The sequence below is a fragment of the Amphiprion ocellaris genome, chromosome 8 (genome assembly GCF_022539595.1).
Source record: "Amphiprion ocellaris isolate individual 3 ecotype Okinawa chromosome 8, ASM2253959v1, whole genome shotgun sequence".
Taxonomy (NCBI): Eukaryota; Metazoa; Chordata; class Actinopteri; family Pomacentridae; genus Amphiprion; species Amphiprion ocellaris.
This window is the reverse complement of record NC_072773.1, coordinates 24,748,926-24,893,104: the sequence shown is the minus strand read 5'-3', so window position 1 is coordinate 24,893,104 and position 144,179 is coordinate 24,748,926. Positions and strand designations below refer to the sequence as shown.

The 144,179-nt window shown below is 41.0% G+C and overlaps 6 protein-coding genes and 1 long non-coding RNA gene across 21 annotated transcripts in view; 4 read left to right on the top strand and 3 right to left on the bottom strand.

Annotated features, from left to right (window-relative positions):
- Positions 1 to 61, top strand: part of syn2a (synapsin IIa) — a 10,662-nt gene extending 10,601 nt beyond the window's left edge. Inside the window, exon 11 of the mRNA XM_023299265.3 lies at positions 1 to 61. This exon is cut by the window's left edge and continues 2,202 nt beyond it. The gene's annotated coding sequence lies outside the window, so the exon portion shown is untranslated.
- A 5,612-nt stretch (positions 62 to 5,673) lies between these two features.
- raf1a (Raf-1 proto-oncogene, serine/threonine kinase a) lies at positions 5,674 to 21,159 on the bottom strand. 6 transcript variants are annotated; one of them, XM_035943380.2, is made up of 19 exons: positions 21,142 to 21,159; positions 17,780 to 17,881; positions 14,724 to 14,950; positions 14,413 to 14,525; positions 14,186 to 14,288; positions 13,934 to 14,091; positions 13,374 to 13,463; positions 11,182 to 11,335; positions 10,604 to 10,723; positions 10,415 to 10,439; positions 9,591 to 9,706; positions 9,331 to 9,448; positions 9,087 to 9,171; positions 8,742 to 8,918; positions 8,612 to 8,658; positions 8,363 to 8,481; positions 8,003 to 8,134; positions 6,940 to 7,074; positions 5,674 to 6,845 (listed from the first exon to the last, which is right to left on the bottom strand). In XM_035943380.2, exons 3-19 carry the CDS (start codon positions 14,922 to 14,924, stop codon positions 6,705 to 6,707), a joined length of 2,034 nt encoding a protein of 677 aa, XP_035799273.1. In that variant the 5' UTR covers positions 14,925 to 14,950; positions 17,780 to 17,881; positions 21,142 to 21,159; the 3' UTR covers positions 5,674 to 6,704. The 6 variants fall into 6 exon arrangements, with proteins under 6 accessions (XP_035799273.1, XP_054868743.1, XP_023155003.1 ...); XM_055012768.1 differs by lacking the exon at positions 21,142 to 21,159 and adding an exon at positions 19,899 to 20,466; XM_023299235.3 differs by lacking the exons at positions 17,780 to 17,881; positions 21,142 to 21,159 and adding an exon at positions 16,612 to 17,097.
- On the top strand, positions 19,963 to 24,154 carry cnbpa (CCHC-type zinc finger, nucleic acid binding protein a). Of its 2 annotated transcripts, none has more exons than XM_023299232.3 (5): positions 19,963 to 20,101; positions 22,194 to 22,311; positions 22,557 to 22,622; positions 22,786 to 22,984; positions 23,167 to 24,154. In XM_023299232.3, exons 2-5 carry the CDS (start codon positions 22,197 to 22,199, stop codon positions 23,282 to 23,284), a joined length of 498 nt encoding a protein of 165 aa, XP_023155000.1. In that variant the 5' UTR covers positions 19,963 to 20,101; positions 22,194 to 22,196; the 3' UTR covers positions 23,285 to 24,154. The 2 variants fall into 2 exon arrangements, with proteins under 2 accessions (XP_023155000.1, XP_023154998.1); XM_023299230.3 differs by having other exon boundaries at positions 19,964 to 20,101; positions 22,194 to 22,317.
- Positions 24,155 to 25,028: 874 nt separating this feature from the next.
- LOC111588713 (haloacid dehalogenase-like hydrolase domain-containing 5) lies at positions 25,029 to 29,123 on the top strand. 2 transcript variants are annotated; one of them, XM_023299229.2, is made up of 8 exons: positions 25,050 to 25,347; positions 26,081 to 26,284; positions 26,450 to 26,562; positions 26,663 to 26,756; positions 26,841 to 26,874; positions 26,989 to 27,163; positions 27,259 to 27,447; positions 27,900 to 29,123. In XM_023299229.2, exons 1-8 carry the CDS (start codon positions 25,228 to 25,230, stop codon positions 28,294 to 28,296), a joined length of 1,326 nt encoding a protein of 441 aa, XP_023154997.1. In that variant the 5' UTR covers positions 25,050 to 25,227; the 3' UTR covers positions 28,297 to 29,123. The 2 variants fall into 2 exon arrangements, with proteins under 2 accessions (XP_035799277.2, XP_023154997.1); XM_035943384.2 differs by having other exon boundaries at positions 25,029 to 25,347; positions 26,663 to 26,874.
- Positions 27,759 to 31,366, bottom strand: gp9 (glycoprotein IX (platelet)). The gene is made up of 2 exons (XM_023299276.3): positions 31,159 to 31,366; positions 27,759 to 30,825 (listed from the first exon to the last, which is right to left on the bottom strand). The coding sequence occupies exon 2, from the start codon at positions 30,822 to 30,824 to the stop codon at positions 30,078 to 30,080; it is 747 nt and encodes a 248-aa protein (XP_023155044.2). The 5' UTR covers position 30,825; positions 31,159 to 31,366; the 3' UTR covers positions 27,759 to 30,077.
- An 887-nt stretch (positions 31,367 to 32,253) lies between these two features.
- LOC129349485 (uncharacterized) lies at positions 32,254 to 34,287 on the top strand. The gene is made up of 2 exons (XR_008602504.1): positions 32,254 to 34,009; positions 34,113 to 34,287. It is a non-coding gene; the product is annotated as an uncharacterized LOC129349485 (long non-coding RNA).
- Positions 34,288 to 44,890: 10,603 nt separating this feature from the next.
- Positions 44,891 to 140,173, bottom strand: LOC111588708 (IQ motif and SEC7 domain-containing protein 1-like). Of its 8 annotated transcripts, XM_055012781.1 has the most exons (16): positions 139,575 to 140,171; positions 123,865 to 123,894; positions 112,725 to 112,832; positions 60,770 to 61,049; positions 59,247 to 60,526; positions 58,534 to 58,695; positions 58,045 to 58,167; positions 57,551 to 57,717; positions 56,264 to 56,403; positions 55,073 to 55,102; positions 52,852 to 52,977; positions 52,662 to 52,761; positions 52,257 to 52,418; positions 51,717 to 51,893; positions 49,990 to 50,039; positions 44,891 to 48,643 (listed from the first exon to the last, which is right to left on the bottom strand). In XM_055012781.1, the coding sequence occupies exons 1-16, from the start codon at positions 139,832 to 139,834 to the stop codon at positions 48,107 to 48,109; spliced, it is 3,732 nt and encodes a 1,243-aa protein (XP_054868756.1). In that variant the 5' UTR covers positions 139,835 to 140,171; the 3' UTR covers positions 44,891 to 48,106. The 8 variants fall into 8 exon arrangements, with proteins under 8 accessions (XP_054868756.1, XP_023154989.2, XP_023154983.1 ...); XM_023299221.3 differs by lacking the exon at positions 123,865 to 123,894; XM_055012782.1 differs by lacking the exon at positions 49,990 to 50,039 and having other exon boundaries at positions 48,483 to 48,643; positions 139,575 to 140,173.
- Positions 140,174 to 144,179: the final 4,006 nt, after the last annotated feature.

Genomic DNA, 144,179 nt, shown 5'->3' with positions numbered 1-144,179 from the left:
AACTAATCCTTTCTGGATATTTCCCCTCTGTCACTGGCAATAAAGCTTCCTTTGCAATATATGCTACGTCTGTGTCCTGATGTGTTATGAGTGGTGAGTGATATTATTTGTTAGGTAACACACACACACATATACACTACCGTTCAAAAGTTTGGGGTCAGAAAAGCAGTTTTTGTCAATGAAGGTAACATTAAATTAATCAAAAATACATTCTAGACATTGTTAATGTGGTAAATGACTATTCTAGCTGGAAACGGCAGATTTTTAATGGAATATCTACATAGTCGTACAGAGGCCCTTTAACAGCAACCAGTAGTGTTCTAATGCTACATTGTGTTAACTAATCACATTGAAAGGCTAATTGATGTTTAGAAAACCCTTGTGCAATTATGTTAGCACATGAATAAAAGTGTGAGTTATCATGGAAAACATGAAATTGTCTGGGTGACCCCAAACTTTTCAACGGTAGTGTACATATGCAGACTTTATTAATTTCACAAAGTGGACAACAATTCAGTTTCTGCATGAAGGGATGTCTGTATGGTAGTCAAGCTGATTGTATAGCGTGATAATATATCCCCTCTGCTTTATCTGTCTTTATTTTGTCAGGTTTGCCTCATATGTTAAGAGTGTGGGATACTATATTTGTCTATCTGCAAGAACTTACTAGACTATATCACATTTTAAACATTCAGTTGATGCCTGAATATCCTAAAAATCTCTTATGCTGAATTAGGGGACCCAAAGAAACCTCACAGATTACTTTCACAAAGGTCTGCTGCAAGGTTGACGCTCAAATCTCCCGCAAAGGATGAAAACCCGAAGCTCAGGCAGACAGCACAGATATTTAAGTCTGTGAATCAAGATGCTCTAACATCAGGACCACTGCAGGTGCACTGTAACTCAGTGGCTTCAGTGTGTCCTGAATTTCAGGCTCAGCCTAAAGGCCAGCAGGAGTCAGCAGTAGAAAACACACCTCCCCGTCTACAGACGGCTGTGGATCATGAACAACAACAGCTGGAGGAGCAGGACACTGAGGAGAAATCACAGGGGCATCCACAGCTGAAGTAAGGATGACTACTTTTAGCTGTCACTGCTCACATAGCTTTTTGAATTATTCAGAAAGAGTATGTTACGCTCCTGTTCACATATACTATATACTGGCTCACTGTGCACATACAAAGTTGTTGCTGTCTTGTCTTCCAGCATATCCCAGTCTCTCAGGAATGCCTTCAGAAGGAAAGACACACACAGCCACTGAAAACAGTGAATGTTGACACCATCCACAACTTGAGGAAGCCCTTTGCAAGTCTATTTTCTGAATAAATCAACTATTTTCAGTCTATATGATTCCACAATTGCTCAAATGCCTGTTTGTCTGGCTATAGACACAATGCACCTCCTAGTGTGTTGTGTATTTGGTGTATTGTCAGCAAAAGTACACAAAACAAGATTTAAGGTCATATACAACTCAATTTCTCAAACAAGTTTTTCTTATAGGATAATGATAGGCTCCTTCTATGGCAGTTAATTCAGTTTTGGTTATTTCTCATGACATATTTCTAGAGCTATTTTTTCTTCACACTCTTCTCACTTGCTGGTAGTAATAGTAGAGGGAGTGACTCAGTTGAAAACTGATGACAGTTGTTTGATTGTTTGACTGTCAGTCAAATCTGTGCAAACCACACAGATGCAGCGCTGACGAAGCCGACTAACAAAGCAGTGGTTCTGTCTTAATCTCTTAAGAAGCAGTGCTCAAAAGTGTCTGGTTGTTGCTTATGTAGTTGTTAATATTCATGTTACAGAAAAATACTATAATTTTAAAGCCAGGGTTTGAAGAATTTTACGGCAAATGTCTTTTTACACGAGTAATATGCAAACTCAAAGCATAAAAATGAGTATTTTTAATTTGTGACTGACATTGATTGAATTTTTCATTAGAAATGTTTTTTTGGCTGCTTATTTATACATCAGTATACCACACATTGCCTGTAATTATCCATACAATGGTCATAGGCATGCATGTCGTTTTTGGACTGTAATTCATTCCTATGTTTAATGGTGATATATACTTGTTGTAATTAGTATATACTGTGTGTAAAATGGAGGTTGCAGGGGTTATTTATAGCTATCTCTGCTATGGCATTAAATGTTCTGTTTGATTGATATACATTTTCTATTTTTAGCATTACAACACTCCAGCTGATTTTCAGATCACTGTTTTTGTTGCTAGAATTAATATTTTTTGTGTTCACTGTTACAATATTCATATTATTATTGTCGTTTGAAGTCATTCTGAAACCCGAATGATTCCTTCCTTTAAACACCTTTAAAAATAAATTAATTCTTTAAAAATCCCATTCTTGCTCAGCTCGTTGAAAAATCAGTATGTACAGACATGCAAATATTTTTCCCTTCCAGAAATTTAGCTGCTGGACACACAATATCTCCCTCTTAACTGAAAGGTCAACTCTCCGTGGATGTGCTTTCATGCTTCCAGCTCCAGCTGTGCAAGCTGCAATAAACACAGATGAGCACAGAGACTTTCTGCCGCTCTAACACAAGGCACATAGTATTTATTTAAAATCCAAATGTTCTTAACGATGAGCAAAGTGCATTTTGAATAGAGGATAAATCTGTATTCTTAAAAAAAAAAAAAAAAAAAAATTCTCCCATAGCCATTAACAACTGTATACTGTGATATTTCTAATTCATCCATATAGTGCCTTGGTGTGTTCATTCTCTTGCTAGTCATGACATTAGGGGCTGGTCAGAATTTCATACAATGCTGCAGCTGTCACCATTGGTTCTTGTTCTTCCTCCAGATGATCCATGAGTATTTGACGCAGCCACAGAGGCCCTTCCATCATAACCATGGAGAGAAGTCTAACATTCCAGAGCTAGATGACTGCAGCTGTAAAATCTGTCATTTATCTTCGACAATATCAACAGTCACGCAGCAGCTTCATGTTGTTTGTTTCAACAGACATCAGCAAACGTCTCCCACAGTTAAAACGTGTTAGTCAGGATGCATTTATCAGACTTCCAGATGGTGCTGATGTTTCTTTTCTCCCTCGTAACGAGCAGGTTGACAGGTCTATGGTAAAAGCAGCTGAACAACTCGGAGTAATGATGCTGTGGGTTCTAGAAGGTCCAGCTGAGGAGCTTCCGTCTAGACTCCTCCCAGCTGTCTGCCAAGCTGCTGCGCAACATGACTTGTGCCCTGTGGGGTTGCACTGCAATGACCATCTGCTGAAGACAGCAGAGGAGAAGCACTTTCATCCCATAAATGAGGGAGAATTTAATAACAGGCTTGTGATTAACATGGAGATCTTTGAATGTCAAGTAATGCACCTGATAATAAATACCTCCACATAGCATGTTTCCTTTTCATTCTCACTGTTCTAACTGGTTTAAGTCGGCACTAAAGTAACAACAGTAATGGGAGTAAAATATAGCTGTGACTAGCAGTTATTTTTGATAGGCAGATTAACTAATTCATTGTTTAATGAATGAAATATCTGTGTATCTTCACGTGTGAAGCTAGAACCAGAGCGTTTGTCTTAAATGATTGCAACAAATTAACAGCATAGTTACAAATAATGTTTCTTGTCAATCCATCATTTCAACCCCAAAATAAAAGAACACCATAAAGATTTCTGCTTTAATAACTAAATGGTGCATATAAATCAGTAGAAATAGAGTTTCCTGTTGCCATCTGCTGGTAGAGTTAAGGCACATGAGGCCTGCATGTGTGATATCTGTGTTATCATGGTTGCATAATCAACCACTTGAGCTGCATGAGTATGCATTCTCTTTTCACAATTTATACCATGACAATCGCATAACACATCTAGGTTCCTGTAACACCATTATGGGGAAAGATATTCTCTCATCTTATAGAAATGTTCACATAAAACTGCAATCAATGGCTTTTTATTCCCAGATAAAAACTGAAGGCCACAGCAGAGAGAAGCAAATAGCTGTCTTGGCAGACAATATTAACTAAATCGAGGCGCTCCTTTTATAGATTGGAACATCATGTCTAGAGGCTGTGTTTGTCAAATTGCATTATTTTAGTGCTGGAGGAAAATGCATCTCTTTTAAAGGTTGACTCTGCGTTGCCTGGATAGAATTATGTCATCTAGTCAAGTATAGAAAGAGAAGCATCAAAGTGCAGAGTTCGCTCCATCTGAGTTTAGCGACTCGCTCATTCGTTCACCCTGGTAAGTGTATAATGAATTTAAAAAGTGCATTTATTCAAATAATATTTTTAAATACTATGTTAAGGTATCTTTATACTACTTGGGTATTACTTTATGTGTTTCTACTATTTGTTTTTACTCCACTACATGTATATGGCTGCAATAGTCACAGATTATTTTTTAAATAAAATATTTAAATTAAAAACAAATGGCAAGCCCATAAATACATGTTCAATTTAAACCAGTTTTTGGATTCTGACCCCTTAATCAAATTAATTGTCTAGTTGTTTCATATGTCTGAGTTGCTGATAGTTCTACTACAAGACTGACTTCCCCTCTAAACTTGATAGTTTTTTTTTTGACATGAGGTAAAACTATCTAATGTTTTTTTTTTTTTTTTAAACTGTTTCAAAAAAAATGTCTTTCTCTTTCTTTTTATTCCCTCCCTCATTCTTCAGTTCATGACTTTTTAGATTCATTTTTGTGATCCACTGAAGTGGTCTGACCTGTAGTTTAGGCAGCACCCGCTTAAAATATCCCACCATATAAAGTCAAACTACTACAGCATCACTACAATGGCAAAATGCTATGTATACAGGATGCATCAACCCTCTAATACTGTTCTTTATATCAGTCACAGCAACCATTTTTATATACTTCAGCTGATAATACTTCATGCAGAGGAACCACTAGATGGAGCTATGGAAGTAGGGCATATGGGCTCTGTTGATTTCACTTTGACCAGCCTATGTGGCTTGTCAGGATGCAGAAATAGAACAGATAAACACATATACAACTGTTGTAAAAATAGCTGACCAAGGCTTCAGTCTTATTGTGCTGCTTCACTTCTGATGACATCAGACCTGTCTGACCACTATGCTGGCGCTTTTTTCAGACATGACTCAAATGAGAGAAAGGACTCAAAAACTACCCATCACATTTCCCTCCCTGGCTTCAAATTAAAGAGCCAAAAGACACAACAAAACAAACACTTACTCCCATAGTTGGATCACAGCAAATATTGCTATATTTACAATAAATTTGCACTTGGGTACAAACCAAGTGAAGTAGTCCTACCCAGCAGGAACTGCATGCTGGATGTTTACACTAAAACAAAATATAACTGTCCTTTCTTTCCACCACATGTCCCTCCATTGCTGAATGATTGTTGTTCCACTGAGCTCGCCAGTGTCTCTGCGGAGCACAGTGGCATCAGCCAATGGTGGAATCCCTTGGTGGAGTGTCTGGACTGGATCCCCGTGAGGTTACACCACGTTGCCACTGCTACAGCAAACATTACACCCTGCCACAAAGTCTTGCACATGTGTGGGATTTTACTGTTAGTGAACGAGAGAAGCAGCAGAATCTGATGCCCACTACCCACATTAGCTGCTTCCATCGCTACGTTTAATCATATGCTGACTAATCAATGTATTTCCATAATAAGAACAAAGGTGATTCATACATGTTGATTTGGCAAAGGAATTTAACTTAATTTTATTAAAATATTGAATAGACAACTTTCTCACCAAGTTCACAATAAAACGTTTAACCTCCTGAAAGTGACATGATAAACAAATACAAATTAGTTTCCAAATTATTTTAAATATTTAAGACAACTGCCGACTGTCCAGCTTGTGAAAACCTACCGACGGGAAGAACTGATAAGGATGTGTGGGGACCTACAGATCAGTTTACTCAGAGCTACGAAGTCATCGCGTACTGTTGAAACATAACCGTTGTTTTTACTCAAAAATGTGCAGATTTCCATCATCGCTCATGCTCACTGTTCGTCAAGCTATAATTCATCCAAAATGGCCCAAAAAACAAAGACAAAAGAAGTCAACAACAACAAAAAAAAGACAAAAAAAATTCCCATGTCTACCCCATTTAAGACAATGCAAAATCAAATACTACTGTGCAACTAAATGGACTACATCCAACGGCTTTGTGATAAGAGGAGGTGAAGTTGTGCAGGATCTTAGTCCAGACTGTTTCCTCTTAAGGCAGGTAAGCGTAAAAAGTCCTCTCCCTCAGAACACAGGGCGGCCCCACATAAGGGTGTGCTTCACATCACAGAACCCATAATCAAGAGACGCATCTGTTTTTCTCTTGAGCTTCCTTCAATGTCCATTCATCGTTGTCTTAGGTAGGTGTGCGTGCATATATTTACAACTTATACTAAATACAATGCCAACATGAAGCAAGGCTTCACCTTGATGTATCTTATGCTAACCTCTTCATATGTACATCCAACTACAATCCATCATCACTTAATCGCTTCCAAAGTTAATCTCAGACACACTTCTCTCTGCACTTCTCTCTCTCCTCGTTTACTAACATATTGTATTGATTAACATGGGTTTATGTATGATTGCATGTCTATAGTAGCATCTTTATGAAGAGAATTTGGGCATACTGAATTTTTGGGCTAATTTGTATATTTTGAGGAGGAAGGCAAGTGTAAGGAGAGGAGGAGGGACAGTACTGTCTGAGCCTTTAAAAAACAGGCAGTCTGGTGGAGGTCAGCGTACAGGCATTGATATCCTCCGTGTGAGAGGCTCTGTGCAGGGACGGTTCTGAGGCACTGCGGTTTATCTTAGGGAGGGCATGCTGAAGAAGCTCAATGGACGACAAGATCTAAAATTCATACAAGAGACGAAAAATTAGGATGAGTTTACCAATATGCTATAAATCCAACTTGATGTCTACAGTTACCAGGAGAATAGTTCACCTGTGGAAAGAGGGGCCTCTCATCCTTGGACTTCTTGATGCAGTCAGCCACCAATCGTTTCATGGCTTTGGGGCAGTTCTTGTAGAGCTTACTGAGGTCTGGGGACAGATAGCCTCTTCCCACCATGAAAATGATCTGATGGAGTGGAGTAACAAAAAGCACATGAGACTTAGTGGAGCAGTGATCACATTTTGAAAACATTATTTGAAGTACAGATTGAAGCCAGTGCAGCTGTAAGAGACACTTGATCAATCCTACATCAGCAGTCCATCTCACAGATACTTTAGAAGCATGGCCAGTGAGTCTAAGGTGACAGACATTTAAAACACTGGAGCTATTGTAAAAGCATGAGTGCATGATCCTGCAGAGATAAAGGATGATAGGAGTACTCTATGTGCTTGCCAGATCAGCTGAGCACAAAGTCATTCTACAGTATCAAGGAGAATAAGGTACAACAGTGGATCATTGCACTACTTATGGTTTGTACAGAATTTCAGTCTAATTTGAATACACACAGTAAACTGAAGTGGGTAAAGAGCCAGATACGATCCATGCCATGCCTCGTGGCCCATTACGGGGCAAAAAATTACACACACACACACACATAGCCACGCACCCGTTTTGTCACACACATACAGGGTTGTGTTACGGGGTCTAAAATTAGACCAGTGGCTCCATGGCGCCCGGCTCTGTTCCGTGGTGGGCCTAAGGCCAGCACCACAGCCCCCTTCAGACAGCAACACAGTGTCTTTCCACCACCTTCTGGCCTGGGTTCACAGCCTGACATTGAAACCCAGGCACAGACTGCAGCTTAGACAAGACTGACTGCAGAGTTATAGCTCTGTTGGACGTTAGACATAATCAAATCTAACAAGGTGGCAACAAGTTGTAACCCCTAAGTTAACAGTTGTCGAGCACAATCAATGTGCTAGACAATTACAATTAACGTGTGTGTGTGTGGAAGACAAAGTGGGAGAGATTCATCATAGCAATGTCACCTACGTACTCTGCTGTACTGCTAAACTATTGGCGCCTAGCATAAAGTACATGGAAATGACTTTACCTGATCCCTGTTGGCTATCTGGGAGTATGGGAGCTCTCCCGTCATGAGCTCAAAGAGAACAATTCCATAGGAATAGACATCAGACTGGAAGCTGTAGGGATTGTTATCCTGCATCCGGATAACTTCAGGAGCCTGTCAACATATACCCAAAAACAAGCAGAATGGTGAACAGTTTCTAAATACATATTTTCATGTGTGTGTGTGAACTGTGTGTTAGAGTTTTTTTAGTGTCTCAATGAAGCTGTCCTCTTGCCGGAGCAGAATTACCCCTTAAATTAACACTTCAGTTTTTTAAAGTTCATAATGACAGACCAAGCTGTGGAAGGATTGCCGTTAGTGGGTTTAAGCTGTGTTACTGACCATCCAAAGAATGGATCCAGAGGGTTGCTCCACCTGATGTGAGCCGCTCCACCTGGCCTTCACCGTAGCAAGACCGAAGTCCCCAATTTTCACTGTTAGTCCTTCATGCAGGAAAATGTCTGTCCCGGTGTCAAGGAATCACAGCTAAAATACATATTGGAAAGACAGATGCTGCACTGTTTGGGGATTACGGTGCATTACAAGCTATAATCTTAAGTACACGCTAAAAAAAACCAAAAGAAAGGATACTGTTGGACTTCATGTCACGATGAATGATGTTCTTGGCATGCAGATAGCTAGAAACAAAGGAATAAAGTTAGATGATATGTCAGTTATTTTTAAGTTGGTCTATCAGAACAAGTCCTTCTCTATGACTTACTCCATGCCCTGAGCTGTCTGCCTGGCAATATCTATGAGCTGGATCATCTTGAAGTTTGTCTCCAGGACATGAATGTGTTTGTAGAGGCTGCTACCCTCACACCACTGGGTCACAATGGCCAGGTTGTCCTTCGTCATGTAGCCCATAAACAACAGGATGTTGACATGTCGTGTTTTCCTGCGACCAGAAGCAGAAGGGAAGAGGAAATCACCATACCAAAGATAAGATAAAAGTTAGCAATGAAGATGATTCACCAAGAATTTAACAGTTTTCAACTGCAGAAACAGCTGAAAAGCAAGACGGCGCAAAAAACAAAAACAAAACAGTGTTCCAGTTATTTCTTACCTCAGGACGGCCACTTCATTCCTGAATGCCTGGAACTGCTCTGGTGTAGGGTCAGTCACCTTTAAAATCTTCACTGCTACATCACCTATAACAAGAATATTCATGTATTTTTAAAAAAATCCACAAAATTCGTATGAAAAGCACTAGTGTGTAGGGTAACTCACTTTAAAATGTTGAGTGTGGTGTGAAAATGTGAAAGTGGTGAACCTGACAGTGCCCTGCCCTGTCTGTAATGCATTCCTACCATGCCATTTTCCTTTGTATACAGTTCCAAAGGAGCCTGAGCCAATGCGGGAGTGCAGATAAACCTCACTGGCCTCGATCTCCCAGTAGTAACTAGAGTCCCGCTTGTCCCGAGGCCTCTGGATTAACAGAAATAAAAAAGATGCAACTGATGAAACACAACGTAAGCATAAGATGGTATCAGGAGGTGGTCTACAGAAAGGAAGGCTGCACCAATTACTTACTGTGCAAGCATTACACAAGACTAAACACAAAACTTACAATTTTATTTTTCTCCTGAGTGTTGAAGGATGGGGCCCTCTCTCGCTGGGCAGGGGCAGGGACTTTGGATTGGGACTGAGACCAGCCAGTAGGGCTCTGGTTGGGGGAACTCCCCGCTTCAGGAATACAAAGCAAAAGAGAACAATTAAGGATGGAAGACTGTGTGAAAATAATTAAGTTCCCACCATACAAGGATTAAAAATTACAGCTAACTACTGAGGACATTCCTTTCACATGGAAGTCAGTAAGTTTTCCATCGTTTCTGTGCACTGTAAAATTTTAGCTGCTGCTCAGTGACCATTAACCAAATGCAACTGCTAAGGAAGTTACCAAATATCAACAGAAACTTACAAAATGGCAAACATACTATACGTATGGTGCATATCATATAATTTGGGACGGCCACTGATTTACTCTCAATTCTCTAATTAGGATTTCTTTACTTTAAATTCTCCCTTCAAACAGCATGATATGAAAGGCAAGGATAAAACAGAGGATGTCATATTTGAAGATGAACAAGTCATTAGTCATATGAAAAATATACAGATTGAAATCTAATTTATTCTTGTATTACTATTCTTAACCATTGAGCTTTTTGAAAATGACTATTAAATGTAACAAGGAGATCTTGACGTCAGATCCTGCCATGAGAATTTTCGACTGGACAGGCAGAAGGCTAGAGAGTCAGCGAGTCAGTGGAAAAAGATCTGAACTTGTGTGTTAGAACAATGTGTACTGGAAAATTTGCATTGAAGGTGAAGAAGGTGCAATGCTGCACTAAAGTAGATAACATAAAACCAATGAAATGCAAAGCAAGTACTTACCAGAGTCATGATCACGCATTGCATCCTGAAGAGACAAAACAGAGACAAGAGTTTGGTTAGCTTGTTCAAAGCCTAAACCACATGCTGAGCAGTCACTCATGGTTTGACTGCAGGACTAAGATATGAATGCAGATAGCCTGTTTGCAAGACATGCCACTCAGACTGCACACAGACACTCCGCTTTCTAACCTTTTCTGGACTCTCAGGTGAGGCCTCAACAAAAGACTGGGAGAAGTGCACAATACCTACTTTCCTCTTCAGCCAGAATCTATGGCACCAGGAGCTGGGGGAGGTATTCAGGCAGTCTAGCTACTCCCCAGTAGGGTACAATACAACAGGCCAGTGAGGATACAGGAGGGAAAGGGACAGAGTAAAGGAAAGTGAGGAAGCAACAATGACAAAAGTGATGCCCAGGGTTGTACCTGGGCAGAATATAGGGGAAATAGTCTACGAAGCAGGAAAAAAACTAGCGAGTCGATTGTGCAAGAACAGTGACAGAGATAAAGCAGAAAGTAGAACTGAACAGGGGAAGTCAAATGTCACATATTAAAACTTTCTAAAATAAGATGCAATCAGGGGAATTTGAAAGAGAAAAAAAAGTCAGCCCTGCCTGGGTGGATTATTTAACACAGAGGTAAGAAGCAAGACGAAGATGTAGAGAAGAGACGTATGTAGGAGGGCAACAACACTGTAAGGCATGAGATATTTTAGGAGTGGCCGCCTGAACATACAGGAGTACCCAGGGGGCCCATATGGTGTGTAGTTACCTCGATCATGCTGCTGTCTACATGCAGGGTGGTGCTAACCATGTGGACGTTGGGTGTGGAAGTGGAGCGCTGCCTCTGGGAGAGACCGCCGCCTGTGGGTGGGTAGGGTGTGGTGTAGTTGAAGGCATGAGGGGTGGAATATCGGTGGGCTGAGCTGCGAGGGCGAACAAGAATCAGATATTAAGATTGAGCTATTTTATGCGTCACCACTTCAGAATTATACTAACCACTGACATTTACAGAAAGACACACCGAATTCTGTAACTTCTTTAAAACTGAGCCACCATGGGTGTGGTGATAGTAGGTGCAGGGGCTCTCTGGTTTCATTTCTGTCATTTTCTCTCACTTTCACTATTCAATCTTGCTTTATTTATCTTGTCCCCCGCATTAGCCTGCTATCACACAATCACTCTTTGAATATACAACGTATGCTTTTCTGTTTAACCTAAACAGTACAGCAACAACAAAAGCAAAGTAAAACTGAAAAACTAGTCCTGTAGGGAAGCGGTTATTGGTCCATTTTATTGTGTCCGTCCCTTAGTGCCACTTCTGGCAAACTTGACAGTGTAGAGGTATTTTGCCCTTCATGTTTGCCAAGATCAGTGTTGGCTCAGTTGAAGAGTACAAAGCTCAACAGCCAAAAATGTTAATCTCCAAACAATCCAAATGCTAGCCTAACTTGAGATGTTCAGCTGCAAATGAAACATTTAATTTTAACAAGTTAAAACATTAACAAACATGAACTGAGCTTCAATAAAACTTTGAATTTATTTAACATTTTTTGTTCACATCCTGTTATTGGACTAACCATACTGCAGGTGCTAGTTAAAATGGGGACAGTGGTAACCCAGCTGAATGACATATATATATATATATTTTTATATATATATATATATATATATATATATATATATATATATATATATATATATATATATATATATATACAGAGATCATATTATGTCACAGTTACAAACATGGAGTGCACTCCTTAACAACAATCCCACCCTTTTGGCAACGCAAAACTATGTTTCAAAACAGTATTTGAGAATGGTTTACATGGAGCAACTTGATACTTTGTGAGTGCTAATTTGGCAGCTCAAAGTGCTTTTTAACCATTTTAAGTTCCACTGAAACAACAGACTCTTTTCACACTTTGTTACATCAGCCCTTGGCCTGGTAAGCCCCCCTAAAGCTGGGGACGTCATTAAAAACAGGATTTAATTCAATTAAGATTAAGGTTCTTATGAAATCACTACACAACTACAATTGTGCTGTAGTCAAGCATAACAAATAACATAAAATCACAATGGTTGTAAGTACTTAAACATGTAAACCCCTATTTACAGTGCCCTCATCCAGCATATCACTTCAAATATTTCCTTGTTCTCTTTGTTTGTCATCATTTGTAGATGAAGGAACATCTTGATCATTAGCTCTGTCCAACCATAACTAGAATGAAGAAGAGTGAGTGACACAATCAAGTAGTTCATTGGCATTAATCTGGACAAAAGCATTGCTTTAAAACAAAACATGGGCATTCATAATCAGTCAGACTGCACTCTCTTTGCATTAAAGGTTCTCTGTTGATTTTGTTTACCTCTACAAGTGCTACTTGAACGAGCACCAGTTTTGTTTATATCATTTACACACACGAGGACACACAAGGACACAGGTCTTTACGATGCACATGCCTGCCAGTAGTTTACCGCTATTGATCTACACATGGTGGTAACACGCCAAAATATGCAGCATTTCGGTAATAAATACAGGAAAAGGGAACATTGTTACTAGGTAAACATGGGTGTAAACAACACAGGATTTAAATGACTTTTAAAAACGAGCTTTGCAAATGTTTTATGAGGAATAAAAATGCATTAAACATTTATTGGAACTCAAGGATGCACATTGAATGTAAACAAAACTTTTGCTGGTTTAGAAGAAATGTCAACAGGGGACCTTTCAAAAAACAGAAGTTATTTCACTCCTTTCCTTTGGTCACAAAAAACGAAGGCTCAATTCAGTGAAACCGTTTTCTCCTCTATCATTCCCACAGTAGTAAAACTACAGAATGTTTTTGCAATGTCCATTTTGTTTCATTTTTGGATATACATGTATGTGAAATAAGAGTTTGTTTAAAAACACCAGGAGCATAGGTTATGGACAGACTGCAGACAAAAAGTCAGCCTCACCTTGGAAACCGTGTTAAGGATTCTCTCATACGGCGAGATGTCAGTGGCGGCAGGGACGGGGCACCGCTCTCACCAGGTGTTGGACACAACCTGAAGAAAGAAATGGAGTGTGAATAACTCATAGTAAAGCATTCCTGTGATTGTTTTAGTGCTCAGGCAAATAACAGCTGACTACTATAGACTACTGTGGTTGTCAGTTAAAAGGGGCTTATCTGTTCAATGGCAGTGATATGGATCTTTAAATGATTACCATCAGTGCTGCACCCTGCATGCAAAATAAAACTAGTAAGTCTCTATTCTGAGCAGAAACATGCAAAGTGACATATTTTAGCTTAGATATAATCAGAAGAACTGTTAAATCTTGTAGAACTTACTTTCCCTTTATATCTTATTCACACTCATTATTTTAGAATTATAAGCTTCCATCCTGATAATGTGTTGGGGTTGGCAAATATGCCTGTAAGTTGTATTTCTATAATTAATTATTCTCGATGTAATGATAAAGAACGTACTGATAATGTAATCATAGCTTTTTTAAAGTTTTACTCCTATAAACTTACAGGAGTTGTCTGATGTTGCTCCAGTCCACGCACATCGTGGGCACTTTGGTGCTGCAATGCTCATGGAATTTGTAGCCGCACGTTTGGCAACGGAAACCATTCAAAAGAAACTTCTGGCAAATATCACAGAATGCTAGTTTCAGATATGTCTTCCGAACCTGAAAATGGAAGAAAAAAGAAGTGTATTTATTTCTTTAGGAGCGACATGTTTTTTGGAGTGTTGAGGATACTGTTGATGCTTAACATACTCACAAAATTATGTGTCGTCAAAGGAACGTGATCTAAAACCTCCACCTGCAGCTCTTCCCCAATCAGTGAGGTCGAGTCAGTATTCCAATCCATTCGTAGTTTTTTACTGATTTAAAGACAAAAAACAGACATAAAACTTAACGGAATACCTAGAGCAGGTAGAAATGTGTTTTTTTATGGGCTTTGACATCATTAATAACCCTATTAAATCCCCAACATCCTGAGCTCACCTCCTTTGTCCTGGATGCAGCCTGAACACAGCACAGCACTGAGGCTGCAGACCTCGCACCTTCAGTGCTTTAATCAGGCAATTGTGTAGAGTCATACCTGGTCGCACATTTACCTGAAAGACGAAAAAAGGACACAAATTTAAAAAAAATAAATAAATAAAAAAATAGGATGTAAGCTCCATGTGTCTTTAAATAATTTTGTAGAAATACTGGATTTCTGGTGCCTTACTTAAAGTCTGGAGTAGTCAAGGTAGCAAAAGTCACAGAGATATCGGTGTGCCATCTTTTATCTCCAGTGGATATCAACTCACCACAGTGCGTTGCTGGTTTGGGAGGTAGACACGGATAGTGCTGCTCGCCTTGGAGTCAGGCATCTTGCTGTCATCAGAGGAGCGACGCTGGCAGGGAAAGCCCTGGACCATGGTTGGGGAAAGGCAGGGGCCCTCAAATGCAGAGTCCTTCATTCCGAAGCCGTTGCTCAGGGTCTTCCACGCTCCCTGAAGGTGCTCCATTAGAAAAGCCAAGTGCTCGCAATGGTCTGAAATAAACGTTTAATAATCAGTAACACATTAGTTCTTGTTCAGAGTTCTTCTTGTGCAGAGTAAGTGTCATAGTGTGGAAGACTAGCCTGTGAGAAGGAGTAGAATGGAAAAGTTTTTTTATTAGCTGCACTTTGGAGTCAATCTTTTTTAAAAGGTCTGTAACTGTCTAAAGTGCTATTCTCTATCCTCATTATCAAACACTCAGCCATGCTGTTTTGAAAAGTTACCTTTCGTTAACACTACAAAAGAAGCTATAATTGCCTTTAGTACATGTCTGTTACAATCGGTTCTAAGACTGACAAGCTTTCACAGCAGCAAAACAAACAGATTTGGGTTACGGCAACTTGTTTGATGTAATATCTAAAAATAATCTCACAAAGTGCAACCCTCTTGGATTATGGCTTGATTAGGGCCATTGTGGTAAGCAGCAAGGCTTACAAAAGTGTGACAGGAAAAGTAAAGAAAAGATTTCCGTTCTGACCTGTCCAGTGACCATATACGGTATCTAACTATAACAGTAGTTTACAGAATACTATGCATAAGGTTCCTTTTCAAAGTGAGCAGAAATGTAGACAAACTAATCCAGTCAAACCTGGAGAATCTCAGGCCACCACAGAGGTCAGACGTGTTATTTAGAGTGTATGCTTTCAACAGAATCCTTCGTCTGTATGGTCAGACCACTAAAGCTCACCAGTTTATAACATACAGCAAAGAAATGCAATATTTCCATAGCTGTAGAAGACAGGAATGACTTGAAAATACTAGTAAACTAAGAAAACATAACTTAAAAATCTTAAGTTGTTACATCTCAAGTTGGATGAAGCCATCAAAAACAAAATGCGGTCCCTCTTCTGTTTTGTTTTCACTACAAACTATGGGGCTATACATATACACAGAGGTTTTAAGGAATTCCTAGTTTTCAAATTTGGCACGTACACCTCAACCCTGCAAAACTCCCAATTATCTCTGGTGTGTCTCATACAAAGATCTGTTAACACTGCAGGCACGATTTACTGCAGTTAGTGGTTCGCTGTCACAGCAAACATACTGGTTTGCATAGAAGCAGAGAAAGCAAGAACTCCTTCACCCTCCCTACCATGCTGCTGGAATTGTGTTCAAAACAAGTGCTGTGATCCATCCAGAAAAGGGCATCAGCAGAAAATGTGTTAAATCTGGAATGAGTACACTTCACCCCCATTTGCTGAGATCTGATCTTTAGCACTGGTCAGTCTATGTAACACACATTCATGGCAGCCTTGCATCCACATCAAAGTTCCGGTGAAGCCTTCAAAGTCATAAACGTAGGTGAGATCAATGTCAGTTCCTTTAAACAGTATTACTAAACACAGTAGCACGACAACGAATAAAGTACAGGCAGGAGTTCGTGCAACTACACAAGCTAACGTTAGCTACGTGTGTTTTTTGTAAGGCCTCATAAGATCCAGTTATAACAGTGAAATTGCCCCAAGGCCCAGTGAGGCGGACTGTATCGTTAAACTTCACCGAACGGCTCCCTTCGCCCTCCATTCAATTTTCACTCGTTGAAACGGTTGTAATTCTCGGTCTTACGGACAAGCTGGTTAACAAGAACAGTTTCCACTTCTAGCACGAGTCAAACAGAGGCAATGCTAAAAGCCAGTAGCCTATACATGCTCACCAAGAGAAGTTAAAAAAGTTGTGCTCCGCCATAACTTCAGGAAAAAGTGGCGTCGGTGACATCATCATATTTGCAACGCGTTCAAAGAAAAGAGGAAAAAGTCAAAGCGAGAGAAAAGTCCAGAAAGTGCGTCGATTAAATGTCCTGTTTAAAAAAAAGTTGCATTATTGTAAAGACGTGAAGGTCACAGATGGATTTCTGTTTTCAACGAAGCAACCAAAAAAAATAAGAAAGGGGGAAAGTTTTTTTTATCGCCCAGTCGCGGTGAATGCGAGAAAAAAAGAGGAAAAATCCCGTCGGACCCTCAAAGTGACACGAAGAGGGATATTGTAGACAGTCCAGCGAAGCGCTTTCACAGGAAAACTCCCACAAAGTTGTTCGCGTCGTTTTTCAAATCAATATTTACGTTGTTCGGGAGAAGGTGAAGCGGTTTGAGTCGGTGTCGTGCGTCCGTCTGACGCCAGTGATTGAAACAGGACCTTACAGTCATAACAAGAGTTGCAAGCATCACTCACACTGCGCAACCACAGCACCAATTTAAGCCCTCCCACTTCTGCCATACTGATGTTTTCACTGGTAGAAAAATACATAGCTGATTATTTTAAAATGCAGAGCTCCTAATATAATCATATCTAACATAAACATACACTTTCAAGTCCTATTCTGTAGTCTAAGTCGCCTTTTCAGTCCGGTGATCTCCTACTTTGCAATGACTTCCCTAAAGTTACAACATATTGAAATGATTATAGTTGAAAATGGACATTTATTAAAATAAAAGTTGCAAATGTATCTTTTGAAAACCAGACAAAATTAATCTACTACCGGTTTGAAGTAAATCTATGTTAATTCCAAGTGCACCATCATCTGGAGGTAAGGAGACACTGCAATATTCATTGTGGGAAATGTTGGAAATTACAAAATTACAGTTTTTTTTGTAGCTTTCCTCGTGTTCATTGTACATATCTTAGCAAAAACACAAGAAAAAAACTGTGGTATGGCATGTGGGTTACACCTATAAATAAATTCCACCTATCTTTTTGTAAGAAGACATGCATCATTATCTCATTCACAGTGGATTTTGATGTTTTTTCCCCAACATCAAGACCAACACCACAGCTTATTCTTTCCTCAAACAGTATCAGGGTGAAACCAAACCCTCTACACTCACCATGTGTTCACCATCTCTGTAGCAGACCGGTGTGGGTCCCCTGAGGTACCCTAATCACAGATGGTTCATAGGTCCTTTTCAGCACGCTGGAGTTGACACCATCTGAGAATAAAACAGCCTTATCAACATCCTGGATGGTGTTCAGTTTACACTGCTTCTATAAAGCAGCAGTAGCAGGCAGTTTCAGGTGGACAGCAAAATCACAAACTATTCTTGTCTAACAGCAAATAGCACTGTTTGTCCTACATCTCTACATTCACAGTTTAGTTTGGTGTCCTGATTATAGCATTTTCTGACAGATATTCAATCTAACAAGTAACAGAAATACCAAATACTGTTTCTGTGAAGATGAGGGCAGGGCTTTGTCATTGTGGAGCGTTTTAAGGTACCCCACCCCACATGCAACCGTGCCAATGTGTTTCAGCAGGCATGGGATAAGATCATAAAACATCTCTTAATCAATTCAGATTTATGCACTACAAGTGATTATATTTTTACCCTCTTCATATTAAAGATTGTGAGCCACAAAAGGAAGAGCACGGAGCAGAGAAATTGCGATCTCAGAGCTTTTCAACCAAAGCCACCTTAAGACTGAGATGAATGCATCTTTCCCATTTATTGATCTGACAGAGCACTCAGGCCAGTTAGCTGAGATGCTGGCTGCTCCCATGGACTGTGTCTCTACTAGTCATCACGTATTCAAAATGTGATGCAGCCAAGGCTCATTAAAACAATACAGGTTGTACTAAAGTCCACATAGTCGTCTGTTTGAAACACATACACAACCGTGGGTGTTTGTCTTGAGTATGGCATTATTTTAGGTCTGTGCGTCTACACTGGCATTCGAATGCCAGATGCTTTAAAGTTTTCAGGTATGTGTCATTAAACATTAGGGCATTCCTTAAAAGAAATCTGTATCTGACAAGTGGTCATTTCAAGTGTGTTTAAAAAGTGGAAAGATAAAATAAGATCTACTTTATTCATCCTGGAGGAAATTATTTTGCCAGAGTACAATACAATAAACAAAGGTTAGTGGAATATACACAGTTACACAGAGGTTAGTAGTAAAATAGAAATAACAAAGAATACAAACTACAAAATGCAAGTTTCTAAAAGTGTTTGCGTGAAGTGTCTCAGTGTGTGAGGTGTCTTAAGTGTGTAAAGTATCTAGAAAAAATAAGAATTAAAATAAATAACAAAAATAAATAAGTAAATAAGATGTAAACTGTATACTAATACTAATAACAAGAAAGATCAACAGAAAATGAACTGAAGTAAGAGTAAGCAAATGTATTGCACCTATGTATTGCACTAGAAATATTGCATTTCAAAAATATAATTTAGAGTTTTTAAATTTACTTTTTAAGAAATATTTAGCATTCAGCCACAAATTTTATAATTGCCAGTGGTTCTGGCCTAATAATTCAAGGATATTCTGGATAATTTTGCTTCTGCTGCTTGATTGTTCTGACTCAAATATTCTGAATTACTTTAGTAGATTTCTTTACATTATACCAATTGCCTTTTGACTTCAAATGTAAATAAATATTTAGATCTATCTCAACCAGAACCAGATACAGTTCCTTATACAGGTTATTGTTATGATTGTATAAACAAGGCTGATCCGTCTTAGTCACTGATGTTGGTTGAGTTAAAATTGTACATGTATGAAGAACATTAGCTGAAACAGAAAAGGTAAGAGTTCAGAGAGGTCACCATATGAACAGGCTCTTAAAACTGCTCACAGTGATTATACCTTAGTATGCACATTTATCTCAAGCTTTTCCATGAATAAATTGAGGCTGGTTAGCAATTAATGGTCTCGTGAAAATAAACAGCTAAAATGCAAAGAACAGTTTGTATTTTACTACTTTATCTATCTTATTGCCTTTAAATATACCACACACACCATTTTAATTTTAGGAAAACATTGCCTGAATTATTACAAGTTACAGCATTATGTTTGATTGTAGTGGCAATAGGTGTGTGGCCAGTTGTAGTGTACGTGCATTCTTATTGTAAAACCCACAACATTGTGAAATGGTTCTCGTGTTTAGAAGTTTTAAATGTTAAAAATGAAATGAGTAAAATAAGGTTAGTCGATTAAGGGAAAAGGGACCGTTCTGCATCCACGATTGGCTGATTCATAGAGGCGGTGTCCAGACATCCTCTCGTCTGACTGGCTGCTTGCAGAGTATGTGGCCAATGACTGCGCAGGCTTTTACTGGATGCTGTGAATGACAATTCAGGAACTCCTGTTCACCACCGCATGTAGCGCAAAGAAGGAGGCGTAAACATTGACTGAGCTAGGTAGCCATCAAGGTAAGCAATAAAACGGCATTAAAATAAATTTCACCCGCAGATGTTGTACCTCTATTAACTTTGAAACTATGACGCGTTAAAAGTGGTACTAGCGAAAAATGTACCGGTTGATCGTGTTTTTTTCCGTGCACACGCACTGGTTTGATTTGGTTCGCTCTACATAACGGAGCATCGGGTTCTGGGTCCGGCCTGCTAGCGGCAGATCGTCACAACGACTTTGGTGTGTGCGCCCTGCGCGGGAAATTTTGTTTTTATGGTAAAATCACCCGAATGTCCGTGAAAAACCGTCTATTGCAAACATTTATCGCTATACGCGCCGCATCGACACTTTCTTACTCGAGGAACGGGACTGATCGTCGACTGAACCGAGCTTCTTGGTCGTGGCGGTGCGGTGGTGAGCTAGCATGTGTTAGCCAGCAGCACTAGCGTCTCGCGAGTGCGCAGAAAAATCAACGTGACTAGGCCAACGCTAGCGTAGCTGCAACCTTTGGCATTTGATTTCTGTTTTTGTAAGCGCTAAAACACCTCAGAATCATATAGCCTGCTCAACATCCTTAATATATGCGGTTTGTTCGCGCTTTTTTAAAACGAGTGGAATCAACTTACTGCAGCCTAAACCTCTGCATTGTTTATTTGCAGATGTTAAATCAACATAACACGATGCGACGTGCTGCCCTCTGAAGCTAGCTCTCCAAGTTAGCATACAATCCACGGCATGCTGTCATGGTCATTTCTGTGGTAGTCAGCGGCGTGCAGCGTTCAGTGGATTCACTTCTCCGGATCGATTTTACTGACGACTTCTATCGAGTCGAGGCCTTATTTTGAGAAACAATAAAGTAAATAGCTAATACACTGTTTAGTGACTCGCGGTGCTGTAAACTGAGGCCCGACGCAGCGTTTGCTTGACCATTCTAGGAATAAATAGCAACACTTTGTCATCATGTCTATACAAGGCCATTTAAATCCAGCTGCCTCTTTTTGTTACCTCACGTCGCCTTTTGGGTATTTAGTGCGAGGAACTTGATTATTCATTAACTCACATTCTTCCTGACTCGATGTCTTCAGCGCTGTCAGCAAACTGAAGTTTGACCTATGGCGATCACAGCATGATCCCACTGATGAAGTCGAGTAAGTTAGCTTCGTAGTTAATTGTAGTCTGATGGCCAGTTATGATAGATTCTGCTGCAGGAAAAAAGTCCCCTCCACCCTCTGTTTTGACCGTAGATTAGATCCCCGTGGTAGTCATAATGCTAGCCAGACCATACGGGTGTGTGAGTTGTGCCATGATGTTGTTTGACCCACACATTAAGAATTTGTGTTAAAATCATTGTACTCTTAGGAATTTTCCAAAAGATGCTTGCAGTTTTGGCCACTCTGCAGAAGCATGTGGTATTTATATCCATGTTGGCTTGTTTTGTAGTGGTGTAAACAAAAAAAAAAAAATCAATAATCAGCAGACTCTTACGGTAATTATGTCATAATTTAATGCGCCTTTAGAGCCAAAGCACATTAAATCAGTGTAATGAAGTCATTTAGACAGATTTAGCCATCAGAGACAAGAGTAATGTGTTTTGTTAATGTTTTTAGGTTTTAACATCACACTAAGCAGCTTAATTGCCATACAAGAGAGTGCCCTGTAAGCTTTATCCAAGCCAGAGGGCAGAGGGGAGGAAATAAAAAAATAAACTGGTGTCCATATCCTATCAATGATTTAGAGCAACAGGTGTGATTAGATCGACGTCACTGGATTACAAACAGTTGGAATTTTTTTTTTTTCAAGCGATCAAATCTGGCACAGAATAAAATACCCCTGTCCATCCACGTGCTTCACAGAATTTGGCCTTTTTAGATGGTCAGAGCTGGGTTTCATTATGACTAAACCTTGTGGAAAATCAGGGTGGTGCATGCCAAGACAACATCCACATTCCCCTTTGGAGAGAGCTGTCTTCCTTTGTGTGTTTGGTGTTAGAACTTGGTAAGATAGATGGCTGGAGAACAGCTGAAACTGGTGCAGCGTTGACGGTGAGGTGGTAAGTGCCTGAAACCGAATGTTGTTTATTGATGTGTTTTTTTGTTGTTTTTGTTTGTTTAGGTAATGGAGATGAGCAGCAGCAGCAGTGAGTGCTTTGGATGTGGCCGTTCTGGTCATTGGATCAAGCATTGCCCCAATACCACTGGTCAACGTGGACGTGGCAGGGGTCGGGGACGAGGCAAGGGTACATTATACTATGCTGGCTGCACTTAGTATAGGATCAATATTACAGAAGTTTCTCACACATGCACATATGTGGAGTTTTTTGGTTGTTGTTTTTCAGCACAGCATTTCTTAGTTGTATATTGACATTAACCCTAGGAGAAACACTTAAGCCACTCCAGCTATACTTACAAATAAAATGCAAATTCCAACTTTGTAGTCCTTTTCATTTTTGCATACGCATTTGTTTAATCTTTACAGAGCTGTTCTGTTATCGGTGTGGAGATCAAGGACACATGGCCAGGGACTGTGACCAAACTGAGGATGGTATGCATTCTGGTTCTAGTTAATTATAATATGCAGTGCGCTGACTGTCTAAATTTTATTGATAATATTACTACTTCACATTTTCTTGAAGATTATCAGTTCCAGAAGCTGGAATGACAACAGTTGCTATTGTTTTGTTTTGTTTTTTTCCCCTTCTGTCCAGCGTGCTACAACTGCCACAGGAGCGGTCACATTTCCCGGGACTGCAAGGAGCCCAAAAAGGAGAGAGAGCAGCTGTGCTACACCTGCGGCAAAGCTGGCCACATGGCCCGCGACTGCGATCATGCCAACGAGCAGAAGTGCTACTCCTGCGGAGGGTTTGGCCACATCCAGAAACTTTGTGATAAGGTGAAATGTTACAGGTATGTGTGGACTTTTTTGCCTTATATTTTTGAGTTCCAATCCAGTGTCGTTTTATATCTCAATTATCTATTTCGAACCTTAAATTAACCTCATTGTGTTAGCACCATAGCTTTTTTGTGTTCACTTTAGAGAAAATTGACCTTTATTATCCCTCACTCTGAACCCTTTTTGTTTCTTCTAGGTGTGGTGAGATTGGTCACGTTGCTGTGCATTGCAGTAAAGCCAGCGAGACTAACTGCTACAACTGCGGAAAGGCGGGCCACCTGGCAAAAGAGTGCACCATTGAAGCCACCGCATAATCAGTGCCCTCTGTTGCCCCTCCTTTTTTCAGATTGATGGTTGGTTGTATTATTTTCTCTGAATCCTCTTCACTGGCCAAAGGTTGGCTAACAGAGGCTAGTCCCAGGCCAGTGAGCCTCTCAACATGTAATACAATGAAAGGGGTGAAAAAAATATCTTTCTGCATTCAATACAAAAATGTTTTAGTTTGGTAGCGGTGTTATGTATAATGCTTTGTTAAAGAACCCCCCTTTCCAAGCCACTGGTGATCAGAGATGAATAAGTGGGACTAAACATATGGGAATCTATAGGACCTCTGAGCTTGTGGAAGTGAGTCTCAGTAAAATGAGATAGAAGAAGGGAGTAAATGGAAACCAAACTTCCATGTATGGTTATTTTGGTTTGTTTTAGTGGGTTATGAGTTGGCCAAGAGAGTATGACATGGAAACCGTTCATAACATGATGCATTTCAGCCCTACAAGCAGCTAAGTGGGCGATAACAAACTACATGTTATATTACTAAGATATAAAAAATTTTGGAGGTATTAAAAGAATCATTCTCTTTTATAGAAATCTGTTTACAATTTAAATATCACTTGGTAGTCCAAGGTAGACTTTTTCCTTTTAAAAATGGCTTTGGAAACTTTTTTTTTTACCTTGGCAAAATTTAACATCAAGAACAGTTGTCAGAGCAGCAGAATTAGGAGTTATTTGGGAATGAAAAATGTTTTCACAGAAATCAAAATGTTATTTTTGTACAATATCACTTAGACTACTGTATAAATACCATTTGCTTGTACTCAGTTTTTAAGTCGGAAGGAAAGTGCAACTGAAGTCCTAGAAAATAGAAATGTAATTTTAAACTATCAATAAAGCTGGAGGAGCACGGGGATGATCTCTTTTGTCTGATTTTGTGAAACAGAGGCACACTTTGAATATTTGTCGTATTATGATGCGTTTCATTTACAGATATTTTAGAAGTGATGATCTGTCCATCTTGTGGAAGAAGACAGTCATTTTGAGCTACTTAAGTCTTCACAAGAATGAAAATGAAAAGTTTGATTATCAGGGGAAATTGCCCACAATCAGTATCTTAGAAATATAAAATACACAAGTAGAAAAATGTCCTAAAAATACAAACGAGTAGAAACGACAGAAGCATAAATGTAAACTGTATTTCCTAAGAAAAGATTAAGTATACAATGTAATAAATTGTGTTATTGCACAGAAAGATGAGCATACAAAACAGACACTGTTTTCTTTGATCCACAGGCATTTTGTCCTCTAATATTTGCAAACTGCTACTTTGTAAGTATTTTCGCTCCACATCTGCATCTGTGCAAATACTGATTTAGGTGCATTTTTTTTTTAAATCTATAAATAAACTGGGGGCTTTGATTCACAATGCATGTGGGATTAAAGGTGTATTTGATCACAAAATGATGTTTTCCAGTAAATGGAAGCAGATGTGGCGCATGGGGACAAAACTGCTGCATGTGGGATAAAGGCTTCATCAGTGTCCATGTTGTGCTTTGCAGTGCAGACCACTGACCCATCCTTGAAATCTTCAGCAAAACCAAAACAAAGAATGAACGATCAGGAGGGGTGTAAACGGACGCTTGATCAATGAGCTTTCTGCTGCTTCTGCAGTGCAGCTCCTGTGATTCAGATAAACTGCTTGAGCGTGCAGCAAATGGTCTAAGCTCCACCTCGGAGTCTAAAATGGCAGCGGGGGTTGCGGTGCAGATGCAGCAAGAGACCCTCCTCCTCCTCATATGTCGTCATCGGGTGTCGCCCAGTCAAATTATAGGCGAGAAAATACCCGAAAAAAACAAGCCGAGCGAGCAGCCCAGCCAGCCAGCGCGGCCGGTGCGAGGCGGCTCATGCTGCATGTGTGATTTCTTTTTCCTCTTTTTTATTATTATTTTTTTTTTAAATTAAAACCTGGTGATAAGTAGAGGAGATGAGGGGACTCCTGTCGTTTTACCGGGGCCTGTACACCCTGAGTAACCGTCAAGCCAGGCGCAAAGCTGGGATTGTCGGTTCTCGGTGCGGGCTTTGCGGAACTCCGTCTACCAGCAAGGTACGGTGGAGCAGCCGGAACAATGCAAGGCGATACTCGGGGTCTCTTGTTACATTCTAGCAGGTCGACGTTGTGGGCAACTTTGCGGATGAGGAGAGAAACAGTCAGACATCAGGCAGCAGATGTAGCTTCACTGTTTCCTCAAGCCGCGATACAATGTGTTGCTAGTCTTGTTTTGATCAGCTGTAGAGGGAAAAGCAGTGCTTCTGTTTAGTCATTCGGTTGCATTTGGATTGCTCAAAGATTATTTGTAGTGTGCTAACAGTGTGATCAGATACCCATGCGTGCTGCTGTGTCACTTCAGGATTCCCACAATAGAGACTCACTGGCTCCACTGTGTGTTGAAAATACCATAAGGAGGACATTTTTTCCAGATTTTACTCAACACTGTCTAAAATGTTAGAAATACACCATCATATGTGGGGAAACAGGTGTTTATACATACTAGAAAGTAATCTGAAGTCATCTAACGTGACAAATAAGCCTTTGGATTAAGATAGTAACTCCAGTTTTCCTATAATGAATGAATTAATTTCTTATAATTGTGCACAATTTGACATTCTCATCTTTTAATATCATTGAAGTCCTTCTAAATCACAATTTCACCTCAGTTTTAACAGTTTTTAAACATACGTTGCAAATCAGGCATATTCTTTTGTCATACTTTTACTGTTAATAAATAAAAATGCACTTTTTGGCTCATCAACCTGCCTCCCCGCCTCCCCTTTTGCAGCCCCAGCCAGGCTTTGGGCTGCTGTTCGACATCGACGGCGTGCTCGTGCGAGGAAGGCTGCCAATCCCTGCTGCAAAAAAGGCGTTCGAGAAGCTGGTCGACTCTCAGGGACAATTTGTGGTGCCAGTTGTTTTTGTCACAAATGCAGGGAATTGCCTCCGACAAACTAAAGCAGACCAGCTCTCACACATCCTGGGAGTGCCTGTGAGTTTGAAATCACTATATGTATACTATATATGTATAAGCTGCAAGGCTGCGGTATCAAATACAACTTAATCAGACACAAAACATGCACTTTTTCTTTTTTTGTGCATTGTCCCATGACTCATCTGCTACTAACCTACCCCCTAACACTTCTTCCATTTCCAGATTACACAAGACCAAGTCATCATGTCCCATAGTCCCCTGAGGATGTTTAAGAAGTTCCATGACAAGTGTGTCTTAGTGTCGGGACAGGGACCGGTCCTGGAAATTGCTAAAAAGTATCCTGGAATCTTGTTTTGCTGTAGTTTCTTTGCATTTCTTCATTTAAAATTCAACTTGAATGATGTCCCTCATTTCTCCTTAACACTCTGTCTTCAGTTTGGGCTTTAAGAATGTTATGAGTATTGATATGCTGAGGGAATCGTACCCACTGCTGGACATGGTGGATCACAACAGGAGACCCAAACTGCCGGTGAGATTTTGCAACCCAGTGCAGAAATTAGATGTAATTTATCATATACAGAAGCACATGTTAATTTCCCTTCTTTCATTTCAGTCCAATCCTATTGTCACCCTTTCCAAGGTTGAAGGTAAAAACATGCACCTTACGTTTCAAATTCAGTTTTTATCACCTGTCAGTCTGACTTCTGATTTGTCATGTATTATTTTTGATATTCTTGATATCTTTTTAATTCCACACACAGCTGTGATTTTGTTCGGGGAGCCAGTTCGATGGGAGACCAACCTGCAGCTGATCATTGACATTTTGTTGACCAATGGCAACCTCAGCAGTGTCCACCAAACCCAAAAGATGCCTCACCTCCCCCTGCTGGCCTGTAACATGGACCTCATGTGGATGGCTGAGGCACATTCACCACGGTAGAAGATGACTTTCAGTTATTTACAGCAACAACCAAAGCACAGTGACCAAATCAATGAGCCGATCCCCCTCTCTTTGTCTCGTTTTGTCTCAGGTTTGGCCATGGGACGTTTCTAGTGTGCCTAGAGAACATCTACAAGAAGATAACCGGCAAGGACCTGAAGTACGAGGCTCTCATGGGAAAACCCAGTGAGCTGACCTACCATTTTGCAGAGTACCTCATCAGAAGCCAGGCCATGCAGAGGCAATGGAAACTTCCCGTCACCAGCCTTTACGCTATAGGGTGAGACACCAGGTTTTATGTCTTGCTTGCAAATATAGTTAACAGCATATGGAATAAGTAACGGAAGCAAAGAGATCATGAATTCACTTTTGACGCTGTCTAATAGCAACATCCAGGCAAGTATTTAAAGAAGTGGAGCGAATGAAGAGGTAACCACAGACAAGCATTTGCTCAATAATCGGTGAGAAGATACATGTATAAAAAACAGAATGCTTCCTTTTTAACTGCTCACAAGCGTTCTAGTGATATACCACACTTTACTTTCAGAACTTGCATGTTTCACTTCAACAATTTTGACGCGATTGACATCATGCTTCTGCAGCTGCTTTAATTGCTCCTTCATTGTTGAGGCATAGAAAAGCAGAAAATAAACACATTGTGGTACATTATAGCTCATATGGGCCCACTTTGTGCATAGTGCCTGAGTAGTCTCCTCCCTTCTACATCCTTAGGGATAACCTAATGACTGACATCTACGGGGCCAACCTGTACAACCGCTACCTGGAGGAGAGAGCTGCTAGAAAGAACCCCAAAGCTGTTGCTAAGATGGTGGCAGCAACGGGTTCCACCGCTGCAGTGCCCAGGGAGGAGGAGATGGACAGCCTATGGGAGAGCGAGCTGGCGCTGCCCTCTGCTACCTCCTGTAAGTCTGTTCTGGTCTGCACGGGGGTCTACAACCCCAAGGCAGAGGTGCCATCCGATGCAAACCGTTGCATCAAGGAGACTGTGTTCCACGGGCACCGGGACTTCAGATTCGACCCGGCGCTGGTGGAGCCGGGCCACATAGTGCAGGATGTGTTAGAAGCCGTTGACCTCATCTTTGAGCAGGAAAAGTTTGTGCCTCAGTAGAGTTTTCAGCTGGCGGGTTTCGTGTGGTCTCGGAGGGTCCAGGTATAGAGGGCTTAGAACATTAAACTGGGAATACCACTTAATGCATACAGCTGTAGGAGCTTAACACTGTGGACTTTGTTTAACCACCTGACAGGGCATTGAGAAAATATTGGTCCTATTTTAAACTCTTAACTTTAAGACAAACTTTAGAGAAAACGAATTATGTAACTGTTACTATCATCTGCTCTTTTTTATATTGTTTCTTTGTGATTGTCTTTATTTTCCTCTTTTTCATTAAGGAAAGGTGTAAGAACTGCCTTATTTGACCCTACTAAGTATTTTTTTAGATGATAGTATTGTTGTAGATTGTTACAAATCCTGTTACCATCCTATATTTATTACAAGAAATTTGTCAGTGTTTTTAAGAGGCATATTCAGATAACGTTTGACCTTTCTTCTCAAGGTGACTTTTATTATCGCATTTTTAGCCATTTGTTTACCCATTTTACCTGGAAAATCTATGCATGAATACGAGAGTAATACTTGTACTGTAAAAGAAAATTGTTTGATGTGCAATATTGTCGTCTAACAGTACTGTCTGTCTGCATTTTGTCTAGTTTGCCAGAGTCCTGACTAGTATTTGCACAGATCAGAGACGTCGTTGTTAAATGTTACCATATCTTCCTGCCAGAGCCGGTTTCATTTTTATGCTTACAAATTTTTAGTTCCAGAAGCAAAATCTAACTGGACATTTATTTAGATACATCAAAAGCTTTTACTGCCCCATTTGTAGTATTTCACTCACTGTAAATACCTTAAGAAAATACAAAGAATAGTTACACAGGTTCGGCAAACTGTTTGTGTCTTTTTTTCAATTAGAAAGTATCCACAACTTGTCAGAAATGGTATTGATCACTCCAATAAGATACTCATAACAGACCAAATAATGTAGAATTTTCTACAATGTATCCTCCCTTCTTCTTTCAAGGATACAAATCAAGAGTCCAATATGACTAACAAGTGAGTTGTAAAAGAAATACACTACTGTTGAAAGGTTTGGGGTCACCCAGACAAGTTCATGTTTTCCATGAAAACTCACACTTTTATTCATGTGTTAACATAGTTGCAAAAAGGTTTTCTCATCATCAATTAGTCTTTCAACACCATTAGCTAACACAATGTAGCATTAGAACACAGGAGTGATGGTTGCTGGAAATGTTCCTCTGTACCCCTATGGAGATATTCCATTAAAAATCAGCCGTTTCCAGCTAGAATAGTCATTTACCACATTAACAATGTCTAGACTGGATTTCTGATTCATTTAATGTTATCTTCTTTGAAAAGAAACTGCTTTCTTTCAAAAATAAGGACATTTCTAAGTGACCCCAAACTTTGGAATGGTAGTGTCTATACCATGCATAGAGTATCTAGACATTTCAGATTGGGTCTCAATAAGCTCAAATACAATTTAAAGTTAAATTAGCTCACAATAATGCAAGGTCATTAGTACAGTGAAAAGCACAAGACAAACTTGGATAATTCATTTTACAGTAGTTTCCGTTGCACTGTGTTGATGTGTAAAAATTCTCTGAATAAAATTAGGTTGCATTGTAAGAAAAATAAATATAGGAATTAAGCCTCAGTAAAAAGCTGCAGCAGTAAAACATGAAAAAAAGCAACTTTATTGCAAAAAAAAAAAAAACTAAAAGAAATTGGTTGTGCTGCTTTCTTACTGCCCTAACCCCTGTTTTCTGTTGGTATTGTTCATGTAATTCCACTGTAGTGGACAAAGAACTCCCTCAGGTAGCTTTTATCTTTATGTTGTGCTTCTTGTGTAGCACGTCAAGTACTTGTGGCAGTAACTCCATGTTTAGAAGCGGTTCTTCTACATCCTCTGTAAAAACGAGAGAATCCGTGTCTGCACTGACTTTGGACAGTCCGGTGTGCAGCCGCCTTCTGTGTTTGGGCCTCAGTGAGTGCAAAGAGTCTGCCTCGAATCCGGACTGTCTCTCATCTATGCTCAGAATAAAAGTGGAATTTCTGGCTAGTCTCAAGCTCCACAGAAGCAGAACAATGAGGCAGCACAGCATCACTCCCATTATGGTGTTGAATGTCCCGTCAGCACAGCTTGGCAGGGTGCAGGAGGAAAAGTGGCCATCACTGAGTTCAGCGATAGCTTTCTGAGCCACAGAGCTTGGACTGGAACAGACGGGCTGTTTTAGAACAATAGCCCTGTTCTTCAGCAGCCAGTTCCTCAGGTATTGGATCCTACAGTTACAGTGGAAGGGGTTCGCAGATAGGGAGACCTTTTTCAGGCCCACAAATCGGTCGAACAGGCCTGGAGACACTGAGGTGAGCTGGTTGTCCTTCAAATGGAGCTCTGTGGTGTCTGAAGGCACATGACGAAGCTCCGTGAGGTTTAAAGAGCTGCAGTTGACTTTTAGTCCAGCAGGAAAGAGGGCTGAGCAGAGGCAGGGCCTACCAACACTGTGTGCACTTGTTGTGGTCAGGAGGAGGAGGACAGCTATGCTTAGACCGGAGAGCATCCTGCAGGACCAGGAAAAGGTTATACCTCAAGTAGAAAAGTATTATACAAAGAAGTGAGAATGCTTTAGAAGATTCTTACAATAAAACACATAGTAAGTTGTTATATACAATTCTAAAATCAAACTGTGAAAATTAAGTTGAGTATTAGAGTAACATTAAGCAGCAAATAAATACAGTGAATCTTCATCATCTGGATTTCACTGTTAAAAGTAAATGCATCTATGTCATGAACTAAAATATGTTTTTCTGCACAGCCTGAAGCTTCAGTAAACAATGAGACATGGCTAAATGTAAAAGTGAACTCTCATCAAATATTTAAACAGGAATACAAACCTTTCAGAGTCAAGCCAACTAGGAAGTTCCTTCTTGTGGTGCCAGTCATCGTTAAGGTCTCATTGTATATTCACAGTTCTGGTTCCAATTTAACATTTGAGCTTAAGAGTATTTCAGAAGTTCTCCTGACCTCGAGGTATCTCTGTTTTGTAACTAATGCGTTATTGAACTCAGAGTAATTACACGCCCAATATAGAGCGGCGTCAGTGTGAGGAATACACCAATAACACTGCACGCTTATGGTGCATATGACATGAGGGAAATCCATCTGCTGAAATGAGATAAGGGCTTATCTATTAAAATAGTTGAAGAGAGGCAGCGTGAAGCTCTTCCAGTTAGTGTATTACTAACATCCACTGCAGTGCTGACGGGGCACTTTGCTGCAAATTACAGCTCAGATCATGCATGGCTTTATGTGGATTTGAATGTGCACATCAAGTCAAATGCTGAATGAGCTCGAGGCCAAAGAGAAAAGTGTTTCTTAATGGAAAATGTGGAGCTACAGAGCAGAACGGACATACACTGAGGCTGAATACAAGTGATCCAAGAATATCTGCAACCCAAGTCAAAGATATGACACATCCGGGTGTCCCTGTAGCTCAACAAGTTGAGCAGGCGACCAATAAGCAGGGGGTATAGGTCCGTGTATATTTTGACAATTGGATTTTCCGTTCTGAAACGGGTATTGAAAAACAAAAAACGAGTGGTTATTTGATTTTCTTTCTAGAATACAAAAATAAAATTGAAATACAAGGCGTTTTTCGTTTTCATAATCAAAAAGGAACATACGAATTTTTTTAAAATGCTTTGATTTTCATTTTATATTTAGAATAACAAAAAAATAAAATCAGTAAGAGAGAAACGAAAAAAGGTCCGTTTTTTTCATTTTCTAAGACCGGAAGTGGTCATCAGCAAGTGGGGAGCCAAACGACAAGATTGTCAGAGGGCGGAGCCAGAGAGCAGTGGTTGGTCATACCATAGATATCTATAGGAGACAGCGCGCTAGCTTAACTAGTCATATATCTATGGTCGCCAGGTGTGGTTGCGTCTGTGGCTGCTGTTGACCTGGTTTTTGGAGTAAAACATGGTAAGAAGATAAATACTTCTAACCAGTAGCATTGTTTTGTTGTACGTTAAGTTAGCGACTTGTGAAGGGTTGTGTTTTGTCGTGTTTGAGCAGTTGGTCCGGACACGTAAGCGGCTAAGTTAGCTAGCGGGCTAATTAACACAGGTGGCTAACTTACCGCTGAACACCTGTGTTAGTTGCTGCCGCTCACATGCTCACAGCATGTTGAAGCAAAACAACCAGATGAAAACTGTGATGGTGTTGGATTGTCAGACCGTAATGTTGCAGCTCAGAGCAGCTTTTCTAGCTCAGTTCATTCTGACATTCAGCTATGAATCAACACAGCAGATGGTGATCCATGCTGTGGAAGTCTCACATCTCCTGATTTAATGGAGCTGCTTTGCACTTTTTACACTGTTTATTCACCAGCACTTTATTTAATAAAAGTCCCATCTAGTTTTTATGAGGAATGTGATGTTTTAATTTCTCTGTGAATAACTGCAGTCTAATGCAACAGCTGGAGTTGTAACATCTGTCCTGATATTGATCATGAAGTGTTGATCAGAATACTTATGGTCAGCAGTCATCCCTGAAGATTTACATTAGAATCTTTGTGTTGTGAACTTTGGTAAGAAGCAGAAACTTCAGCATTGCCATGGATACATGAGTGTTAAATTCAGTCCGTGTTTCCATTTTGGGAAATGCAGTCCAGCAGATGAGTTTGTTTTTACTGCCATCTACCATTCAGTCTGAGATATTAAGAATACATAAATGTGGAAATGAACAGATTTTATTTTTATTTATTCCACAGCTGCACGCTACAGGTAAAGTTCCAGAATGTGGAGGAATTTAGTCTCACAATAAATATTATCTGAAAGTCGGGTTATCGTTGTTTATTAGCACAATACAAAAAGATTCATGTTAGACATATTCCAGTAAAGACTCTAGAATATCATGATTTATGTAAATTTACCTCAATAATATGAATGTTCAGGTTAAGATGGTGCAGTGATATTTATTATGTAAGTTTAACTGATTAAAGTTTATGACTGCACTACAGTATTATTTATATTTACATCATTATTATATTTAGGGTCAGACCCTATAGTATTGAGATTAAGAACTCAAATATTCTATAAAATGTAAATACACTGAACTCATTTGGATATATTTAAGTGAGACTCTACAATATTATTTGACACAAATCCATCTAAATCAAAATTTTAATCATTTTTACTCCAAACATTTACTGATTTAAATATTAAAATCACTCCTTTCTAATCCTCTGCTGTACGTTCAAACCTGAGGCCTTAAATAGAAACACACAAGTATCTGATTGAAGGAACTTCTGCAGAGTCCTGGTTCCAGAACATGATGATAGAATTATAGACAAACTTTAACAAAAGCTGCCTGAGAGTTGACAGGTTTTTATGTTAGATTTTGTTCAGTAGTTTAATGAGTTATCAGCAAAAATCTAATGTTGATTTGATGAACTTCATTTCCTAAAACATCCAGAATTGGCGCTCATATCTTTGGCAGCTGTAAAGTTTCTGCTCCTTCAAAGTTCACAACACAATGAATGAATTCCTAAAACACTCTCAATGCTGGAGAGCGTTTGTGATGCTGAAGCAGTGATCAGTTTTTCTGTTTCTTCTCTGGAGATGCACAATGAGGGACGTCTGCAGAGACTGAGAAAGAGTCTCACCACATCCTGACATGAGGAAAAAGACTTTATTGAAGACTACAATGAGAAAAACTATCAGACAGCAGACGGCTGCATTCAAGGTGAGCTCTGAACATTTGATCTGGAACAGGAATTCAATAACTGCAGCATGAGCTTCATTTCAGTCTGTAGCTGCTGAATTCATGATGAATCATCTGGCACTAGAGAAGAAGACCATCAAACATCCATGTCAGCTGATGGAGGTCCAAGAGTCTCACCGAACAAACAACCTACAGAGTGAAGACCTCAAATCTGATTGGACGGCCTCCTATTCAGCCACGTGTGAACAAATGCCTCTAAGTTGATTTGTTTTCTAAAATAAATCTAGTAGGAGTCCTAATCTATGCCTGTGTGTTTGCTTCTTTACACCGCTGTTAACAGTTTAGGCTGTTAGATTGTTCCAGATAAGACGAGTACAAGATACTTCAGAGCCGTTCTACCACGAGCCTGACAGGAAGAACTCCAAAAGCTACTGAATGTTCCTGTGGTCCCCTCAAGGCTACAGGAGGAGCCCTACGAGGACGAGCCGGTCCACCTGATGGCGGCCAGTCGCTGCTGTTCAAAGCCAACACCGACTACGTGGACTTCTACTGGACCACACGGAGGCCTTCAAACCGGACCAACAAGTTCACCGACTCCCCGACTCGTGGGTCTGAGGACGCCGCCGAGCCTCGGCCCAGCCGGCCTCCTGTCTGTGGGTGTTTGAGTGCTGAGAGGTTTGTGGATGTAAGTGAACATGTCTGTGTTGAAACAGCAGCTTTTGACTCACTAACGCCGGGAAAAACCAAGAGCTCCTTTATTTGTGACTTCCACTAAAAAAAACTGATGAAAATAAGTTTGCCAGGGTTCTGACTGATAACAGATTATTAAATGATGAAAATAATCGTTTAAATATTCCTTTAAACAATCCTTTTAGGTCTACATTTCCTTTACACTGAATTCTTGGTATATGTACAACTATTTTGGGTGGAATATACCATTAAGCCCGATGTTCAAGGGCTCTTCTGGGAATATACCATTAAACCAACCTTTTAGGTCAATGTTTCAGGATGTTGAGTAGAATATACCATCAGATCAACCTTTTAGGTCTACATTGGAAGATTTTAGAGTAGAATATTACTCCAAACCATCCTTTAGGTCTACATTAAAGGTGGCATACTCCTTTACACCAAGAATTTTTGGTCTGCATTGAAGGATTTTAGGTGGAATATTCCTTTGAACGAACTTTTTAAGTTTATGTTAAAGGATGTTGGTTGGAATATACTATCAGACCAACCTCCAAGGTCTACAGTAGTGAATTTTAGGTGGAATATACCATTAAACTCACCTTTTAGGTCTACATTGGAGGATTTTAGGTGGAATTTTCTTCCAAACCGTCTTCTAGTCTACATTTAAGGATATTTAGGATGGTATATTCTTCCAAAACAACTTCTCAGGTCTACATTTCAGGTGGAATATTCCTCCATACTAACTTTTTTGGTCTACACTGAAGAATTTTTTCTAAACCACCCTTTCGGGTCTATATTTGGGGTTTTAGGTGGAATATTCCTTTTAACCAGCACCTCAGGTCTCTTTGAGGATTTTGGATGGAATACTCGGTTAAATCAACATTTTAGGTGCATGTCCAAGGATTTTGGTGGAATGTTCCTTTAAGGTGGATGTTTGAGGACTTTGTAGGTGGAATACTTCCTGAAACCAACCTTTTCGGTCAATATTCAAAGATTTAAGGTGGAATATTCCTTTCAACCAACCTAAATTTCATGTTTTGATCATTATCAAGTGAGAAACCTCAATCCAGACTCCTCATAATGACGTTTGAGATTTATGCTGCTGTTATTTGTTTAGTCCAGACTAAATGACAGAAATCCACAACTGTAATTTTATTTCAGGACTCGGTTATTAAATGTTAAAACAATCCATGTGACTCTAAAAACTCAACAGCTTTACAAACTCTAAGATTAAACTCTCCACAAGGATCCAAAATAAGTTGGACTTCTACATGAGAGCTTTAATTATTCTTCATCTACTTCCTGAAAAGTTTGGTCAATAAAAAAGACAAAAACTAGTATTTTCAGCTGAACTAAAGACAGACTTTGTGATTTTTCTGCTCACATGTTGTGTTGTTGTAAACTTCCTCTTTCAAATAAATACCCGCCTAACCCCCTGCAAGCCAGCGTTTGTCCTGTTTTTGTGTTGCTCCTCGGCGACCCTAGACAGCCGGGTCGTAATGTTTTTTGAGCAACACACCATACTATGACGTTTTTACAATGATGGTTCGACTATGGAACCAGTTTGACATGTTCAGGCGTTCTTTGTGTGAAAACTCAGAGACTTCAGGTATCAGAAGGTGGTTTTCAACTTTCTTTGTTAACTTTCTGCTTCAAATTTAAATTAAATTTCCTTCACTAACCCAGCCCTCTGGACTTCCAGTAAGCTGTGTTCCTATTGGCTGTCCAGGTGGCTGCTTGGTATTATCAGGAACACCTGAGCAGCTCAGTGTCTTCCTGCTTTATTTAGCTGCAGACAAACATTTCCTCTGTTTCTCTTCACCACTGAATCGGGTTTGGCTCTGTTGCTTTAGCTTGTTTTTTAGGCATTGGCTTGCAGCTTCCAGCAGTAAAATTGTCTTTAATGTGTTTCTTGGTGTGTTTTAGGGCTTTGTACTGGATAGTTGTCTTGTTAAATGTGGTTCTTTAGCCACAGTTAGCACATGGTGCTAATGTGTGCAGTGATTAGTGGATTTGGTGCAGCTGAGTTGTGTCTTTATCTTGGCTGTAGTGAGTCTTTAGAGATTTTTGGTCAGACACATTCTGTATTCTTGTTTGTGAACCAATGTTGGTTGTCTACAAGGTAAGAGTTCCTGTCCTTATTCTCTGTTTAAAGAGGTTCTCTGGTAGGCTGCAGGAGACTTTAGCATTTGGGTTGTGCTAGTTTGGTTTTTGTATGGTTTCATTTGGACGACTATCTTGAGGCCCCTCCATGTGGTTTAGTGAGGTTTTCTGCAACAGTTCTACAAAGCAACCTGCAGCAGAAGAGACTTTGAGAGTTTTTAGGAAGTTCTGGAGACCAGACTTTAGAGCAGCAGAAACATTTGTCAGCAGTTTGAGCAGGAGAAGGTGATCTTCAGAGTAGAAATGAGACGGAAACCTTCTTGACCTGTGTGGTGAGGTCCTGTACCAAGAGTTTGAGCAGGTTGTGAAGAGTCTGTAGTTTGGTCTGAAAGCACAAGAAGAGTCGACTCATTGAAGGAGAAAACAGGAGATATTGTTGGTTCTTCTGTTGCTCTGCAGTTTCCAGTTTCCTTAGACTGAATATCAAGTTTATATTTTAAATGATTTCCCATGTGAGCCCAGAAGACTTCAATAAACTCCCTCCATCCCCTGGACACAACACATTTTATTATGATGTTAAAAAGTTTTAATCATAGTTTTAACATAGTTTTTTTTCTCTTTGCTTGTTTAGTTTTGTCATCTGTGTGGAAGGTGCTAAACAAATAAAGTTGAATTGATGAACTGAATAATTGACTAACTCATGATTGTGACAAGTATTTTTTTGTGATTTAAGGGTTTGTTTCATTTTTAAGGTTGGGGTCAAAATCTTGACAGAAAAAAAGATTAAAGAAATAAACTGTTTAAAAAAAGCAATTAAATCAAAAAACATTTAATACAATAAAACTTTTAAAAAGCAAATTAAACATTAAATACAATTAAATTATATTAAACAGATGAAATATTTAATTAGATAATTAAACAGAATATACAAAACGTGTAATTATGAAATTAAACAAAATTATTTAAACAAATAGTAAATATTAAAGATGAAATATTTTAGATAATTAAACATTTAAAAAAATACAATTAAACAAGAATATTAAACATTTTAAAAATACAAAACATTTAGATTATTAAACCTTTAAAAAGACAAAATATTCAAGAAATGTTTAATAAGAAAATTGAATCTTAAAGACAATAAAACTTTAAACAGGAATTAAACTGAAAATACAATGAAGCATTTAAAAAGAAAAACAAAGATTTAATCGAAAAATTAAACATTGGGAAAGAAAAGGAAAATTTTCAAACAAGCCGAGAAAACATTTGAAAAAGCATCCAATTAAACATTAAAAAAGACAGAACATTTGGAAAGACACCAGTTAAACTTTAGAAGATCAAATTAAACAAGACACAATAAAACGATCAAAAAGAGCAAAAACAGATAAAATTCTTAAAGCGTTTTCTAGTGTGAAATGAAAACATCGTTGTTTCTTCAAACATTTCCTCTTTCTATGTTCTTGGTTTGATTGTGGACAGATTTACTAAGAACTCATTTCAGAAAACTGCTTTCCAGATAAAGTCTACTAGTAGTTGAAGGCCTTGATCAAACTAAGGTTACCTTCTGATCTCCACAAACTTTACTGTTCAGTGAAGAGAATCAAAGTTTGTTGAGGATTTCTAAAAAGCCCACAGGTGAAGGTCTGAGAAGAACTCAGATGGATGGTCTAAATGTGAAATCAAGACTCATGGTCACAAGTTTTAAGGCTTCTGTTAACCATTAAGTTCAAACTAACAGAGAAGTACTGAGAAACTTTTAAGATTTCAGTCCTCAGACTGTCTAAAGGTTCAAACTAACAGAGAACTACTCAAGAACTTTTAGGTTTTCAGTCCTCAGACTGTCTGAAGGTTCAAACTAACAGAGAAGTACTCAGGAACTTCGAAGATATCAGTCCTTGGACTGTCTGAATGTTCAATCTAACAGAGAACTACTGTGGGACTTAGAAAATTTCAGCCCTCAGACTGTGTGAAAGCTCAGGTCTTGAGGACTCGGGAGGTGTGGAGGCTTTGGAAAGTCTTGGAAGTGAGGGTTCCACCCTCCAGCACAAAGGCTGAAGTCCAACCTCCTGAGAAAAACGGTCGAGTCGAGACTCGAGTTAAAAAAAACCTCGAAAACGACAAAAAATAGATGATAAATGCGCAAAAAAAAGAAGAATTAGTATCTGAGCGTATAGCTCAGGGGATAAGAAGAGAGACTCCCAAGCGGAGGGTCGCAGGTTCAAGACCCGCCACCGGCAGTTTTCTTTCTTTGTCTTTGTCAGGATTTTGATAAAATTTAAGAAGTGTCTGGTCTTGAACCAGCGACCTGCAGCTCCATAGTCAAATCCTTAACTCACTGAGCTACAGATCAGATAAAAAGAAATAAATTCGTCGTCCCTTTGACATCGTAGTTCCTCAAGTGACCACATGGGTGGAGCCAAGGCGGAGTCTGGGTGGAGTCAGGGCGGAGAGTAGGCGGGGAGGTGGGTGGCGGCCTCCCCCCTCTACTCCCCCACCACCCACCACACCTTCCCCCGCCCGACGAGTTCTTCGAGTCTCCACGAGTTCTTCGAGTCTCCATGGGTTTTCCCGAGTTTCTGGAGTTTCCACAAGGTTGGAGGCAGAACAAGTTGTCATGAAGAGGTGTTGAAGTCAGTCAGGATGGACTGACTTTTTACAGCGACTAGAAGAAAGACGACTAGAAGATCAGGTCTTTGACCACCATCCATAAAATCCATGGAGTCGGCTCCAGAGAAATGAAAGAAGGTCAACTTTTATCAACCTCCATCCAGATGTTCAACTCGATATCTTTACTTTGAGAATTTTAGCTCCAAAAACCTTTAGTATCACACTTTATTATCCTTTATTAGGACTTTCATGGAATCCACCAGCAGATTTAGTTTTTGTTGACAAACTTTATTCTTGTCGTCGTGGGACTGCAGTATTTAAAACTCTTCCTTCTATTTGACCTCATGTTTATTAGTTTTAGTGGAGAAACTTATTTTAATTGTCCATTAGTCTCTTAAAAACTAAATAATAAATTGGATTATTCAAGATGTTTAAATTTCTTACTTTGTCATATTTTACATATGACAAAAAAATATAAAAATAAAGCGTCTTGAGACAATTTGACCTGTAATTGGCATCATATAAATAAAATTGAATTAAAACTGTATGTATCTTGTAATGTTGGAGTAATTCAGCCATATATGTTGGAAAACACATTTTCTTTGTCCATTAATCTGCTGATTGTTTTCTCCACTAATTCATTTCTTGTTTTGGTGTATGAAATGTCAAACCCAAATATATTCACTTTACTGTCATAAAAACCAAAAAGATTTACATTCATGATGCAGGAATCAAGCAGTTTTTCACTTTTTATCTTAGTTTAGTCAGAAAGATAGTTGATAATGTGTGAATTATTGCAGCTTGTGAGCCGTAAAAGGTTTTAATCTTTGGGGCCGAGTGTCAGAAAACATTTAGAAACCAACATCAACAAAACACTCAACAAAGATTTGAACATCATTAAAGAGAAATCCAACTTTTGCATGACAATGTTTAGTTAAAGGACATTTATTTCCAACGTAAATGTGTGATATTCATCCTCTGGAGCTTTCTCTTCACATCGTCTTCCACCTGGACTGGTTTGGTCGGGAGCATGTGCAACAAACATTTGAAAAACTGCACTTTAACATCAATGAATGACACTGAAGTTTAATCTCTACATAAATGAGACTGAGTCTGGATGTGCTGCTCTGTCATTAACTCCTAAGTTTAGGGAAAGTTCAAACAAAAGAGGACAGTTCAGATAAGACTTGAGAATGAGCTTATTTTGAACAAACATCTCAGACTTTCTGAGCTTCAGCACCTACAGCAAGATATTTTAACAAGCAACTCAAGAGATCCAGAAGTTGGAGAGAGTTAGCTTTAGCTGAGCCAAAGAACATGTGGGACGCTAACCTAGCAAACATTTCAGACTTTTCTCTGTGAATTCTGAGAAATAATTTCGTATTTAATGACAGAGCTACACATCTTAACTCATTCTCATTAAAACAGACTCTAATTCAGTGTCATCCATCCATATTAAAGTGCAGTTACCCAAAATGTTTGTTGCATGAGCTCCAACAAAACCTGTCCAGGTAGAAGGCCACTTTGACAAACAGGAAGTGGAAGATTCCAAGCAGATTTATAGAAGGGGGAACCGGACTGTACTAAGTGTGGTGGAGTATAGAGGGGTGTTTTGTGGATTTTTAAGGCTGATAATGATTATTACTGAGACATTTGGAGTCGATATTCATTTGCAGTAAATGAAAGTATTTAAAATCTTGGAGTTAAACTTAGAAGAACACAAACTCCGTAAATCAGTAAAAAATAAAATATTGCTAATCAGTAAATCAGTCAGCCCACAATTACTACAATTCTACAGTGGATGTGTCTTTTATACAGTATATGATGTATACACTATGTTTGTTTCTTCCTCTGTTGTTTTCTGGATTGTACTCAGCTGCATGCCTTCGTCCACCAGGCCTCCGTTGACTCGTCCCGCCTGCCGTCTCTGGAGCTGAAGCTGGATTGGAACAGACCAAAGTACAGTCCAATCACGATGCCAGCTGCCTCTCAAAAGGCTCCTTCATCTGGCAGGTGGCGGCATTTCTTCTGAGGGGAAGCTGAGCTGGCCCGGCAGAACTTTGGAGATGTGTTCCAGTGGTTGGTGGATGTGTGGGGAGATAGAGAGGGACCTTTGAATTGTTCACAAAGGAAAACAGGGAACCCATTGGTAGTTTTAGTTTAGGGTGCTACTGCGGTGTGTTTTGGGGTTTTAAGAGGTGAACAGGAAGAGTTTTTTTTCATATTGATAATCTTTTACTTTGTTCCTGGTTGGAATGCCCATCAATGTCAACATGAAGTTCACTTTTAGTTCTGTTTATTTATTCTTATTTTACTAACACCCATTTACTTTTAACCCCTTCACATGTTGTGTTGTTGTAAACTTCCTCTTTCAAATAAATTCTCGTCTAACCCTCTGGAAACCAGCGTTTGGACTGTTTTTGTGTTGCTCCTCACCTACTGACAGCTGTGGACTAAAGGCTATACTGTGACATTTTTACAGCGACATGCTATACTATGATGTTTTTAGAGCCACATGCTATACTATGACGTTTTTCGCGCGACATGCTAAACTATGACGTTTTTTAAGAGCGACATGCTATACTATGATGTTTTTTGGTTGACATGCTATACTATGATGGCACGTTTTTACAACATGTTGAAAAATGGCATTTTTCGAAATAGTATACTATGGCGTTTCTTTGCGCCAAAATTCATGATTTTTTTTTCAAAGAAAACCTTTCTGGAGTGTTTTTATCGGCCTCCTTTACATTATTTCATCATATGGCACGTTTTTACATGTTGAAAAATCCCATTTTTTTCCCCGACATAAGTATGGTGTTTTTTTTGCGCCAAAATTCATGATGATTTTTTTTTCAAAGAAAACCTTTCTGGAGTGTTTTTCACGGCCTCCTTTACATTATTTCATCATATGGCATGTTTTCACAACGTGTTGAAAAATGACATTTGTCGACATAGTATACTATGGCGTTTTTTTTGCGCCAAAATTCATGGTGATTTTTTTTTTTAAAGAAAACCTTACCATAGTGTTTTTCACAGCCTACTTTACATTATTTCATCATATGGCATGTTTTTACAACATGTTGAAAAATGACATTTTTCGACATAGTATACTATGGCGTTTTTTTTGCGCCAAAATTCATGATGATTTTTTTTCAAAGAAAACCTTTCTGGAGTGTTTTTCACAGCCTCCTTTACATTATTTCATCATATGGCATGTTTTTACAACATGTGGAAAAATGACATTTTTTGACATAGTATACTATGGCGTTTTTTTGCGCCAAAATTCATGATGATTTTTTTTTCAAAGAAAACCTTACCATAGTGTTTTTAACAGCCTCCTTTACATTATTTCATAATATGGCGCGTTTTTACAACATGTTGAAAAATCGCATTTTTTTCGACATAGTATACTATGGCGTTTTTTTATATTAAAATAGCTGCACTTCCTTTGTATATTTGGCCGTTTCTTATGTTGCTGCTGTTTCATTGCAATTATATTTTAATAATATCACTTTAAATACAGATAATTGAAAAGAAAAAAAACTGGCTCTGAAATACTCAATGATCTGATATGTCATCTAGTGTTAAACTGAATAAGAATTCTTAATAATATAAAATGTAACTGACTGAACTGTATTAATTAAATCGAGATATTTCAAATTGAAAGAAACTTACTATTGTTCTATTATTATTTTATTCTTATCACTATGTCTAATGTTACATAAGCTGCTGTAACAATGTAAATTTCCCCTGGAGTGGGGAGAAATAAAGAACTTTATCTTTATCTTATCTTAAATTCATTTACCTAAGAAAACCATCCTTTAATGTCTTACCTTAAAATGACCTACATTTTTAAAAATATATAGGTGCAAAGTAAAAGTTTCACACTAAAGATGAATCACTGATGAACATTTAATTGCTCAGCAGATATTCAGGACTACTGACAACACAGAACCTTAACCTTACTGTTTTAATCACATTTAGGTTTTCTAAACGTTACATTAATGTGAACCAGCATCTCCATGAACAGTTTTATTAACTAAATGTACATTACAGTAACACAACACACGTCAGCTGTTTACATGAAACTCAACACAAACATCGTTAGCTTAATGCTACGTTAGCTTTAATCAGACTACGACTGAGCAGCTAGCTCGGTTAGCATCGCTAACATTAAAACTAATATTTACCGGATGCTAACTTTCTTCTCTGGTCAACACAGACAGAAATAAACTCCACCAACATCTGGAGTGCATGGCACACATATCTGACACTAAAACTGCATATAAAGTGCAGTAAAAGCGGCACCGATACGAAAATAAACATTAACTTACCGAACTATCAGAGTCCTTTCAGTGTCTGCTGGTACAATCAGCCGAAGGCAGAAAATTGGTTAAAACAAGCCAACAGGCAGGAAAACTGTCTGTGGAAAATGTTCTGCTGCTCCACCGACAAATAAACCAACAGTTATTATACCAGAATTAATCCAGAGGAGGAGAGCAGAGTCTCTGCTGTCTCCTCCATAGGATCTGTCAATCATTCCAGACCAGACTGTAAATCAAGTAACCCCGCCCCCTGGCTTCGCAAAACTTTAACGCTCTATAAAAAAAAATCAGTATTGAATTATTTTAAGATCGGCCACCTGATCTCTTATTTTGACCATGAAAACTAATGAAAAAAAAATATATATATATACAGTCTATGCACCGTACTCTGTTTGGCTTCACACTTGCTGATGACCACTTCCGGTCTCAGAAAATGAAAAAACGGACCTTTTTTCGTTTCTGTCTCTTACTGATTTTACTTTTTTGTTATTCTAAATATAAAATGAAAATCAAAGCATTTTAAAAATTTCGTATATCCCTTTTTGATCATGAAAAGGAAAACGCCTTGTATTTTAATTTTAATTTTTGTATTTTAAAGCAAAAATCAAATTGCCACTCGTTTTTTGTTTTTCAATACCCGTTTCAGAACGGAAAATCCAATTGCCAAAATATACACGGACCGCTATAGTCCCCGGCGCAGCGATCATGGGTTCTAGTCCAACCCATGACCATCTACTGCCTGTATTTCCCCCACGTTTCCTGTCTCTCTCTCTCCACTGTGCACTAAAATAAAGGCAAAAGGCCAAAAAAAAAATAACCTAAAAAAACAAAATAAAAATGCCACATTCACAGCTTCAGAGATGCGGGATGAAGCTGAGGGTTAAGTGTATGAACAATCACCTTCACTGGCTGAGGAACACTGCAGTTGGTACACTTTTCACCCATAGGTGGTGTCATGGCACATATTTTCTATCTCATTTCATGTCCCTTTAATGCATGCCCTCTAGTGGAAATGCTGTACCACTAGTATTGTTGGACTCTGGAAGTGAAAGATACGAAAGCCTAAAGATAAAGCACTAATGTGTATTACATTACGCACACAAGAAAGAAAAAAAAATGTAATTTTTCCTTTGATTCACAGTGACAGCAGCTGTGATGGAGAGCAAGAACAACACATGTGTACCATAAGTCATATATTCGTTTATTTTGCGTTCTCAACATTGTCACAGTTGAAGTTTTACAATAACTGGGGTCTTAATGACTCACTACTCACTGTACAAACAGAATGCACATATAAATGAGGCCATTCCTGTCTTTTCCTCTTTTTTTCAAATGTGTCTCACGCCAGACTGAACAGCTTGCAGCAGGATGTGTCATTTGTCTGTGTGTACATTATGTGCATGTGTGGGTGTGTGTGTGTGTGAGTGAAGGGGGGGTTGCATGTATGAAAAGAGAGCTGGATGTAAATGGCAGCAAACTTTCTAACAGTCTGTTTTTTGAGTTCTACAGCAAATGTCAGTTCAAGACAGCTGGAGGCAGAGACAATCGATATGTTCATATATCACCCCTCACACCCATCTGTGAGGTGATGTATATACATCCTGATCTTAACTGCAGATCTCAGAATAGAGTACTGATCATATACACATTATGTACATCTCCTTTAAACCCCAGTCTTGGTCCCTTTACAGCTTCATAAAGATAAACCCTCCTAACCAAGCAGTTCATCGGCTTGCACATCAAAATCCCGTATTTACACAATGAAAGCCCTCAGCGACGGAAGTGCAATGTTCTTCATGTTTGTAATTTACACAATGGCTTTGTTGATGAAATGCATGCTGAGCTTCAATAACTACCAGGATAACATGGAACAACAAGAGCACGTCAACATCAGAAAAATTCAAACGTAATCAAAAACCAAAGGATAAGTCTAAATTTATAGGCTGATTCTTTTCTTTTTCCCATCAGCTCACAGTGAATAGGACACATGATGCATCAGATCCATGCAGTGCATTGTTGGGGTACGTTCTCACAAAGAATGACCGTAGACATTTGAAGCACTACAACACACACTGAAAAAAACAGACTCATCGGTTTCACATCGTCCCAAGAATTCAGAATTATAGCAAAGATATGAAATCAATGGAAAGACACATTCAGCTCAACGTTAATGTCCCGTATGTGATATGTCTGTTGTCTGAACTTGCTGCGTTGATTCACACGAGGAGAAATGTTTGAGAAGAAGCCTGACTTATGGCAACACTTTTATTTGTGAATGTTAAAATACATTTACAACCTGAATATTGGGACAAACAGTTTACTGTCACTAATTTACACACTAGAATAGACTCTTATTTGTAGAATGTAGAAAGTTATTCTTTACATATACCCAGTTCTTTTGTTCAGTTTGCATTTTGTAAATTATAACTGCATTTCCTGAAAAAATGAAAGTGTTCTTTCATATGTGCTTATCCAGCAAAATATTTCTGTTCAGCCCAAGGAGAAGCATATTTCTTTTATTAAAATATATACACACATTCTTCTTTCCGCTGTGAACTATGTAAGTATTTATATATTTTTAAATGAAAAAAAAGGTTTTTTTTTTCACCTGAATCTCATCCTGGACAACAAGATTAAAGACCTCCACTCTCAGTACAAGTCTGCATTTTCTGAACATGATTGCACTTAAACTTGCTATGGTAACACTGATTTGTTATACAATGTGCAGAGGATAGCCTCACATCAATAACATTACATGCAAAAAATCACTTACTAGACATTCCACTGAACTCCAAGTCTGTACCTCTCCTAAGACCACGAGGACAGCCAGACATTAATTTACCGAGAAAAGGACTCTGACAGGGGTCAAAAAACAAAAATAAATAAATAATGACGCAACATGAAAAACGCACAAATAGGAGGGAAACCTTTGCTTGTTCTTAATGTACAAAATCAGTACAAAGATATTGCACATATAATAGAAAAAGATGATAAAAATACTTCACTATGCAAGAACTGATTTTATTCACTCATCAAATCTTTGCCGGTGAATAAGAAAATATTCGAAACAAGGCAAAAGAAGATGTACGAAGTGTTTCTGTTTTTGATTTTCAGAGTCGAGAAAGCAGCTGCCGCATATGCTGAAGGCAACAGACTTAACATGTTCAACACGCTCTGTGGGTCAATGTGTAACTGAGCCTCAAAGTGCAAAAAATGTCTTATCACTTCTGTTCTTCACTGCTTTTTTTTTTGTGTTGTTTTTTTTTTTTTTTTTTTACAATTTAAGCAGCCACAGTTTGAGAAGTAAACAGAGCTAGCAAGCTACCGATCTAGTTTGTCAACAGCAAGAGTTGACAGGAAAAGTCTGCTTTGAGGCTTCAGCTATGATGGCACAGCATTGTGAGGCCCATATGCAACAGCTGCCATCCAGAGGCTCCTTCTGATTCATTTGAAAGGCGAAAATTCCAGAACAGATTACAGGCCGAACTAAATGGGAGTTCACTCCTACCAGATCTACATCCTGTTACCACTGAGTCAGTATAATACTGGTAAAATTCATTTTTGCTGATAATAATAATTGTAAGTATAATCTTACAAATTACTTTACACACAATATACTGTACATGAAGTCTTGACTAAATAGATTATGCATTAATAATTGGCACATTTATTTATGAGAGCTAGGAGACAACACATATAGCTGTCATCTACAGTAAATACAGCACTAGAACTACTATGACCGACTCAGTCGAGTTGTTTACCTGTCCTTTGATTTAAGTTAGTGTGAAATGATTATATCTAGGTTTTTTCACTACATATGAGCTCTACGGGAGGCAACAACAAATAGCATTCATATGATGGTTGGATCTGCAAACCAAAGATTTGAAAGTTGACTTCCAAAAAGGCTGTGCACAAGAAATTATGCCACTGTGACAGAGAAAAAACAGTCAGTCATGTTCTCATCTCAGGCCATCTTTCCTCCTGATTATGCGTAGGTAAGACAAGTTACTGAGGGAATGGAGCGGCTTGGTGAGAAAACACAGTTTCTCTTCAGCCATCACGGCCGGGCGGTTGTTGTGTGTGTTTGTGTGCGGAAAACAAAGAGCATCTTCCTGTGCAGAACCTCCCCCCCCCCAACAAACCCCACACAAAACCCTGATGGGACCAAAGCCCCTGCTCAGGCAAACTAGTAAAAGGCCCCTAGTGGAAGATTTGAGTCCGATTTCCATCCTGCATATTAGAGTGAAAAAAGGTGACTGCGTGTGATTGGTTTCCATCACAGCAGCACAAACACAGTGGACAGGCCATAGAGTTATGCTGTCAGTCCCTTTGGTGTAAGCAATTGTCCCTCCTTCCTTAAGTCCTCTCCTTGCTTCTCCTCTCTGCGTTAGGAGCATCACACTACGGTGCTGATGCCACTGTGTTTGGGTTTGGGTCCGCCGGGCGCCGATCCCGACTGCTGGCTGTGGTGGTGAGAAGTGTGCTGCGAGTGCGAGACGTGATGCGGATGCTCCCTGTAATGGCTGTGCTGCGAGTGGCCGTGTTGGTGTGCGTGTGAGGTGTAGGCCGGGTGCTGGTGGTACTGCGTGTGGGGGGGCGGGTGGTAGTGGTGGTGGTGGTGGTAAGGCGGTGGGTTCTGCGGGACTTGGCAGTACTGGGAATGGTGGCCGTGGTGCTGGGCCTGAACTGCGTGGACCACCTGCGCCGTGTGATGCAGGTTGGTCGGGTGGGGCTTGTGGGATATGAGAGTGGGGTGACCGGGCGGAGGGAAAGGGGGGTGGCTCTGAGATGGCGGTTTCCCTCGCTTGCTGCCAAAGAGCGACCCGAGGATGGAAGTCGATGCTGAGTTAGGGATGGAGGGATGGCCGCGGGGGGCGCCCTCACGCGGCGTGGTGGCTCTTCTTCGTGTGTTTGGACTGCTAATGATGGACCCCTGCAGGAGGGAAAGAAGGCAACAGCACGTCTGTAAGACACTGTGCTACTGCACAACACCTACTAAACTGCAGCTACAAGGCACCAGCAGGATGGAGTCACAGTTTTCTTATTTCAGATAAACAAGTAGCAAAATGTTATAGGGCATGCAAATGAGAAACTGAAAATGTTTTCATGAGAGGCAGCAGCAACACGAGGAATATTTCAGGTTGGGTGAACACTTGATGATGAAGGGAGCCTATGTTCAAAGAAGCTCTGCTGTTAGGGAGCTAACTTTTTTGAAACAGTAAATCTGTAACAAAAGAAATTACATAAATACTGTTAGGAGCAAAGAAAATGACATTAAGAGGGGGAGAGAAAAAAAACCATTTCATCTTCATTGCAGTCAGTGTGCCAAACCCTCTAAGAGTCACACATGCAACTTGTTATAATCAATGGAGGCATAGTTTCCACATGCAGAGGGTGTGACAGGCAAACTCGTCATCCACACTTTAGCATTCAACTAGAAGTCAGAAGGCAGGAGGAACTAAGCTCTTGTGTGCAGACTTCACAACAGGCCTGTACACTTTCCCCCTGTTTTTGGGTCCAACACTACTCGGTGTCCAGGTATGAATTCCCCTACAAAAAGCTTTTCCTTTGGCACATGCTTCGTCTAAGACTGGAGAGAGACCATAAAATGTCTTTGAAAGCAGAAAGAATGAAATTTCCAGGGTCCCAGACTTCAACCCACCACATGAACTCATGGACACATGAAATGAGTGAAACATGAATGAATGAAATCCACATCTCTCTAAGTCCATGTGAAGCCCATCAGTAGACCTCTGCCTATGAAGGCTATGTTCCTCCCTGAACCTACAGCATTTAAAAGAGGTTGTGGATAAGAGAAAAAAAAGAAAGACCCAGACAGGGAGAAGGGCTGAAAGAGGTGGACAGTTTCCTAGTGTACTTTCAGAGCTACCACCCTGCCAAAGAGAAGAACCAAATGAAAACCGCTTGGATGTGATTGAATGAAAGACAGAGACAGGCGACAAAGGGGGAGGGGATCAGAGGAGGCATTAGTAGAGTCATGCTTGCTTGAAGGTACAGTGTATATTGGTCATATAACATGACCAAAACAGGAGATCTCTGGCTTCCAAAAAGGGGCAGGATCAGAGGCAGGCAACCCATGCATGCACACTAACTGAGGCAAGCAGGTTATAAGGCATCCCAGGAATAAAAATAAATGATCCAAACAAATGGACTGAGTCTATGAAGCAAAGAAGGTGTAAGACCAAAAATAAATGGAGTGTTTCACAGTGCACATCATCACATAGAGAGTAGCTTGGATACCAGCTGCTTCCAACTTACTTCCATATTGCTGTCTAGTGATCCTGCACTGCTGCGACGCCCCCGCTTGCCTGCCCGAGACATGCAATACCAGAGATTAGAGATCGACAGCACTTCTGGATCGACTACAGACGTTTAGGCCGCCCACCAGTCCCATAGGGGGCAGTGCAGTGGATTGTGACTGTGAGTAAGGTCCAAAATATGGGCGGGAAGAGGGGGAGAGGGCATTCAGGTCTGAGAAGGTGGTGGTTGACAGGTGGTACGGTGGATTTCTTTTACGGTGAAGTCTTCGCTCAATTTGGAAACTAAATGCTAAAGCTGCATTGAATTTTCGCTAATTTCATTTTTACAATCGCACTTCGAACCAGAGGCTGAGGCAAGTAATACTAAAAAATTTTTCATTGCATAAATCTCAACCAATATGGACTCCATAAGCAGGACGTCTTATTGACCAAGGTAATGTCCACTGGGGGGAATTTTACCAAAAAGACTTGCCACCTATTTCTCAAAAAAACCTCAAACACGATTGATGCCGAAACAAACTTTTCCCATGATTTCTCAGTGACAGTCACAAAGGAGGGGACACATTAAAAGCGATACAGTGGTTGCTGCACATGGAATGTACAGGCATATACAGGTCTGAGGGTGGACAGAGCACTTTTGCCATTGTTAGGCACATTCAGCCAATGATATATGACCAATAATTACACATAAACAGGAAAGTCCCTGATGTGTATGGACATAACACAGTAAATACACATGGAATGGAGTATGGCAGGAAAGAAAAAAAAAGAAAACACTTAAGAAAAATGGCCCCACTAACATGCCACATCCTGCATCGAAAAACGCAGGAGACAGGAGGGCAGAGAGACGTCTATAGACTTCTTCACTGTCTGACCTATCATTTCCCATTGAGGTAGTGATCATAAGAGCAAAGCAGATCATATTACCAACAGTGAGGCAGACCCCCTAACTGGATTTCACTTTGTTATCAAGTTAATCACCTGATAACTTTGCATAGCGGTTATCTGTAATGAATGAGATGTATTCTTGCTTCAGAGACAGCAGCTGTGTAAAACACTGATATTCATGGATATGAAATGACTGTTAACGCCTAAATCTTGTTCTCGTCGCTGTTTAAAGGATGGTACACGGCAGCACTGATTTGTTTGGTTCACAAATATAAGCGAGAGGAAATGATACACATGAGTTCTGAAAATAAAGAAAACAGATCATTATAAAATGTCTTTGGAGAAAACAAACTCAGAAATGCAGAAGTGCTGAGTAACGAAAAAAGTGACGATTAAAAACATGGATGGAAATGCTGGTAAATAAACTCATCCAAATGAACAGGGGTGAGAACTGCCCGTCAATTTCATTCATCACTGAGAAGACAAATCTAGAAAAACTGCAACACTAAACCTCTTCTCAAGCAGGTCTGTATTCAGTCTTTTAATCGTGGAACGTTGGAGCACACTTTAGGTCTCTCTAAAACAAAGAATGCTGAGAACAAAGCAAGTTAAACATCGAAGGAAATACCGTTCAGACCAAACCATCCAATCATGAAGGAGTTAGATAATGGATTTTAAAGGGGAGGACTCTAAAAATCAATGTATGGTGCCGTGAAACAACATTTTGCTATTTTTATCCCCTTGATATCATCACAGAGAGGTGGATGACAGAAGGAGAGTACGTTCTATTCTCCAGTAAAGAACCAGCTGTTAAGAACAAAGACATTTTGGCTATACCTGCTTCAGAGAGGTCTCTCAGGGAGCTGCTGAGGGCGCTCCTCTTCAGGCCCTCCCCCATGGCATAGCTGTCATCCAGACTGGCACGGTTCATGTTGCCGTTGCCAGCTTCCTTCTTCAGACCGGAGCTCTGCGACATGCTGGGCCTCACCACCCCCTTCTGTTTCTCCAGCTCAGCTGTGGAAAGGAGCCATGGAAAGACTGAGGTAAGTGGCAGTGGTTTTACGTCCCACTCTGGCCAGGAAACGACTTTTAAACTTTCCTCACGTCTAGTCAGCCACCTTTCACTGTCTGAAACTGCACGAGGAATCCAATATGAATACATTTCGACATCTTTTTTGTCTCGTTTGAGACTATTCAGACGTCTGTGAGTGTCCAGAATAACCTGCCGTCCCTTTTGGTAGCCATCCTGTGAACTCTAAACATTCTCCCTTGTAAACTGCTGCAGTTGAGTAATGAGGACCATGCCCTGTTTCTGCTTCACACAGCCTGAAGTGGAAAAGACTTAGAGGGGGATGGGAGGGGAAAAAGTCAGCTCACACTCTATTCTGTATTTCTCCATTTCCTGGACCTCTGCAATGGACTCTCGCAGGTCATCTGTGAACTTCTTGCGGTCCTGGGGGTTGGGCGCATTGAAGTTGATGAGCACTTTGATGTCTGCACCCGGTATCGCTGATGTAAGTCTGATCCCATTTGGGTAATCTGGGGAAATGGCAAACAGTCAGGGAGAGACATTTATAAAAAAGGCAATTGATCAAAATGGAGGCGAAACACATTGGCCGAATCTGTGTGAAGTTTAGACAGTATAAACAATGTCACAGCGCATTGGTTTGATTGCCCATTTCTGCTGGATATGTTACTGTGCTACATCAAACCTCGGGAGGTAAACACTGTCAGCGAACATGCAGCAGGGATGTATGGAGGGGATAAAACGGAGACACTTACACTGATTTTCAAACAGCATGACTTGCATCCCGTACAGAGAGAAAGACTGTCTGAAGCTGTATGTCACCGAATTCTTCTTTTTCTGGAATATCTTAGTTACCTGAAATTATGCAGAGAGAATACCATAAGGGTTGGAGAGGAGAGGGGGGATTAGAGGGGAGGAGATTAGAGGGGAGGAGAGGGCTTTTACCACTAGGAGGTCATTGAACAGGAAGATCTCCCGCTGGTGCAGGCCCAACTTCTGGAGCTTGTTGGGATCTGGCACTTCAAACAGGCGGCAGTAACACACCAGTCGGCGATGGGGCAGCGACAGCACCTACGAGGCAGAAGGAAACAGCACAGATACACTTTAGAGATAATTATGGCCTCAGTCGACAGCGTAATAAGGAACAGAAGCTACTCTTCAACTGAGAAGAATTTAAAGAAGGTATAGTCGAGGGACGACTGATTTATTCCTTCTCTATGTTTCTGATCCTTGAAGCTATTTGTGTCGATGTACACAAACATGTATTAACGTCGTTAGATACTACTGTTGGATGAGTTCATTTGTCCCATTAAAAGATGACAGACTTTATTTTCTTTGTGGCAATCCCATAAAAAGATGAGAAGAACAACAACAAACTCACGAGAATTAATAATTAGTAAGTATTGACTGTGTATGATCCAATATATAAATGAACAAACATAATCAATTGTTCTCTAAGAAATTAATGGATGAGGAGACAGTAACAAATGTGAAGATAGATGATATTTCCTTCACTGAGTCTATTCATTTTTTAAAGTATCAGGATACGTGTATTATTATAGATCAACAAACTAACATCATAACGACTAACTGTAGGAAAACTTGGCCTTGTTGAAGTTCTTATTCTGTATATTTTAAAATGGAAACTAGGAGGGAAGTTTTTCTCAAAGTAACAACTAATGGGGGATAAAAAATAAAACTCCATGCTTCGCTTGTTGTCATTTGAACACATGCTTTTGTTTCATGAGTACAATTTAACTGCATGAAACAGGAGCAATGCTGCCTTCTTTTTTATTGAGGTTACCATATGCACTGATGTAAATTCTTCAACTTTTAACCAGAATTTTTAGGCACCCTGAGATACAAGAAAGCTAGTACTAGTATACTGAGCATTAATGGATTACAAACTAATGTACTACTAGTGCAGTGATGGGGTATATCTCTTGCTTTGAAGATCTGAGGACTGTACCATGAAGCAAGTTTGACATGATCAGTCTTTCTTTGTGGAACAAAAGTTAAAACCCCAGTTAGGGACGAGTATCACAACAGTGGATGAAAACTTTCTTTGTTATCTAAGCTGTCTTCTTCCAATTCTGTTTGCAGTCACATAAAAGAGGGCGTTTTAACACATCATGTGACTCTTCTTCTACACTGAATGGACCAATCATGTGCAGTCTCTGTCTGAGGAACAGGTTGTTAGAATGGAGAGCTATATAGAATCGAAAACATTTTTACAGCAACAGCAAATGATGCAAGAGAGGAATGCAGTGCAAAAAATAATTATTAATAATTGTGTAATTTAATATATTTATTTTTATCAACATGATAGCTGCACATTAGAGATATTAAACTTTAAACTTCATTCATTAAAACTTGATATTGAAGAAGCCTGTTTAGGGCTGACACTGCATTATAATGAATGATATCACTTCAGTTTCTGTTACTGACTGAACATCATCTGTAATAAATATAAAAAGCTGCAGTACCTGCAGTGTAAAATAGACTTGGCAACTAATCAGGACCAAACCTAAAAACATATTTATGCATTTTCTGCACCACTAACTGAATGTATATAGGTTCCCATGGCAACGCAACATATACAGAGTAAGACTGTAACTGTACGGGTTTATTCAGTGGTTTTAGTAACATACAGGCCAGCAGGTTGGCACATATAACATATTCCCTTAACTGAGAATCTGTATCAATCATAGTAACTGTCAGGAGACAAATTAGTAAAAGTGACATGCCTCTTTCAGCTAATGTAAATTCCAAACTCTGAACAGAAACTCCTCCAGATCACGTTTGCTGTGTAGCGTAACGGTGATCTAGCAAGTTGAACGACAGCCACCCTCGTGACATTGAAAACTCTGACTTTGAACTCAACATACTTTGCTAACCCATAAATCTTGCTTCATAGTGCTCCCCCTGGGTTTCAGTCACAGACACACTGTTAAACACAGAATGTGTCAACAATGCAGCTCAATGCCACCTCAGGATTTATGTCTGTTCAGTCTGTCTTCAAGGTTCAACACTGACTGCTTATCTCTCACTAACCGATGTGATGCTTCACACAAAAGTTCTTGCTGTTTTAGGTAAACCACTTTATAGTGAAATAATAAATGAAAAGGGATCAGCTCAATTATATATTTATATTTAGTTTACTTACACATCCCAGACCATGGTGCAGCGATCCGATCTAAAAACAAAGGACAGAAAAGAAGTTTTATACAGTTTATGTTATTATGATTCACACTATTGCTCCTCATGACATAAGAAGTTCTTCTCTCCCAGTTATTAATGAAACCAAATCAGGATTTTCCCTTAAAGACAGTGCAAATATTAAAATGACCATAGAGATGCATGCACCTCATTGGTTCTGTACACAGGGTGGAGACCTTTCTCTGCTGCTGTACTTGAGGTAATTTGTAATGATGTTAAAAACAGATCCTCCCCTAGAAGCCCTCTCAGTGCAGCACTAGTGGACAGGATTATGAAGGGAAGGAATTCTAATGTGGTTTTTATGTTAAAGTGTTTCACCAACTGCCCTCCTTAATTATGCAGCTAAATGGTGACAAGGGATCATTTTTCAATACATTCAATTATTACTGGCAGAGCAGAACTGACTCCATTCCACTGGAATCAGACTAAGACAAAGTCCCCTGTGCAAGACAAGACTCTCCCCGAGGCAGCACAGGTTAATCACACTGTTAACCTTCACACATGACAGAGACATCATTTCCTGCAGAATACTGCAGAATTGCTGCTTCCACTGAGGCTCTTGGCATCAACGGAGTACAGTCAGAACAAAATCTGGCCACAGATTTGGTCCAGTATACACAGAAAGAAATAAACTGACAATTATTGAATTAAACGAGTTCAAACAACTTTTGCAACAGAAGTGGTTTAGCGGTTTTCAAGCACAGACTTCTCTCTCCAAAACTACGGAGGCACTATGATGTGCTAAGATAGCAGCATGTGCCCATTTTTCTTCAGACTGCAGCACTGGGCATCTTTGAAGGGCTTTGGGTGTGTTAAAATCACCAGCGTGAATGTCTAAACCCAGGCGTTTCCCGTTTCTCACAATCCTACCCAAAGGATTTTTCTCCATCCCCCTGTTCCCTCCGTGACGTAAACGCTGTAATTTGGGGATTAGGGCTAAGTAGAAAAGTGGCTATGTTACTTATAAAAGATTATTCTAGTCTGTGTGAGGACTAACAAAACAATAATCATCACTGTTTACATCTTATTGGCAAAGATGCCTCAAAGATTTATGTCTTTTCTCGCAGTGAAAGTGAAAAATGAGAAATCCAACTAACATCTTTGTGAGCTTAGTAGGAAGAGAGTCGACATTACTCACCGGTTTCTTTCCCACAATGAGCTTCTCAACCTTCTGCACCTGTGAGACGTGGTCTTCGTTTGTCTTGAGCTCTCGCTTACGAATCCTCTCATAGATGCCAACCAGAGTCTCCCGAGGTATGTCCTCTCCATCGTCCACACCTGGAACACAGAGAAGAGCTCAGCCATTGTACCATTTATACTAACAGGGGTTTAAAGGGGAATGTTTTACTTTATAATCAAACTTATTGGTTATGGCAGAATATCGAAACAAGACCAAACGAGTTTATTTGGAAATTAGTGGAATTAGAGGAGATATTAATCAAAGTGCTGTTTTAACCCCAAACCTGGCGGTGGGTTTTAAAGGCATGCTGTCTTAAGAAAATCACTAAATTTCTGTGTCAGAAACTTTATAAACTGAAAAAAAAATTGTAATTTCCAAGGTTTCCAATGGCCCTTGAACTAATCATCTGTGATGTATTGTTCTACCAGGAAAATTAAACAAATCTGAGCTTAAAATTGTGATATTTAGTTAAAAATCTTTTTATTCTACATGTAATTTTTAAAAAATTGCCAAAAAGAATTTTTTCTACTGACCATATTCTCTAAAGAATGAAAAAATCTGCAGTTCTCCGTGCAACCAGAAAGCCATGAATGTCTTAGCTATGATCATCAGTCACATTACAAAAATTCAGGGACTTTTTGGCTGAACTGCAGGCTGTGTTTACACAAAAGAGGTTGGGGTATGGAACCAAATTAAAAAGCTATATCTGTAAAATATCTACAGTATGTAGAGCTGCCATTACTTTCCAGTAATAGTAACACGTGTGGGCACAAAAGTTGTACATGCTGATTTTATTTACCTTATTTTCTTGTAAAATAAATGATCCAAGACAAGATAAGATCAACTTTATTCATACCTCATCTGGGGAAATTTACTGAAATTTCTTAAAGAAACTGAACTCTTGATTTCTGTTATTTTATTATTAATGACATTTTGACTGAATTCTACTGTGCAGATGATATTTTTAAATTCTCTCCTTGTAGCCATGTTGTGCTGTTTAAATACAAGGGCTAGGATTTTATTTTGCTGCTATATGATTCCACAGTAAATAAAAAGGAGCAAAAAACACCCAAAAAGTGCTTCGGGTTTAGATAGTTAACTCTATGTGACAATGAAATTACAAATAAATGGAATGCAGTTTTGAAGAATGTAAAACAAACTGTAATATTTATCCTAATATGTGTTTTTAAACTATGCATTGACAAATAGTGTTTTATTTTGGTCATTATTTGTTTATTTTTTTACCTCTTAAATTCTTGATGAAGTCCTCCAACTTCATCTTCCTCTCGGGCTTGACATTGGGGCTGTACATGTCGGTGTTGAGGAGGATGATTGCGAAGGCCAGGATGAAGATGGTGTCAGGGTTCCTGAACTGCCGCACCACGGTGGGGTTACAGATGCAGTAACGCTGGCTGCAGACACGAGACAGGAGAACAATGTCAGCCGTCTCCACTTACAGCCGCAACTGGATTACAAAGCACGTAGTGAGGAAATGTTTTCAACACTGACTGAAGAAAGCAGAAGTAAAGCTGCAACTCGCTGTTCTGGTTATGCACCAATAATTTGTTAGGCAGCTGTGAGGAAGAGTGATGGCGTTTTAAATGTGGCTTCAATGCAATGCTTTCAGTATTATGCTTTTGTGGCAAATGATCCAACTTCATTCATGTTACAGGGTTGCTTTTTTTCTGTATCTGTGTATTAGAGAGTATTTAAATGCATACGTCAGCGCTCAGCCTAACCTGAAGGCTTCGATGAGCCGCTCCACCTTCTGGGCTTCACCCTGGACACGGATGTGGTTCTGAAATTTCCTGAGGGCCTCGTCCAGCTCCATGCCCTGGAAGTCCATTTCATCTACCACACAGCTTTGGGGGGAGAGAAAACGGAATCAGAATTCAAACATAGCTGTTACAGTTTTCCTGCTCACCACCAGTTCTTTGATATCTTTACAGGGACTGTTTGACCCAGATTCTATCACAGAGGATATTTGATTGTCTAAAAAGGAGGGAATTCAAGTTGTATTTGTGCCAGAAGTCCTTTTTATCAACTGCTTGTCTCTGTTGTTCTTTTCTATTATTAAATTATTCTTAGCAATGGCCCAGGTGCTCTGTACTGTCTCTGTTTGTAAGTGTGCTTTTGGATTGTGTACAGTTTCATTTAGAATAATCACATCCTTCACTTCATCTAATTTAGGAAAAATGGAGGAGAAACAAATCTTATCTCATACTTACTCCAAGACATCTCTGTTGAACTGTTTCTGTCGATTGCCCAGAAATTCTCCAATCATCTGCCTGCTCAGCCCCTTCCTCTGCAGCAGGAAGTGGGCAACACCAACTGGTGTGTCAGGGATGAATCCCCTCTCAGTCAGGTACTGGATGCCCTTCTCTGGCTTTCTGGAAAATTCAAAATGCACAAGAATGGTATGTTTCCAATACATGGAGAGATACTTTAGTCCTGCAGAGAACAACATATAATAAATTTGCTTAACCTTGAATTTTCAGAAAATACATATTAGTGATTTCTTGAGGTAAGTTAGCCACTTTTAAAATTGTGTATTAACTCTCCATTGAGTCACTCTATGAATAAGCTTTAAGAACAATTAGAGGGAGTCATGCAGAGCTTTAGCAAGCAGATGCGCCAAGTCGTGTCATCCATAATTGTTGATGAAATATGTTAATTAAGCCATATTACACTGAATGTGGCTGAACATTATCACAGGCCCAAAACAAACACTTTCTTCAAAACGCTCATTAATCAAATGTCATTGTGTCAATTTGAATGTAAGTACTTTGTAAATCACACTGTTTGTCACATACACACAAATCTATTTATTTTCCTAGTTTCCTCTCTCATGGAAATATCTTCATATTTGACTTGAGCACAGTTGATTGTAGTTTGCTGTGTCAATTGGCCAAGCCTCTGTTCATCAGAGCAGAGCACCTACTTGTTGAAAAGATTCAGGCCGATGCGGTAGTGTCTCTTGCGGATCACGTCGTTACTGAAAATGGGCGAATCCCAACTGTTGCGAGTCTCCTTGTGGTAAGTCTGTTTACTCAGCGTCTGCTCTCGTAGGCTGTCTCTGGATGAGGACTCGGAGCTGCAGTTTATGGTGTCATTCGAGTTCGATGTGCTGTTGATGCTGTCATTGTCCCCGTCAGAGAAGTCCGATTCTGACTTGCTCTGTCTGTTAGCTGAACCGTTGATAGCCAAGTGGCTCTCTAGCTGGCGGTGACGGTGGCGCAGGGGTGCGTCATCGTCACGGGACGGAGCTCTTGGCGGGGGACCGTGGGATATGTGTTTGGGGCTTGCCTGGGATGACGTCACGATGTGGCCGTGAGGTTCGTACACAGGCGGCCGTTTGACAGAGCCGCGGTCGGACCGGTCACTGAGCTCCGCAGAGCTGTCACTAGGAGGTTCTATGGTCAACAGAGGCAGATGGTCCATTCTAAGACGCTGCTCTTGGCACTCCAGAGAAGGAGTGCTGCGGCAGCTTGTGTCTGTGTCACGACCCTCATCTTTGGGGTCAATAGGCCAATATTCTTGGGAGGAGTTGACCGACCGCAAGCGTAAGTCTGATTCTGTGCTGGAAGGCTGGTCCCCCGACCTCGACAGAGCGATAGAGGGGGACATGTCCTCCTCATCGATGAACAGAGTCACATCGCTGTAGGATGCCATTGTTTCATCGTGCATCCGTCCAGCTGCCCTGCGGTGGGACTTGACCTGATAGGGCACGTCCCCCTCCACCTCGGAGCAGCGCATGGCCTCCGGGTCGGGACCCTCATCCCCCTGGAGGCTGCGACAGTTCAGAGCATCATCTATCGACTCGGCCAGAGACTTGACCTGCCTGGAAAAGGCATCCTCCAGCTCTGTGATGGCATCCGTCAGGTCGCTCTGAGGTGTCGGGTGAGAAGCCATGTTGGCCTGCTGGTGGACCTCTATATCTCCACATTCAGACTGCACCATGGACAACGGAGCGCCGTCCTCCGTCATGGACACCTGCCTCCCTTCGAAATAGGAGCTGTGCACTTTTTCAGGGCCCTCAAATGAGAGCTGCATCCTCATGTTAGAGAGAACAATGCGCCTGGACATACGGTTCTCTGACATGGAGCTCCTGAGACGTTCAAAGTTCTTGTTCATCTGATACTGACGGAAGGCCGTCTGAATGGTGCGAGCCGCATGGCGTGTTATGAATCGTCCACCATATTTACGCTCCAGCATCTCCACCTAGAAAAGAGACAGAATAAATTAACTGAAACGGTGCCACCCAGGGGATATTTAATTGGCTTTCTTAGCTGTAGATGGTCTATAAAGTCATCATTCAAACTGTCATTGATAATTAGCTTCTCCCAGTCAGCAGTGGCTCTGTGACAACCTAAAATTTAGCTGCACATCAAGAATAATGTCACACAGCAACACAATCACAATCTTATGGAAAACCAACTATTCAGTTAGGCTACACTGGAGTACCTGTTTATCCTGGAGGTCAGCAGAGAGCTCATAGCTCTCAGAGAGCGAGCGAGAACGCTTGATGGCCTCTTCCTCAGCCTGCTTACGGAGGATGGACTGCGAGTGCTGGAGTTTGGGTCGACGGGGCCTCTGAGGACCAGGCTGGACCCCGTGGCTGTAAAGTTGGCCGTCGAATCGGTCGGGGCTGATGGCTGAGCCGTGAGTCACGGGGCCCTGGCCATAGCCGGCTCCACCATCCAAGGAAGGGCCGCTCTCACCGGGCCGTCCATCCCCTTCCACACTGCAATGAGAGCAAAGGGATGATTGGATTATTAAAAGAAAGTCAGACTACGAAGATTTCATGGTTTGGTCAGAAATTGATTGGAGTACTATCAGGTCAAAATTCACAGCTATCTGTGTTATTGTAGCTCAACTGCAAGTGGAAGTTCTTTTTTCTTGAAATCAGTTGATATTGCATTAAAGACTGAACTGCCGTGTGTATGTGTGTAAATGAGTGATTGCCGTATCTGGGACATGCTGATCCTGCAACTTTATGACAAACAGCATAACCCACATTTCATTCAATCATAAGCTTTCTGACACAAATGCACACTTCATTAGAAGTTAGTATTAAAAATAGTCTTCTGTAGATTTTGATGTACCACATTCAGAAAATACGAATGCCACGTAAACACTCTCCAAATGTTAAACATAGCCAGCAACCAACTGTCCTTGTGTGATCATCTCTTAAACAAACAATGAGGGAAAAAAAACAAGCGGTTACTCACTCACTCTTACATTCTGATGCATTACAAGAGGGCTGCTTGTTGCGAAAAGACCGTCTACTTTCTATAAATTGCCAACTCTTTCTCCAGATCTTGTCCACCATTCTTTCAGTCAAGTCAAGTCCAGAGTACACAGGCTCCTCCAGGAAAACCAGGGTTTATGCCACCTTCAGGGCCAATCAGTGACCAACGAGAATTACACCATGTTTGCAGGAGTGACGACACGCTGACGATACAAAGTCCAGTTTTGAGTCGAATGACAGAGCAAATACAACTCTACAGAGTCCTTTAGAAATAGACGTGGATAAACCACAGCAGCTAACATTTCTTCTCCTTCAAGGTACAGTGCGTGCACAGTTCGCTGGCAGCAATATGTGTTTGAACTGTGACTTGACACACCCATACAGTGTACACAATTCACTTCCTTCATTAGACAGCCTGAAATCTACTTTCAGTTACAACTGCCTGCCAGCAAACAGAAGAAAAAAGTGGAACTAAACGTGGTCAGGAGTTCAAATAGCATATGTGTGAGTAAACCCGACATTGATTTTTGTCCAGGAAGTCTTGCTCTTAACGAAATACAGATTGTTTTATTTGTAACCCTACTCAGCACAGCATGTCAGTAACAAAAGACATTCATTCATGGTTTTTTTTCACTGCTTATGATTTATAAAAGACATCTCAGGCTCAGATGCATTGCCTGCCTCAGTCTGTTATAATACAATACTTTACAAACGGTCTGAACCCCATTAAACTTTCCAACCTTCCTTGAACTGCTCATCTGTGACATGCAGTTCAGCCAGAAAACGCATCCGTATGTAAGCTTAAAGTTGTGATTTTTCATCAAACTCACTCAAAATCATGTTTGAATTTGCCAAAAATAGACTGCCTGCACTGAACAGATTCTGTAAAAAAAACTAAAAATTCCACCCTCCTCACCACAATGGTGATTATTTTACTGGTGACTAAGAGCTAAGTGACAAAAATTCCGGGACTTTTCGACTGAACTGCAGGCTGTGCTTACACAGAGCAGGACACATAATAAAAATTTAACAAGGAAACCTATATTATGTATGTATAGCATGCAGAGCCACCATCTTATTTCCAATATTTGTACGACTTGGTGACACATGGAAAAATGTTATTCATGTTGATTCCAGTTTGTCTTCTCAATTTGTGCAATAATAACTGTCAAAGATATTCAGCTCTTGCTCTTTCTTTTTTATGATTTTATGCTATTCAACATGATAGACATTTTTGAGTGTTCTCTACCTCCAGCCATGGTTGCGCTGTTTCCATAGATGTGCAAGACTTTATATTGCAGTAAAAACAGGCCAGCAGTGACATAAATTGTGACACGAGCAAAAAACACCTCAAAATTGCTTGTAGTTGAGGGGATTACATCTGACTGTAATTCACAGCCCATAACTTGACTCTTCCTGTCTGCACATTCCTAACTAACTGGGAAAGTGCAATAAAACGTGAAAATGCTGTGTAAATTGTACAACCAAATAAATAGAGTTCCAAAGGTTAAAGTAACTGATTACAAGTGACTCATATATAAACCACTTTGCCTCTTTGTAAAGACTTCAGAGGATTCAGTTTTCAAGATCCACAGAAATGCTTCTGAGAAAAATCGTTTTCCCAGAACAAGGCGCTATTGCTTTTCAACTAAACATCTGAGTGTGGAATATTAAAACATGCTGGTCTGATGTGGCTGCCAAACTGCCACCAATTATTGTGAGAATCAGCTGCAGAATACTCTGTCCGATTCCAACAGCTAAGATGGTGCTTGGATGCAAATGGAAATAATATCATGTCCTAGTAGTAGCACACCTGTTCATTTCCTCCAAATGCTGCAGCAGAGTGGAGTCTTGCGGATCAAACGGCCCACCGAGTGGATGATGACCGATTCAAGGTCAGCCGAGGCCACCGTGACACAAAAATCTTCATGGTAACTAAATGCTTACTCACTCTCTGAGGGTAGTAAATACACACAATGTTTAAGTGCAGACTAGCGCACAGCAACAGCACCAGAGGAGAAGGCCTTCATACTGCTGGAGCAACACCAGATCTAGAAGAACACAATGAAAATCATAGCTCATTGCATAAACGCCACTGGGATAAATCTCCAGCACCATCTGCCATGACAAACTGCAAAGCCGCCATCCCTGGAGTTAAAAGTCACACCTTGCATGCTGTCACAGCACCAGAATACAGCTGGTAGTGTTTTTTTGTTTGTTTGTTTGTTTAGTAGTTTCTTCACTGGAAGTTTGAACTCTGAGCTGGATGAAGTCATGATGAAAGCAATCATTTGGGTATAACAGCACACTTATGTTAAACAAGCATGACTTGAGAGGAATGTACATGGAAAAAAAGACCTTGTAATTCAATTTTAGGTGCAAATTCATGGATTCATGGAAATTGGTACATGTTCAAGAAACCACAGCGAACAAATATGAAGAAAAAAACAACATACGTGTTAACTGTGTAGAAACATTTATAGCCATGCTCGTAGCATTGTCCATTTGTCGCTCAGTGAGTTCACTTTTGGGCAGATTGCCTTGAAATTTTGTGCACACATTCATGCCTTCAAAAGAGGAAGCCTTTACTTTTCACCTAGCACCATCGTCAGGTCATCTTTGAATTTGTCAAATATTCTGCAAATCTAATGATGCCTCAGCTGTACTTCCTCTTTAGGAATAATAAGCAAATGCTAACTTATTCTGTACTAATTTGTGGGGAGTAATTGCCTTTCCATTGTTTTGGTTAATTGCTTGTGTAATTATTTACGAATCAGAATAAATTAATATCTCTGTAATAAGACAATGTCACTGTTGGAATAGCAGTTGAGTTTAATTTAAACAACTGTAAACACTAACCGCATGCTGCTTTTAATAGCTGCAGCAGCGCTCCTCTGGGAGTTTGCTATTTTACCCATCAACTCTGAAAACATTCAAGGCACAAGTCAAAACTATAACTACACTACTGTTTTGTTCTCCCCCAGTGGGACCTGTGAACCAGCACCCATTGTCCATTTTGCTATTTTCTGCTTCACTCTCTACCAACCACATATCCACACAGCGTGCGATGGCGGGTCCGTGGAAAGAAAAAGAGGGAGAATAAGTGCTGCTGTACTTGTGATTGAATACTCTACAGAGTGAGGTCAGTCGTCCATGATGGAGGGGAAAAAGGGGGGGAAAGGAAGAGAGAGCAGCATTTTAAGAGCTGATATTTTAAGCTGCAATGGATGTTGGAGGGAAAAGGGGAAGAAGCTCGAAGTTATGTGATATTAATCTATAGAAGACATGACTCTAAATGGTACAGGCAGAACTCTCACATGCATGTAATCCTTTATAATAACATGATTAATCCATAATGTATGAGGATTGTGCAAACACTGTTGAAAGGTGACAGAGGAAGCAGCAATGTCCGTCCCACGACCACTTCCTAATAAAGACTGTGCAGCCCTTGAAATATGATCTAACATTGTTAGCACCGACTGTCGCTCCGTCTGGCTTTTTATCCACCAGCAGTCCCCCGTTAGTTCGGATGTAGGCATTGGTGAGCACGTCAGCGTGGCTGGCAGTGATTTTCAGCCACGGGATCCGGGGGATTTGGAGGGGTTGGGGTTGGGGTTGGGGTTGGGGGTGGGGGCTCGACAATCTCCCTTTTCCTCCCTCCTTCCCTCCCGACACATCCTGAACAAACAGGCCCAGGCCCCTGCCCAGGCCTCAACCCATTCCATCGGTCGGACCTGAGGGAGAAACATTCCTCCATCCCGGAAAAGAGGAGTCACATCTACAGGAGTTCTGGGAATAGAAGAAGGCTAATGAAGTACAGGCTGGGGCTACAGACGAACAGAGAGCTGCAGAGTGGAGTTAGCGTAACTCCCAAACCAAGTCACAGGGAAGTCTACAAACCAAACTGAAGCATAATTCAATTGTGAACTCCAAGGGTGTATAGAAAACTCTTTCCACAAGCAATGTGTTTCCATGCGCTGCAGCAATCTGGTTCCAGCTCACTTGTGCAAGTCTTCTGATTTGGAAAATATGTATGTAAACATAACATCCGATGAAGGATAATCAAGTTAACATAGGGAGATTTCTTTTCAACCCGATTACTTAGCCAACTCATGGGAGTCATTTTTTTGCATTTTCGCCTTTATTAAACAATGTAGGGAGACGGGAAATGTGGGGAAAAAGAGCGGGGAAATGACATGCAGTGGGGATCCAGGCCAGTTTTGAGCCAAACCAGGGACTGGCTGCTTGAAGGCCCTTGTGCCCATGTGTTATGTGCTCTAACCTCTCGGCTATCGGGTCGCCCCCCTGGGAGGGTTCCTTAAACTGCTGGCATGCGCCGGAGTTTGAAATAAATGCTGCTTAAGAGCACATTACACCCTGTTGTGCTGGCACAAGCGAGCTGCGGTATCAACATAGCTGCTAAGATTGTTGGATCTTTTAATTTACAGTAGTTTTCAAGCTTCATGTGAGGGTTAAAGATCAAATACAAGAAATAAAACTGATGCAACATGTGCAAACGCATAATTAAATTCCATGTTTTAACTTTACTGTTTATAGGAGTCAGTTTTTTTTTTTTTTTGATGTGTGTATGTAAACACGGGCAGTGAACTGACCCTTTCTTTACAGTCAAACAGCTCTTCCTTATCTCACTGCTCACTCCACATGCAGTAACAACATGTGCTCCAAGCACAACAAAAGCAGATGTTTTCTCTCCTTTCAAAGTGACTCAGAGAGCTCATAAACACTGACGCACACACCACATCTCAGCCCACAGATGTGAGGGAATAGATTTTTCAGGTAGAGGGCTGGGAGACCACACAGTAACACATTAATGATGCCCCAGCATTAAAAAGGTGAACTTGCCGGTAAACACTCAGGTGTAGCCGTCATTTCGGTACTAATAACCGCACTAATGAATGATTTGGCAACTGCTATAAAAAGACAGCGAGGAGCAAGTCGGGGATTTAGAGTTGGACACAGCTGCAAACTAGAAAGCCGCTCTGGCCAGCAGACTGACAGCTTCACTCCTGAGAGTTTGCAGCAGACAGTATACAGTCGACTGGAGTCTCATAAGACTCCTGGTTGATAGCTACTGCGAGTTGTGTAGTTTAGTTTGATAGTTTCAGGACATCGATGCTTTTACAAATCGCAGACTATCATTTGGCATCTGTCTCGCCAGAAAGTAACAGCTTTGAATACCTGAATGTACCTGCATGTACAACTGACTGCTGAATGACAGTCAGCAATGACTGATTGCCATCTGCATGTAAAAAGTCACTTTAAATTAGAGCTGCAATGATTCATAGTTTTCAATTATAAAATGACTTACAAACTACTATTCTGATTATAGATGAATTGGTTTGGGCATTTTTTTAGAAGTATAAAGTAAAACATGTACTTAAATTTGAATATTTTCTTGGTTTTTTGGTCCTCTATGACAGTAAACTGACTTTCTCTGGGTTGTGGACAAAACAACACACTGGAGGACATCATCTTAGGCTTTGGGAAGCGCTGATTAATATTTTCCACCATTTTCTGACACTTTATAAAGAAAATAATCAATTAATGTGGAAAATATTCAACAGATTAATCATTAGTTGCAGCCCTACTTTACATAGCAATGTGCAAGCACAAAGATATCAAAGTCCAGTCACAACCTACTGAGAATAATTGGCAGCTGTAATACTTTGATGAATAAGACAACAGATTTTCATTACATAAAGCCTTCTGATTATTGCTGTGATTGTTACCAGCAATCATCGAGTCACACTGAGCGTTAGATCATCCACAGTGATATGAAACAAAAGCTTCATGAGCCCAGAACAGGTGAGGCCGGTTAAAACGTACTCCGCTGCAAATGTAATGAGTGGGCTGACAGTTTGTAGATGCCATCCACATAGTTCAGAACTCAATACTATTCCCTTGTTAACTGCTGGGCCTCATTATGTCTGATCAAGGCGTCCCTCCTCCTCCTCCCTCCTGTCAAGATTCATACAACAACAACAACAACAACAACAACAGAGCCACTGTCATTATCTTTTCCATAATGAATAATTGAGCCATCCTCCACGGGAGGCTCAGCACCTGCCCTTGAAGATCCAGCTATGAATAAAAAAAAAGCACACAGTCACAGCCACTAAGTGGGAGGGCCACGACACACCACAGGAATGCCCTTCAACCGAGCAGGGGGGGGACAACCCTGCTCACAGATGGATTCTGTACAGTAAGACTAAACATACTATAATAGCTCAGGCATACAGTGACTCACAGAGGGGACGTGGTCTGTTTTCTATTGTAACGGAGGCAAAACCGGACGGAGAGCCTGCACTTTAAAATGCACGATCTTAAAGCTTTACGTTACTATGTTCATCTTCTGCTGTGGGTTATGTGAAAAACACAAAATAAGTGCTTCGGTGCAGTGTGGGATCCTTGCTCGTTTCACAAATGCACATGCACCGGTGTGTCCTCATTCAGTGACAAAACACAGTAAAACCAACATTTGACACTCGCCCATTACTCTTACCAGCCATTCAGCTCCAGTTCCAGCAGCGACTGGGTCTTCTCTGAGTTACACTGTAAACACCACATGCTGGCCTGCACTTAAGCGGGCGATGTACTCCAAACATTAGCAGGTCCCCTCGCCAGACCCCGTTACGGCCCAAAAGGCTTCTCTCACAGAAAGACGCATCTCAAAACTGCCATCAGCTACAGCGTGGAGCTCCCTGCTTCTTGCAGAAGGTCCCATTTCGTTGCCGTTCTACAGCGGCTTCTTATGGATGGTAGGCGTACATGGTCAGCACTAAGCGGCAGTCTGTAATCTCTGACAGACAAATGAAGCTCCTTCTTTTTCTCTTCCTTCCACTCTGTCCTCGCTGAGCCGGGCTGGTAGGAGTATAAGGCGGGTGGAGGCTGGGAGACGGGGGGGGAGTGTGAGTTTCTGCCAGACCATGAGCCGTATGGAAGGGGGGCGGGGTGCAGGGAAGTGGGTGTGAAAAGTGTGCTGGCTCTGTAGCCGGGCAGGAACAGAGAGAAGAAGATGAACACTAACCATGCAAAGAAGGAAAAAAGGGACATGCTAATGACCAGGGAGAAGGGTGACACAGAAGAGAAGAGAAATCAAGTTTTTCAGGGATGTTATCAGAGAAAACATGAGAGGGAGGACTTGAGATGGTGAGGGCCGGGAGTGACAGATTAAGCAAGGTGGTAAAACACCAGAGAGCAGGGAGGGAGCTTAATCCAGTTAGGTGCATCAAGGTATAGTAGAAAAACAGGAATGAGTGTGAGGAGACGCTGGCAAAAAAAAAAAAAAAGACAGAGAGATAGTGGTTGAATGGAAACAGGGTTTGGGAGTGTTTGAATGTCAAGAACCTTTTGTTAGCGCTTTTTACACAAAAGAAAAAGAACTTACCAGGTAGAAGATGTGGGAAAAAAGAGAGCACCTCTATTAATAGAACCTTTCAGGGCAGAGAAGCGACTGTTAAGATGTGCGCTAAGAAAAAAAAACTGAGAGGATTCTGTGTTTCTGCTGCAGAAAATCACACCAGAATAGAAGCTGTTCCCACGTAGCCTTTCTATTTCTATTGTCCTTCAAATCAGCATTGTTTAATTTGGTGGATAATGTTACACCACATACAACACCACCAGCAGTGCAAAGCTCACCAGGATCTCCTCCCAGTTCCAAACAAACCCCAAACTGACAGTGTCTTGTCTCTGGACTTCACAGCATTGTTGAGACAGACCAGAGACTAATCACCCCTCTGAGAGCAGGGGGTTGGAGTAAACTGCCCCCAAGTCAAAGGTATTTTCTATCTAATGACAACAGGCACAGGAAACAGAGGAGAATGGCTCCCACATGGAGCCAGTTTACAGAGACACCAATCATCCACACACACACACACACACACACACACACAGCAGTCTCTAGAGGGAGATGCTGAATTCTTCTAATTACAGGCCTGAACCCCTGAAATGATCACCTTCCCAGGACTGTTTTCATCCGAGACTTCCAATGAAAGACACGGGATGAGAGACAAAACAAAAGCATGAGTTACTAAAAGCACAAAAAGTAAGCATATCTTAGCATTTGTCATGGATCACAGCAGGGGATATGCACAGATTTACTTGCAATGTGTGACTCAGGCAGAATGATTATGTGCAGAAAGCCAGACAGACAGTAACCAGCCAACCGATCTATTTCAGTTTGAGACCTTGGCCCTGTACTCTGGTGGCTACAGCTGCTGATGCCTCGTGGAGCTGTGGATACTTGACTCAACTTACAGATCTCGCCTATCACGCAATCCCTCCACCCCGTCTGAACAAAACCCATTTAAGACCCCCCGTTTAATAAAAGCGGCATCCTCGTTAGCTTGCAGCATTCCTTCCAACAGGCTCACATGGTGGCAGTTTAGAAATGTGCACGATATTAGATATTTGCCCCGGTGCAGGCTTTGTTTTGCCGGCGGACCACAGGGAACGGCGGGTTTATTTGTATGTGCATGAGATATGATGTAAGATCATGGCCTCATTTTGAAGGCAAGCATGTGATGCTTTGAAGCCTCAAGTCTGTCATGATTGTTTCAGCATGAGGCTCTGGGGCGGCTTCGGTTTGAGCATCGAGGAAAGTTCTACTGAAAAGATCTGTTTCGATGAATTCCAGGTAAAGCTGAGCTGTTCACAAACTCACTCTGTGTAATTCTCTCCGTCTGCCTGCCTCCATGTCTCTCTCTTCCTCCTCTAGTGTTACAATCCAGTCTAGTCGTCCCGTCTGGTGAAGGCCCACTCCATCTCCTGAGGCCTGGCTGCTCAGCACTCCGCTCCAGAATGATGTCATTGAGAATTCCAAGCAGAGGCCCACTCTCTGCTCATAAAATGCCATTTCTTCAACTCCATACATATGGTCCTCTCTGCATTTCAGCTCCTACTCTATCACCCCCTCCTTTCAGCTTCAGTGCCCTCCCCTCTTTTCCTCTTCCTTCTTGTTTTAGGGTAAGAAAATTTAAACACATTACACTTGGGACAAGGCCAAAGAGGCATCTACAGGTCAGCTACACACAAACGCCTCTATCAGGTGCATTCCCACACATGTTGTACCTGAATATTATCAGGGGAAGTAAAAAAAACTTGGACTTTCCCATTGCAAAGAAAAAAAAGACAGGGCAGAGGAAAAGACAGCAAAGGAAATGGCGGGGGAAAGTGATAACTTCCTGGAAACTTGGTCACAAGATTTTGGAGAAGCGTGTCCTGTCTACATGACATCATGCATCGTTTCTCATTATCTGCTTTTTCTGGATGCTGAGCGACTGAGACCTGTGCTAAGAAACGGAAAATAAAATGAAAACTCAGCCCTTGGCTGGTCTGGAAACAATTAGAACTAGCTGATGTCATAGTTTGATATAACAGCATACTAAATGAGATGTAGTGGCCCAGGATAGGCTTGTGAGCACAGAGGACTTTGAGAAGGGAGGGGGAAAAAGAAAGGTTTTTTTTCTTTACATTCTTAAGAACAAAGAATTTTTGTGCATAAGAAGGATCTGGCAACAGATGTATAAATAGAGTTGAAATCAGAGTAATTAAAGGATATGCTGCTGCCTGTGCTCATCACATCCTGGCAGCAAAGCTGGAGCAGATGTGTTGCCTGTGGGATCCTATGGGAATGATCAAAGATCATCAGTGGCAAGTGATGTATGAGAAGCTTTTCGCTTTTCTCCTGTTTACACATCGCCAGAGTAAGTAGTAGTAATTCCAGTCTGGAAAGAAACTATTTATCTAGAAGTATGGAGCCTGAAGGCCGAACCGTAGGAGGTGCTTTTTCAGTTTTACGACATCAAAATATCAGCAAAATGTTGGCACCCTTGATATATCCTTTACCCACGGATATGACTGTGTATTTGACCCTGCAATATTTTTTCATTGCAAACTAAAAAGAGTCCAACGCTTGATACGAAATGCATAACTGCTAGCTTCCTGATTTACATTTTGGGAAATATGTTTATTCACTTTCTTGTCAAGCAATAGCTAAGATTAGCATGAAGAGGGGATTCAGGTGGAAACCAGTAGGCAGGAGGTGACTTTGCTCATCTAAGAAACGCTCTAAAATCAATCTAAAACCATAAATAAATACAATTTTTACACCTGCGTTTAGAGAAGAAAATGTAGATGTGATGATTTTTTTCTAGCTGTAGAAAGAGGTTCATCAGCTGTTTCCTGTGCATGCAGTTTGATGCTAAGCTACACAATTAAAAAGTAACAATTTGGCAGTAAGGGTGCCACAAAAAATATGTTTAAAAAAACATGGAATACTATATTTACAGTCACACATTGTAAAAGAAAAATACTATTAGTAAAAATATTGCAAAAATAAGATAAAATAAACAATTCTATGGTTTTCCCAGATATCTATAATTTAACAAAACAGGGAAACAAACAAAAAAAAACAGTTGAAAACTCCTTTTTTTTTAGTGTAAGATGACCGACACCTGACTGTAGCAGCACATTTGGACAGACATGATTGTGTTTCCGGAGTGACTTTAACCACAAATTCACTGAACTGATTCAGTTTCATTGGTGCATTCGCATTCAAACCCCAGTTCTGTCAGGCCTCTAACATCAAATTTAAATGCTACCCAGCCATATCGCTGAGTATTAAAGTAACACCTTCGTAGCTCATGCACACAGAAAAAAGGATTAAGTTTTTTCCCTCAGTCTTTTCTGGGTGGAGGTTTTGCTTGTTCTCTTTGTGTTTGCGTGGGTGTCCTCTGGTTTCCTCTCACATTCCAAAGACATACGCAAGTCAGGTGGAGCCTCTAAATTGAACTAAAATAAGAATTCGGTCATTTAGTGACCTGTTCCTGGCTGAGTGGGCAGAGAAATTGCATAAATAAAATGACACCATTTGGATTAATGCCAAACAAGTCGTCCATAAAATACTCCAATTAAAAAAATCCATTTCACCGAACCATGGCAAATACAGCATTTCAAAGCTGTTCTCCTCCTGATTGCATGCATATGCTATCCATCTCTCCTGCAGTCTACAATATACAAATAGAGGTCATGTATTGTGTACTGTTACCATTATTAGAAGCGAGCCCTGTTTGTCCATTTACAATATTTTCCTTTCAGCACACTCCATTACCAGTTCCCATATTTCTATGAAGCTCTTCACTGTAGCCCCACCCCAAAGCAGAAACATACTACAGCACAGTTCTCCCCTGCTAAAAATAGACCCATGTGAGGTGACACGCTCTGGTAAACACTGGGAGGGAGACAATGCTGTGAAGAACAAGACAAAGAATACACATTAATGCTACAGAATGGCCACTGAATGCCCTGCTGATTACATCTCATTATCTGCTCCTTTGTGGCACATCGATGTGCAACGTTTTCCAACGACCCTAAAATTTTCAAGGTCAGTTGGAAAACAGTGCAAGACTCAGACAGTGTCTCCAGCGGTTTTGTGCTCAGAGCAGCCGTGACTGTAAAAGTGAGAAAGGCCACAGTGGGTATAAATACTCATGGCGGTCATGATGACCACAGGAGCTCAACACCACAGCCAGAATGACAAAACAGACGTGACAGAGCCTCTTGCATGGTGGAAGCCAGTCCACAGTGGGCTCTCAGAGTGACGTCGCCACCCGCTGGTTAGAAACAATACTACATGCTGCTCCCTCAGATGCCCACCAGGCCTGGGGGCAGACATGTGGCAGTGATGTCATTCAGGACGACTGAGGTCAGACGTGTTTGTCACGGCTGCGAGTCGGGAGGGTGGCTGGGTTATTCAAAGGCACCGGGATGTAACAGACCAGCTTTTTCTGGTTGAGAGATGTTGGTGGGTCAGGGGGCGGGGGGTTGGGGTGGGGCAGTAATCTATTTGAGGCAGTGGAAGACTCACACCTGTCTCAAGTCACGCAGAGAAAGTCCTGCGGTGAACTACAGGTCAGGAAAATGTGGCACTTCAAAGATGAGTTTCAGCATGTCTTAAATCACCTATCTGACATATTCACCTTTGCTTCTCTTCAAGTGCATATGATAAATTTCAAGAATCAAATAACCATGGAGCACACACATTGCTTAAAGCACTGAGTATGTAAATATGCAGATCCTGGACATACTACGACATATTTCTAATGCATCCATCAGCTTTCAGTCATTTAAAAGCCTCACAAGCTTCCCAAAGCATCTGTTTTCCTGTTCAACGGCACCATGGCAGACAATAAATCATCAGACAGCCTCCTGATTTGTATAAAAACCATCCAAACACTTCCAAAATCATGTCTCTCTGCTGTTCCGATTCCAGAACTGATTTCGAGGAGCACTCAGAGAAAAGTAAAAACATATCTATCCTTTGATGTCGGCCAGACGTGCTCCTAAATTCATTTTGAGTGTTTGCCTGCGCATGTTTATGTATGTGCCCGTGTGTGTGTCTGGCAATGCAATCACATTGGAGCTAAGAGCTAAATGACATCATTGAACTGTGTAAATTGACTGGAAGGCTCACAATGATCATAATTGGTGTTTCAATCAGATTCCATTCACTGCCGACTGCATCGGTGATCAGATAAATAGCTGATGATCTTGAACACGATGTGTTGCTCAATCATTCAAATCACTCACAAGATTTCATTAGCAGTCAAGCATGAAATGATGTTGTGGCTTAGAGCTGATTGTGGTGCAATTAGGTTTTTAGCTGACAAACAGACATGCTAATTGTATGAAATTTTTGAAATGTATGACTCAACAAGAACCAAACTCCTCTACATAAATGTTGATATATAATCCTTGAGATATAATGGATTAGGATGGAAGAGAAACAGATCAACAGATCAAAACCTCTACATTCCTATAATGCCCAGACTGCTTACATTCCACCACTTACTCACCTATCCGCCCAGCTGTCTAATCACTTTTGCAGAGGTCTTTGCTCTCCCACAGCGTTAAACTCCACAGTCAGACACCAGTAGCCTACTGTGCAGTCTGCCGTCCTACCCTGGCAAAGCCTCCACGGCATCCGAAGCCCCCGCAACAAACACTACAGCTATTGAGCTCCAAGGAGTCCGAAGGAGCGCCTCCCGGCTCGGCCGTCCACACTGGCACAAGCCGCTGTTTGTGTTGGCACTGCACGTAAAGGCAGCCTTTCTCATGTCTGCTCCATCACGATTTTCCAGTGTTTGACTCGGTCCTCTGGCTGCCCTGCAGGTGACGACCGCGTGATGTGTCAATATGTCAAACAGCCAAATAATAATTAATGTTGTTGTCAATCCTGAGTCTGTCACTGTTTCATTTCAGCATCATAATGAAAGTTTTCTTCCAAATTCTGCTCGGCTTGGAAGCGAAAGCACCAAATGTATTTCATTTTAATGTCCCTCATTAGGCTGGCAGGGAAAGGAATCACTCAGGAAACATAATGTTATTTCAGGAGAAAGTGCCCAAAAACTGGAGGCCTAAATACACATGTGGGGAAATGAAGGCAGCTATGAGTATCATGATCTGCTGTGCAAATACTGTTAAGCCACCTGAAGATACAATATTCATACAATTTCAACCAGGAAACTCAATTCATGCCACAGAGGAGCTCTTACTGTACATTTAAATGTCTTAGTTCTGTGGTGATTCCAGTCATCTGATCAACTTAAACACAGCAGTGATGAAGTAAATTTAGAAATAGAATCAGACTGCGGGTCAAACAAACATTTTTACTGAACTGAAATCCAAGTAAGAAGGTTTTCATTCATTTTTTTAGTCTCAAAGAGAAAACAGATTTGACCAGTAATGAAACTCAGTATCTGCTGTGTCAGGATCCCAGCTGTCAAAGGAAGTCCGGACTGCTATGTCCCCCCCTCCACCTCCCTGTTTTCTTTCATTATCTCTGCACATTCAAGCAGAAAACATATGAGAACGCTGCCCTGCCGTAATGAAAACCTGATCAGTTGTATTTAAATATTAATCCAAAGCCACAGTTGAAAGCACCTCGACAATGAAAGCAGAAAATAACAAAGAAATAATTCATGATTCCAACCTCTCTTGATTATTTATTTGTAGAGGTATTCACGGCATGGTATTTAGATTTTTATAATGAGTATAAAGTTCTGATGTTATAAAAGAGGGGGGAAAAAACGACTAACTGGTCAGAGAATAATTATTTTTAAAGCCACAGAGACAAACGGGAAGCAATCAATCACAGAACAAAAGCAGGGAGATAAAGCAGTCATCTTCCATCTACATTCCTTTTCCTTGCAAATGTGTGAAGAAAGCGGAGGAAACCTTTTGTGCAGGTCACGAGAGTGCTGAGAAATGGATTCATGTTGACATATTCCAGTGGAACAAGATATCCTGAGTGTGCAAGTTCCATTCATACCACATTTCCACAAGACCTGGTGGGTGCAAGTCAGCAGATCTTATATTTCAACATATGCTCCATTCAGGCAGGCTGGGTAGGACATGAGGCCTTTCTTTACAGAGCGATAGAGACATTCTGAGAATAACAAGCAGTCTCAAATTCATGATAACAACCCCTTGAGGAGAGGATACACAGCACCGTGTTTATTGTTTCATTTCTCTCAATGCCTCCTATGACCTCCACGTGAGGCAGTTCTGAGGCATTTACAAGAAAAAGAGGGTCACACACGGGCATATAGATTAATCCACCGACTCTGTGACAAAGTACCTGACAGCAGCTAATGATGTTGAGCTTCCATTTTAATTCGCACACAACCAACGCTTATTTGACAGTTTCTAGCGCACATTGGAAGTCAATAACAACAAAAGTCCTTCAGGAGCGAGCCGAGAGAAGAGCCAGTCGTCCGTATCATACATCAACATTAACGCAAAGCCTGCAACGAAAGCGTCGTAGGATTTTAAAAAAAAAACAAAAACAAGACAAATCCTTGTCATTACAAAGGAATGGATTTCAAATGTAGTGTAAATCTGTCTTCTACCTTGGCTGTATCCTTGGAGGTTTGATGTACGCTCCATAAAACTTACTGCTTTATTGACTGGAAGTACAGCTCAGGTCTTTGCAGGCTGCAGGGCCGATTGATCTGCAGTCCCTCAATTACTTATTAGAGACCCTCACCCCGTTTTCTGTGAGCCCACAGGAAAACAAACCAGCCCTTTATGCAGCTGGTTCTTTGTATCACACACTGCAATAATGACAAGATATGTCCATGTTAGCAGAGCAATGCAAAAAGCAGTGAATACTCTTGATTAGACAAAAAAAAACAACAACTTTGACTCATTGTTTTCCATGATACACTCTTCCAAAACAAAAGGGCTTGGACGAGGATGTGGAAATTCAAAGGAGCAGAAAGGATGTTTTTTCACCACCCAGTTTCTAGGATTCTAAATCTTTCCTGAGAAATCAAGGAGAAGCGGACAGATGAGTCTCAACATGCTGCTTTTTGGCTCTTACTTGGATGAATAAAGACAGAACTAATTGTGTGATTTTAATCAACTGAACTTCCTAACAGCCTTTGGGGTCAATAAAAAGCAGGAGGCTGTATCAGTGGAGAGTATTCACACACCCACACAGTAATCTATGACTGACATAAAAATCAACACAGGCCAAATGATGAATGTTTTCTCTTTCAGTGGAATCTATTATCTTTAGCTGCTTTTACAGTACAGTCGCAGTTTGAATTCTAGGAGTTCACTTGGCCTTGATTGTTTTTTCTCCTCTGTCTTTTTTGGATACATTGACTTGGCAGACCTTAAGCAACATGACTACATGGAAAAAGAAAACATTTAACCTATGGGAAGAAGTATCAGACACTCTTTTCCATCTTTACAAGTGTAGAGCTTTTTACCAGATCTGGGGTTTTGGGTATGAACAGGGTGCAAGTAATTGCATAAACATGATATAAAACACACTGGGAGTTAATTCATGGCATAAAGTTCCAATAACTTTTTCTGTTGCTGATCAAGATTCAGTTTATGAACTACCTTATGTAATTAAAGGAGACTAGATTTATGGAAGTATGCTTATTTGCTCATGTTCCAAATGATAGATACAAATATCAGTCATATTCATACACTAAATACAAAGCTAGAAACAGCAAAAGGTTAGCTCAGATTTCCATAACAACAAATGTAAGAAAAGTCTCACACTAGCTCCTCTGCAACTCACAAATTCCCCACTGCTTTCAGCCTTTATGCAAATTTATGAAATTGTAGCTTCATATTTTACACACAGACACGTGAGTGGTATCAATGTTCTTATGAACCTTAGCAGCAAATATGGAATATATCTGACATGTCATTATCATACATACTGATAAATGTAAATTCGAGTGAAACTGAAATGCCATTAAAAATGCTCTTAATGAAAACTGCTAAAAATGAAATTGTTTCGATAGTGCAGAGCTTAGATATCTATCCACAAATACAGACACTGTGAAACCTTGTGTTATATTAAAGGGAAATAATACATCAGCTTTCAAGGTATTCTGTCATCCCAGCTGCTCAACAAGTCCACCGTGTAAATACTGTGTCCTGTCTCACTTAAACTTTGAGTAAACTGTACGGCAAAAATCCTGCAGTGACAGCTGAGAAGAGCGGTTTCAGTGGGAGGAACCTACATCCTCAAATCAACCCTGATAATAGCACGAGATCCTTTTCCTTGTATAATCTGTGTGTGTGTGTGTGTGGAGCCGAGCGCTAACAGCTCAGTATTTACAGGGTTCCACAGGAGGGCCAATGTGAGTGTGTCGGGTCACGTTATTGTCTGTTAGACCTCCCGCTCAAGTGCATGAACATCTGTTTGGCATAAGGTATTTGCTTTCAGGAGATGCTCGCCTCTCGGCATCATGTTAAAGCAGCTTTGAGATCTTATTTTAACCGTTTCCCCACGTGGACGCAGTGGAGAATAATGAGCAGCACATCCAGAAATGCCAGTTCCCCGTTTTTGCCATTACTCTGCATTTAATGATGAAACACTGAGGGATTCTGTGTAATGAAGACGTTGTAAGAAACATAGCTGCTGCACTGTGTCTAATTGTCCCAGAAGGGAATTCTGCCTTTTATTTGCTGTACAATAAAACGTAGCTCAGCAACGTTCTGCACCAGGACAACGAGATAACAACGCATGTGACTTGACGGAGTGTAAACACAGAAAGGGGAGATGGGCGTGATAGAAATGGACTGAGGGAAGGACAAAGAGGAAGGAGTGAATTGCATGTGATGTAAAGAGAGTGCAAAGTGTGCATGTGTTCAGCATTCTCCAACTCCATTCTCCATTCTCACGGTCAGAAAGACCGATGCAGGAGAAGCCGTCTCACGCTCTGTGCATCTAATAGGTTCTAATGATGTCCTCACTAAGCCACCCATTCTGTTAACGGGCCTAATGAGAGGAGGTCCTGGTGGACAAAATGCCCAAGCTCTTCATAAACAAATGGTGCAAACAGATCTGCAGTCATCAAAGGTCCGGCTATAGGTTTCAATAAGAATACATCAACAGGATGCACCTTCAGAGCAGGACTGTCAGCGGGAATGTGATGCGAGTTGGATGTTTGGACTGAAAAAAGCTCCAAACAGTCTGTCAGAGTGCTTTAATAGACAGCAAATCACACATTTGCTTAAATGTACCGTGCATCTTAATAAAGACACATTTAGACTACATAAATAACACAAATAAAAACAAACAAGCCTCCTCTCACTTGCTCCTGGCACTGTGCATCAGTATAAGCGTCAGACAACAGTACAGACATCAACAGCTCCGTGTTGCAGACTTTCTGTACAAACACACTTTTTCACTTGCTCATTTAATTCATTTTTGAATACTTGGGTGATTTTATTTCCTCAGACAAGCCGATAAACTGTCTAGTCTATAAAAATAAAGAAAACTATGAAAAATGCCTTTCATAGAGCCAAAATACATTACAATCACAGTAATACATTACATTCTGAAGGAATATTCTCACAGGTTTTTGCATGATAAATGACATTAACATTTCTCAAACTTGTTGGTAATTAATTTCCTATTTTGTATGCACATGAGCCTCCAGAAACACCTGCAGTGCTGAACAATGTAAACAGCTGCTGCCTCGGCTACACAACCTATATGAACCTGCACTTCACAGCTGGACCGATCGCACACCTTCAGCCTAGAGCCCACCTACCTCCACACATCTGTCTCCGGGTTGGCCCATATTTTACAAAACAAGATCCGGCCTCGGATGACAAATTGCCACGACTCTTTACACAAAGGTAAGGTGACCGTGGTTACTGGAAAGCTACACAGGCTCTGTCAGGCATGGGAGACTGGGAACCTCCATCTGACTGATTTACTTTCCACTAATCAGCACATTCCCCTAAACGTCAATGAAAAGAGGAGGCTCTCTGCACACCGAGCGCCCTCCCCCTGCCTCGCTGCCTCACTCTTTCTTTGAATCTCTTCCTATCTTTCATTAGCCCCTTTCCACCATCAGCTGGTCTTCTCGTTCTAACCTCCAAATGTTCCTCTATCCCTGTTTTTGTTCATTTACTCAGCTGCTCTGTCTGGTTCAGTGGGGACATGTTCGGAGCCTGCGTGCAGCTCTGCAAGGTCACAGGTTGTTGTTGGGTTTTTTTTTCTTTTCTTTTCCCCCCCCTCTTTTGGACACATGGCGTTGCTGAAGGGGAAATCTGAGCTCTCAACCAGAACACATCCTGAGACAGCCAGAGCACAATCTGAAACGTGGTTAGATAACAGGTCGTCTAGCAATCTCTACTCACATTAAGCTCCACACATTTTATTGTCACTGGACAATCAGAAACAGACAAATAATCATATTTCATGAGCATGTATCTCTGTTGTTCAGGAAAAGAAACAAGATGACATTTCATACTGGGGGACCTGACATTGTATCCCTTTGCAAACATCCACGTCTCAGTGTTTTCATCTGATAGTGTGTCCTGCACTGCCCAGATGTTTGGTTGTGCATAGCTGATAAAAGTGGCTCACTAAGAGAAGAAACTCTCAGAAAGTAGCACACATTTTTTATTGTGTTGCCCTATTATCTAAATTAAAATAAACTGCAGGCCAGATAGGATTCCCTTTGTTGCTCTACCTGATCTACAAAAATGATTCAGGACACAAATCACAGATTTTTCTCCTCGAAAAAATGATTTATGCTTCCAGGTAATATCATTATTATATCTCAACAGCAAACCTTGGCAGTAAATCTAAATAGCAGCTATCTGGGAGCAAAGCCAGTGGAGCAGGCTACAAGGCTGCAGCAGCCTCTGTGGGACTCCAGACAAGGCAAGAGCCCCCATCTGCCTTAATTTGTCTTCTCTCCCCTCACTGATGACTCGCAGTGGAATTCAGGTCTGCTCGTTTCTTTGAGTGAAAATATCTCCCATTGTTTAATTTCTTAGCTCTCTGCCCTTGACTTGCTCACAGTGGAACGCCGGAATTGTTTGACTGTGCAGCCATTAGCAGGCAGACAACTCTGACAGGCTCGCACTTCCTCTGTGAAGAATGCAGCCAAATCCACAGACTATCCGCACAGAGGGAGGGAGATTAACATAAGACCTCTATCAAGTAGTCGCAGGAGATTTTTCCCAGTCCTTGAGGCTCTCTGCTGTCCTGAAGCCTCTCTGCCAACAGATGGTGCTGGTGTACAGCGCACCGTACGAAGACTGACGTCGGGTTTAGGGATATATGACTGATCAAAAGACCACCACTCATCTTTATTAAGAGGGTGGAAAGGAAACAAGTTGATGTAAAATAGAGCAGCAGTGGGAGGGCTATTGTGAAGCAGAGAGAGGGCTAAGCAAAGTGAGGGAGAGAAACTTTGTTCAGTTCCCAGCGGAGCTCATTTAAACTGCAGGCGGACATGTTCATGTCTTCATGAGAAGACAGGTTTGATCTCTTAGTCTCATTTGTCAGAAAAGACTGTTTAATTCCAGCCTTGACTGGCCCTTACAGAAAGGAAAGGAACCGTGTCTGAGTAAAAAGCTGTGATAGCTACACCATGTCGAAAATACTGCCTATCATAATACCACCACTAGTAACAATAATGACACCAATGATGATAAATATTAATAATTCAACAACCGTGCACCACTTATTAAAACCAACCATACCTGCATGGAATGAATGAACACTGGTGAACCTCGTCATTGAGAAGAAATAAAGTGACTACAGGAGCCTGAATGACACAAGCATTTATGTCTCTGTGGAGGCCGCCTCATAGATTGAAAACAGCATTAATCAAAATTGTATGCACGTGCACAGATCTCTGAGGCCAGTTGTCAAGGCAACAGCTAAGGCTGACAGGAAAAAGGAAAAAAAAGCGCTGTCCATATCGTTTGAAGATATGCATGTTTGTGTACGTGCAAAAAACATCGGCCTACGTTTACACACAGCCCAAAGCAATTAGTCCAGTCAGGATAAACATTTAACTTTAATCACTGTTTACCAGTTGCAGTCCCAGCCTCACTGACAGCAAGCTTATTTCACTCTCATGCGGGGACATGTGCTAATTTAACATGCCATGGGCCCACACAATGCACACAACAAAATCTACTTCATAATCAAATATTAACTCATGAAAGAAAACTAAATTCTGCTTTTAATCAGCCCTGACTAATACAGAGTATACAGACACAGCAGTGCTACAAGTAATTGATGTGCTGATGATATTAGCATTGAGAATCTCGGACAATGATGTTCTAATGTTTCGTCCTCTGCCAAGAGCAATATTTTATCCATCTATTCACCTTTGGGTTGCAGGCTGAGACAGAGCTGAACGCCCCCAAAGGGACCACTCTGTTTTATGGAGTAAATGTGCTGTCGTGCCATTATCAACTCCCCCTATCCCCTGACCCTACCCCATGTTGCTCATTTCTGACATAAATCAAAACACACTCTGGATAATGAGTGTCTGCTTTGTCACTGAAAAGAGTTGGTGGATTAGAAACAATTATGTACCTAAGCTCTGGAGGCTCAGCTTGTTCACAGCTGTGCATCAGCTCTGTGTACCAACAGTGAAGCAGGTAAAGGATGCTACACATACACCAATTCCCATTCACAGCAAAGCGTAGTCAGAGATTGACAATGAAGATTTTAAACATTTACGCCAGTCTCCAGATTCAGATTCAGCTAAATTGGCCTCTAATCACCCAATGATGTGTCACTCTTTTATTCTGCATATGCATACACATTTGCACATAAATCCATCAATGAACTGATCAATGCACACAAACTGTGCATTTGCATGTGCAGCAGCACATGGCATGAAGACCACAAGGTGCAGTGTGTCTATAAGAGCTGCAGTGCAGCAGCATGAGCTCATCACTCTTCTCCTCTCCCCCCCACTCCTCTCTCACTGCCCCCCCCCCCCCCCCCCCCAATCTCACCCCTCCTCTTGCTTGCCATTACATAAGTTAATGCAGCATACACCCTCATTATTCTCCAGGCTGGCGCTGTGAAGAGATGCAAAGGAATATGTCATCAAAAGTGGAATAACAGCATAAAAAGCCACAAAAAGAGACAGCCTTGTGTTTCTGTGGGAGCTTTCACAGTCCTCCCCTGATCACAAAGAGCAGACCAGAGCAAAGGCAACACATTTTGTACGTGCTTTAATCACACACCTAGCAGCATGCACAGCAAGGAAGATATTAGAAACATGGCACTTCTTCCAAAATCGTATGCATTTCTGTTTGTTCTGTGTGCATTTTCCTCATCAGACACCTCTGTAAACACCCTGAACATGAAATGTGCTCTCTAGAGGGGTGGCATTCTTCAGCATTAGAGTAAACAAACTAGCTTCCTCAGATGATTAGCATTTCAAAAGCTGCACAGCTTAACTTGAGCAGCAGATACTGCAGCAGAGGCAGTGTTCCCAGATATATTCTCCCATAATGTTGCAACCCTGCAGCAATAGGGAGTGGAGTGTTTCCCAAACCTTCTACCGTAAGGCCACACCAGATAAGTCCATTTATTACCGTCATGTTCAAATGTCCTCTTAGAGAAATAAGGCTGGACAGAAAAAAAAAGTTATCACACAATGCTCATGTCCCTCTGAAAGAGACATGCATGTAAATAATTCAGTGGTATGTGGATACTGACTGCAACTTAAGCATAGATCAGAAAAAGCCTGCCCATATAAAGTGCTTTAGATTTCTCATACAAACTAAGACACAAAGATGCATCAAGCTCTTTTTCTGGTCATGGGCACTGATAAAAAAAAATACATCCATAATGATGCATCCAACAGTGAAAGTAAGCTCACAGAAACAGGCTAAAGAGCCAAATTGATGCAGTGTACTTTCCAATGGTGCAGCATGAGAGCAAAAGTAAAATTTACCAACGGGTGAACAGAAGCATGCTGAATCCATTATGAACACCTACATCTACTGAATCAGCACTGGAAAATGTGACACAAATACTCTAATTGCAAAAAGATCATTACTAACAACTTTATGTATTGAACACTGATTGTGGAGGCGAGAAAACCAGGAAACTTTTCTGTTATGTCTGACTGCAATTTGAGAAGTACAATAACAGCTTCTTTAGAGCTTCGTCATTCCGACATTTCTGACCAGAGTACGGCTTCCATCCTAGACACGTTTAAGCTTTTCCACCCCGGAGAGTGTTTTTCACTCACCACAGTGGAACTGCAAGCTTGTGCTGGCAGGTTGCTACTTTTCCATTACAAGCATCTCCCTTCAACCCCCCCAAAAAGACCTCACTTGTCATAAAATCATTGTACCAAAGCAGATGAACAACAGAGGAGTTAGCACCTCCTCTCACTTTACCTACAAGATGACCTTCAGTCACCTTCTTGCCCTTGGTGCAGTTTTGGTCAAGATCAATCCTGCTGCAGGTCTGTCTGGAGGCGTTCAGTCAGATGTGACCCCACATAGAATCGTGGACATCTACTATGGGACGAGGAGGCACCGTTATCAGCCTCAGATCCACACACATTAAATAAGTAATGCTCTCGCCACCACACTCTTTGACACAGAACCAACTAGATCAAATGTACCCAACTATCTCCGGTGTCACAGCTAAAGGATTCATGATGTAGTCAGTCTACCGCCTTGTTACCTTAATCCTTCAGACATTTAACAGGTTTGCATTAACCCACTCAGGATATTTCCAACTGAGTCCAATCAATTCTTTCTTGGATGGAGGCTTATAACAGATACATCGGTATATACATAGATAATGTATGATATGAAAGGCTATTTTAAAAAAAGAGGCTTGGAATAAGTTAAAAATGGCATCATCACATAGTCTGTCCAGCAGAGTGCGCCATTGTTTTTAATACTCTCAGCAGCACATGCAGCAATCAGAACGCATGGCTGAGCAGATGGTGGTGCGGAGTCGAGCAGAGTCTTCACAGCAAGATTATATCTAATTTGTAAAATACAGTGCTGGAAAGTTAATAAACAATGACACCATAATTTTCCTTTTTAATGTAATTTTTACATAATAGTGTCCCGGCACTAATTGTCATGCCATTTATTGGTTAAGTTAGCGAAGTAGCCGATTGTCTACTGTTTATCAGTAAAGTCAATGCAGTAATGTACACATGACGTACACAGACAGTTCCTTATATTGACAATTATTCATATATTCATCAAGTAACTCAGGGGTGGTAAGAGTTTTCCTCCAGTCATAGAAATTCGTCTTTTTCTATGAAACTCCATCCTGTTGGACTTGATGTCATCTTGTAGTGCAAACAACAAATTTGGAAGCACAGTAACCATTTATGATGTTAAAAACAGCAAAGTAAAATTAAAATTAGACGTGAAATTAATGACCGACATTTTTAGTTTGATTACATATTGGACACTTTTAAACAGGAAAAAAATTCCAATTTTACAAATTTGTACAATCCATGATGGGAATGGATGACGAATGGATGAACAACTATGCAATGTAAAACCTATTTACCTCAGGTAAGCCCATTACTCTTTGTTCTTCTAGTCACTGAAGATAGTTCTTTACGAGCCAGGCTGTATGTTTGGGGTCACTATATGACTTTGGGTTTCATCAGACTTCTCAGTGATTTTATTATGTTAGAAAAATGTAAACATAAAAGCGGCTAAAATTTTTGAACAGCACGACAAATTGGAACCTCCCTGTGTATTTTATTTGCCCTTCAATAAGGAGAAATTTTAAAAAATGATCAAAGAGAAACATTTAAATATCTTTGCAGGTTACATCTTTATAATCAGGTCGCAAATTGAACGTCCATGTAGCAGAAAGGCACAATGGAAAAGACAAAATGAGAAAGTTACTTAATCACATGATCTCATCACTATGGACTTTGGAACATATAAGATGCCAAGAGGAGCTTGTACTGGCTTTTGTGCTCATTCCAAAAGAGATTTGTCAGAGGACATTTCTGCTGTAGTCCTCTACAGAAGGATAACATGAGAATAAGGCTTTTAAGGCTATTATCAGACATAAGACATAACCTTGGTAAAGTAAAATGGCCAGAAAGACTTTGGAAATGTAATTACTGTTGCCTGTGTGCCATTTTCAGCTGTGTGATAATACATTTCCATGGTTCTGGAAAGGAAACCACCAAGCTTAAGCCTATAGACAGGAACGTTATATGATCAGTCAGACGTCAGAAATATCTGCACAGACTGCTGCGGTCTGTCAGAAAGACAACCACCACTTAAACTGCAGGCCACTACCATCCACACTGGACCACGGCAGATGGTCTCCTACCTTATAGTTCGGCTGGAAATGCAGTACTTCCACATCGCATTCCATATGGCGGTGACATCACCAGAGGCGTCAGACATGCCCGAAAAAGAGGCGCATGGCACCGAGGAAGGAAGTTTCAAAAAAGTTTCAAAAACACAAAACTGCAGAAACTCCCCCTAAAAGAGCCAGAAGAAGTACAGTCTGCTCACTCCCTAGTCAACCACAAATTACAGCCCACATCCTTCACTTTCCATAGAAAACCCACAGAGAAATTCATTCTTTCGCCGCTAAAGTTACTTTGTCTGTGCCTTTTCGAAGTTCTCCCTGCCCAAGTTTGTGTTGGACTCAGAGTTGCTGCTCTTGCAAGCTGCCTTGATGACCAAGTAAGGTAAAGGCCCAGTACGTATAGCAGAAGAAAATCATCCCTCTTCTTAACAAAAGCTCTCCACCCACAACGAACCACACACCAGCCCTGTTTCTGCTCTCTGCAGACACCCCTTCCCTTTCGTCCTGTCCAATGCAATCTTTCAGTCATCTGGTGCTGCTGTGATGCAGGCTCCCCAGTGGTGATGGGCAGGGCCTGTGTTGTGTGTTCGATGTGAAGTTGTTTATGTGGAAAGGATTTTAAACTGGAGAGAACAAGAGAGAGAGACTGATAAAGATAGATGGAGAGATAGAAAGAGCATGAGAGCTTTCAGGCCCTGCGTGTATGGTAATACTTGGGCTGGTGTCCAACCATTACAATGCTCTCAATGGGAAGGCCACGCAGGAGGGAGGGTGAACCCCAGTTCAGCAGCTAGGAGAGGCTGTTTTGAGTTATTACAGTGACCTCGCTTTAACAACATGGCCTCAGTCCTGCGATACAATCTGACTATGTTACAGCAAAGCCAGAACGATTTAATGAGTTACGCCCAGTGACCACGATATTCCAGTCACTCTGTGGGATTAGACACATAATGAGTTGTTCACAGTGTCCTAAATAATTCCAAGGACCACTGAGTCATGCGTAGACTAAGATCAGCTGTTAGCAAACAGTAACAGATTTAGTTTAACTTAGCTTTACTATGCCACTCTCAGTCTGTAATGAATGAATCAGAAACACATAATATGCTCAAATAAACTATCAAACATGCGACTAAAACGATGGTAACTATATGATGCTGAGGCTTCCACCCACAGCTGGGGATTCCCTGAAGCGTACGTTCAAACACTGGATGCCAGATAAACGTGTAATGCATTATTAATGAATCATGGACATACTGCATCCTCACCTTCAGAATACCAATGCTTATGACAACTGTGTGTTTAGATACCTGTGAATGCATTAACGTACAGAGAGGTGACAGAAGGCAGGTGTCTCTGAATTTTCACAGATCCTGGATCGGTGTCTTCACATCGCAACTCGCTTCTGTTTCAGACATCTGCACGAAGGGATGTGCATGAAAAAAAACCTCTGCAAATTGTTAGATCACGCCAGTGGACCAAAATATTGTGGGTTTTGCCGGTACAACTCTAAAACCTGGTATCTAAACAACGTCGTTTAGGAGGAAAATAACAATTCTGAAGAACTACAGTCCTCTGAAACTGAAATTGCAGCTTGAAATGCTCATTTGAGATTACAGAGCAGCAGTCTCACGGAATGACCACCCAAACATTAGAGCACCTTTATCGTCATGGAAAGTCAAACCATTTCTGTGCTTTTACTTTACATCTTGAACGGATAATGGTTGTTTTGTGCATAATGACTCAATGTGTCTCTCAAGTTGAGGATCTGGAGTGTATATATAGAAAGCAGAGCATCAGATATCTGTGTCGTGATCAGTGTTTTATCATCTCAACACAGCAGCAGGCAGATGAGGGGAGTGATTTGTGTGTGCTTTCCAACATACCTGGAAGCTATGACCAACATAAGTCAGTGGTAAAACTATGAATATCTTTTATTCAAACAAGAGGAAATGTGATCTTCACGTTGTACCACTAAATCTTGCATCCTCTGCTTCACTGCTGTGATTTAAGGTTTGAAATGTCTGCAAAAGGCATTAAATCAAATGTGATGACATGATTGGCATGTGGAGGGGGAAAAAAGAAAATAATACAAAAACACACTGTAGATCCATGAAATATAGGTGTCAAAAATGATGCAAACTGCAAAGCTCGCTTCAGCAATGAGGCATAGATTATGCAGTAGGTGAAAGGTAAGCATGAAGAGGTCCCAGCGGGACAGAAATGAATGAATTCAATCAGAGGCAGCTCAGATCGTTCTTTTCAGCAGTGCCAACGCTAAACAGACACTAACAAGATCGTTCTGAGCGCTGAGTTACTTAACCAAGTCCTTGTGCAAAATAACAGCTGTAACCTGGTGCACTCTGAGAAAATTACAATGGTTCAGGCAGCTCACACTCCCCTGCATAATGTTGTTCAGTCAGCCAATATGTCAGCATGCAGAGCTGAGCAACCACAACAGTTTCTCTATCAATCAGCCAGGCTTGATGAAGTAATTCTAGTCTGTTTTAAAGCATATTGATTTGCTTAGTGTTGGGAGCACTTCAGCACGGGCGGAAACATCAACAAGCTACGAGGGCGCGCTGATAATTATGAGCTGTTCAAAATGCAACTCACAATAAGTACAAGAAAACGTGACTGCACAACGCAGCCATCTTTAAACGTACCTTTTGTAAAAGTTGTTGTGTGGGTGCAAACACAGCACATGCCAGTAATCCAGGCAAAACGCTTTGAACTTCCACATCCTCGGGTCAGACGATCAACAGGGTAAAACAGCAGCGAGATCCAACAACATTAAAAGGCACCATGGCGGGGCAAGATCAGCAGCCGCCTACTCATTTCTTCAGCCAGTGATTCCCTGGCCTGGATGTCAGATCTGTCCTCCAGCTTCACCACTGCCACTGGAACACAGCCTGAGTGGTTTTAACTCGCCCAGAACGACCACATCACTCCTGGAACTGTCTCAGTCATCGTCAACCCAGAAAGCCAGGCCTGTGAGGATCCCTCTCAGATTGATTTGGACCAAGTATGAATGCTCAGGATCCACCTCCCAAAATAAGCTCTATATTGGCTGCTTGGACTGTTTTAACTCTTATCCAGGTCAGTCAGTGTGTCCTCTGAGCCGGTCCCTCCACACAGTGCGTCAGCTCAGGATCCTCTGAGACATCATGGCTACAGCCGGAGCTCCGCACTGCTCCAACAGGCTCAGGTAGAGGAATGTGTAGGATCGCAGACACGAGAAGAAATCCTCCAAAACTCTCTCATCTCTGTTTGAACCAGAGCAGACTCAACAGGGATCATCAATGATCTAATCTTCTGTCTCCTCTGCTACAAGAACAAACTTTCCTATGAGGCGACACTCGGTCTTTCCTCTCAGTCTTTTCAGCTTAATGCCATCTTCTCCTCTCTTTCTCCTTCCACCAGTGGAATCCAGAACCTTTCCTCTCCTCCTATCTGTCCCCTTCTCCTGATCCTCTTGCTCTCTCTGTCTCCCTCTCCCTGTTACAGCTGCTGCCATCCACACAGGACCTCCCAGAAATGTGCCGATTCTGGTTGCTGGGCAACACTAGCGTACTACTGAAGCTTCAAATGGAAGCCGAGCAGAGTGGCCTGTGATTGGAGGGCTCCGAGGTGGGGAGGGGCTGCTGCAATGTTGTATGACCACATGGGTATATACACATGCTTTGTTCATATAAATAAGAGCCTCAAGTTCTCTCATATTTTGTCTGTGTCTAGTAGAGGAAAGGATATTCTGCTTTATTTGACTCATCAAGGTCATATAGAGAAAACACAACTGTATCTGGGCTGCTTGAGCATATGCTCACTTATGGTCAATAAAATGATTCATTTGCTGAATGGAACTGAAAGGCTGAGATGTGAATGGTGCAACAGCAAAGATATAGAGGGAGATTGCAGTGAAATCTATATTCAAGGCACAAAAAAGGCAAGTATGGTAAACCTAGATGAAGTAAGTGTGTGGGATCATCTTCAAATGTGCTGTAGTTTGTAGTAGAGCTATAAAAAATATATATAAGCCGGCAGTCTTCTCTTGCTTAAGGGGATTTTGCATTTGAACACAAGCACAGTGCTGTTCTTTCTCCGCCTGAGATCCGGTGCCACGCTGCAGTGCCACCCCGTCCCAGCAGTCATGGGAAACTGAGGAAGGGCCTCTCATCAATATTCAGCGACTATCAGCGTCCAAACAACGAAAATACTCCATATTTACACAAACGGGTACACTCACATTTGCAAGCAACAACAAACAGTAAACCAACACGCATTAATGTGTGTGCATATTTACACGTTAACTCACTAATTGATATAGTTAGATCTGTTTGGCGTGACAAGTCAATCGCCACATGACTCCTTTCACACAACTCCTGGCACAATATGGGCTTGCCCTGGTTTCCTGGGCCAAGATATAGAAAGACCAGAGAGCACAAAGGCTATAGTGAGAGTCTGGGTGAGCAGCAGGGACACTGGGGAATTAATTAATCTAAACACCATTCATCAGGCTTTTGTCACAACTTAGGCCCCCCTGATTTACATACATCTCACAGGAAAGTGACCACACATGCTTTATCCATGCTCTTCATCTCAGTTTGCTTTGAAAGAGTTAACATTCTACCGTCTCCCTACATAACAAGTGTGCTTATCTGCCTGTTTAAAATCATGCAGTCTGGATTTTAGTGAGGTTACATGTAATTTTTGGGAAAGTGAAGACACATTTAGACCATATTATGAGATAATATTTAGAGAATGAGGCTGACGCTGGAGATAAAAATCCACGGACGGCTATTAAGGTTGCAGTTAAGAGCTAAGCGGCTGCACTTAAAAATATTTATCTCACTGTTTCCAAAAGCACATAATGTCTCGAGTTCATCGGGAGGATTTGCTCACGTGGGTCATGCCAGATGGAGAACCCTTTTAGTTCCCTCTTTCTAATCCATCTGAACTTCGGTGGTGAGTGTATGTGGAAACCCCACTGTTTCTGCTAGCAGAACATACCAAGGTCTATCAAAGGCAAAGGAAGAGCGATTGTTGCAGCACTGTAACTGGCATAGAAATCCAGTGGCTCCAATTCAGGCACACACGACAGGCTATTATTTGTTATCGTAGGATAAAGAGCTGAGCAAGTGTGTATATACGAGCAAAAAAGGCTATAATTTAATGAGTAGACGGACTGATTGTTCAAAATGTCAAGCTTTGGCATGTCCATATGTGTGGTGAACTTGTGTGAGAGCACAGAGCTGTTTGCTAAAGAACATTCCTTCCACTTACCACACTGCATGTCTCCATGTACACCTCAATTTTGCAAGCTGGAGTGAATATTTTTCACAGTTTCACACAGGTGAAGTGTGCACACTGATGAATTAATGACTACTGATACTTTTACTCTGAGAAATATGTCACCTTTTAAAAAAAAAAAAAATTGATAGGAGGGGAAAGCAACAGAAAATACTGAAGGAAGCGGGGTAAGTGTTGGGTGTTGGTATAAACCCTGAAAACCAATGGCAGTGCATTTCTGCAGAGGTCAGAGTCAAGGCAAGTCATCAAATGTGTCCCATTAAGCTACCAAAGGTATGTGTTTGTAAGTCAATATGTGTGAAAAGTACACCGAGGATATAAAACTATGACAGATATTTCCTGCTGTCTGGACTAAAATCCCCATTGCACTGCAGCTGAATCAATACAAATCTACACTGCTTCAGAGATCAAAACGCAATAAAGACAGATAACCCTACCTGCTCAGCCATCAGTCTGAATAAATGACTTCAATTTAAAGCCATGTGACATATTCTTATTGTTTCCACGGTGTTGCTGCACTACGCTGTAGTATAGTGATACAGTCTGATATGTAGCCTTATAGTCAATGGACCCCACCTCTCCCTGCAGTTGACAGTCAATCACTGATAAGCTGTTCTAATGACTTCACCAAGGCCTGCTCTGAACTGGAGGACCACCATCAATAAGCACTTCAATAGAAAATGGCCTGCTGTAGGACATTTCCTGGTGAGAACCTGTAGCAAGGTTTTGTGAGAATATGCAAAAATGGAGGAAGATGAGCTTTGTGGATTTGCTTTAAAGTCAGACTGTTTGCCGGGTGGTTGTCCTGTACAGGAGGAAGCTGCCTCGACAATATCCTCAACACAAACCTTGACCGTACCTTATTCAACCATCCTGCTGGTCCATTCAGAATAGAAATAGATGGATTTTGGCATAACATGCAATAACCACCAGAAGAAGGCCAGCACAAGGTAAATGACATGCTGTAAAAGTCCATGTTAAAGACATTATTATAACTTAGATTTCACAGTGGAGCATAAGCTCATACTATGGTCTGTGTGAAGGACAGTCTGTAGGATGTGTTAGAAAAGTTCACCCCCTGGTGGCAGATTGGGGGTAACTTCCACGCAGTAAAAACTTGGGAGCCACAGAGCTGATGTGATCGGAGGAATGAGGAGACTGACAAGTTCAGTGATTCACTCAGAGTGCATCAACACACAGAACATAATGGAAATTATTTATTCTTTATTCAAATCACATCCGAAAGGCATTCAATAACTGGCAGACCTCAGATCTCTAGTGGCCAGCTTCGCATCTCCTCACGAAAACAACATGCCTTTTTGAATAAGTGAACATGGCTCATGATTGCTAAATAGAAATCGCTTTATTAGCATCAAGATAATTCATGATCACAATGTACAAATATTAACTCTTTGCACATGTGCCTTACTGATGTGTCACTTGCTTCCTTGTCTCAGCAATGAAAGCAGAATTCCTGCACTTAGCAGGGAGATATCATTACCAGCAAAGAGCGAGCCGCATTATATCACTAGTGTCAGTTTATACTACAGGGCAACAAATATCATTTTACAGAGGAGCTCAGGGGAGCTAATCTTACATTAAAGTTACAGCACAGTTTGCATGAGCGCAAGCTCTTGTGTCACACAGATGGTACAGTACAGTTGTTTAGCAGGCAGTATGAACGCAGCCATGCAGAACATAGTTGGAGGGGAAAAAAGGACAGAACAGAACAGAGGAGGAGAAGGAGGGTGGGGAGACAAAACCACGAAGAAAGACAGAGAAACCGAGGATGAGAGAGATGCATAATGACAACAGATTCACTCCTCCAGTTCTGGCTTTCTATTGAAGCAGAAAGAAGAGGCATAGACAAAGAGAACAAAAAATTTGGAAAAATCCTTTGCGGCTGGTGGAGGAGGATCCCTCAGCTTTCAGTCTCTGTCAGCTATGTTGACGGCCTTTTATAACCTGAGGCTGGGTACAGAACTGATGTAGGAGACTGTCCTCTCTGCCAGAGGAGGATCCGCTGAGATGCAGGACCACCAGCACTGTGAACATGTGCAACACAACGGGCTGCATTTGTTAAATGTATCTGCTTAGTTCCACTGAGTGAATGATTGTATCTTCCTCAGCAACTATATAAATATATAGTCTGTTGAATGATGTGTGCAGGCTTATAACTGGGCCACTGTGACCACATTTCTATGATTCACCATTTAAAATCCCTGATAGGATTAGCATGTCTTGTATGAGGTAAGCAAATACACCACATACAGAAATCCCAGAGTCATGAAAGTGAAACACATGTACAGTATAGTGGGAACATACTGTATCAGCACGAGACATTAGCTATGCACTCTTTAAAGATGGCTTCAAATGTGACAGTTGCATCTTTGTTTTTAAATATGAAACAGACCAGAAAACCATGAAAATCAGAATCAAAGTGCCACATAGTATGCTCAGTGATATCTTGGTATGGCTGCTATTACGTAACGCCGTTGCTGATAAACATATCCTCATAACTGCTTTTATTTTTGCCACAGGAACAAAATGTTCTGGAGATGCATCCCTTTTCTGAAGCACCCAACTCTGCTCTGCGCTGTCGCTTGTGACGCTGCTTTTGGCAAAGACAGGGGCTTATTATGGGCTGTTTCAAACCACGAATGCATCAGCACTAGCTACTCCCCTGAGGAAACTTTAACTCACTGAGATGTGCTCCTGAGAGCCCAGCAGCTCCAATTGGTTTGATCGTCCTTACACATGGCTGACACAGCTCCAGCTGCAAGCTCAGAAACTGAAAACTCCGTGGATGCCAGCAGATGTCCAGCTGCTGACGTTTTAGTGTGCAAATGGCAGGCTTCGAGATGAGTGAACCCATCCTGAGCCAAGTTTGTGCTATTTTGGATCATTCAAAGATGCTACTGTAATACAAGTGGGAAAAGAGTACAGTAGGCTGCTTTATCGATTTAGTGTTGGAGCCTTTTTTTACACCTGCACCAAAACACCTCGGTGAAGTGATTCCTGGCTCTAATGTAATCCATTCTATTATATATCCATTCATGAATGATTAATCTGAATTGTGTTGCACTTCTAGTTCAATCTGTTCTGTCAAAATATCAACATTGGGGCAGGAGAGGAAATTATAAGGTGTGAATGTCTTGTTATTTGCCAGACATTAAGAATGGACAAGGCAGGTGGTCAATAAATATATTGTAGAGTTAGCGACATAAATGCTGAATTAAGAATTGTGACTATAATTATACTCATTTTACAGCGTGACAGTAGTCATTTATGGCAGTTAATGGTCACTGTAGTCATCAGACAAGTGAAAAATCGAAGGGTTATTGTGCTGACAGGCCTGTTCATACTAAGACCATGCATCTGTTCTAACAAATGACTCAGTTCCTGCTCTGCAGCGTTCTGCCCCCATCATCCACTGATGCCATGTGATCTGACAGCATGCCCATGTGCTGGCAATGCCATGCATTGTATGCAGTTGTTGCCTTATGCAATAACGCCATGCATCCTACAGTTGCTGTCTACAGTGGAGGCATATTCAGAGCGGTGCTGGCAGTTGTCTTTGCTCAGTCTCTCAGTCTGCAGACCTGGCACTCTCTGCTGTCAGAAGCTCAAGCTCAAAGTACAGGAATGTGCTGTCAGTGCCTTACAGCTCTGGTGACGCACTCACTTTTTCATCAGGGTGGCGTCACTGAAACAGGGGCATCGTATTAGGAATGCCTCAGCCAATAATGTGAAACGGGCATTCCCGCTGAACTGGGCTTATGGCATGAATGCCCTCTGAGAATGCATGACATTATCTCGATGAAGGGTAAAGCCCGCTGATGTTTATTAGACACCTTGTCCATGAAATGTTATGTGTTCAGTGTGCTGTTGAATATAGGAAAGCAATTACAAATCCCAGAAATCCTCCTGAATGCTAATGTCACGGACAATAGGATTAACAGTTCAATTGGTTTCGTGCACATGTCGGCTCCAACACATACATTTTTCATGATTCGGAATGACAGAAATTAGTCTATTATTAGAAAGCAGTTATTTCTTTTTTGCACACAAGCTGAGTAAACAACTGCTGAACAATGTGACAGTGCAGCAGTGATGGTGCAAAGTGTCTACAAATCTTTGTCATAACCCCTCAAACAAAAACCACAGAAGGAGCTGCGGATTTGGGAATACAATTACAGTGTAGTTCTTTCTACAGTCTAATAGATATGTAGTATAGAGTTGTTCAAGTCTTGATTTTGCACCAGATGCCAGTATTTTCACTTGTGCAATGTGAAAACAGAATATCTCTGTATGGCCTAGTTGCTCTGCACCAGTTCAAAACCAACCAATAACCAAAACTCTCTGTCAGATATTGTAACATGTGGGGGCAAATAAACAGACCTGGTTTGATTATTTACTGTAAAAACCTGAATTGACCTTCATAATAAGCAGAGGATATATTCTAAGGACAACAAATTGCACATGCAATTGTTCCACAAATAGAATACAACTTGCATATCAGTGCTTTACTCAGCCCTGGACAACCTCTCCATCCCTTCAGGTGGGAGTAGTGAAGTGTAGGATATCCTCCTCCTCCTCTTTGCCTTCCAGTGTTGTGGGCACTGCATTAGAATTCTAGAGGGACAAGCAGCTGCCAGTGATGATGAAATGACATTTACAACAGAACAGGCTCATCTCACTACAGCTCCTCATTAAAAAGGAGGACTGGCCCAACACTGAGACCGTCAGCCTGTTTGACAGACGGAAAAGCCTACATATTGGTGTCAATCTGCAGCACGTCTCATCTGTCACCTAACAATAGCAGCCAGTGTTTCAGAAAGTCATTTATTTGCACCACAATTTCACCTTCCTGAGGTCAGCACCTCTAGGCCGGGTCACATGACTTTCTGTGGTTAAAGCTTTCCTTGGATATAAGCTGTGAGGGAAAAGGGAGGAAAGAAGTCAGCCACTATCTCAAACCACAAAAAGGCTGAGAAGTTCAATTGCTTCTTATGCAACGGCAAAAACCAGAAAAGTGCTTCTAAATCAAGCATGTAATAAAAAGTATAATTACTGGTACACAGCAAGGAAACTGCTGGACACAAGGAATGGAAACAAGGCAGAGATTTAAGTGGCAGATTGCAGACTGTGAAAGACACAGTAGAGACCCATGAAGGTCTCCTATTCATTAAGATGACTGATCCCCAATGTCGGTATTAGATCATGACATGACAGGGTAATTCAGCTCAACCTTATGCACCAGCTGTTAAGTACATGTGTGAAAAATACAAGCGTTTCCATACACGGTTACAATTACAGGGTTGTGAAGGAATCCACAGTGATGCAGCCTAAACATGCGATAACAAGGAAAACTAACTTGAATGTGCCTCTGCAGAGAAATAAGGTAGCAAAATGCTTATTCAGCTGAAGGCGTACTAAGCAAGGGCAGATTGTGTGCAGAAATTTCTTATGCAGCACCACACCAATAATAGAAACTCCAAAAAAAAAAGCCACGAAATTGAATTTTGTCAACCCTTCATCCCATCAGTATTGACACTGATTTACTGAAGTAGAAATGTAAGCTTTCCACACAAGCTGTAGAACTCATCGCCATCCCAAAAATAACAGCTCAGACCCAGCCGCATTTTTACACACACAGGCAGCGATACCACACGCACATACACATTGTACCAATCGCACACAAGAACACACTCACACCCACAAATACACAGCAGAAGCTGAGGGGAACTCATGTGCCCAGTACGAGCTGTCACAGCATCATCCAGAAATGAGTCATTTTTCCCAGCCACCCGAGGCTCCAATGCCACCATTCACATGACTCTGTTGTGATTTCAGTCAGAACGGTGAGCTCGCAAACACAAAACAACACTTAGGTTTCATCACTTTGCATTGAGACACATGGTATTAAGTCATCCCGGCAGAATCTTAGAATGTCATTCACACAAACGTATGTTCCGCCTCGCCGCCCCTCCCCAGGAGAGAGCTGTTGTTTACGAGGAACACAGGAAGGGAACATGAGAGGAGAAAGCGAGGTCTGGATGCCATAGGTGACTCAGCATGGACACTACAGAGGTAGACACCGTGCTTTCCACCGCCACCCACTCCACTGCTGTCTCTGTGAATGGGAGCTACACCAGTGCCGCCCCTGCCAGTCGAGCCTATGTGCCCGCCTGCACGACAGCACTCGCACCGATCATGCTACTCACATGTCGTAGAGTCGGTAACCCATGGCAGAGCCCGGTCTGCTCGAGTGGGACCCGGGGTCTCGCGTCCGCCGGGGGTCCGTGCTGCTCACCACGGCGCGCCACACGCTCGGTTTGTCCATCCTGTTTCTGGTCAACGGGGGGCTCGACGGTGGGACAGCGTGCGCACACGGGCTCACTCGTGTTCACTCTCCCTCTCCCTCCCAGTCACAAACATGGGCTGCCAGAGAGCGGTGTGTGTGATGTAACAAGGAGCATCCAAGAGGCTGGCAGCTTGAGGGGTGGGGTGGATGGGGAGGGAGGGGGGGAGGTGGAGGAGGAGGCTGGTGATGCAGGAGGAGGAGGAGGAGGAGGAAGAGGTGCAAGGTGCGGGGTGTTGTAAAGCCCAGGAGCTAAAGGAGCTGCATGGTGAGAAGCCTCTATTCTTGGTCATTCTTTACAGGTATCAGCGCCAATGAGGTGAGAGCCGCACCTAAATCAATGCAAGCGGACACGACCTGCAGGAGAGCCGCTGGGAGATTTAACTGGGATTTGACCGCCTCTCATAAATACAGAGAAGCATCTGCGCACACCTCTCTCCACCCTCTCAGTAGTACAGTCCTCAGCAGGGCCGTACGATTGGCTCCTTGGTCTCCATAGAAACAGGAGGATGTGTCAGAGGTAGGGCTCATTATCATGCCTGCTCCCTCTCCCCTCCCTCCTAGTTTGTTTTCACTCCCTCTCTCCTCATCTCTCTCTCTCCCTTTTCCCATTTCTCTTCTTCTCACATACTCAGCCCCTACCCTCCCTCTGCATCCTTCGCTCTTCTGGAATCAATGCACTTTCCTCTCTAGTGTCTTTCAAAACACACACAAGGCTTTTCAGTCTAATGAGGAATGGTGCAAGCAGGTAAAGATGCTGCACTGCTCCAGTTAATTAGACAGAAACTAGATAATGCAGACTTGTGAACATTTCACAAATAATCCGCTGGAAAATAGGCAATTTGGTAAATGAGCTACAAAGTGTGGTACAGTTCTTTACTTTGTGATGCCACTGAGTTAAGCAGAACAGAAAGAACACGGCTTGCACTGACGTTGCATCATGTACAAGTGAAGCCAAAACCATAAATGAAGCGTGAAATATTAAGCAGAAATAAGGCAGCGTTACTGAAGATTCCATCTAAATTCTGAAGGTAAATGGAGATGTTGGCTGCAAAATGGGTCAAAATGATCACAAATTGTACATGGCGTACACTGGGCTGGAGTTTTTTTCAGCCGTAATGTACTGTCTCTATTAGGAAAAAGACGGTACAGCTGTTGACACCTCCGCCAGGTAACAGCATCCACAGTGAGAGTGTGTATGAAGAAAAGCTCTCATCAGGACTTTATAAAGGCAAACACACACACATGCATGGACACAGTAAGGTAGAGACAGAAAGCCCAGGCTGATGGCTCACAGTCTCCAGGGGAGGATGTGTTTCATCCCAAGCAGACTCGATGGCACGCAGCGCTGTCGATGTATGGAGAGCTAACTTCAAGGTGAACTATAATGTAAGACCTCTGTCTTTTTCTTAATGAACTTGTGTAGTGGCTAATTGTATACGTGCGTCATCGAAGTAACCCCAGTTACAGTGGCTGTGTAATTGCACCGGCTTCTAAGTATCAAGCATAAGTGCTGATTCTTCAAGGTCTGACATACAGCCTCCACTGCGTCATGGGTGTTTGTGCGCACGGTTGTACGTATGTGGAAAACCAACTGATGTTTTCAGCACGTCACAGTCGATCAAATCAATTTGCCATGTCCAAAGCGTACTGTAATATATCACTGTAAAAATACAGCCAAATTCTGTCCAAAACACAGTTAAATCTTGTACAATCTGAAGAATGACTGATAAAAAATGCATTATTTTCATTATTAGAGTAATGGAGTGAGCCACATGCAGCAACTGATGTTCAATCATCGTCCATATATCTCAATTCAGGATCATAAAGATTTAAGACATTGTTATTTGTGGTGTATGTTCACACGTAACCCACGTAATGCTGATTACAGTAGCAACATACAGTATATTCCTGGAATGTGTAGTTACAGTACTAAACCTCATATTCTAATGTAGAGTACTGTAAAAAAATACTGTAAACTGTCATTTTGCTGGAATTTTACAAGACAGTTCATTAGAGTGCATGATTTCTTCACAGTCAGTGGACAGTCTGCCATGAAAGTTACGATGTTCAACCTCCTCAGGTGAATGTAAATGTTTTTGGTGTAATTCAAAGATAAACCCTTTCCATTTTGGCCACCCCATGATCTTTCCTCAGGCAATGACAAAATGTCACAATATGTGGATTTCCATCAATTTGCATAATGATTGCAATCGGAGCAGAATGTTAGTAGTCAGACCATTCATGCTCACAGAAAATGTAAACTCATTTTTAAAAACCAAGGACAAACTTTAGGTTTTGAGCCTTTTGAGAAAAGGCTATGAGGTTAGCGCAACTGACAGGCCGATTTACCTTTGTTAATATTTGGATGTTCTGAATATCGCAGCCTTTAACTGACAGATCTTTGCACTTTAAGCCTTTTAAACTCCTGCCATTCTGTACAGCACATGTCTCGTAACATCACCTATAGAGCAACAAGACAGTGCACTATTGGTATGTAACTTCCAGGTTGACTGTTGGCCAATTTGTGGGCTTTCTCTGTGTGTTTATGAGAATGCCTGACATGACCAAAGGTTGTGAGGGGTGGAGTGGTTCTGACAGGGAAATGGTGAGCTCTATTCTATCCAACCTTTAGAGTATATATCAGCTAACCTACATCAGAGCGTTAACAGTCAGAACACACACAGATGGAGGGACACAGTAGTGAGCAAGATGTTCCCTCAAACTGATAAACAACCTTAATTTCATGGTTGCAGTATTCCAGAACAGAAGAGCAGGATTTAACACGTAAACAGGCACAAACACAATTGCAAATGCAGAAGTTACTATTGAAGATGCAAAGACATTTTCTGGCATCAAGATACGGTACGTTGCTACGTGGCCAAATACTGCATTCACTGGCCTTCGTATGCCAAACTCACAGCTCTCTCCCGTCGCCATATGGCCGCTTTTAATCCATCAGGCATCGAGTGTTTCTAGGACTCTGTGCAGGATTGCATGAAAAATTTCATAAATGCATGTACATAAAAAACCCACACAAAGCACACATAGATTAACATACATATACAAACTGGGGCACACAGTCATGTTAACTGATGGTTTTCAGCCTAATCATCACACATCTGTCCTCTAGGGAAAGACAGAAACCGGAGACTTTTCACAGTGAGCTGACATTCAGTAAACGTACAGAAACCATTTGTGGAGAAACAGGAGGGAGCTAACAGTCACAGGACTGTTTTAATGAAGCTTAACAGCAGAGGAAAATATCAAAGGAGTCAGCTGAGAGTGACTCACGTTCTTACAGTAGCGCTGAAATAATAAACATATTAGGCAAGGGACAGTAAGCAAAGAAAGTAACCAGCAACGATTGGGATAACTGATCGACGATTTTTTTTTTTTTTTAATGAAAAAGGTCAGTTACGGCTTCCAGAAGACAAATATTTGCTGGTTTTAGTCATCTGTGATAGTCAGTTATTAATTTTTGACTTTTTTTTCTTAATCAGTTTGTAAAATAATGAACTGATAGATTATTTAGTGATGAAAATAAGCATTAGATGCAACTCTATCTTGCACAAAACATTGTTTTCCTACTTCAGTTGGTGCTGTATAAATTTATCTTTGTTTAAATAGAAGAGACAAAAAAAAGACAACAAAAAAAAACACTCAAGAGTTGCTCATCTGGGATTGAAAAATAACATCATTTCCCCACAGCTTGTTTCTAGCTGAACTGGCTGTCAGTGTCTGCTGAGCTGCTTTAGCTGATATAAAGACAGATAACAGAGAGCTGGAGGTCACAAAGCAGCAGTAAGGTCTGGACGTCTGAACTTCTCAAAACTGATGCAGCACTTTATTCCCATCAAAGAGCAATCTGGTTTTCCTCCTTTAAAAGTGGCTCCGTGTCTTTTATCTTATCAAGCTCTAACAAGAGAAACTGCACTCAGAGCGCAGAGTGCTTCGTATGTGTCTGCACAATGTGTAGGAACAACAGTACTGATGGAACTGTCAGTGCCAAATGGAAGAAAGCCTAAACTCATCTGCTCTGCAGGGATCCTGTCTGCTCTCATGAGACCTCAGTCCCACTTCAAACACATCAGAGAGACAGAGAGAGAGTAAGAACGAGTGAGACAAGTGGGGGAGAACAGGCATTCTTCACGGCACTTAGAGTTACAAACCACAAGATGGCAGTGCATCACTTCCTCTGCATGAAACATCATGATGTGGTGAATCAGGAGGTCTATTGTTGGGCCACATGTGAAAGCAAAATAAGGAAATAATCCATGATCGTTTTAGCAAGTAAGAGGAAAGTTGACAACGACTAAATCCCAGAAATTATCCTCTTTATGTACAGTTTATGTGTTTTATTTTAACAAGTTGCAGTTGTTTTTTTAATCACATCCTCTTTAGTTATTTCAGCTTTGTTATGCTCAGGTCTGAGCAGCTTCTTCTGATTAGAAATACGCCCATGAAAGATTTGTTCCACAAAAACATTTTCCTGCCCAACCCAATTAGTGTCAGCAGCTGAGAATAGTGACCCCCACCTTTCAGATAGTGACCTCTGCATCCTGGCCAGGAGATAACAGGTGAGAGGGTTAGTTTCCCTGCTGTTTTTTCCATGTAGCGACGCAGCACAGCCTCTCTGTAGCTCGCTGGCAGAGGGCACAGTGCTGTGCAAAGGCTCCTTCTGTCACTGACTTGGCCTCAAGCCTGAGAACATCAGAGGCAGAAGACAGACGAGCTTTTCATGGCGGGCCAAACAAAGAGCTGTCTCTCTGCCTCTTACTATGAAGCACACACAGAGACATTACTTGACCCCTCAGGCCTCAGCTGATTCCACCATCGCAGGCGTTTAGACTTCTTGATAAGCTAATGTCAATACTGGTGTAAAGCTCCAGCACTCCTCACATATCTCTGAAATCTTCAGCAGTGGAAGAACAATATACTCAGATCCTTGACTGAAGTGAAAATACCAGTAGATTAATTATTACAGATAAAACCAGAAGGGCATGCAGAGAGCTCAGACCTCCACCAAAGTCAATAACAATTTGGCTGACTATTTTAGAGGTCCCATGCGGTGAAAAATCCATTTTTATTGTGTTTTGTGGTTGTTTTAAACTTGTAGGAATAAAATATAAGCTGGTAAGATATGAGGATGTTTACTTCTGCCATTCCTCAGCCGCCCCCACATTTAGTTAGTCTCCCAGCTTTACAAGCCAGTAAGACCACACACCTAACTAACCAACAGAAACGCAGACAGCATGTTCTTCCTGGACGGGGCAGGAACAGCAGCAACTCATTGGTTCTCAGAGCAAAAGAGCTGAAAAACAATGCTTTGTGTAAGACAGAGCTGCATCTAATTCTTATTTTCTTCACTGTATAATCAATCAATTAATTTATGAAATGGTTAGTTGTTTAAACGATAAAAAAGTAAACACAGCCATAGTTGAAATTAACCATTTTTTTGACAGAATTTTAAGCTGAAAGACTGAAGGATTTTGACCAATTTGCTGAAAAGGGACACGATATGTTACCTGGAATTATTTTTTACATAATCTTGCTGACAGACAAACTACAGTGAAAACATGACCTCATTAGACCATGCATTTAAAATCAAAATTAAGGAACCGTACTAAACATGCACAAAAATTAGCTGTGACTGATTTATCACTTATATTAAATTGTTAAACTCTTAACACTTGATTCATTAGTTTGTAGGTAGCATTTTTCTACAGTAGATTTTAAATAATTTTACAAAATTAAGCATAAAATACAGCTTAAATAGATGCTTTTATTACATTTCATCGGAATTTATTAAGGGATTGCAAGTCAACAAGGCTATAAACTACTGCTTTAATCTTAACAATGTACCAAATGCATATTATCATTTGTGATTTAATGTAAAATCTTAATCTAAACAGAAATAACTATAGCTGATAAAAGTTGGAAATGACTGTAATAACATGCACTGTATTTTGTCGTAGTTTCTTCAGTTACCTTTGGAAATCTCTGCATAGTCTTATATGCACTCCTAAAGCAATTATAGCACATTTAATAGCGATTTTTCAGTGCTAAAAGTCATTCTAGCCAGAAGCATGTCTCACTGTGGGGTCACTGCTCTGTGCTAGAATAATAATACTCATACAGTGCAGACAGGTAGCAAAAAATTCAATGTGTACCTTCCATTATACTGCATGTGCATTTTCAGCAAAAGGCCAATGATGAGGTGATTTAGGTTTCATTATTGTAAGTGTTTAAACCCTCTGTCATCTATGGTTTGTCATTCTGCTCCTCACTCTGGATATTTTGCCCTCCAAACACAAACAGATCATACATTTAGCAGCATCTTGTTCATGAGTCAATATATATAATTGAGGGACTTTTGAAGTCCATGGGATATATCTTGCGTATATTTCATTAAAAGTTTAAAAAAAAATGGTTTTATGTTCTTTACAATCATGTCCTTACAAATTCCATAATTATTTATTATGGAAGCAATCACTTATTAATAAAAAATGACTGGATATCATTAAAATGTCAACTAAACAACTGTCCAAATTTAATAACAACCACCTTCTAATTTGCTAAACAATAATAAAATGAGCTTATTCAAAAATTGTTTTGATTGTGTTCTTTTTAATAAGTTGAGATAATCATGACAGATATTTTTTAGCAATATATCAAATTTTATATGGAAAACAACAAATTGTATCTGTGTCCGAGAAAACACTTTCAACTAAGTTAGCCATTACAAAAACACCTCTCAAGGAAGTGTGTTAATTCCAGATCACATGACCTGCTCCACATGATGTCATTTCCTCCTGAAGAAAAGACTGGCCAGACTCCAAGGCTTTCTGAGTTATTTAATATAAAGTAGTGTGTGGATTTATCACATGTCAACAGGTTTACTACAATATCTTTATAAATAACTTTCAGTTACAATTTTACTCAATTGTATATATAATATTTAGAAGAATTTTTCTGTAAAAATGCCATGTGGTGTTTGGTTTTAGGCAGCCATGTTGATTTTAGGCCTGAAAACAGCAAAAATGTCAACTATGATACCTGTCAACTATGTTACAAAAAGTCCTGCAATTATATATTGACCCTAATATCTTGTACACAGTCAAATCCCTCCTCTTGAGCTGTGGAGCTGAAAAAGCAGCTCAGAACAAGGGATCATGCTCTCCTGTGTTATTTCCTGGGGAAAAGCGTGCGACTCGTTGCTCCCTCACCTTCTCCCAGCGAGCCCTCCCTCCACTCGACCTGAGCAGAGATACAGAACTACAGAATTACAAATGCCTCCCATCAAACTGAGACCTGAAATGCTGGGAGGCCCCTTTTTTCCCCCCGATATTACTGTAGCATGGAACCGATGAAGGGATAAGCCTCGTGAGGGAGTCGCACAGTATCACTAATCTATCACTACATCTAATTTCCCAGGGAAAGCACAGCGCTGGTGGAGAAACAAGGATGCTCTGACGTGTTTTCAACAGCTCGAGGTGCTTCGGTCGCAGTTGTATCACCGAAAGGCTTTCCAAATCACACCGATGTCACACATGATTTTATCTTGAAATGTAACACCTGTGCACCGTCGCCAGACATCTGGGTGCTTTCCCATTACTGCTGGAGAGATGCGTTTATGATAGACACGTTGCACTTATTCAGCCTCGACTGAAACTCCAGCCTTTCTGGAGAGGAGCGCTAAAATACCCGTTTTGTTATAATTAAGCCGCTTTTTCATGCATACAGCTTGCAGATTGAGTTTTTTTTCTTATTTTTTTAATCTGCTGAAAAAAGAATGCCATAGATAAAGTCCTGACAAATTACTGAGGGGGTTCGTGGGCTGATACTAGATTCAGGATTCAACAGTTTAAGGCTGCAGCCGCAAGTAAGATTCATGCTGCAGTAACAGTGTTTTAAAGGACATCTTGGTTATTGTGACTCTCAAGGTAATCGTGTGTTTTCACGCTGCTCTCCCTTTTAAATAGAGCAGAATGAAAAATGATCTAAAGAAAACAACATGTTGTGTAACTACCTAATAAGCTGCTACGCTAACAAACCGTGAACAATGTCACAGCATTCATCAGGCTTTTCCAGATAGTGAGGGTTATTATTTTCACTATTTCTATGTTGTTTTTTCAATTTAGTGGGAAAAACAGCAACTCAAAACTGAAACATGCTCAGTTTTCAATAACGTAAAGCAGAGAAAAGCAGTAAATTATTGCATCTGAGATGCTGCAACAGCAAACTGGTTATAAAAAATCCTTGTAATTAATTCTCAATGATTCAACCAACTGATAAATCAACAAATTCTTTCAGCATTAGTGTTTTTAAAGAAAACTCTAACATGGACATGATGCAGCTGTTGAAACATGATCATTTGCTCCACAACTTGGTGCAGCATCAATTTAAATCAGTCTAGAGCACTTGAAAATTGGATTGAAAATACACATGGAGCACAGCCAATACGCTCACAGCTGATTGCTGTCCAGCCTTTATTGTATCATATCATGATCCTATAAAACTGTTTATGCGTGGCACGGCTGTCTGAATGCAAAACAAAGACAGCACACACACACACATTCATTCATTCATTCATTCTCCATTATCCCCAAACAGTGGAGCTGCTGAGTGAAGTGAAAGGCACAAAGAGCCTCACATTCACAAGTCTCTTACTTAGAGTCAAAGCAACTTATCGTAAGCCACATGGCCTCTGTGCACTCCTGAATCATAACTGTGTGTTTCCAGCGATCCAGCTTCAGAGCGCAGCACGGAGCCTGTAATTAACTTTTAGAGAATGTGATGACGAAACAGAAGCTGCGAACTTCAAAGACGGCCGAGAGCTTTCCCAAGAATTCAAACACATTGCGGAAGCGGGCCCTCTGTTTCATAGCCCTATTAAATGATTGTGCAGTTGTGATTTCCCATCTGGTGAAATCAAAACTAACAGCAGTAAATAAAAAGAGCCCAATAAAGGAAGAATTCATGCAACTGGCTGACATTTATGGGAGGCGGAAGACACTTTCAATGCTGCTTTTTTTAAACCAGCAGTAACTATTCTACATAACAGCTGCTCATTCATTTACCAAGGACTGTTTGCTGCCACATACAACGAATGTTTACTGTCTTGTTAAGTCCTTGGTCCGAATGACCTCATGTACTTTCAAGGCCTTACATAGGAGAAAATGTTGTAGTAAAATGCATACAATAACAGCCATGATGCAGGGTTCATGAACCTGCATCTCCATTTCTACAGCATGTGCCACCATATTCCTTCCTGCCTCCAGCACTCAGCAAATCACACACTGCCTGCTTCAGCTATGAGGCTAGTGGTCTGTGATCCGGGCAAGACAGGCCATTCACTGGGATCAATAAGCTCTGCAGCGGTATTATTAGAGGGCCTGGAGATAATCACAGGTTCTATTCTGAAATAGTCATTCACCATAATGAAGATCATAAAGCATATGAATTATTGATACGTGAAATGGAGCTCCAGCTACAGATCTGTTCTACCAAATCAGTACCTAGAACACAAATAAATCCTTTAATAAAGGGATGTAAACTCTTGAAAAAAAGATTTACACTTGACCACCAAGCCCTGCTTCTGTAAATCCCCTTCCCCAAAGCTATTAGTCAACTTTGATGCGTTCTTCTAATGGATGAGATAGAAAGACGCACAGAAAAACAGTCAGAGAGGCTGAAAGGAAACAGAGCAGTAGATGGTATTTTTTTGGACCGAGTGGAAGAAGAAAGAGAATATCTGGAGAAAAAAAAGTGAATCAGGAAAAGGGAGAGGAAGAGCATCTTGGGTGTTTAAAAAGCCTTCATTCAGCCTTGAGCTGGGATTGATGGGTGCAGAGAGGTCTTAACTCTGGACGGGACTGAACTAGAAGCCAGCTGCAGGCGGTGAATACAGCAGCTAATGCACAGGCAATACCCCAATCAGTTAAAACATGCTTTTTCCTTCATGTGGTTTAATGATATGGAGGAAGTGCCACAAACAGAAGAACTGATGAGGATCTCTATATTCCTGCATTACATTTGGTCATATAATACGCCGCTTTTGTGTCATTTTCTTTCAACTTGCACCCACATGCCTTCAGATAAATTTGGATTTTTTCTCCCTCAGTAAACCGTATAGAGCAATTACCCTGTCTCACAATAAGCTGCAATTCTGCATCCCTGTTGGACTGGCTTTCTCAGTCTGACATAAACACACTTCCTGCTTCCACCTCTCGCTGCTGCACAGCACAAGACACACAACAGTCATGGGAAGGCAGAGGAGAAGAAATGAAACAGCCAAAAGTCCTACAAAGGAGGAAATAATGGTGACTGAAACAGAAAGGCTCAAAATAAAAAGGGAAAAAAGATGTCAAGAATTACCGGAACAGACTCCGAACTTAGTTGTCAAGCTGAATTTATGTTCAGAGCTTCTAGCTTCAGGTGATGCATTTAATTAATTTGAGGGCAAAATCTGTCCTGACGTTTTACATCACGAACAGCAGGAATTCTGGCCTCACCTTGCCTAAAGATTTTTAAGTAACTGAATGCAAATGTTTTGGTATAAACTGTAAAATAAATCGTTGTTATTTATTATCATGCATATTGTTCTTCTGTGCTGCACCTTCAGTCAAGCTCAAACAAACTTTAGCACATTCTGCTGCTCTGAGTGAGTGCTGCAGCTGCTAGATTAGTCATTTTTATAGATAATGGCAGTTAAACTGTAAAATTTATAATTCATATGAAAGTAATTGTTTCATTTTATCCATTCACTTTTCACAGTTTTAACATTTAATTCTTTTTTCATGATCACTTTGCTAGGATTTTTCCTCCCTCCTCCTCCGAGGCTTACAGGCTCAGGTTTATTGAAAGCTCTCCACCGACTGTGCTTCTGCAGCCAAGTTAAGAATAGAAAGACATTAAACACCTTGAGGAACATGTTCGTAAATTTGATGTGGGTGCTCCGATAAAAGGTCATGTAATTTACCACCTATGTTCAGGCGCAGATATTCCACTGCACCGGAGGCATCATCAGACCTGTTACATCTCAGTAATTCAGCTCGCTGATGATAACAGCGAGAACTCGTGTCTGAATCCTTACATTTCGCTGTCCAAGGTGCTGAAGTCAATGAAATTTTGCTCCCATTTTCTTCCACGCCATCTGGATCAAAGTTAAAGTTACTTTATTTTGTTGAGGCATGTTTACACAATCCGGTTGACTAAATGAACACAGCTGAAACTATCAATCTGCTGTTTAATCAAGAAACAAACTACAGCTATTTTCTGATTCTACCCTTTTAAGTGTTAAAATGTATCTCTGCATTTTCTTCCAAATATAATTTTGGACTGTTGATTGATCACAAGCAAGACATCCAAAGTAGAGCCGGACCAATACTAGATTTTTGGGGACAATGCCAATCGTGATTTTGGAGGAAAGAAAGTCGGTTATCAATACATGGGCAGATTTTTAAAATACATGTATTTTTTTCGTCGCTAGTCAAAATTTCATCCTAAGCAAAACACTGCTGCTAATGTATAACAGTCAAAAGAATAACATAAAGTTTGCTGCATTCAGGGGAAAAACAGACTTTTACATGTTAACTTTTGTTAATACAGTGAATGAGAGTCTTGAACAGTTTCTACTTACTATTGATTCCTATTTACGTTATAATGTACAGTAAGAATGGACTTCAATACTAATGCATTAGCTTCTAATCAACTGGCAAGTTGTGATAGTAGCTACGCAGTTTGCTAGCGAGGCTTCCAGCAAACTAGCTATCAGCTTACTGTGAAGACACCATTTGACTCCGCACCACAGTCTGTTCAGATGTGATGCTTACTCTGCTGCATGTGCTGCTGAGAATGTTACAGACAATGGAATTGGAGTGCAATCTGCTGGACAAACCATGTGATGATGCCACTTTTAACTTATATTAGCTTCTTTCTTTCCTTTTTATTTTCTTTTTCTGCATTATGTTCTTTTAAAATCAGCTTTTATATCAGACAACACATACGCCAACAATGATGCATCTATGATAGGCCTAAAATCAGCAGGCATGTAAATCAATCAGGCCCTAACTTGAAGACATTAGCTTGGGGTGTCAGAACGGTTTCTGCTGCCTTTGCTAATGTGACAATAAACATTGTACACTAGAGTACAGTGGATAGAAGACTGCTAGACCAACAGCATTTCAAATAAAGTGAAAGCTCTGTTAGACTGTAGTAATCTCTCTTTCTGGAAATTTTTGCATGTCTTAGTCGGGTTTTAGTTCAGAAACCTAACAAGCAGGCCTACTACACTTGCGGTCTATCGTCTGTTTACAGAAATCAAATCATATAATGAATCTGTTGGGTGTAGATTTCCTTTTGTGCTCCTAACATTTGGGTGAGATTGCTATTCCACTCTGGTGTTGGTGACGTGAGCTGTTTGCAGGCTTACTGTTGTAGCGCTGAGCTTATTTACTCTGTGCTCCCTCTTCTGATATTAAAAGGCTTTGTGGCAGAATCAACAGAACCAGTCGTCCATCTGCATTCATTCGAATATATACATGTAGGCATTGCGAGTAAGTTATCGCATCGAAGCTGTTAGACTGCCTGTGTAGCACAATAGCTGATGAAATATGAATGCTTTGTGGCAGGAGATGAGAAAAGAGGTAAGCAGCTAGAAAGAGCAGGTCCAGACTGATACAAGTAGAAGAAGTTTACAAAAAAAAGGAAGATTACAACAGAAGGAAAGGCTCATTTGTGCAGTATGTTTCTGCTATTAAGGTCTACCATCTGCTCTGTTTGCTCTGAATGCGATTGGCCGTCCCCAGAGATCCCCCCGACTGTGGCATTAAACATGTTGAGCAAGCCGGTGTCTGCGAGCAACACTGTTTCAACACCAAAGCTGTCTCATTAATTCCTAATAGTGTCTTTAACTTAGTTTCCAAAATGTGCAATTCCTGAAACTTCTCCCACAATGATAGCATCCAACAGATGTCTGACACCAGCCCAAGCTTAAAATAACTGGGCTGCAGCAGCTAAATGCAAATCTTTCTTCCCTTTTTCTCACTTTTTTCAACAAAAGTTAGTAATGAATAATGTTACAACTACAAACGCTTCCCACAATTCAAGTTTTCTTCAACATTTTTTTCCCCATCACGCTCACTCAAACGCAACTAAAACAAGCGACGTGATTCGGCTTACTGCAGGGCACGGCACGGCAGATCACAAACGGCAGGGTAATTAATATTTCACTCCCTCTCTTGCTGTTAGTGCCACAGTCAGAAAACACCGTCACAAAGATCAATCATTCACCGAGAGCCTCACACAGCCACAGCGGGCGCTTCGATAGAGAATGATTACCCAACATTTTTCCAAATTTCTCTTCAGATACAATGTGAAAAATGTTGTTGTCTGCTGGCTCTGTGGTGTGCAGTGCAAACCACAAAACTGAAACATCATGGCTTGAAATATGCCACAGGACCACTTTGTCACATCGTGTCGAGCGAGTTTTGTGTTTTGCTCAAGGAAATAATACCCAAAAAATAAGTCAGACATGACAAAAGACAGCTGTGACCAAGGCCTTTATGACAAATGTTTGCTTTCAGTTTGAGTTATGTGGCGATCCGTGTTGCATTTCAGTCACCCCTGGCATTCAACATTTCTTAGGAGAGCATGTACAGGTTTTTATGTACTGTGTGTGTGTCTAATTCTGAGCCTTGATTCAAAGACAAGCATTCATTTTTTTCAGTGTGCCGCCCAAGGACTAAATATTCCCTCAACGAAAAGGAACAAAATCAACAGAAATTCACTTTTGCGATTTAATAATTCCCTCTGAGACATGCAGCCATCTGAAACAAATCAGCAAAATTAAAATGACGAAGCATTTAATTGGTGCGTGTTACCCTGAACTGTAAACATTTAGTAGCTAACGGATGGTAACAGTGTGTCTGTCTGGCTATGCCTAGAGAGAAAAAAACAAGCTGGAGGGGAAAACAATCACCCTCTGATCACTGGCATCGTCTTGTTTACATTCATGATCCATTTAACCTATTAGCTCTGAGCTGTACTTGAAAATTAGTTACTGAGCAACAATCGAACTGAGAGCACAAATGAGTGAGGTGTTAATCAGCAAGAAATAGCAAATGCGTAATTTCTGCAATATTACCAAAGTCTAAAAACAACCCACAGATGTTCAGACTCATCACAAACTTCTGAACGCTGCTCTTTAAAAATAGAACGGGTTCCCACTATGCACAGGGATTTATTTTTGGGCTGCACATGAGCCAAAAGTGGGCTGTGGATTAGGCACACATTGCTTTTTGATGATGAAGCGTACAGCAATAGGAGGCGTCTCTGAAAGTCTCTCCAGCCTTTTGAAGCCCCCAAAGTCTGTCCCACCGACGCAATTCTCTTTTCTCCTCTGTTGTTGCAACGCTCTCTCCAGGTCCGAGCTCAGAGCAGGCAAATGGTTGAGCAGCAGGGAAGGCCCATATATAAGCAGGAATCGCATTTCATTAAGGCTGTTTCTAATGATCTCCTCCTACAGGGCATGTGGTCAGAAAAGTTCACCGCACAAATCAGGAAAACAACAAAGCAGCACCGTGTTACACAAAGCTGAGGACTTCAAAACAGCTGCAAAAACCGCCAAACACCAGGACACAACAAAGTTTGCCACCGTCAAGCTGCGATACCCAGCGCATCTGACACACACAGGCTAATTAGCAGAGCATCAACATGAGCTGTGATGACTTTCAGACAATAGCAAGACACGAAAATATTGTTGTGCTGTGGAGCTGGAAACGCTGCGATGATTGAGGGATAAATTAAACATCAAGCATGTAGCTGTAAAAATAACATCTTACTGTACCCAAAGGAAGCCGACTTCCACTTGCGGCAGGGGGTGACTCTTCTGCAGCCTTCAGACACCAGCCTCCCAGGATTCTCTGTGACTTCGACCGGGAGGGACGCATGTCTCCTGCAGAAGGACAAACTGTGTTACAACAAGAGCCCAAATGTGGAAACATACAAGGACAGATATAAAAGAGACCTTTCAGTGTCAAACGACGGCTCTGCGCTTCATTTTTCATGGATTTCTCAATGATACTGCATGATATTTCTCTAATATAAATAGAGTAAACCAGTTAATATACATTCAACATGTTATGATACACTTCTGTTTGCAACACAGGCTCACATCAAAATGTGCTAAAGCTACCTTGGTCCACAGCACAGAAATATGAGTTTCACAGTAAAGCCTGTAAAATTGTGAGATACCTTTGCTACCTTTTCTACTGGCCTGCACCAGTAACCAGTTTCTTTCACCCAAAACATAAAAGAGACAACAAAGCCTGCACAAAGAGGCTGGAGGCTAAAGTCAGAAGACTTTCATTTTGGAGACAAGGGCTTATGTCCAGAGTGGTTCTGCTGTTTCGGGGTGTTTCACTTGCTTTAAATTTTCATTTTCAGTCACAGTTTGCATTTGATTTTGCTAGAAAATCACTTCCTTCACTTTAGTTACCAAAATTTCTTGATCGGGTTTTTTTTTTTTTTTTTTTGGGGGGGGGGGGGGGGGGGGATACTTTGTAGGGACAGACCAATTATCGGCCTTGTCTTTTATCGTGGCCGATATTTGGCATTTTTCCCATTATCGGCATCAGCATTTTTATTGACCAATCATTGATGAATTACATCATCTACTAGAGGTATGCAGCCTCCAATCTCTGTCTGTCGTCACTCTAGTCTCAGAAATGTCTCTCAAGCAGAAATTTCAAAAACTGAACATGAAACACAAGCCGTTGCTATTAACCAGGAAATTTGGCTAAAGCTACGCTAACAGCTAGCGGCTAAGCTAGACTGCAGCCACAAATTAGCCTGACTCAGAGTCTGAAAAACAATAATTAATTATGCTTTAAGATCTAGACCTTAGTGGTCAATAAAAGTGATAGAACAGTGAAAGATTAAGACAATAGAGAAGAACAGCAGACGTAATTGCAGGAGACAAACTGATCAATCTCAGTCGATCTCACAGAAACAGACGAGTGTGTTCTAATTTAATCACTCCTATTTCTATTGTACATATTCAGTTGTAGTAGTACAGTATAGTGAAAAAGTCTAGTTAGGAATGACAGGTTCCTGTTATCACGTGCTGGTATAACATTACATTTCATGTATATCAGTTCCAAATATGGGTTAGGTTATAGGTCTTTTTTGAGCACCAATATTCGACTTCAGTATTGGCCCTGAAAAACCCGTATCAGTCAACCCTACTACTTTGTTTGGTTTAGACATGAAAATTACTCAGATTTAGGAAAAGGTCATAGTTTGAGATAATTCACTACAAAGCTCAAGTTGTTTTCTATGTTACTATGGTCCATTCCAAGAATATCCTTTAAAAACCTAACTATCTTACAATTTTACTGTATTTTTGTGAAAATAATGCATTTTTCTCTGTGGACCAATATAGCTATTAAACATTTTTGGGACACTCGGTTGCTTTTTGTCACACTGTATTTGATAAATTACTTGCTCATCTATTTGAATCTGTAAATTGCATCAGACACAAAAGTAATGGAAAGTATAAGACCCCCAGTAATATTAATTCATAAAATTCAAACATGGTATGATTTAGGGATAGACAAACAGCACCTGGTTGACCACAGACAAGCAAGGTTCCACAGTGTAAGTGTGGCATCATAGTGAGCAGCAGTTACAGAAGTTTTGCCCTCTGCAGGTGCTCAGATATTTCAACTTCCACTGGACACAATTTCCACAGAGACATTTCTCTCTCATCGATTGTTTATTTTTACGTTTTCCACTGAGCCGCGCCACCTTTGGGCTGGTTGTCTCAGATGGGCCAAGCACATTTCTCAAGTTGTCAACTTGTAAACGCCAACAACCTCTGAGGGAAAGAGGTCTCCAAAAAGTCACATCCTTCTCCACAGTCATGCCTCTCAGAAAAGCATTCATACCAATAGATAGAATTTTCCATTATTCTTTAACCCAGCGTAGGTACCAAGATTCCTGCACTGAGGCCCTGAGATGTATCAGGGGCTAATCGTGTCACGGCTGCTGCCATTTGCTGCTGTTTCGGAATAATGAATTATTAACTTCAAAAATGCTAATGTCTCTGCTTTGGCTCAGTTGGGAGCTACGAACCTTGAATTAGTCTGAATTTTCTTCCGCAGTTACACCACGGAGCGCCACAGAGTCAAACACTCAGACCTTGTTTAACATCCGTCGGTGCAAAGACTAACGCACAAACACTCACAGTACATAAAAACACAGCAGCTGTTTTCCACCGCAGAGAGATGTTCTGCGCCTGAAAAAAAACCACGCCATTCTTTGCTTTCTTTCAGCAAACACTGCACACGCGCTGTGTTTTGTTCAATTCCTGAGGAGGGGAGTGTTTTTCAGAATTGAGACACGGAATCCAGTTTGCTCGGTCAAAAGGGACTCGCACAAAGACAAAGACGGCACGCTCTGTGTGCTAGCCGTCAGAGATGAGCATCGCTCTCCATAGCAACGAGAGACGGTGAAGGAGGCAAGAGGAGACGATAGATTTGTGTGATCTCTGAGGAGAGCACCCGGTGAGGGTGCGAGACAGCACTGGACCGGTTGTGAAACAGAGCACTGTCACCTCTTGTCCCCGCAGACAAATGTCAGCTCAGCTGCACTGACGCGCTGTCACAGCATCGGAGGACGGGCTAGTTCTTTTTAGGTTAGATTTCTGTGTGAATTAAATGCAGTTCATTCCACACATTGTGCTGCTTTAGAAAGAGTTCCTGCTTTCAGATAGAAAACTGTAGCTCCGTGGCTATTTCAGCAAATGCCTCATCTGCAAAACAACTTGCAAGAGTGCAATCTCTTTGCTCTACCTAAATGTATGTTAATTCCTCTTTGTGCTTCATAAATCATCCCACAATCCATTTACAACAACCAGTTGGCTGGAGTTAACGTTTCAATTGATTGGCAACACTTTGCTTACTGGTGTTGTTCTGAGACACGCTTTGAGAGATGCTTTGACCTCCACAACAACAGCCCAGCGAAGCTTCATTCTTTTTATTGTCATTTCTGCAATAATGGTTGAGCTGTATAATCCTCGCCTCTCTGTTTCTCCGACATTCTGCAGAGCACTACAGGAGAATAAAAGCCTCAGACCTCACCAAGGCTTTCCAGAATACCTCCAGTCAGTCACTATGCTGCAGGTCTCTGACAGGCGACTCTGGCCTTCGTGTGTTCAATAAAACAAAAAACAGACAAAGCGTGCAGAAGGGCCACAGCTATGGATTCACCACCGCAAACACTGTGAAACTTCAATTAGTTCTTCATTCTCAGGCACTCTCCGACAAATATAACAACTGCCATCCATCACTACATGCAATCTCACTGGGTACAAGTAAACAGGGATAAATAAGAGTATTTTCATCCAGCGTTCTCGGTGTAATAAAGTGTTGCACAGCTCCACGGCTACATAGGTCTTTGCCGTGTGCTCGTCTGTGTTTGTGAATGAGTGCCGTACAAAAGTGCATCAGGTGGAGTGGGAGTGGGGGAACATCTTATCATCAAACATTCACTGAAGAACAATCCAATAAAAGCAGGTCACTGAGCGCCTGCCTGCCTATCTGGGCCCAGTTCTAATCACATCTGAATGAAGCCATCCATTCTGATTACAGAACAGCCGACCAATTAAAGACCGCCATGTTGTTATTCCTCTCTCATTAGCCATGGAGTGTGTGTGAGAATAATCCCCCATCATTGACTGGGCCAATCTTGGTCTCCACACACACATGCACATCCACGCTCACTCCAACTTCTATCAAACCAGTGCAAAGCAATCCTTCGGGAGCACGGCTTATTTATTTATAGCGCCTGTGCCAAGTTCAGTGGATTTTACATTATTAATGATAATGAAACCTACCAAGCCATGTAATACACAAAATTTTAAACAGGCAGGCTCACTGGTGTCATGATGTGGCATACTAACAGGGTGAGAGATGTAAGTGACTGTAAGTCTACTGTGTGTTGTCAGCAGAGTGCTGCTTTGGCAGCTGTAGTGATTTTTAGACAGCTTCACGCCACGATACAAAAGGGAACTTGGAGCCAAGATAAACCACGTCAACGATGGAGAAACTGGAACTGGCGGCTCACTTTTTTTTTTTTTTTTTTTTTTTAAATAGATGCTACATAATATTTACACTAAGATATTAAATCCACATCGTACGGAAAGCATCAGGAGCAGCAGCATACAGTGAGTTTTCACCAAGGATGACTGCTTCATTGTGCATAGTGAAGGTTGCTACGGAAGCAGAATAGGGCCAAAATAATACCAGTTCCAACACCTTGTAAATACTTCATTTCGAAATTTAAATTCATATCATTATATTTCACCCTGAAAACCATCTATCAGAATTCATGAAGCCTGAATTGCCCCCCGTGGAAAACAAAAAAAAAAAAAAGTTGATGCTTTCCTGTCATTCATCTTTAGTCATGATTCTCTCAGTTCAGGCTTGATCTCTTATTTCTGCATCCTCAGACGTTCAACTTACAATTTCTCACACCAAATTTTGTTGTCTCAATGGCATCATTCCCATTTGACAACTTTCTTGCTTTTACTTGACTAGAATTTTTAAATCTGAAAGTTACTGAATATGCCCTGAATAATATTTTACACAGAAGGCACGTGTGTTTCCTATCTGAATTAGCAAAATGTGAAAAATAACTAATATATTTTTGACTGAATGTCATGTTTTTAAGATTGCACAACTTGAAATCAGTTTGTGTAAGTAATTTTTGGCATCACAAACACATAACAAAGAGCTTATTAGGTATATTTTAAAACAATAATACCATAAATAACAACAACAACAGGTATTCAGGTAGTAGGTGTTTAGTTTCTCATAAGATTCAGAACCCTTCATCCTTTTTTTTTGCTTCCATAATTAACTATTTCCCACAATGTTGGAGCAAAATCCATTCAAGTATGTAGGGCAAGCTGCTCTTACCTGGTGATATGGGCCTGTTTTTTTAGTGTTGTTAATGAATGCAGCTTTGTTGTGGAACCACTTCGCTGTTCAGCTCTGAGCTCTTACCAGGGCTCTGAGTAACTGTACTACCGGAGGAGTGTACTACGAAGCAAGATAAGAATAGCCAGGCTTTCTAAATGTAAGCTGTTACCACAAAACCTAAAACCTCAATCAGAGAAAATGGGCATCGCAATAGTACTTATTACTTATTTCTTGCACATGAAATTGGTGTGTGCGCTGCCTAGTTCAATCAAGAAGTTGTTTTAGCGGAGAGCTATAAAGAATACGAACATGTATTATGATGAAAAGCACTACTACTCCAAGTGAAAATTGTTAATATATATATTTTCCCACTGGGTGCACTCGCATTGCAGCTTCTTATTACAAACACGACAGCTGCACATTAGAGCTCTAAAACCTTAAACTACATACCTTCAAACCTAATTTTCAAGAAGATCGTTTAGATCCGACACTTTCCCATCATAAAAGAAACATGGAAATAACTTTAGTCTTTGGTCAAATCAAAGGAAAACGGATGTTATTGATTGAATATTCTCTGTGATGAATACTAATAAAGCAATCAACTTTCCACTCTGTTCTATCAGCTGAAACGTCATCAGTGTAGAACAGACTTGGCAGCACACCAGGACACACATACATATTTATGCATTTCTACACCACCAACTGAATACATGTAGGTTTCCAGGGCAACGCAGTGCATATTGTTTGTGCTATGGTAGCTGCATGGCTTCGCTTAATGGGGTTGCTAATGTGCCGCTCTACAGGTTTGCAGATATAACATGCTCTCTCAGCTGAGGATCTGTATCGCTCATTGAGAAAAGTTGGTGAAACGTTTAGCACTTCTTACAGCCGATTTAACTCCCAAACTATGAACAGAATCTCCTCCACAGCACGTTGGCTGTGCAGCATCAGCTCAAAACACACTGTTAATGTGTGGCTTTTTCTTAACTGATGGTAACTGCTGTAAATATTTAAATGAATGCTTCTTCTTACATCTTAGGGTCTAATTATTACTAAATTATTTTTTAATATAAAACACTCTGTAATTGAAGCTTGTAAGATTAATGTTAATATTTTCACTACTACTACGACTACTATCGTGTTATTTTTAAAATACTTTGACTTATCAGACTTTTAAATATCAAAACATGGTATTTTCTAATCACCAATGAGCCAGCTAATCTCTCTGATCTGTTTATGGATGGATTCCTTCATTTTTTTGAAAAGTCTTTGATTATTTCCTCAATTACATGTGCTATAAAATCAGTCCATATGAGCATAAAAACATTACTATAATATTATGAACTGCACCTGACAAGGTAAATGAGCTGCTCTTGTCTGGTCTGAAGCTTTTCACTGATTTAAACAATCAGTGCCATCATGTCTATGGCTAAAAGGTGAGCAAAAGTCAGCAAGCAGCTTCAGTATAAATCAGCAAAACTGGTGTATGCAGCTGCCGACAAGTCGCTGTTCCAGTAGAGATGCACGTATGAATTTAAAACCTCATTTTTTAAAGAAGCACAATAACAATCTTGGGGCCCCAGCTTCATATTAATGAAGAGAAGACTGTGGGAACAGTGGCCAAATTCACAACCAAGAACTGCATGTAGTAGGCTGCTGCCATTTGAGAGGTTTCCAACCACATCAAAACATCAATTTGGTGAGATGGGATTGTATGCCTCTGAAGCCTTGTCCTCCATTTCCACTGCTTTGCTTTTATATTTCACCATTAGAGCAGCACTAGCTAGAGCTGGGATATATATGTAGAAAAAATAGACATAATAGTCAAAAAATCCCTCATATCTTTCTAGACAGGAAAAAATATCCCAGATATTGTTCTTTGCAATGGACTGAATGATAAAAGATGTTTTTCAGCTGGCATGTTATTTGTCTGAAAAACCTGACACTGCCCTTGAACCCAATTATTTAAAAAACATTAATAATGACAGTCACACAACAAACACAGCTGGTGTTGGCAATGTCATCATGTCCGAAGGAGTCAAAGTTTAAAAACGAGTGGAAACTAAAACAGTTTTCTATTATCAGACCCAGGAACTGTTCAGTATATGCCAGTGTAATTCATATGCTTATAGGTGTGTGTGTTTCAGTAACAAACAACTCCAGTGTGAAATATAAGCCTGGGTGATAAAACAATAGCAGCAACAAGACACTTTGTCAATACAACAAGGAAACTCTTGAATAGAATGTCTGATAGTTTACCTTTAATGTAAAATGCCATAAAAAAAAAAGACATGGCAAAAATGCAAAGTTAAGTTCCATGAACAATTCCAAGTGGGGTCCCTCTCTGGCTCATTAACAACCTATTATACTGCAATAATGGAGCCCTTAGCTGCTGTGCAGGTCTTCCAAGGCATGCTAGTCCGCCGTGTTCGAAGCTGTGGCCAGCAGGAACCAGCTTTGTGGTTTAAAAACACCCACGGCATGATTGTTGTGGCTTCATGCTACTCACCCTCTGTGAGCCTCCAGGTTTTACTTGCTTTGTCTATTGTAAATGTAAGAAGGTCAGCTCATTTCTTTATCTCTATTTTTATGTGTAATTTTTCATTCTTTTGTTAGCATTAAAATCCTGATAAATAGGCTGAAGTGGATGAATTCAAAGTAAGGACATGAAAAAGAGCTCATTTTAAAAAAGGATAAATCTTTTTTTGACTCATTTGTTTATTTGTAAATGACTTTTCATCATCATCACTTAGTCAGAGTGAAATAGCACTGAATAGTTTAGTATTTCATAAAATTCCCGTTGTCCACAAGCAGTTCCACCCAAGTCAGAGTATTGCAGCTAAGAACATTTCTACATCTTTCAATAACTACAGCATTCACATTTGTAGAGTGAGATTTAGTCCCTTTCAGACAGGGAACATTGCTGGGTTCATCAGTCCATTAAAATGATGGAATTGCGTCATTCGGACCCTTTCACACATCGGTCACTTATCCGATAATGTTCCTCATGGCTGCATTCACAAACCACCCACATCGCCAGAGAGTGCCGCAGTATGCACATTATATTTGTCATTCATAGGAGACTAGTCAATATACCGAGTGATATATAGCACATGTTAATGCAATAACAGACTAAAACCAAACTAGCAGCTGATCACAGTGCTCGAATAACTAACAGCCAGGTTTATTTCTGATTTCCTAAACAGTGAAACTGAAGGTTTGGGCTGCAATGGGAGAAAATGATAAACTGCAGCTCATAAACTGTGACTCTGGGTGACAGATCACCTGTCTGAGATGAAGAAATGCTCACAGCTGCTGTTAAATCCTCCATGTTGGGATAATTCGGTAATTAAATCTAATTAATGAAGTTATTATTGTTGCCCCATGCTTAAATGCACACAGTTCTTTCTCCATTTGGAGACACTTGGGGATCGTCCCGCTGTATGATGCTGCAGAAGAAATAGTCCTGAAAATAAACTGCAACTCTGCTTGTGGCAGCTCCTCTGTCTAATAGTGATGTGTCGGTCGGTTGGTAGAGAGAGAGAGAGAGAGAGAGAGAGAAAGAAAGAGAGAGAGAGAGAGAGAGAGCTACAGAGACAACATGCTGGAAAGGTGAGAACATCAGTGACGGCGGTAAAATTTAGATGCATTTCAATATGTTCTCGCTCCTCCCACATTATTGAGGACGCATCTGGACTGGACTTGTGTGGACTTCAGAAAGTATCCCATAATGCATTTCATGGCAACCTGCGGTAAAGGCCAAGGAGAAAACTTTCAAAAGTAATACTAAGTGTTTTTGTAAAAACTACAGTTATTGCAACACAAAATGCAGTTTTAAGATTATTTTAGGCAAGAAAGTAGTTGCATAAATGTCAAACTTGTGGTAACTTTGTCAAAATAAATCCTGATTAACAGTTTTATCTTCATAAATTGTTTCAGTTTGACAGCTATGACCAGGCGGTCCGCGCTCACAGCAGCCTGTCGGCAAGATTTTTTAAAATTTGCCGCTGGCTCTGACAGTTCCACAGTGGTTAAACAGGAATGTAAATAGTTTTGCATGTATCTAACGGGCACACTTTGGCCTAAAAGCATATTTTTGGTTCATTGACATTTTCAGAACTTTATATAGTTATTTAATGTTTTACTCGATCACTGCCTTGGTCTGTAACTGTGCATTTACAATAACATTTAAGCAATACATATGCTCTCAGCAATCTGCACTTCTGAATCCATAATTACAAGTTCGTTTTTAGCATACTTATTGAGAAAGGTCCGTGTAGGCGCCGTCGGATCCTGGTGTTGTGATTTTGGCAAACAAGCATCTCTACAATGTTTTTGGACAAAAAATGATGCTGGAAAATCCTTCCTTAGATCAAAACCTACTGCTGCTTGTGCATGTCCATCTATCAACGTGACGGCTCAGTTCACACTTGTGCCAATGTGAAAGTTATGTGGAAACGCAACTAGAGCCGACTTTGCAAGTTCAGCTGCACAACTTGTGCCAGGGTGTGCATTCACATATGCAGCTGATCACCTCAGTTGCTGTGACATTAATGGAACAGAGTGTATGTCTGAAAGGGGTATTTGTCAGTGATCATTAAATCAATAATCAGTCCCTCCAGGAATTCGCAATGTTGCGATCGCACCAGTTCACACGAATTCAACCAATCTCCACGAATTCTGCACGACTTTGCAATTTTGTCCAATCACCACAACTTTTACGCAATTTTGGCCAGCCCCCCATGAGTTTCACCAATCATAGCAGTCCCCAGCACAAATGTAATGCTGAAAAAAATGCAACTTTTTAGTAATTGTCACTGTCTCCCGCAATTTCATCACAACAAATACACTGAAAACATCGCAACTTACATCACGATTTTTTTAGAAAAGCTGCCACGATTTCATGCATTTTCGGACACAGCAATCTCGAAAAATGCCCGCGAAATCTTGGAGGGACTGAATAAAACTAAAAATATTAAACATAATATGATCTTCTTTAATTCAACCGATTTCACACAGTGCACCTAAAGCTTTTATACAGCTTATTATCCACTTTTTTTTTTTCTTTTTGATACACTGCTGTTCGTGAGGATGCTACTGAGTGGCTGACAAACTCCACATACACGTCTCACACTTGCACACACACACACACACACAGATATACACAGACACTGGGATTGTACAAAGACAAAGACTGGCACACATCTTCAGGCTCTGGCCCTCTGAATTTGCTTCAAATTTGTAATGGGACATTTAGAGCAGAAGAAAAGCGGCCCGGTGAGCGCAGACAGCAGTGCACCTAAGGAAAGAACAGACATGGCCTGGATAATTTTTGACTAAAACACGGGACAGGCTCTGCTACACTCTTTTCAACTCGTCTAGACGCTGCTGGGTCCTTAATACGCAGCACTACACAGGCAAAGGAAGAGGCTGTTTGGATCCCACAGCGAGGCATCCCTAAAGAGAGAAACTGCAGATAAGGAGTGTGTTTACAAGCGAGAGAAGCCCATCTACTCTCTGCATGCGAGCCGGATTCCTTAGCCGTGTTCGCAGCAGTGATGGATTCACACTACAGTTTTAAATCTTAACTCAGTAAGTAAACATACCCTACAAATCTCCAGCCACCAAAGTTCACACAGCCTACAACTGACAACAGTGGAATGTGACCTTGGACTGCACTTGGTATAAAACCTCATCATTTCCTGAATACTGTAATATCCACAAACACCGATAACAGGCATCACATCATGTCTGCCCCAATCCCTCAGACAGAGGAAAACCACTCACCCGGCCAGCACCCTAATCCGAGGTTATTTCGTTTTACCCAGTCAAATCAAAAGGCTTACATAGCACAGTGTCTTCATCAAAGTATTTTCTAAAGCAATATGTTTTTTGCCAAAAGGCACGGGCTTTAGAAGTGTTTTCAGCAGGAAAACTCTACAAGTCAGAATCCTGAGTAGATGTAAAAAGAAGACATTATTAAAACAGCTGGGCGTACTGTACCGGACCAGTCTGGAGGAGTCACACTCAGACCTGAAAGGCACAAAAAAACACCGGTTCAATGATTCTGTCGAGCAGGTAGAAACAAAAGATGCTGCAGTGTGTCAGTAATGCAGATAAAGACTTGTACAGTTAAGATAAAACGCCTCACTAACCACCATCGCTTGATTCAGCAGCACCACTGACAGGTGAGAAACACAATTTATAGTGCAGCTACAACTTGTGTGTGACATTCACAAACTTATATATAAGTATTCAACTGGGGATTTGATGAATGTTTTCCATATCAATGCAGTGTTTATTATGAATACAACAACTGACTTTGGTGCTGATTAAACTACAAAGTCATTTTAGAGGCCGTGGTCAGTGGTTGTTTTTATTGTGGATTAAGGGGTCTTTTATTATTTTACACCTTCACGGTATGGAAGGAAACAAAGGATGACAAATCCACCTGACAGAAGACATGTCCCAGTAGGAAAATCACAGGCGTTATTAATAAAATTAACTTGGCATTTTAACCTTCAATGAGCCATATTCAATGTCCTCAAATTCATATCATACACAATTTTAGGTTACTCATAGTGGAGCATTTAGATGGGCATGAAACTCTCCTTATTTAATTATTAGTACAAAAAATGACCAGCTGTGTCACAAAATATGTGGTTCTTTAAAAAAAAGTTGTAAGTATAAGACTGGAAATAACATAACGTGACAGCATAAGTAAGAAACTAATGGCCAAGCTGAAAAGTTTTGTTTGAAAGATTAGTTTGCTGGGAAATTTGATTCTACTGTCAAAAAGTTTTAAAAGAAATACTTAATTTGATTACAACAAATTCTGCTGAAAATATTTTATAAAGTTTGTATTTGAAGTCTCTTCATATAAAAAAATAAACTGTATGTTTATTTACACTTACAATTGTTAAAGTTATGATACATTAGACGTGTATTTCAAAGATGCAGTAAATAGGATAAATTATTTTCTTCTTTCTTTTTTGTTTTTACAGTATATCACCAATATGTTTCAAATCCACATATCTGCCATGTATTTTATCATGGCAGATTTATCTAATCATAAATTAGATGAGACGGGACTTATTGTCCTGGTAAACAAGAAACGGGAGAAGCTTCCAAATACGTTGTGAACACGTTGCAGTAATTCCAACTTAAACAACGACTGAAAACCCAAAGTAAACAAACAGTCAAAACTAAAGAATCAGAATAACGGTCTCCTCATGGGACATAAAATCTGGTCTCCTCAATGAAAATCCTGTTGGTGATTTAAGCTGCTATCCTCCCAACAACCTCCTGAGTTCCACTTTGTGGGTTTTACAAACTGGAAGCTTTTCCTATGAAGACACAGTCGTAACATGTGGGGAGAAATCAAGTTTCTTTCAAAAGCTAGCCTTTTCTCTATGGCAGTGGAAGCTGTGGAGAAACAACAAGTAAAAAAATACATCTACAATAAAAATGTAATCTTTTTTAAAGCTGTTTCACGGTCACACTCTCATGACTAACAATCATTAGTAAAAACTGAGCTGTTCTTACTATGGCACATGTCTGCTGTGAAAAACATCTATTAAATTGCACTGGCTTAAGTGTTGCATTAATACTGCTGAGATGCTTTAAAGGCAGGGCTCACTCTACTTGCATATACACAATGCTTAAAAACATTTGATCTGCATATTATCACTTATTTGCTGTCGTAGGCTTCATATTATCCATTTCTTTCATGAAATTTCATGGACACTTCAGAAACAGACTGCAGCAAATGGCATTGCAACAGCAAGGAAAGTGATCCTCACACCACGGAAATAAAATGTAGCCTGTTCTGCGAACCACAGCACTAAGGGGCAATAAAACCAATGCATGGCTGCATCAAGACAAATTTATGAACCCACTTGGTGGCTCTTTTCACTTTTCACATGGTGGCAAACAATGAGGTATTCATGGTGAAAAGACTGTGCAGTTACTGACTATACCATTAGGTGCTGTGGCTGCAAAGGTTCTTTGAGGTGGTTGTACTGTTGAGGCGGCTTGCTGAAATAATGACCCCCCGTATTACACAACGCCGTGCCAATTTACTATTGGTGATTCCCCTATCACTCTTAGTTACTTTACTGGTTTTCCTTTGTGTTACCTGTGTCTAATTACAGAATATCTCACTTAAACATCTGCTGTTTGTTCTTTCAACAAAGACATCCAAACATCTTTAAATTATTTCCATAAAACACAGAACAAACTTGACACCACTGGTGTTTTCATTAGAGCAAATTCCATTATGATTGTGAAATTAGTCTGAGGTGAAAACTAGAGTTGGGTCAATATAATGCAGTGGTAGGATGAGATTCACTGACAAACACTGCAGTCCAGATACAATAGCAATTACTGAAGCTATTGATTGCTGTGTATACAATGCATCATGGAAAAGAATGATCAGACCGACATCATAATTCACAAATCTTTTGCTGACTGATATGCCCATATATTAAACTGCTCCCCTCCCATGCATGCAGACCAGACATCCTCAGAGTAACCCCACTCAGGACGAAGTGGAATAACACTGACTGCAAAAATCCTGATTTGTGTGAGGCTTACATTATTTTTTATTCTGATTCTGCAAAAGTGTCAGACGTGTGCAGAAGACAGATGGACAATCTGCTGTACCTTACAAAATGTGAAGTATCATCAGTCACTGCTATTCATGTGGAACTTCAGTTTGTGCCCAGATTTTGGAAAACCTGCTTTGAAAAGTGTTTTTGGTCTGTTAATGGAAGAAGCAACAAGCTGTTAACGCATCACTGACATATCGACACCTTTTAGTAAAATCTGCTAGTAAACAGCTGCTCCATTACCCATGCAGCAGTTACAAAGCAACATCAGCATTCATTTGGAGCTGTGTTTCTGGCCACCTGGTGAAAGTAAATCCAGCATTCATTCTGGTGTATCTCTGTTTTTGGTCTCTACCAACTCCTGAGGGTAATATTGGCCTCTTTAGCTGCTAAATGCTCAATGTTCACCAGCTAGTCACTCCTTCTGTCTGCCATTTGATGCTGAGCAGGTAGTGTACTGTGGGTTTTCAGAGCTTTTCCCAGAAAACAGATGCCTGCTGTGGCTAAAAATATCCCATTAAGAGTTGTGGACCAAAACAGTAAAGTTGTGAGTCAGACACATAAAAAAGCAGCTGAAACTCCCAGTAAAGTTCCTTTAAACTGAAAGATGCTGCAGATTTGGGTGACAGTATTGAGTAAGTTTATCACTATGGTCTCTTTTGCTGTGTCGCATTGTTTTTACACTGACAACTGATACATTGTTATGATGAAAACTATCCATTAAAGCCGGCTGCTGCTGACAAGTGCATAATTCAGCTTTACTGTATTATATATTCACCTTTTTATGATTTTATTCTATCCATCTGTTTTCTTCCACCGATCCAGGGTCGGATGACAGTGGAAGAAAGGCTAAGCAGGGCATTCCAGACATCCTATTCTCCATTATCCATTCTCTACTTCCTCCTGAGGGATCCCAAAGCTTCCAGGACAGATAAGATATATAATCCCTCAAGTGAATTCTGGATCTACCTCGAGTTCTCCTCCCAGTTGGACTTGGCCAGAAAACCTCACAAGAAAGTCACTCTGGAGACATTCTAATTAGATGCCCGAATCACCTCAGCTGACTCCTTTCAATGTAAAAGAGCAGTGACTCTACTCTCAGCTCCCTCCAGATGTCCAAGACAACCTACAGAGGAGATTCATTTTGGCTGCTTGTATCCATAATCTCATTCTTTCACTGACTACCCACAGCTCTTGGTCTAGGTTTTTTCCTTTCCGGTTTAGCTCCCTCCTCACTGCGACAGTCAGGTACTGTCAGCTGCACCAATCTGTCACTTGTGAACAAAATCCCAAGAAGCTTAAACTCCTTCACTTCACAGAAACTCAACACCAACCCAGAGGGAGCAATTCAGCGGTTTCCAGCAGAGGTTGATGGCCTCAGACTTGGAGGTGTGGACTCTCATCCCAAATGCTTCACAATCGGTTGCGAAGAAGCCCATAAAACCCCATCATTTGCAGAAACTAAAAACACAACTCTGAGGTTCTCAAAACAGACACCATCTTCACCTCGGCTGCGCCCTGAGAGTCTGTCCATGAATATTTCAAACAGGATCAGAGACCCTTGGCGGAGTCCAGCACCCACTGGAAATGCCTTTGACCTTGTACCGAGAATATGAACACAGCTCTCACTTGGGCTGTACAAGCACCGGATTCCTCCTTTATCAGATGGACACAGCGGAGACAGACAGGTAATGTGGAAAGTAAAGATTCGGCCAGCTGGGAATCAAACTGGGGACTTGCTGCTCCATGCATTTGAAACCACATGTTATGCATCCAAACCGCTCGGCTATTGGTTCTACAATATCTTCTTCTTTTCCTAAAACTTGTAATACCTACCATGCTGCGATGTGTGCAAGCTGCCTCTCTGGGTGAAACACAAAATTAGAGCTCAACCAGGAGCTGTACCTAACTAATTTCAAGCAAATGAAATTCTTTTAAGACAACATGAAACAGCTCTTTGTAATGCAGGATTACAACTGATAGAGTATTAATTAGTTCTGGTCCAAGAGTAGAAAAAGCTAATTTGCCTGATGATGAAAAAAATGAACTGTACGTTTTATTGCCTTATCTAAGCAGAATCTCTCTTCCTTATGATGATGTACACAAGAATCAAAGTTAAACTGTTCGTCTTCTGCACTGCGCAGGAACACCGGCTACCGAGGTGCATTCAGGTGCATTCCCAAAGCCTTTTAAATAATGCATGAAATGCCAAATCCCATTGGAAGTATCATTCCACAGGAAGGCCTCCACAAGCTGAGAGACTGGCTTCTCCCATGATGGCTTATAGAGATGCCAGATTTCCAGTGGCAGAATCAAGACTTCACTTCAGCTACTTCTTTAAACTTAATCTTAAAGTTCCCATCTGTACGGCCATGTCAGTGACGATAACCTATCCTTCACCTCAGTGCTTGTGGGTAGTATACATACCTGCCCTTTTCCTGTGGCTCAGATACAGTGTCTGTTGCAATGAGGGCAGTCTGTTTCCTGTTGTGAGGGAGGAAATGAACAGAGGGCACACCGAGTGCAAAAAATGCTGACACAGAGTTTATCAATCTGCCTTTCTGCAAGAGTAAGTGCAACTGGACACGACTGCAGAAATTCACGAGCCTGCTCATTTAATCACAGCTCCCTGCTTGGCTTCAAATGAACTGGAACATCATCCACTGTAGGCCACACAGCTGCAATGATTCACACATCAACACATCTCGCTGCCCACCAATCCACGTTTTTAATGTGTGTGCAGCTCATTTCTAGCGTAACATTTTCTTTACTTTCAATTACAGGCACCATGCGTCACAAAGGCTTGGACACTTTCCCCCTAAAGCTGTTTTACTTACAGCACCTCCTTCCAGAAACGACCCGCTCCAACGTAATTATAGACCCATTATTTGTTTTTCACTGTAAAATGTTGAGCAGGGTTCAGCCTTGGAGAAATGGCTTCTAGCACTTCATCACATTATCGCCTTTAATATGGCAATAAGAGAAAATATCGTGCTGGGGCCATAACAGAAATGCAAGTGTGGCTATTTCCTTTCCTTTATTCAGAAGAAAATCAGAGGTAATTATAGCTTGTCCTCGGTGTGTGATTGATGAGTTTCCAAGTCGGACTATACTGCAAATCATATTTTGTATTGCATGCAAATGTTGCTGTGTTACATGTTTCTCTTATTATTTTCATATTATAACTGCGGTTCTCCTACTAATTTATTTTTTTAAATAATCCTTCAACTTTAAAATCACTTAACGCCACCCTAACCGCTTCTTTGACCATGCTTAACAAAGCTAACAGCAGGAAATGCTTTATGAACTTTGCAGAGTCCTTAACTGAACTGCTTAGAAAAGGGTTATTTCAAGAGTTCCCCCAACAGTTATTGGGTTTCCTGGATATACTGTGTCATTCAGTGGCAACCTTGACCGTCATGAAACGCTTCAAGCTTCTGCAAACAAAACCCCCTCAAGCTGTGATGAAAAAGAATAAATCACAGGCCGACGTAACACTGAATTAACAAAACTTTCTGCTAAAAACTGAACAGCACTTCTTGCAATTTTGTGGCTCCTGCCTCCATTCACAACAATGTCACCAAATGATCAATGGCTTGAACCTGCGGTCGGCTAAAACAGCTCACTCACGCTGACAGGTTCCTCAGAGGAACACTGTGGAGCTTGACGTTCTTGTACACTATTTCATATTTACTGTCAATATTTTATAAGATCCATTTTTCTCCAAAAGAACACCGCCGTCGAGAAAAGGCAAGCGGCACTTCAGCATTTGGTGTAGATTTCACTCGTGCCTCTCTGATGAGATGCATGCTTGTGTGCCTTTACGTCTGCTTCCCTTGGTTAAAGTCTTTTTCTCAGTCAAGTGCATAAATGAAGGGCATTCGTCTTGCGTTGGGCTCCTCGGTGCGCTACGTACTTCTGGCGTCCATATTACTGAGATCTAAATGATCTGTATTAATCAGCAACTAATTACAAGCACAAATGTGTCTGCCTAAGCAGATCTAATGAGTCCGTCCAGTTCTCTGCAGCGGTTTGCTTCTCTTGGTGCTGTCAAATTATGTATCTCTAAGGAGTTAGTGGTGCATGACCCCACTGGCTGTCTGCCCCCTGCATTAAAGTAGGGGTGGCTGTCCCTCACAAACACACACATACTTGCACACACATATACACTTGTACGTGTAGCTGAAAACAGCTCAAAACAATCCATCTGCTGCCTTCAGCCGCTTTAATTTCTCATCATCTACTCCGACACTGTAGCCTACTACCAGTTGATATATTATTTACCGGCTGAGAAACTGGACTTTAAGAATTGATTACTGACCCTGTCGCTCATCATTATTCTTAAAGTTGGGCCTGAAATCTGGGGAAATTATTCTGTTATTTCTGCCCAAAAAAGTGGAATACGGTGCCAACTTCTATTCACTCTCAGTGTGTCGAACGCAAATACAATCAGACATTTTAAACGACATCTTAATAAGATCTGACTTTTATACGTGTGATCCTTGTTCAGGCTGAAGAGAGTCTTTTTCTCCAACCTTTCTTTCTCCACCTGACCTAATATAGAGACGTGGATACGAGGGGAATCTCACTTTCACTCTGGCTGCATTCCTGAACATATTGCTTGGATTTTGATGAGCCCTCGGAGTCTGTTGCAAAGTCCGGAGTTACAAAGAGCAGAAACAAAAGTGCACAGCAGCAGTCAGTGTGGAAACTCACAGATTACAGCCCATGCACCTATGAGAAGAAGCAATGCAAACCCGCGAGTCAATCTGAGCCTACTGAAGTACAACACACGAGCTGCATTTAAAGCACAAGAACTGCAGTGGTCATGTTGTGAGCCGCTAATGTGCATTGTTTAAATGACTCCAAACTACTCCCCAAGGATGTCCCAGCCCAAATATTGGTTGTCAAAGGCCCAGCCAGCTGTGAGGAAGTCTGTGTTGACATCTATCTAAGACGACTAAGAAGACGTGTGAGCAGTAGCTCCTCATCTGTGCTTAGCTGTTGACTCAGCCTCCACCTTGTCAGCCATCCACACACACTCACATCCCTCTGCACTCCCACTTGGCAGAAAACAAGTGGCAGCCTTTCAAACAGCTCTCCACAGGTACTATGCTACAAATTGCCTTCGATTCAGCTGCTGCATCAGCTGGTTTTGACAGCTGCGAGGTGGATAATTGGTTCAACTGTGAAGAAATAAAGAATGAACAGGCAGCCATGCTCTGGCCTTGTGGTTCCTACAAATGTGCCGCTTTAGTGTTGATCACAGTTTGTATTGATGAAAGAAGGTGGAGAGAGATTCGAAGGCTTAGCAAGCTGGAAGTAAAAAGGTGGTAAATTAAACATAGAGTGCATCATCTTCCCAGAATACATGTAAGATTTATACTCTATGGATTGTTCTCACAAACTAACAAAAGAGAAAAACTAAGTCTTTTTAGTATATCAAAAAATGTCGATGAATCATTTATGGTTTGCTTTTTGTCTTAGAGCAAATCAAACCATGTCAACAGACAAAAAATAAACCTTTTAATGGGAATGTGTCACTACTTCTATGGCAGTGTTGTTTTAATAAGCAAATTAAACATAGTTTAGCCTTTTGGGAAATACATTTGCATTCTTTCTGCTTTGCACAGAGTTAGATGAGAAGACTGATGCCACTCTCATGTCTGTGCAGTAACTATAAATCTACCATCCGCATCCAGTTAGAGCAGCTTACGAAGACTGGAAAGAGGGGGAAACAGTTTGTTTAGCTCTGGCCAAAGGTAACAAAATGCTCACATGCATAAGAACAAAAGTCCAGATGAGAACAAACACATCGGGTCACCAACTTTTAAAAACAGGACTTCATAGTGCTACTTTTGGTCAAAAACTTAAAGTCCATCCCACTACAAATCATCCTAATATGTCAGTTGATACTGAAAGCCATTTAGGTGTAACTGAATCTAACATATGAACCATATGAGCACCGTTTGAGGCTTTAACTAAAGCAGTTAATGCCTGTCAACACACCTTATGTTGTTTAGCCCTAAAGTGCCTGTTTGTAGCTCATTCAGGCAGAATGAATGTAAGAAAAAAGGCTCTGCTTTCGCACCATTTTGCTTTGTTTCTGGCAAAAAATGACACGTCAGAATAATCACACTCTAAAAATCAAAACAGATGGCTGAAATGAAGTTACATTATTCATTATTATCCATTACCCTGCCCATGCTTTGACATTTCAAAACATTATTATCAAACCTCACAGGAAATGACATAAGGACTAATTGGCTCTCGAGCTGAATCAAACTGAGGCTTAAGTGAAGCCTTAACCAGTAACACCATGAGATAGATGTACCAAAGCTCGATAAAGCCATAATTATCCTTTCTCGTGGGACAACTAGAAACATCAAAGGACACAAACCAACCTTAACTCTGTCTTAATAGGCATGATTGAGGGAACCAGAGGTCAGCAGTGCCTGGCTTCCTTCCAGCAGAGCTGCAGCCACCCACAGATGCAAGGAGGAACAGTCTAATACAGACGAAGGCAGCCTGCAGTTGATTTTGAGTGCAAGTTGCAAATTGTCTTTGGCCATTGCTTGAGATTTATAGGTGAGTCTGAATGCAAATCATCCCTGTGTAGACATTAATCTAGCAGGGGTATTTCATTAGAGGAGGCTTTGCTGGAGAGAGGCAGTCCATGCGCTCGTAAATTTGGTTTGGCACACTGATTGTTCAGCAGATCGCTGGGTAAATGAGTGGACGCCGCCAGCCACAAGAAGCAGCTTTCTCCATTATGCTATTATTTCCTGCCGAGGGGTCCCAAAACACATGCTAAAGCTGTTACAGTGGCTCGGGGTGAACTATTTATGAACTTGCCAATCTCAAGTCTCCAGGCTCCATCCAGGGGACTTAGTGGGGGCAACTGAGGTTTTTCTTAGGCAGCAAATTACAGCAAAGAAGCCAAGACACAATCACTATAACCAACACAGAAGGCAATAGAAAAAACCCACCACTGAACACAAAGAGATAACAGTATCAGCCAAAAGCAACAACCTGAAAGAAACCTATATTATTTACTTCAGTATCTACCGATTAGCTTCTCTGACTATTAACTCCTCGGAAAAGTCATTACAGATGTACTGTTTTATTAGTGCTGTAATTAAACAAATGAATTACCCTGAGTATATAGGACAAATAATGGAAATCAGTGACACAATGCAAATTGCTTTGTTATCCCAAATTTTATAGTTCAAGGCCCTCTGAAAGCTTGATTCTACAAAGTTAAGGCAACAAATTCAGATAATTAATCATCTTTTTTTTATTATTTTATTTAGTGTTTGCTCAAACAATACGATTTGCACACTTATTTGTTCCTCATCTAAGTTTCTCAACATGACACCAAAAAAATTCATCAGTTTATCTAAACTCGGGCAAAGCTTTAATTTTCTTTCTTAATAATCAACCCAATGCATCAGACTTTGTTGACCCCTCCGGTACGATTAAGTCAGATTTTTTTTTAAAGATGAAAATGCAAACAAAGTTGCCAACACAGCAAAAGTAACAGTAAAATGCATTATCAGATCAGCATTTAGAAAAAAACTAAATCACCCCATTTTTCTAACATTCATTTTCCCACCAAAAAAAAAGTCTTATTTGCATGACTGTGCAGCTGCTTTTACTGCGGTGCTCAAGCATCAAAGCAATTACAGTTTTGTAGTGGGTAAATATGTGCAATGAATGCAAACCACTCGACAAAATGTGGATATACAGTATGTAACGGCTGCAAGAATTATTGTGTTTACCCTGCTGCAGAATGATAAAAAGGCAGGCACCTGTCCTGGCTGAGATCTGGCACCGAATCAGCAGCTCAAGAACCCTGCTGCTCATTCATCATCTTTGAAACACTCATATTACAGCATTAGCATTAACAAAGAAAGAGAGCCGGACTTCACAGTGATTTCTCGTCCTATTCATTAATAATTGATCAATAGATCAATGTTTCTTTACTGACTTGGATTCATACCGAACTTAAATGACTGCCTGAACAAAAAAAATGTATTAAAATGGAAAAACAATGAATATCCCTCTCTTTAATGGCACAAAAATGGCGCAAACTACCAAACCGACAGTTTTCACTTTGAAGTTAAACATCGCTTCAGTACATTTCTGAAAACTAAAAAACAAGGCTACGCAGAAAATGACACATCAGCTGTTTTTTATCTAAAGCTAAAGAAGTTATCTGTCCAGCAATCACATCAGCAACCAAAATATTGTTTACACCTGGATGCCTATCTGGGTCTGGGACAAAGTTTGAATGCTGAGACGTGGGCTGGCAGATGCATCCAGCAGCTCCCAGATAACAAATGAAAACACTTTCAGACACTATTCCAGCACAAAGCCCCAGAGGACAGGTTCAGATCACAGTGGATCCACTCTGTTTAAACCACCAGCCTGCCTTGCAAGAAAAACTTTGATCACAACCACTGTTACTGTTTTAATTCCAGATTTATTTGACTTTATAATGGATTGTGATAACTGATACATAATTGCTCATGACAGACCTTTTACCACAAATGTGTGCTATAAAAATTTGTAATCCTATCTTGCACAACCAGTTACAAACAGGTACAAGAAACTGTAGAAGGCTGCGAAAAACAAACACCATTAGGGGGAAAAAACTCCATTGGGTCAGCATAAATACTGCTGAACTGAAGGGCTGACCAGGCAGGCAACAGAGGAGCCAGAAGCAGAAGAAACCTGATATGTACGTCATTGCTAACTCTAGTCTGAGCACTACACACAGAAAATGACTCCTACTCTGCTAATTCTGCTTAACCAGCTCTCGAGGGTTACAATCACCCAAGTGTAGAAGTTTATGGGTGCACGTCAAGGTCAGCGCACGCTGCGTCCTGAGAACCTGACGGCCAGTGTTACCCAGGAACCTGTTCTGCAGACTTCACAGACAAATGTGTTGACCTGGCACCACAGGTTCCACTATCAGCGGCACATCACGTTTCCTGCTCTCTGCACTTTGTGTCTAAAAGAGGGTGAAGGGAGAAAAATGTACAAACAACCTACAGGGGAAAGCCTTCCGTTTATAGCCGACCCAAGATAGCAGCAAACAAGCTCATGTATCATTCAGTAGAAGAAATTCTTTATCTGTCACTTGTGTTGCAATAAGTGTTTTTTATCTTCTCTTTCCGTCACTGCTATTCATATACAGTATGAAAAAAAGAGACTCTATTCAAGATCTAACATGAGTAAGTCTGTAACGCTGCTCCTGCATGCATGCATTTGCTACCAGGTGACAAAACAGGCGCTCAAAAAAACTGGATAAAAAGAAAAAACCTGTATTGTGATCCGTATCAAGATTATAAATTCAGTACATATTGCATGACAACCTGCATGTATTAACAAGAGAACAGCAATCTAGTGAAAACAAATAAGCAAAAGGCCACAGCAGCAGTATAATGCACAGTGCGACCATATAAGATCCTTGTCCCCAACCAGGTTTCATTTTCCTCCTACTAAAAAGTTCAACACTCAGCGTGAACTCAGCAGTTACCATTTTTGTCTCACGGCAAGATGGCCTGTGGTTCAAACCCGGCCGGGTGCTTTCAGCATGAAGCTACATTACATTTTGTTTCATTTAAAAAGGCAGATCTTAGGCCTGTACTTAGCAAAGAGATGCGCTACTGTTCCACGTCTATTCAGCTCTGTGTGGATTCCTGCAGAGGCGGCGATCACAATCTGAGAAGAATTTCAAGATACCTTATCCAATGATCAAGCATCAAGTCAGGAACAGCCTTTTAACTTTTCGGGGGGTAAACACACTTCTTTCTTTCCCAGAGTTATACGAGAAGACCACTCTTGTGTCTGTGTAGTAAATATCAAGCTGTAGTTTGATTCACTTAACATTAAGACTAGTTTCTCTACTTCAATTTTGGTACAGATTTCCAGTCGCTATTCTAAGTTAAACTCTCTCTCAAAAATTGCTTCTTTTGGTTAATGCACCATCATCTCCAGTAATTCTTGGCATATTTCCAAAAATGTCAATTTATTTCTTTAGAGAAGACCCTACCTTTTATCACACAAATCTAATTAATGGTCGGTACGTTATGCAACTGACAACAGCATTCACGTGCTTCCTTAACTTCTATGCCTGTCCATTCCTGATTTCACAGCTCCAATCATGTTTACCAAGAGGGAGAAGGACATGCTTGACACCACAAGGAGAGCTTTGTCTACATTCTTGGCATAATGTTAAAAAAAAGAAGTCACGATTGTCATGTCACTGGAAGCCGGATGTGCTTTGTCTCCACTAGCATGCCGGATATTCAGATGCAGGATATAAAGGCAAAGCCGAGGTCTGAAGTGTGTCTGTTTAAACAACATTAGCTTCTGCTGTTTGCAGATAATGTTGATATTCAGGCATGTGTTTTCTGATTTGCATTGGGGTGTTTTCTCTGGCTACTATGTGGTCACAGTTCGAATCAACATTTACATGTTTGAAGCCACTGTTCCCGAAGAGAAGAAGACAGGCAGCGATTGCTTAAGAAGGAAATTAGTGGACGTGTTGTGTTTCAGACTGACAATGCAGATGATGCTGGTAATTATAAAGGGCATTTTTACGTGACCTGCATGCACTGGTTTTTGTTTTGAGTATGAGATACAACGACAAGGTTTGGGTAAAAAAAAAAAAAAAAAAAAAGACAAAGAGAGAGAAAGCAGATAGAAGCAGCCAAAACGAAGTTTCTCTGCTCAGCAGTCCAGGAGGATCTAGGCCTGTCACAATTATTACATAACTGCCAGATCCCAAGTATTTGAGCTGACTGCAAACACTTTGCATAGTCATTATAAGCGCTTCCATTCACCTGCATAAAAACATCTGAATGAATGAAACTGACAGAAATGTCATGTCTCAATCACTATTTTCACATCGTTTTCTACCCTTTCCACCCACTTCTTCTTCTATGGTTAAATGGTGCCAATTGTTTATCTCAAAGCACTGAATTTCTAATATTCACCCAACTGCAATTCGATGAGTATGTATTCACATTAATGTCATGCATTTAGTTGCAAAGCCAAACACCGAATCACCGCTGTGGGCACATTTTTGATTTTAAACTAAATTAAAAAGGACAGCCAAAAAGGCTAGAGGAGGCAATTTGTTGGATTTGCAGCAAAAAGGTGGCGACCAAAGGGGCTAATACCACTAATCTAAAGTTAGCAGATGCATGAAATGAAGAGAAAATAACAATTACATTGCTTACCACAATTATTTGAACTGTCAATCTAAATTTCAGTTTGTGACAGTTCTAGGAGGTCTTGCAGAGCCACTCCTTCCTTAAATCGAGACGCAGATTCATCTGAGACTGAGGCTACTAAATTTATATGACCACCAGTGTGACAAGTTAGTTCTTTGATTAATAACTTATCAAATATTAACAAGACTAAGAGTAGAGTCGTGTTTGCTGCTTTGTGAGGCTACATTTAAAGCACAGAGCTAAAGTTCAGGCAAGGCTGATAGAAATGTCAGTCATTTTGCAGATTTTTAGTTAGAAAATCAAAATATTGGACATTTTAAGATATTATTTTAGGTATTTCAGCCTGCCAGACCACTGACTGATGGATTAGAACTGCCATCCCTGAAGTTATGCTGCCAGCCTGAGCAAAAAATAATAAACACAAGCTATCACAACTTATCAAGGCTCAAAATGATGTACAAACATGTTTTAGCAATGGCTCAGTCCTTTCTCCGGAGGTTTGTAGAAAGACAGATTATGAGAAGACTGTTAATGCGGGATTTCCTGAAAAGCCGTCAGGAAAACCAGGAGCTAGTAAGCAAAGTTATCTGGGTTTCTCTTTCTTTTTGCTGCCACAGTTTACCTCAGTTAAAAAAAGGATGGCTAGACAGCTTAATTTTTAAATACACACTGTCTAAATTGTATTTTCTATATGCTAAAATGACCTTTGCAGATCTCAGAAGCAGTTTTGCTTCAGGCCACCGCATTCTTCAAATTTCTCCCCACACTTAGTCGGCTCTTTAAATCCTGCATCGTTCATAAACCACACTTTACATTATTAGCGGCTGTCATATTTCATCAGATTCACTGAGGTAATCACAGGCTCCTCACTAACCTCTTTGCCAGTCTGCCAGAAATGGACTGAAATCGTGTTCAGATACTGTGACCGTAGAGAAAATGAGAGATAGATGGTGACGGACTTTTTCCAGGGAAATCAGACAGAATCACTCCATAAGGGCCCCACTGAGATTTATAAAACGGAGCACGCTGAAAGGTCAGTGGTACAATGTCCTAATCTCCGGAGTCTGGTTTTATCAACCAGCAAAGACATACAGTCCATGACTCATCAGTATTGATTTGCTGCCACTGATCCTCATGACACTAACACGCCCGTGGAGACAAAGGTCAAGCACGACCATACGATCCCGCAGACTGTCAGAAGCTCAGTTAAATGTCTGCATGCTGAGGCGTTTTGGAGATACAGCCGGCAGAGTGTGAACTTCGACACGGAGCTGGTGCAGGGAGGGCAAACCCTGACAGCGTCTGACTATCATTCAGAGCTGTACCAGGTGCTCCACTGTGTCTGCCTGCACACAGGGCCAGGCCTAACGGAACTATCCCAAGTATGTGCCTTTTTATCCCAGGGCTTGTGGCATTTCATAGATTAATGTGCCTGTTGGTGCACATAAAGATCAGTGATGGGTGGGAGTTGCAGAAGTTGCAGAAAAATGGGCAAATATGAAACTAATAGGATGACAAAAGGGGGGTGATTTATGGAAACCTGTAGACAAGTGCAGAAAACGGATGCAGGAGAAAATGGAACAACTGCACTGTGATTCTGAGCCCATCTGTGGGTTTGTCCATCATAACACACAAGGACGGTGGCTACTGTGGTCAGTTTCTCTCCCATTTTATATAATTAATAACATTTTCTGCTATTGTGAGAGATCTATCAACCCATTTACCATTTGCAGACATGATGCCAAAGTAAGCAGCAGCTGAGTTTGTGCCTCTTTTTGCAACAGTTACTTCAATTAAGTGCATTTTTTACGCATGATTTAACTTTGATGAATGAGCATCGCATGCTGTCATGTCTTACTTCTCCTGTGTGACATGCTCCTTGATGGCTCCCAGCGTGACCAGGCTGTTGGTGCCCTGCAGCAGCCTGCAGGTTGCCAGGTGCCGCTGGTACTGCTCCTTCAGACAGGCGTTCTCCGTGCACAAGTCGGACACTTGCTGCTCCAGCTCCTCTATCCTGCCCCTCTGCCTCTCCAGCAACTCCTGCTGGGTCTCGATGATCTTGTTGAGCTCCTTCAGATATTCCGCAGCCCTGTTCGGGTTCTCGCTCGGGCTTTCCATGTCGTATCTTCTATCCCCGCGTCTTCCTTTTTGTTGCGCGGCGGTTTGGCAGGAAGCCGACGGGGAGCTGGTTCTGTTGTAGTCCAGGCTGCTGGGTTCAGGCGCAACAATGCCTTTTGCGCCTCGTCATTGTTTCAAGTCGGAGATAATTCCGTATGAGAAATTAAGTCCCGCGTTTCTCCCCCCCGCAAAGTCTCCGATGCGCACAACTAGAAGCTGGAAATGTCAGAATATCTAAGAAGCAAAACGCGGCGGCGGACTTGATGGTGTGGATCACAGCTGATCGCAGCTGATCGCTGCTTCTTCCCCCTGTCGGCAGCGCGTTATGACATTTCTGTTGGGCACCTCTCGCTCCATGCTGCTCCCGTGACTTTTGGTAAACAGACGCTGGCTGTCGAGTGGGCGGGGTTTCCAAGTTTTATGAATCTGCAGGTCGTATGGAGCAGTAATGACTTTGCAGCTGCTGCAGGACGGTGCAAGGATCGAGAGTTTGTCAGGGTGGCAGTGCGTTTGTTTTCACACCCATTTCCACATGAAAAATTGCAGTTCCACTACAGGCACCCACCAAGTACAATCTGCTCCCTCTCACTCATATTTCATCGCACATTTCGATGCAGTGTTCGTAGAACTTTGTTGCATGTGTGTGCGCTTCTCCTTGCTGTGGGAACACAGGCTGGTGCTGCGTCTTCCCTGCAGAGTTGTTTACTATGCTGGCCGTGTCTCAGCAGCAGCCTGTATCCCCTGTAGTGAAATGATCTCGATAGATAGTAGCAAGCAGCCTGTGTTAGTTTTGGAATCAGAAATGACTCAACTGTTCAGCATATCTGCTTGTGTGGCAGGAGGCTACAGATTTGCACAGGCGGAGTCCCAGAGTGAGAGCAAACTGCAGCAGAGCCCAGGAATAGAAAGAGGCTTAAGTTTGTATGACTGACCATCCCAGTTCCCTCCTGAACCCATCCAGCACCTCAGAGGGAAGCCTCAAGATGTTGCCTTAAACCTGAACTCCCTCTGTCAGCTGATATTAAAGGCCGCCTAAACCTTGTTAACATCTCCATATGGTGGTGTTTAAAGGCTGAAAGACCGGTCGTGTGGGAAGTAGTCAACGCCACAGCAGAGCATTTCCACCCAGAAACTGTCTAAAAAAAACACGGGTTCAGGTTTCCAGGGTTTGTTAACTTATCCTGTCAGCTTGCAGGGTGGGGCATTCTGCATCATTATCCCTCTTTAGAATCAGATTCTAGTTCAGACATGTACGACTGAATTACTCCAGTAGTGCAAGCTGCCACTGCGCGTAGAGCAGGTTTACTGTTTGAGCATATGTGAGCTGGTGTGCTCGAGCTGGAGCGAATGTTTAGGGATGAGTAGAGAAAGAGGCGGGACTTCGTAGATCTGCACATTCTAAAGGGAGCAACGGAGTGATTTCAAAGTTATTTTGGTGTAGGAAATGATTCTTCTCATGGAAACACCTTTTAAATATGCCCATATCCCCTGCAGGATGCTGTATCACCACTGAAGATGGACAAAACCTCCATGAAGTTAGAGGTTTCCTGGACAGCACTTTTGATTCTCAGTGTGGTGGCTCTGGCAACTGCTATTTTGGCAGTGTCTGACTACACCAATCTCACGGCTAGTCCATAAAATGAGCAAAGAGGTGGAGCATGAGTAGAGATGATGTGGGCTATGTAATCTTCTCTGGGTCACTGACTATCAACCTGTCACTCAAAGTGGCAACACCCTCAGTTATGCAGAACTTTAAGCTTTAATACAATTTAAGGTGAGTAGGTTAGTTATATTTTAAAATTTTTTTTATTGATACCTGGCTGTAAATGTGTTTATTTTCATGGTAAAATTTGCCATTTTAACATGGGTGTCAATGGTGATTGAATCACTTTTCTAATGAGCCCCTAGTGGTCAATCGAGGAACTGTAGTTTTTAGTTTAAGCCGTTTATATATTAGAGGAATCTGTAAAGAAACTGTAGAGAAATGGCAGCTTGCATTATCAGCTCTGCTCTTGTGGCTACTTTCTCATTTTTTTGTTGTTTTATTCTATTTTTATTTTTCATCAAAGCAACACTCGCACTTAAAAGTAGTTGTCAAAAAGTCTGCTGTTCAAACACTTCCGTAACCGCTTCTCTCATTTCCTTTTGATCAATATTTCAAAGCTCAGTTGAGATTCTGACATTCCTCAATGCAGTTGCAGTGCAAATAGGCGCGATCTGTGCTTTGTCCAGGGAACTGCAGGCTTTATCATCGCGATACACCACCTGAAGGCAGCACTTGGATGTCCTGAGATTACTTGTTTTAATGAATGTGGAGCAGCAAACCAGCATCAGCGGGAAGCAGCTTGAGGACATGGAGTACAGATGAGGCATATTTCTCTGTGGCTTCCTAATTTACGTGGCAGGAGGCCAAGGAGGGCTGCAGGAGTCCTGACATGCCACTTATACACAGCACACAGTTATGAAGAGCCAAATGATATAATAACAATGTGCCTAATGCAGTGTCTAGTTTCTTAATCCTGACCTGTTTTTTTTCTTCAAGGCACATACCACCATCAGGTAAATGCCTTTTATAGGCCCTTTACATAACACATTTTCCATTTTACCATCCATCAGCTGGAAAGACTGCATTCAAATGCCCCTAAAAATGGCAGCTTTTAGTGTGCCTCTCATTAAGACACTGCATCCCTTCCAGCTACGGCGATCCCGTTCCTCAACTGACCCCATGTTTCAAAGACAAGAGGAGAAAAAAATACATCATAAAATCCTATTCCTCTTAACCTCACTCTAGCCCACAATTACACCATCAAACCACGCAGCTCAGTCAGTCATACATACCTTCAACTCCTACTAACTCGTGGCGGTTTTGGAAGTTAATCAACTCTTAACTTGTGGATGCCAGCAACCTCAGGATATTAACCGCTTCAAAACACACTGCTTGTCATTACGGTCCTCTCGGGCTCGCTGCTCTCTTCCTTAAGACTTACTAGTCACATGTTGGTGCCAGTGCTGGTGCCAGCCAGAGATTTATTCTGTGAAATCATTCCTATATTTCCACTGAAACAAACACACTCGGAAGCACTCGTAGTTCAGCCCTGCAAAGCATTTGCCAGCTGTGATGGAAGATTGGCCCAAATAATTTAACCAGCAGAGTGAAAAACTTATTTTTTCATTATTTTTCAGTGAGAATGCCACAGCCTCTGCTCACAGCCCACAGCCACCTCATATAGATGTGCATTTGTGTGATGGATCCGAACTGGCACACGAGAGGGGGGCATTGTAGGCAATAAAGTAATTTACTCAGTGTTCTGAGATTTTGTGAAACATATAATCAAAGTCATAAATACCAAAACCAAATAGGTTAGGGAGTTTCATCAGTGGTTCTCCTGCAACAGTTCAAAACAGCAATAATATAGAAGGAGCCTGATTAAGTTTGCATTGACGCTTGTGCCATTTTTTCTATAAATACTCCAACTTGCTCCAGAACTTCTCTCTTCTGTATGCCACAGTTTTATTCTGAGGAAATACATGTATTTGAATCAATTCCAGCCATTATAAATATTCACAGATCATATAAATGAGATAAATGATTAGGATTCATATCACATGGGTGCAAATGCCTTCAAGCTGTGACTTTCTGGTTTCACTCCGGACATGAAACGAAGCTTACTGCATGTCGTTGCTCTGCTCTCTTTCCCTACATTACCTCTTTCTCCACGGTCACTATCTAATAAAATAGGCAGAAATGTCCCAAAAATAATCTTTACAAACAAATTACTGAGGATTTCCTGAAGCTCACAGCAGCAACCTCTGACTTCCCCTCGAAAAGAGGCTGCTTTCCAGGCCGGCCTTCTCATGTAGTTCTGAGGTTCCTGGGGGAGCATCCTTACCATTCTTGTCAGGTCTCATTCAGTACCCACCTCATTGATCCCCTCCACTGACAGCACAGTAAGCCATCTGGAACAGTGGCGGTTTCCTTTCACCCAGGATGCAGGGAGATGGCTCCCAGCTCGACAGGCTGACAGGTGGGGTTTATGCAACCTGTGTGCCTTAATGGAGAGAATAAATTGAGTGTCATTTTAGCGCGGATGACTGCCCTAATGAGTTACAGATACACCGTTGAGTCACATTTAAAGCCTGCATGCCACCCTCAGCTGATGGAGTAATTTTAAAAAAAGGTAATTTCTACTTTTGAATTGCATTGCATTTTAAGTGAAGCGGACAGTAAATCACAACTAGTGCGGCTGCAGTTGTGCGACGAGTGTCTCCTGCTGCTGCTCAAGTGGTAAGGAAATGAGTGTTAGAGCAGTTCTTTATACAACACAGTGCTCCGCTTAACATGTTT

Coding starts and splice junctions, on each gene's coding strand:
- cnbpa (XM_023299230.3), top strand. CDS start 22,197: ATGGAGATGAGCAGCAGCAGCAGTGAGTGCTTTGGATGTGGCCGTTCT. Junction 22,318..22,556: donor GGGTCGGGGACGAGGCAAGG/GTACATTATACT, acceptor TAATCTTTACAG/AGCTGTTCTGTTATCGGTGT. Junction 22,623..22,785: donor CTGTGACCAAACTGAGGATG/GTATGCATTCTG, acceptor CCTTCTGTCCAG/CGTGCTACAACTGCCACAGG.
- LOC111588713 (XM_035943384.2), top strand. CDS start 25,228: ATGAGGGGACTCCTGTCGTTTTACCGGGGCCTGTACACCCTGAGTAAC. Junction 26,563..26,662: donor GTCCTGGAAATTGCTAAAAA/GTATCCTGGAAT, acceptor CTCTGTCTTCAG/TTTGGGCTTTAAGAATGTTA. Junction 26,875..26,988: donor CACCCTTTCCAAGGTTGAAG/GTAAAAACATGC, acceptor TTCCACACACAG/CTGTGATTTTGTTCGGGGAG.
- LOC111588708 (XM_055012781.1), bottom strand. CDS start 139,834: ATGGAAAGCCCGAGCGAGAACCCGAACAGGGCTGCGGAATATCTGAAG. Junction 61,050..112,724: donor TGGAAGTCGGCTTCCTTTGG/GTACAGTAAGAT, acceptor CTCTCATTGCAG/TGTGGAAGGGGATGGACGGC. Junction 58,696..59,246: donor GGCCTGAATCTTTTCAACAA/GTAGGTGCTCTG, acceptor TGAATTTTCCAG/AAAGCCAGAGAAGGGCATCC.
- gp9 (XM_023299276.3), bottom strand. CDS start 30,824: ATGCTCTCCGGTCTAAGCATAGCTGTCCTCCTCCTCCTGACCACAACA.
- raf1a (XM_035943380.2), bottom strand. CDS start 14,924: ATGGAGCACCTTCAGGGAGCGTGGAAGACCCTGAGCAACGGCTTCGGA. Junction 10,440..10,603: donor CACCTGAGAGTCCAGAAAAG/GTTAGAAAGCGG, acceptor TTGTCTCTTCAG/GATGCAATGCGTGATCATGA. Junction 8,135..8,362: donor CTGGATCCATTCTTTGGATG/GTCAGTAACACA, acceptor ATATGTTGACAG/GCTCCTGAAGTTATCCGGAT.